Source organism: Parasteatoda tepidariorum, chromosome 10 (assembly GCF_982258835.1).
Source record: "Parasteatoda tepidariorum strain Cologne lab strain chromosome 10, Ptep-v5.0, whole genome shotgun sequence".
Taxonomy (NCBI): Eukaryota; Metazoa; Arthropoda; class Arachnida; order Araneae; family Theridiidae; genus Parasteatoda; species Parasteatoda tepidariorum.
The window spans coordinates 25,820,261-25,964,439 of record NC_141764.1 but is presented as its reverse complement, the minus strand read 5'-3'; the positions used below and the strand labels follow the sequence as shown (position 1 = coordinate 25,964,439).

General features: G+C 30.6%; 1 protein-coding gene across 1 annotated transcript; it reads left to right on the top strand.

The window, feature by feature from the left end:
- Window positions 1–25,628: 25,628 nt before the first annotated feature.
- On the top strand, window positions 25,629–89,938 carry LOC107449261 (LIM/homeobox protein Lhx9). The gene is made up of 4 exons (XM_016064750.4): window positions 25,629–26,218; window positions 67,705–68,168; window positions 77,588–77,838; window positions 85,133–89,938. Exons 1-4 carry the CDS (start codon window positions 25,968–25,970, stop codon window positions 85,496–85,498), a joined length of 1,332 nt encoding a protein of 443 aa, XP_015920236.1. The 5' UTR covers window positions 25,629–25,967; the 3' UTR covers window positions 85,499–89,938.
- The last annotated feature ends 54,241 nt before the right edge of the window (window positions 89,939–144,179 follow it).

Below are 144,179 nucleotides of genomic sequence, written 5' to 3'. Positions count from 1 at the left end.
GTTAATTAATAAAGGATCGATTAACCTTTAACTGAAAATAAATTTCCTACTAAAACAATTAATTTAGAATTACGATTTTTGCGACTTTTTTTTATTATAAACTTAGAAATGTAGAAAAGTATAGTTCATGAAAGCGCAGATAATATTCACATGGCGTGCGACGAATAAGTGTAATAGGAGATTTATCTGCATAATCTACTGTATTAAAAATGTGTAACATGAGATGAAGGAATGGAGCTGAGAATCTATAGTCGATCGCTTTTTTACGTGTTTATCTCCACAAAATCAAAAATTCTTTCTGGAATTCGTATAATTTCTCGATTTATTTTGATTGATTGCTATAGCAATCGCCATGAGCAATAATACTTTTTTTTGAGTACATTGAAATTTGTATTGTAGAAAAAATTGCCTTTGAAATCAGCATTCGATGGTAAAAAGAAACTCCTTAAGTTAATTAAATAACTCCACGAATCCAAAATAAATAAATAATTCAAATCAATAATCTGAGCGGTATAGACATAACTCGTTTAAAAACTTCACTTGTTCCAAAAATACAGAAATTGAAAATAACAGCCAACATGTTGTTGTTGTTGTTGTTAATTTACGTCGCACTAGAGCTGCACAATGGGCTATTGGCGACGGTCTGGGAAACATCCCGGAGGATGATCCGAAGACATGCCATCACAATTTTGATCCTCTGCGGAGGGGATGGCACCCCCACTTCGGTAGCCCGACGACCTGCGCGCGAAGTCGAGCACTTTACGGTAGCACAGTTTAACGAGGACCAATACCGCACACCCTCGGTCCTTACGCAGACTGATCCAAGTGGTCACCCACCCGCACACTGACCGCAGCCAGTGATGCTTGACTTCGGTGATCTGCTGGGAACCGTGTCTTAACGATCAGTCCACTGCGGGACCCAACATGTTTCAAGTGCTCAAAAACAGGCGCTTATTTTCAAGATGCGAATAGTGATTTGAAAATGTGAAAAGTAAATCTTCCAACGAAAAATGATAAAATAAAGGTGAGAAGCAGAACTAGAGATACAGCAGTAGCCGGGAGAAAATTTTTTTTTTTTAAATCGAACAAAAATAACAACAGTGTCCGGAGGGGCATATCAAGGTAAATTGCTTCTCCAAGCGCTATAGAGAGATAGTGAGGAACTAATGCCTTTAACAAGGGAATCATCATTCTTATGAATAAAACAAGATTCCAGGGCATCAAGATGAGCTGATGTGAGTGGGGAGGAAATAATTATGGCATTGTCGAAATTGAATTTATGCCCAAGATTCCAGCAATGTGCAGAAATTGATGGTATTTTGAATTCTTGATAACGGACAAATCTAACGTGTTAAGTCTAAATTATATAGCGCGTCTAGTTTGTTCGATGTAACCAAAGTCGCATTAACAAGGAATGTGGTAAATGCCCCAGCGATTATCAAAACTAAAAGAGCCTTTAAGAGACGTAAATTAATTTTTTCACAGATGACTAAAGATGACTTTGGAACCGAAACGGGTGAGGATATTAGTAATTTTATAACAAACGGGAGAAGAAAAAAACGGTAAAATAACAAGCTCTCTTGTTTAATCTAGTAAAACTTATTTAGTGTTAGAATTTGTCCATGTTAAGAAATTTTATTGCGAAATTTTCTTTAAATATCTTTGTTGGTAAATTTGTCACATGATATAGGTATAAAGTAGATTTAGAAAAAAAAATTTGAAATCTGTATGAAAATATCTTAAATTTTTTTTTTCAAAATTGACGGTATTTTTTAATACTTCTATTCTTACTATCTATAGTAAGAGCAGAATCATTAAAGTAGATTTTGATATACTGTTGAAAAAATTGATGCAAACTGAGGAAAAAAGCCACCAATTACGAAACAAATTTTGTAGGATATTTAATTCGGATTTTATGATACTGCGGTGTAAAAATCGATGTTACAGTGTAAAACGAAAAACGGATCTAGTTGATAACTTTTGATTTAATGATCGGATTTTCACATACAAGGATTCAATCTTAATGGTTTGAAGGGCTAACGTTAAATGTGTTGTTTTTGTTTCGACGACGATGTTTTAAGTTGCGAAATTATTCACAAAAACGTATACTTTCTTTAAGAAATAATGTTTTTTTTCTTCTTCTTTCTTGCGAAGAAGTCATGCCAACCAGACTGTGTAATGGTCAGGAAGCTGACCTCACACCAGAGAGGTCCTGGATTCGAATCCTGGACAAGACATGACTTTTCTTTTATTCTCTGTAGCATCTGTCCTTACTGTAGGAGCAACTTTGGCCCCCCTAATATAGTCCCCCTGAGAGAGGGGCTAACAAATCTGCCCTATTGACAACTGAATGACGAATGTCAATCGGAGGCATTAGAATATATATATATATATATATATATATATATATATATATATATATATATATATATATATATATATATATATATATATATATATATATATATATATATATATATACTTACATTCCAAATTGTAGTGTTGAAATGATTGTAAAAGCTTATAAAATGTATTAATTTATAATACCTTGTTGCTATCATTAGACTATATATGTAGCTATATATATTTTACTTTTATGAGCAAGGGAGGGAGGAAGAGGGCCTCTCTGACAATATGTCATCGTTTGATGGATTATGTCCATCCTCAGACGTTTCCCATCCTCCTACCGAAAAGTTCTTTTTTCCCATTCTTCTTAATTTCCTCCAAAAAGTTCCATGATCGCACGCAAGAAGCAGAACATTGTCAAGAAAGTTGCGTGTTCGTCACAAGAATTATAAAAATAAAAAGAAGAAAAGAATAAGATATTTTGGTGGAAGGAAGGGAAAAAAAATCATTCATTAAACGTATGCGTGTTTTGATGGACAAGTACTGAAAGGTAATCTTTCGCCAATCTCTCACCTTTTGGGGACGGAGGAAATATTTACGAAGAGGGCACGCACTAAGTAGCAGCTATTTAATAAAAAATAAAAATGAAAAAATATTTGGTGATGAAATTGTATAACTGAATATACAATTCTTTTCAAGGACAATGCACTTATTTTTTTAAACTATATCAGCGAAAATAGGAAGTTCATGTTCCTTTTTCGCCGTCTTACATTTTAGGTTAAATTTTTGACTTTTCATTTTCTACATGTGCCTGGTTGTCAACTTAATATTTTGCGACATTTTTTGACACCAAGCACCTTTTCATTTAATGTAACCCTTTTAATACGTATTATTCTGATTGAATCAAAATGACCGTGTGGTCGCTTTCTTATATCTGTACATGACAGCTACAGTGACTCAGGGCATAGAGTGTTCGTCTTCCAATGAGATGACCCAGGCTCGAATCCCAGAGGTGGTTTATTCATACGAATTCTGCTGCCGGCTCGCACTGACAATTAATATCCTCAGTGGTAGACGGATCATGGATCAGAATCCCCTTCCCGTCGAGTTAACCATGGGAGATTTTTCTCTCCGTGTAATGCAAATGTGAAGTTCTATCAAAAAGTCCTTTACGAAGGCTAGTTTGTCCCAATGATTGATCCAGAAGTTTCCTTGTCTTCTGGGTGGGGGCAAAACTACAAGGTTACGGAGTTGAACTTTGATAGTCATAAACTCAAAATTGAGTCTGCTGTTTCACGTCGGTTATAAAGTATAAAATTATAAATATCGCCTCCTGAGTGCACTCGTACTCTAATTCCATCTCTTATAGAAATAAGTTGTCTTTTTAAATTTTTTTATTCAGTCCATTAATTTTTTAGTCAAAATTTTATATTTTATTTTAAAACCGTCTTTGAACTGCTGATCCAATTTTGAGTTTACGATAATCAATGCTCCGTAGCCTTGTAATTTTGAACACGTTATTGATGACAAGGAAACTCTTGGATCAAGTATTGGGAGAGATTGGCTTTGGTGGAGAACTTTTTGATGGAATTAACCCACAATTGCATTACATGGAGATGAAAACCAAGAAAGTCTCACACAGTTAACTTCACGACAAGGGAACTCTAGCACCATTTACATCAGCACTGTAGTCGGTGCCAGCAGATTGTGGAATTCGTATCGACCATCCATTGCTGAGAATCGAACCCAAGTCCCCTCATTGGATGAGGAGTGCTCCATACTCTGAGTCACCACGACTCTAGTCAAAATTATCGAACTATCACTGGAACGAACACCATGTTTTTTGTTCCTGCGAAACTGCTACTTATCTGTTACAGTTGCCATGAAACCAAGTTCGCCACATGTAAGAGCAACGCCAGATTCTGGTTTACACAAGTCACTGGTTATCGATAATACGCATAGGTGTATCAAATACAACAGTATCAAGATTGCATGTAAAAACTTCATTTGTTTCATAAGTCATTAAAATGGTAGAATTTAAAATGTTTCGAGTGTTTAAAAATAATTAAAAAAATGCCAATTTCTTTGTTAGCAAAACTTTGCGTTGCCGGTTCGGCCGTTTTGTTTCCACTGCTTCTGGTCCTGCCTTTGTCATATTTAAATCTGAAATAAAAATGCTTTTTTTTAAAATCTCAAAACCGAATATAGATGGTTTATATTTGCTCTCAAGAATACTTTGTGCTTGCTCTCAAGAATTTTTACTTGTTTTCGAAAAAGGCTGTATGTTGGCTCTAAATATGACTTTTGTTTACTTTCAAAAATGTCTCTCCAAAATGTCTTTTGTACGCTTTTAAAATGTTTGCTCAATGCTTTCAAATGTGTTTTCTGTATGCTCTCAAAAGCATTTCATTATGCAAATGAAGTTGGTCAATGTTAATCATTTTGTTAATGTATGCAGCATTTTCATGAAAATAATACAGCGTAATTTTCCAGACTGCCTAAAGACGAGAATTCAGTAATTTGGAAGAAATTAAAGCAATATTTCTCTAATAGACACAGATGTATTGGTTTTTCTCGAAAGAGCTGATTTGTAACATATCCCCTTTTAACATTGACCACTTCAATTAGGAAATTCGGGGCGCTAGTTTTGGATATATTTATGAATTTTTGAAACTAACAATGGGTGCTAATAAAGATCTTAGCATATTTATTTAAAAAAATACACAATATTATGCAGTTAAAGTAAAACTTTTTGATTCTAGTTCAAAATGTAGCCATTTATAAACATTTACAACTAAAATGAAAAGTGCAAACAACTGGGCAATTCGAAAAAGAACTCTATGAGTTCAGTTCGATGCTTAAAAATGTATAACCTTTTGCAACTGATGAACATTTATTATATTTGAAAGCAAACTTTTTGGTACTAGTTCAATAAATATTCATAAACTTACAATACTAAACATATTTGCAAACTTTTAAACCTTTTTACTAAAGATATTAATAGAATTAGACAATTTGAAAGAAAAAAAAGGAACTTTTTAATTTTAGCTCAAGTTGTAGCAGCTTATAAACATTTGTTACTAAAATAAGAATACAAACAATTATGATATTTGAAACAAACTCTGTGATTCCAGGTCAAAACATAACCATTTATAAACATTTGCGACTTTAATAAATGTATTGTGTTCTCTTTTATATGACTGAAATGCATAAGAAAATCGAACTTTTCCTTTACATAAAATGATGGCCCCAAATTTCGTAAGACGTTGTGATTCTTATAGCGGAAATATTAGAGAAAATGTTAGCAAGTGATTGGAAAACAAAAAGTTTCAGAGAATATCAGTTTTTAATTATAATGGCAATGTTGTATTGCATATGCCCCTTGCAAGGACAGGCGATAACAGAAAGAAAAGATAATTCACGATTATGATATCATCACAGAATTATCATGATATATTCACTGAATCAATACGATGTAATTACTAAAATATAACTTTCTAATTTTACATCAAACAATTATATTTAATTCGCTTTGTAAAATTTTATTTTAGTTGCAAATGTAATAATTTTATGCATAATAAATGACGCAAAGTTAATAGATAATTTTATTTCAAAAAAAAAAAAAATTATACTAATTCGAGTTATAGTCATTTACCTGGTGGCAGAAGTCCTCAAGCACGCAAAGAGAGCAAGAGATTATCAGGGCATTTGCATAACATTTTTCAACTAAGAATTAAAAAAAAAAAAATATTGGAGAAGTTGAAGATTGTGTTTTATCTCAGATTTAATAAACACGCATGAAATAATACTGAGTGGAGAAACTAAAAATTAATTTTTAATTCCTAAACTTACTTAATTACGATTTTCAAATGATTTTTTTGTCAATCTGTAGATATATTATTAAAAAAATATTAATGACTTTCCTTCAAAAATTCCAAATAATGTTCTTTAATTTACAGAAGTTTTGAAAATGAAAAATTTTAAAAACACGAAAATTTTAAAAAATAATTTTAAATTTCTGAAAACTTTAAACGTTTTCTTGTAGACTTTATATAGATTTATTCCATATAAGTTTCAATTATTCCAATATTCCATTCATTTCAAAACGTTTTTTTTTTCAAATGAACTTTACTCGTATTTAAAAATGTATTAAAAAACAAAATAAAAATAACAAATTAAAATAACAAATAAAAAAATAACAAATTTGTAGATATTGGAATCAGAAATATTGGATGATTTTTAAAATGTGAAAAATAATGGTAAAAAAATAAAATTTTTCATCCAGAATTTTTTCTTATTTTTTTATTTTTAAATAATTACATAAATGTTGTTAAGTAATTAGAGAATAAATAGTTTCAGATAATACAAATCCTTAATGATGGTTTTACTGTTGTTTTAGCCATCATTTGCTCACAGAACAGATAACGAATATAATCCCTGATTATGATAATAATCACTGAATAATTATGATGTCGCCGCTGAGTAAATATTGTGTAATTACTGTTACATACATAGCATTTGGATTGTATATAGAGCAATTAAATTATATAATATATTATTTTGGTTGCGAATTTACTGCTTTTATATATGCTAATAAATGACGCAAAACTAAATAACAAGGTTTTAAATTATGATTCTTTCTCATGACAATTTTTTAAAAAAATATTTACTATTAAATAAGTTTTTAATCGGTCAAATAGCGAGTGAAAATTTTTTAAGATGCTCTTTAAAAAAAATTTCATTAATGATTTTTTTTCTTTTTTCTTAATATTGTAACAGGTGATCCAAAACTACATAAGGCGTTGTGACTTTTTTAAAACAGAAATAATAAGGGAAATATTGGCTAGTGATTAGTGAGTAAATAATTTCAGAAAATATCAGTCGTCAATGATGGTTCGGCTGTTATTTCAGCAATGATTTGCTCGTATTTGGCAGACAACAGATAGCCATGATGATATTAACCACTGAATAATTATTATGCAACTACAGAATAAATGTGGTGCAATCATTGTAATAAAGCATTTCAATTATATTTCTACCATTTCGAATATTTTGTTTTGGTAACAAATTTAATATTTTTATATATGCTAATTAACAAGGCTAAACCAAATGGTAATTTTTTTCATATTATGTTTCTTTTACAAAATAAAATTTTTACATATTTGCACCTGGGTAATTTTTTAATCGGTCAAAAATTGAGAAATTAAATTGATCATTTAAAAAAAGACAAAATTTTCATTTATGAAAAAAAAAAAGTTTTTCCTTTTTTCTTAATATTGTAACAGGTGATCTGAAACGACGTAAGACGTTGTGACTTTTTAAAACAGAAATATTAAAGGAAATGTTGGCAAGTGATTAGAGAGTAAACAATTTCAGAGAATACCAGTCATCAGTGACAGTGTCACTGTTGTTTGAGAGAACATATGCCCCCCTGCAAGTGAGAGAACAGGAGGTAATCCATCAGGATTAGCATCCTTTTCATAAGTCCATCCAACTAACAGCACTGTTTGCTCTGCGTTAGCCTCTTTTCAATCATTCCTCTCGCCTCTCTTCCAACATCATTGTTTACATAGTCCCAAGTTTCGTTTAAAATTTGCCTAATGTCCTTTGAAGTTTAAAAGACGTAATATTAAGACTGGTTTTAGAAGTTATTTCGCAAAGGAAATAAAAAAGAAGTTTTAGAATCTTAAACTCGAATAAAGCCTGAATTTTAAATTAAATATAGTATTTTTTTTTAAAAAATTACTAACAAATAGTTTAGTATTTTTTGGGAAAAATAGTTTAAAAATTTAAAATTTACTTTAAAAAAATCGCTTTTAAAAATCGCCAATTTGGCTGCATTTTTTGCCTGGATGAAAATTATTTAATTAGATGAATAATTTTCGATTTTTGAAAAACAATACAGTATTTAAGTAAGTTTTCAAACATTAAAAAATTATATCACAATTATCATTATTATTTTACTAAATGCTTTAACAAATAAAATATTTGACTTGAATTAAACATTATATTAAAAACTCGCCACCTTTGACGACCAGTTAGTCTGCCCTTGTAAATAGGAATAAATTCAAGTATTTCGAGCCATTAAAAAAATCAAGACAATATGCGGTATAATAAATAGAATGTTAAATTGCTCGTAATATAGGTCTCGAAATACAGTCAGTATTTAATAATTGCTCGAGTGAGAGTGGATTTAATTTTTGTTTGGTATCGTGGTGAATTCTGCTTCGTATTGCATTGTCTTCGGCTGAGTACAAGTTAAAAACGAACATGCCTTTTAAAAACAATTTATAGTTTGTCGATAGAAACAACTCCCCTCGCCACGAAATCTAAGACCGTCTGCTGCTATGGAAACGAGAAATAGCGCAGTTCAAAGAAAGGAGTTTCATTCTTCTTTGACGCCCTCTTTCTCGGCGATCCGCGCCAAACCTTGCAAAACCATACTCCAGACGAATGCCATGGGAAGTTCTTTACATAGACTAACTATATTTCTGCGAAATTCTTACACTTTCTCGTTCTCGAATAGCAAATGAAAAACATCTATCATCTTACGATTTTCACCCTGATCTCCAAAATTGGCGAAAATAACTCATGAAAGGCGTAAATGCATTTAATATTGGTGTAAGTTTTATCACTTATTACTTTAAATTTAAATTTAGTTTTAGTTTAGACAGTATCTTTGAGTTTAGATTTAAGTACACCTTTTGAATTGTGTATAAACACTCGATTGGGTATTAATTTGTAATAATTCACAATTTTTAGAATTTTTCAACATCAAAGACGGATAAGTAGTACACCACAGTTTTTAAAGTGTACCATATATTAGTTATCAAATCAATATCTTAAAATGCTATGCATAGTATGGATTTTATATCCCATATTAATTAACAATATGTACCATATAATAGTAACACGTAGTATAAATTTTTTATCATTTAATAGCATACTCAATATAGTTTATATATAATACCTTATATAATGCAGGTTTGCATGATACAAGTAATATATAGTTTAAAGATTGTATAATATAGTATAGTATATAGCAGGGGTGGCCAACCTGCAGCTCGCGAGCCACAGGCTCTTTGAAGGATTATTTGTGACTCTCAATAACTGTACCACAGTTCCGCTTTCATTTTTGTGCTATTACATTTTAAAAAATTATTATCGTTCTGTATGTATTTTAAAATGCCTTTTAAATTACTGAGAACAAATGTGAAAGACTAAGTGCAACGCTGTTCAATTCAAGGTGAGTTTTCCATTTTCAATATAATTATGATACAAAAAGCTTCTGGAGAATTAGAATTAATAGAGATGCAAGAAGATCAAGGTCTACAATTAAAATATAAGTCAACGTCGATTACTGAATTTTAGAAATTTGTACCAGAATCAAAGTATTCTGAATTAAAAATGGCTGCTTGGCGAATTATTTCTATATACGGAACAACTTACTAATGTGAATCATTTTATTTCGCTTCAAAATTCGTGTAATCCAAACACCGATCAGTATTAACCAACCAGTATCTCAAAGAATTACTGAGAAGTGCTGTCACCAATTATTCACCAAATTTTGAAGAATTATCAAGAGAAGTAAAATAAATGTGTTCAATTTTTAATATTTAAATTCAATACACGTATTTTGTACTTATATGTTTTCAATAAATATAATTTATTTAAAACAAATTTAATACCTTTTTTGCATACCTTTCAAATACATATTTAATTGCGGCTCGCGAAAAATTTCAAATTTTGAAAAATGGCTCGACTATCAAGGAGCTTGGCCACCCCTGGTCTATAGTATACGATGCAATTTTAAAATAATGAAGAGTTTTTAAGTATTTTTTTCCGAGTCATTAAGTTTTCCTGTTTTTGATTAAATGTTTTTAAAGAATTTTTTTTAATTATCGTACAAAAAGGATTTTATTTAAAAAATTCACTGACATGAGCTGAAATATTCACAACACAGACTTGATTTCGGAGTAATCTTTGTGAAGTGCATTTTTTTTTTATAAATTTATCAAAAACACAAAATAAAAACAATGTCTGCGTGGAGGAAAGCAATTAAGAAGAAGTAAAGCTTAACTGAGATTTTCTAGTTCAGTAATTGTGCCACCCTTTTAAAAAAGTATCGCTCAATGCATTAAAAAATCTAAAGAAAAAAACTGTTTTTTTAATTTCCCTTTTCAGTAAACTGTATTTTTTCCCCGCTTTATTAACTCGACATCTGAAATTTTTTTTTTGTCTTCTTAAAAAAGTCATTATATTTTTTTATTTATTTATTTTTATTACGTTTTTTATTAAAAAAAATATTACTGTGTAAGAGTGTTTCATTTCATCCAGCTTATAAAGTTTTAATTTCTTGCAGGTAAACTCTTTGAACAGGTTTTTTATTTTCGTTTGCTTTCCTTTTATTCATGGATACTTCTGAAAACAAATTATTTTCCTTTTGATCTTCTAAAAGTACTGAAGTACTTGAATCAGGTATATAAGAAACTCAATTCAAATATCCGCACTACTCTTTAGACATTTACGAAGAAGAAAAAATCTATAATTTTTAAAATTCCTAAATATTTAGAAAAAAACGTCTGAAAGCAATTTCTTTTATATTTTTAATTCTTGAAAATTATTTAAAAGAAAAATAACATTAAAGTGCTTTTCGTTTTTTAATCTGCTTTCTAAAAAAGAGGAACTGCATAGTTTTTATGGGCCTTTTTTTTATAAAAAAAAATTCATCAAGAGGCTTTGAACGAATTTAATTTTTATAAATATTAAAAGAAAGGTTTCAAAAATAAATTCCTCCTATTTTTTAGTAAATAAGATTTCTTTCTTTCCTCATACTAAATATGTACTGAAACATGCATGTCTGTCACCGGTTTATAAAACATGTTTTTAAACACATTCAAAACATCATGAATGGTTTAAATACCGTATGTTTTAGTTTTCAATAATCAAAATTATGTTTCTCTTTTAATAAATTAAAAAAACAGAAATATTAACACCATGCATTACGGCATTTTTACCGGAATTTTTTTTTTTAATGTAATAAAAAGTTCGAGTCAGTATTAACCCCCCCCCCCCGCAATTAATGATTAAGACTGACATTAAACATAAAACCAAATGCCTGAATAAAAAAATCGAGTTAGATCTAATTAAAAACCTTAATGCTACCAGAGAAGAAGACAGTCACTGATACACAGACACCTCACCTATAACCTCAGCGCCAGATGATCAGTCATAAATAAGATACTGTCACAGTCGAACTAAGTTTTTCTACATAAGTTAGAATGTTAATTATTATTAAGTTATTAAATAGAACGCCGTATCGCACATCGAATTTGTTAAAATATAATTCCTTCTCGTCTTAGTTTTTGACTCAAATTGGATTTATTATTTGTTTATGTATTTTATTGATATTTTTGCTTCGTGTACGGGGGAACGTTGGTGCATAATTAGTTTATGTTCTACTTGGCTTCGGGCCTGTTTTTGTGTTAAGGGAAAGAATTGAAATTTTTGAAAGAATATAGAATGCGTCACTTAAGAGAATTGATATTTGTCGGGCTCAGTTTACCTGGAATAGAGCAAAATGAACAGTTGCTAACAAAAGCAAGTAACACTTTTCTACAACCAATCAGGATCGAGATATCCACACTACGTCACTTGCAGATATCCCATAAAAGATTGAGCTTATTTTGAAATTAAAAATCCTATTGAAAAATAGAGCTAGTTTTAAAACCGAAGATCTCATTTAAGGATTGTGCTTATTTTTAAACCAAAGATCTTCAAAAGAAATCAAGATAGTTTTAAAAACCAAAGCCTTTGGGCCTTTATCGACCTAAATTAAAGATCGAGCTATTATGAAACCAAAGATCTCAGTATAAAATCGAGGCAGGCAGTCGAGGTTAATTCGAGAATAATCGAGGTTAATCTGCTTTCTAAAAAAAGGGGAAGTACCTACTTTTTAAGAGCCTCTTTTTATAGAAAAATTCCTCAAGAGGCTTTGAATGAATTTAATTATGATAAATATTGAGAAAATGGTTTCGAAACTAAATTCAAACATTCTTCTATATATATGTTCACCGAAAAGCCATTACATTATGACCACCCTGCTAATACCATGTAGGACCACCTTTAGCCCTTAAAACTGCTAGCACCCACCGTGGCATTGATTCCACAAGGTGCTGATAGGTAGTCTGAGGTATCTGGTACCAAGCGCTCACCAACTGGTCATGCAATTCCCTCACATTGCCAGAGGGTAGCGTGGCAGCATGAACTTGGTTTTTCAAGTATGACCACAAATGCTCTATTGGATTAACGTCAGGTGGATTTGGGGGCCAAGACATGACTTGAAAGTCACTGGAATGTTCCTCGAACCAATCCATGACGATTCGACCCTTATGACATGGTGCATTATCCTGTTGGTAAATACCATCCCCCGCAGGAAAAACTGTTGCCATGAGTGGGTGATCCTGGTCTGCAACCATGTTTAAGTAGCTTACAGACGTCAGGGATTGTTCTATGAGGATTATGTGTCCTAATGCGCCCCATGAAAACATTGTTCCTGGGCGAGCCCATTGTTATAGATGGAGGGTGGTCATAATGTAATGGCTTTTCGGTGTGTGTGTGTATATATATATATATATATATATATATATATATATATATATATATATATATATATATATATATATATATATATATATATATATATATATATATGTTTATTTATTAGGAGTGCACAACTTTTTGAATGAAGGGCCACTTGCATAACAGATTGACCAATGAAGGGCCGCATGTCAAAGTATTTAGACAGACATGTTGATAGCAATTGTTGATAGTAATTGTTATATAAACATCATTGTTCTGGGCACTAAATTCTTTTGTCAGTTAACCTTGTATTATGTTTGCATAAAATGTAATACTTTTAAATGTCTAAAATTAGAAACTGCAAAACTGAGTACTTAGGAAAAAAAAACAAAATCAGAAAATCAGAATAAATTTTTTAGAAAAAAAATTTAGATAAATTGAAATAATTAAAAACTATGAGAAAATTCATGGTTTTCTTATATTGCATAATACAAAAATCTATTTAAACATAAATTTTAACAATAAAAAATGTGTTCATTGAATTAAATTTTAAAAAAAATATTCTAGTTATTAAAATAAATGCAAGTTAAATACTTTGATTTAAAGAAAGTTTATAGGTTTAAAAAGGATTAAAATTAAAACAAAACCTTTTCAGCGGAAAGTAAGATTCAATATTTAGTAGTGAATATATTTTAACTTTAAAACATTTATTTTAAATTAATTATAAGAGGCAGGGGCTGAGAGAGGGAAGAAAAAGAAAGAAAGAAAACATTAATTTTGAAGGAACTATTTTTCTTTATAATGAAGAACTATTAAGATACTTGTTTAGAACTGTTTATGACCAATACTTTTTTATCATGGGGCTTACTATTTACAATTAATACACATATATATCAACAATTAATTAAAATGTATACATTACTTTACAAAACTTATCTTGATTATATTTTCTTAGAGTTAAAATTTAATGATATACAAATCATTTCCCAGCATACAATCATAAATTATATAATATGGTCTAAATCGGTAGAAAAGGGTTTAAAAAATTTCTTAAAATGGTTATTCTGCAATTTGCAAAATTTTTAAATATTGTGATAGTTTTATCTACTTGAACATGTGATAGCTTTTTCGAGCCATTAAATGAAAATTTAATGATTTCGTTTAAAGACTGTTGTGTAATTTTGAACATGCCAAATTCATTCTGGAAAACAGTCTTTCGACAGAAGCTGTTGTTGTGGGTAGTATTAAACTTTGGGCAAATAACATAATCAGTTTTGGAATCAGTCCCAGATGGTGTTCTTCCTTTCCTGATTTTTAAATAACGTGAATGCAAATAGTGATGTGTTATTTTTAAATTGCTTCAATATGAATTGCTATGTGTGATTTTTAAATAGCGTAAATGCATGGTTTTCAAATCGGGGAAATACGAATCGAGATGTGTGGTTTTTAAATTGCGAGAAGACTCACAATGTATGATTTTTAAAACGCGTGAATATGTATCGCGATATGTGGCTTTGAAATCACGTGAATATGAATCGCGATGGATGATTTTTAAATCTCGTTAATACGAAACGCGATGTGCAATTTTAAGATAGGTTAAATAAGAATTACGATGTGTAACTTTTAAATTCCGAGAAGACTCAAAACGTATGCTTTTTAAAACGAGTAAATTCAAATCGCGTTATGTGATTTTTAAATCATGTGACAACAAAAAGACTAGGTTGGATGTGTGTTGTTAAATTTGCACGTGCTCATGGGACTAAAGTAATATGCACGTGTTTTGAATTATTTTTTGCAAAACGGACCACGTTTAATATAAATTTGAACATCTCATTTTTTTTTTTTTTTTTTTTTTTATTCTCTTCGGGAAGGGGTTGATTTTGCTAAGATACGTAATTCCTTTTTAAGTTACAAAAAAAAAAAAGAAAAAGGAAAATTAAAACAGAATCGAATATCACGAGTTGTAATATTGTGTTAAAATATCAGGATATTCAAAATCGAAAGTAAAAATACAGCAATAACGGGAAAGAAAAAAAAAACATGTTCGAAAAAACTCTTATATTTATGTTAAAATCGACACAAACAGAGCACCTAAAAAGTAATTATTTTAATGCGCGATTCAAAACTCGCGTGCTGTCAAACTATAATATTGAAAATATCAGCATTTTTTTTAAATCACGGGGAAAAGCGTAGTAATAACTACCAAAATCCCTTTAGATTCACGATGAAATCGGCGTAACTAAAGCTCGTCAAAAAGTGATGTATTTAAAAGCGGGATTCGAAATTAAAGTGTCGCAATAGCGCATAAAAAAGCATCGGGACTTTCAAAACCTTGCAGAAATGTGTAGCAATAATTACCAAAATAACGATTGAAGAATAATTTAATTTGAGATAAAAATCGGCACAAATAAACCCCGTCGAAAAATGGTTATCTAAATAAGTGATTCTTTACTCGCGATTTCATAATAATATCGTACTAAAATATCGAAATTTTAAAATCCAAGTACAGCGTAGCAATAACTACCGAAAAAAGGATCGAAAGAATTTTAGATTTACTCAAAGTTTGCACAAATAAAGCGTTCTATGACTTTCAAAAATCGCGATTTCGGAGACTACGTGAAAATGGGTTGCAAAAACCACCAAAAATTCATTGGATTCACGATGAAATCGGCGCGCACGAAGAGCGTCAAAAGTGATAACTAGAATTCGTACTTCGTGCATCGTAATAATGACATATTAAAAAAGATTGTGATTTACAAAACTGTGCGTAAATCCGTTGCGTTAACCATCGAAAAAAAGCGATCGAAAAACTACTTTGATTGAGATTGGGTGCGTCAGAAACTTAAATGCGTAAATTTCAAATTTCCGAATTTTTTTTTTATTTTTCAAAAAAAAAAAAAAAAAAAAAAATTTGAATTATTTATATTTTTTTTTAGATTGCTGCCGCGGAACGCAGATTGTGCACCTCTAACATATATATGTATATATAAATGTAGAGAAATGTACAAAATGTAGAGAAAACATGGAAAAAATTTCAGAGCTATGAAAATAAAGGGGGGAAGAAAAATAATAATAAAAATAAAAATAACCAGAAAACGGAAGAAAACCGAAAAAAAGGGAAAAAATTAATAAATATCCGGAAAATAAAAGATATAATCTTTTCATCAGCTCGCACGATTATATCCACACAAAGGAGTGCTATCTAATATTGTGTCAATATAGCCAAAGCAAAATATATCAATACAATAGTGTGAGGAGCATTAAAAAAAATATATAATTGTGTGAGCAGATGAAAAGATTATATCTTTTATTTTCCGGATTTTTATTATTTTTTCAATTTTTTTCCGGTTTTTTTTCTGGTTTCTTGTTATTTTTATTTTCATTATTATTTTTCACCCCCCTTTTTTCCCCTCATTGTTCTGAAATTTTTTCCATGTTTTCTCTACATTTTGAACTTATTTTATGAGTTCTATTTACTTGCAGCTTATGCGGAGTAAAAAAAAAATTGTTGTTTTTCATAATTTTCTTCGTGTTTTTTTTTTGTATATATTTATTATGCTATATATACATATATACGAGATAGATTTTTCAACCAAGGAAATCACGTAAACGGCAACGACAAATCTAATAGAAAACTACAAAACATCTTTCAAAGAACGTTTAGCTCTATAAATAAATGCTTAATACAAGACGACAACATTGGGATCACTTTATAAAGGAACGTTATGGGAAAAGCGTTCCATTTATGGCAAGTCGGAATTCCACGTGAAAAAACACAGACTAAGAATATTAAAAACGTGAAAAGAAAAAAAAGAATGGAAGAATACAAAGAAACAAACAAAACTATGCAGACCATACGAAAACTAAAAGCGAAGTGAGAAAATATCGAACCCCACTTTTAGAACATCCCTGCGGCCCGCTTCCCCGGGTGAGCGGCATAAATAAATTTTCCAACTCCACAGGTTGACTTCCTGCCGTTATATTCATAAAGTTGCGCTCACCTTTTTAGTCTTTTACCCCTCTTTTAAGGTACCCGGATGTTGCGGGTGTTGTTGAGACTATGGCGGTGAGAAAAAAGTCATAAAAAGTGAAATTTTTGACGAGAAATAGGAAAGAATGGAAAGAAAGCGTTCGGGAAAATAATCGGAACATTTATGGGAAAAATGAAGATTTGCATCAAAATCACGAAGGAATTTGAGCTTCTTTGACGCTTTATGTGTGGGTGACAAATATTTTTTCGATCGTGGAATGCGTTGATTGCAGCAATTTCTATTGTTGGAAATTCTCGAAAATTTGTTAAGGCCCCCTTTACCTTCGCCATAGTGGATTTTAGTTTAAATTTTTTATCTTAGTTTTTTCTCGTTACATTTTTTTTAAAATTCCATCGACAAATTTTTTTAAAATTCTATAAAAGAAACCACAGTTTAAATGTCTAAACTCAAAGAGAAGCTTTATTTTTTTACAATGCTGAGAAGAATTTAGTCGACTTAAAGACAAAAAAAACAATTTAAATCTTTTGAAATATATTTTTTCTTCAGAAATCACTGATTTGGCAAGATTTTTCTGCACAACATTAATGGCTCTAAATTTTCATGAATGCAAACAATACAGCGTTAAAGTAACTTTTCTTCCTTCTCATTTCGCGCCATTTTCATAATTTGATAGTTACGAATTGCTAAGAATTGGCAAAACTAAACCAAACATTAAGGAATAACTCTTACTAACTGAAACTCATAATGGTTATCAAAATAGTATGCTAATCGCTAAGATGTGCCATTTCGTGTGACGACAAAGCCTTCGAAAAAAGCCTTTAAGGCTCTTTTGTTCCAGAAAATCTAATTTTGTTATACTCCATCTCCAACTTTCATACTCTATGGGTACATGAAAATGTGCTATAAATGAAAATTATTCATCGATTTCAATAATTTTTATCTAGATGAAAATTTGTAGTTGGCGAAAGTTTTTTCAAATTGGTGATTTTAAAATTTTTTAAATAATTCTTTAATATAAACTACTGCCTTTTTGAAGCCCAGATAATTGTTTAAAGCTTAAAATTAGTGCTTTGCTTTGATTTAAAACACTGAAACTGAGGCGATTTATTTTTCTTGACGAAAGAATTTCGCAAAACACCTTTTAACTGATGAAAACTGATATAGTTTCTTATGTAATAATACACTGAGTGACAATTGCTAAGGAACAGGTAACTTTTTTCGAAATAATTAATAATAGACCTTGATTGATGAAATGAAACTAAATACATATTTAATTGAACAGGTTTGTTGCTCAGTGGTGGAGCGTTCGGCGTTCGTATGTAAAAGACCCGGGATTCGATCCCTAGCACCTCCACATATAATAGTCGACCGGCGTATGTAGGGGTCAGGGAACTGACCTTGCATCAGAAAGGTTCTGGATTCGAATCCCGGGTAAGGCATGGATGTTTTTTTCCTTCTCTGTACTATCTGTCTTTACCGTGGAAGCAACGTTGGCTCACCTAATATGGTGCTTCTGAAAGAGAGGCCAACAAATCTGCCCTTCAGATGCCTGTCTGACGAAAGGTCATTCTCCACGTGTGTATTGAAAAAAAAAACATATTTAATAGAGACAATGTGCATATATCATTACGCTAAATAGTTCTGATATCGACATATCGAAAAATAATAGAATTGAAAACAAAAAAGATGCTCATTGGATGATTTCCAAACAGTCACGAAAAATTAGTCTTCTTGCCAGAATGAAGCAGAAATGAGTACCTCAGTAAGATGTGTGATTACCTCGGTCACATATGCGCATGTTGTATCTGTTACTTATGCTGTCCACTAAACTATCCTTGTAGCTATAAATCGCTAACTATTAACTGAAGAGTCCTTGTGCGATATTGCTCCATTCCTCTCTTAAGACTGTTTTCAGCTCTTGCATGGTTTGGAAAGAGGGATGTTCCTTGTGAAACATGTCTGCCAAGGGCAACCTAGGCATAGTCCAAGGAGTACACAGGTCCTTGCATACTGTCAATATCTTTGCTTTCTAGTGTGTTCAATATCTCAGCGTACCTTTGTGGTCGCGCATTGTCATCCTTTAAGGAGAGAGTCTAGACTTATCACAACCCTAAAGAGACAAACGTGATCCAGAATAATCTCTCTGCAATACAGCTGCGATGCAACGTTACCTCGGTGTTCAAGATGTAAGATGTGAAGCGGTGTTCAGCCATTGAGCTTGATACCTTCCCATACCGGCAGTCTGGGCCTTACAGATCACGTTCATGAACCTATTGTTGTGCACAACGTGTGCCCTTTTTTCTCCACACTAACTGGTAACCGGAATCACTTTTCATAATAAGGCCGGGATAACCTGGTCGGTAGGGCGCTGGGCCTATGTTCGAGAGTTCGTGGGTTCGAACTCCTCGGCCGAAGACTCCCCGTGTAGTAAATGGTGACTGATGCACGTTAAATCTGTCGAGTCGCAAAGTCTTCCATGTCCCCATAACAAATCAATGCCTCTGGGGGTACTGGATTGGAGATCGATCACTTTCTGATTCAGGTCAAAATTACGATCTGTGGTTGAATGAATGGATGTGTGAATGGGTCTGCCCTATGAAACGGGCTGTGACGTGTGTGTGGCTGAAGACGTATACTCCGCCATAGGATGGCGCACTGAAAAACAAACTAGAAACGCACACTCTGTCTTAAATTTGCTCGGTTTCACCAAGCAGGATTGCCCGTGTGTCAAGTCGCATTAGAAACAACAACAACTTTTCATAATGAATCGGGATTCGTCGGAGAACATCACTGTGAACCTTTGTTAGTTACCCCAACCAATACGTTCCTTTGAACAACGTAGTCTTTCTTGGCGATGGCGTGGTTAGAGCAGGATGAATCGAACAGGTTTCCGTGTATGCAAACCAATTTGATTTTATCGCGGTAATATGGTACTGGGAGAAACATGTGCACCGGTAGTGTTTGCAAGGTCTGCAGCTATCTGCATGGGTGTAAAATTTGTGCACTGTCTTTTATACAGATAACAGGTACTGCTCTACCACGCCCTCTACACTTGATTTTACTGTTATTGACCGGGTGTAAAGAACGCGAACGCTACTTTGCATATGTCAGTTGTTTCTTAGCAATTGTCAAGCAGTGTTTATAGTTTTAGAATCGATAACAATAGTAAGTATAAAAGTAGACAGACTAAGAGGCGCAAGTTAACATTCAAGCTGGAGAAAAAGTAAAACGTTATCAAAATATAACGAATCACTGCTAAGGAAGACGGGATTGAACACATCAAAACCTGTTTGATCGCCTATGCAGAAAAGAAAGAATTCTAATAATTAGAATTACCTTCAAGTTTTAACCTGTAACAAGTTTTGGTGTTTATAATCCCGACTACCTCACAAATGATTTGACGAATTTCGATACTTTTTCGCTTTTTTCTTACTTGATATTAATTTTCTAATCTAAACATGTCAACTTTTTTACATAATTTTTAGGAGGATTCACAATATATACATTACGGGAATTCATAACTGAACAGCATGTATATATTCTGTATTATTTCTGTGATAGAATAAGACAGTTATTTCGGGACGGTTACTTGCAGCAGGTATTTTGTCTGAAACGCATTCCCTCAAAAATAACAGTTACATACAAATATCTACCCGATAATTTATATTCTAATTACCGATTTTCCCACTTAGATATTAATTTGCTAATCCTAACGTGTCGACTTTTTTACATAATTTTTATAAGGATTCTAAAAATATATATTAAGGGTATTCATTACAGAACACCATGCATATATGTATTACGTATTATTTCTGAGGCAAAATAAGCCGCCTTAAAATAAAAATATACGAAGGATCAGTTATTTTGGTACGATTAGTTGTAACAGATATTTTACTGGTACTCCCTCCCTAAAAAATAACTGTTATTTACAAATTTTTACCCGATGACTCAAAAAATTGTAACTCATTTCAACTATCCCATTGTTTTTTTTTTATATTTATTCATGCTAATTTATATTCTAAGTACTGATTTTCCCACTTAGATATTAATTTGCTAATCCTAACAAGTCGACTTTTTTACATAATTTTTATAAGGATATAAATGTATATTAAAGGTATTCATTGCAGAAGACTATGTATATACATTCTGTATTGTTTACGACAAAAGAGGAGACAGTTGAATAAAAATATACGAAGGATCAGTTATTTAGGAACGGTTACTTATAACAGGTATTTTATGTGAACTCATCCCCTATAACACATCCCATCAAAAATAACGGTTACTTACGAATCTCTACCCGGTAACTCAAAAAATTATCGCTGTTTTAAAGAATTCTATCGCTTTTTTTTTTTTTTAATTTATCCTCAAAGTATTGATTTTAGAAAAATATGAATATATTCTTGATAAACATCGTCTGCTTCCCCCCTCTTGTATGAAATATCGTGGGTGTGATGTAGAAAAGGGGGAGTCCAGATGAGGCAGGGAAGAGGGGAAGTGGTTGCATGGACCGATGCGTCTGCAGCTGTCCTTCACTTTCGGGATGCGATCTTTTATTGAATATGACAGATGCCAGTTGATACCTGGTACTACCGCAGGTGCTTTTTCTTTTCTATCTGACCGAAAAATTAAGTTCCATTGTTTAGGATCATATGAAATGATCGAATCTGATTTCGAATATCATGTAGCTCCGGTCGAATTTTGTGTTTATGTTTGGGGAGACCTTCTTTCACGGTTTCAAAAATTTCACCTGCTTTATAATGTCAAAATATCGGGTATCGGATAACGTGTATTTTGTATTTGGGTACTTCTCGAAAGGCGGGGATATTAACCTTAATCAGAGCTAAGCTTGAATTATTCTGATGTTTGTGTTAATGTACGAAATTTTCACTTCGTATGCAAAATACCTTACCATAAAAAATAATACTAAAAAAAATGAAAAAATAAATAAATAAATATGAATAAATAAATGAATAAAAATTAACGCTACAGTGCGTAAATAAATCATCCAGTTTTAAAGGAGTATTTAATTTCAAAAATTCCTATGGAGTTTATTTGAATTTATAACCAACTTTTAACATCTGACCCATTTTCAATGTTCAGCTCCGAAGCCTTGTAGATTTGAACTCAAACCAGAAGACCAGGAAACGCCTGGGTCAAGCATTGGAACACGCTAGTCTTCATGGAAAACTTTTTTACGGAACTTACCCGTATTTACGTTACATGGAGTGGAAAAAACAATAAGAACCTCCCACGGTCAGTTTGACGGCGAGGAGATATTTTACGGCAGCGAGGTGGTCGGAGTGAGTCAAGAGCAGAATTCATATTGGCTAGCCATCGCTGGTCTTCGAACCTGAATCACCGCATAGCAATGCAAGCGCTATGTTCCTAAAACAACCGTGGATCAGTTACAAAGTATTTATAGTTAGTCTAAAGAACTCCCCTAGCCATTCGTCTGGACCCGTGGCGGGGACTATGGTAGCGAGATATAACTATTTTAAGTAGGGTTGTGTAGTCATTGTTTAGGTCATGTGTCGACTAGAGTCGGCGAGAGAATGGGAATCTTTTTCTTCGGATAATTGTCGGCTACCCTCCCAGAAATGCGCTATTCTTGTTTCCATAGCAACAGACGGCCTCAGACTTTGCGACGGAGGAAGTTCTTCCGGTAGACAAACTATACAAGCATTTATTCATTATGTGTGTTGTTGTTGTCGTGTCTATGGGTGAGGGTTGTTCTCTAGATGCCATTAAAGTACTGCAGCCGTCAGCTCTGGCTCCTCGGAGCTATAGAGGTTCTCCTGAAGTGGTTCTTGAAGTGGCAGCATACCGAGCCTTAAGTCATTTGCTGTAAAAATTGGCCAATCAAATATTAGTTTTGATTTTAGTTAATCTGGACAGTTCCTGCAGTTAATATATAATCTTGTATTATCAGGATGTATTTTCATGCCATTATAATGTTTTGTCCTTAGTCCAGTTAATGTAAAAAAAACATATTTAAGACAATTGTTAAGATTATATGTATTATAGTATAAATTGTAATTTGACAGAGATGGCGATAAAAAGTAAAGCGTTTTTGTAACAGACAGCCGTATGTAAAAGGGGACCATAGAGTTCAAGGCTTCTTAATTCAGCGAATAAACGCATGGTTGTGGTAATGCAGTCAGCATTGCGTAGAAGCTACCTTTTGTTCAAAGCAATCTGGCACCCATCGATTTGAATCTGGGTGGTTTTAAGCCGCTACTGATTATCAAATCCCAGTTATTCACTATGTGCCTTTAACAGCTGAGCTATCGTGGCTCAGTGATGGTTATACTGTGGATAATACCATTTAACGTACTCTTGCTGGCATTTTGAAAACCCTTGTTATATTATTGAGCTAATTATTTTCAGCTCTAATTTGTTTCTTGCATCTTTATTAAGAGACCTTTTAAATTTAAAATTTAAATTTAAAGTTTTGATTTTTGTGTTCGAGATTTTAATGGTAGAATTAAATTTTAATGGTAGAGTATCATTCGATGACGCTACACCTAACGAACTCAAAAAATGTAACACTCAAAAAAGTAGGAATTAATTTTAATCGTTTGGTAAAACAGATTCTCTCACTATACCTGTGATCGGAGCTTTCTATAAGCGCAGACGATTTCTGCTTAAAGCAAAACATTTAGAAAAAATTTAAAGACGGAATCTAAAAAGTTGATAGTTGAAAAGCTTTTCCATCGCGGATTTTCTACAGGTAGAATTTTTAATCCATTAAAATCTCAAATAGAACATTTGTATATAGAACTATAAAACGATTATCAGACACCAACAGCTGTAAAGACGAACCCAGGTCCGATCGTCCACGCTTAGCTCGTACAAAAAAAGCGCTATAAAAGCATTCGCGACTCGTTCTGCCTAATAAAATGGCTGCAGAAGCGAACGTGAATCGAAGAACTATGCAAATTATATTAAATGAAGACCTGGGTTTTCGCCTTCATCGTAAAAGAAAAGTTTAATGTTTGACGACTGCACAAAAATTAAAAAGGTTACAAAGATGTAAGAAATTATTGAACCTGCACGGTAATAAAAGAGTTGACCGAGTAATCTTTTCTGATGAGAAGATATCTTGCACGGAATAAAGTTATCATGCTGAAACTAATGATGTATATTCAGCAACCTCCGATGATACACCGGAAAGTGTAAGAACTGTGCAACGCTTTCAGAATATGAATTTTGTAATAGTTTTCGCTGCATTGTCAAATAACGTAATATTTCTTCTAAAATTCATCGATAAAGGAGTAAAATCAATGATGAATATTACAAAAAGGAAGTATTGGCAGCACATTTATTGCCACACGCTGATAGATTGTATCCCAAAAAGGATTAGATACTTCAACAAGATTCTGCACCATCACACCAACCCCAAACAACACAGGCTAAGCTTCATGTCAATTGTCCGAAATTTATTAAGGAGGAAGATTGGCCCTCTTCTTCACCAGATCTAAATCCTTTAGTCTATTGTGTTTGGTGTATTCTATTGGGGGCAAGAGTCTATAGTTAATACTAAGCAGCACAGAAGTTTGGACTCCCTTAGAGTTTCTTTATTGCGTGAATGGACAAATTGCTTTTTAAAATGATTCGTGCCACCATCGGACACAGGCGTAAAAAATTATCTTTCATTATCATTTATATCTCCCCCCCCCCTCCTCAATTTGTGATGCTCCTTATCTCCATAGACGTGAGGAGGGTAGAGGATTGTTGAAAGTGATGATTATTTAAAATTTCTCGGGAAATTTGTAAACATTGACGATGATTTTAAAACCTACTCATATTAAGTATTCAAGGAAAAAATCATTATTTATTTCGAAAAAATAATTAAGAAAAACGTATGTGTTAGAACAGTTAATTGATTCGCGGAAGACCAGCCATCCAATTATTTGAATGTCAGAGAAATATTTCGTGTTGTTTGTTATTAAGAAAATAAAAAACATAATCTTTAGCACTGTTATCAGTAAATATTTTCTGATTTTTTTTTTTTAACCTTTTAATATGCTGGAAAATTTAGAAAATAAATCTCGTAGAATTATTTTAAAAACAATATTAAAGCCTTTATTTCCTAGAAAACTTTAATAAATCTGAACTTTTCTATTCATCATAGCAAAGGTTAAGTAAATTTGAATAATTTCTGAGAAAATGAAACTTAAATAAATAAATAAATAAAAGATTCAATAAAACAAATTGTTTTTCACTTCCGAACTGTGACTGTATTCGCTTTTTATTATCTTATATGCATCAAATTTCTTTTTTCTGAATCCTTTTTAAAGAATTCCAAGAAACAACTACCGGCCATTGATTTCAAATTTTAAAAAATTTTGAAATAACGATCGTAATAAAACGAAAACAAAACTAACGCTTTCCCCGAAATCTTCCTATTAAGAAACGTAATTTTTCCTTGCGTCGAAAAAAAAACAAAAAGTGCTAAACAAAACAAAGAAGCGAAAGGATCATATAGTGCTATGTGGGAAAAATGCAGAAACGATAACGAAAAGAACCAGAAGGGCGTTTGAAAAATAACAAAAACGCTGGAAAATAAACACAGAAACCTGCTATTCCATTGCCTGCAGGATTGCATCACTTTAACCCCGCCCGTTAGTAACGCCTTCTTAATGTCATTGGTGCAATGAAAAAAGAGGCGTCTCCTTAATGTTTCACTCGTCGGTAGACTAGCCACTTCATCTAAAGACCGTTGTTGGGTCTTGCAAGTGTGACATGCGACGATCTTATTCTTTCATTGTACAAGTTCAGTTGTGTTCTAGACAGCACGTGTTATAGAAATACAATTCATGCAAATTAATTTGCATAGTCGTGTTGCATAGTTATTTCCATATTATTTGATGTTACAAATTATAGATGTTTTAGTTCAAAATATCTGAAATAGTGGCGCTTTGGTAAATTAATGGTGCGTTGGTGAATATTACTGTAACTTCTGTTTTGTTTTTTAACGAAACCACACCAACGGCCACCCTGGTACCATACCAGAGAACCCTTTCTTCGGAAGCGTATGGTCCACAGATGGTAACTAGCCATCCACCGGACAGTCGGATCATGCCTGTCATATCGTCTTCGGACTTTGACACTCCCCCGCCTCCGAACGACTGTGCGGGTTGTGGCCGGCATATAGTGGACCGTTATTATTTAAATGCTGTTGACTTACAATGGCATGTCTATTGTTTAAAGTGTCATAAGTGCAAGGCACAACTAGATGAAGAACTTTCATGTTTTTGGAAAGATGGCCATATTTATTGTAAAGAAGATTATTATAGGTAAGTGTTCTATATGCTATAATGTTCCATATAAGACAGTGCCTTTGCTTCTTTTGTTCTATAAACTCTTTTGACTCTCACTATTGCTAGAAGCTCATTCCTTTGCACTAATTTTATTTTGGTTCCTAGTTGGACTCAAAATTGGCTGAATATGAATCCTATATGACCAATATTGGGATGTCTATATTTTTTAATATTGGTCCTATATAGGGCCAATATAGGCTTATATGGGAATAATAGAGGGCCTATATTGGCTGAATAAGGAACATAAAATATTCTGTGATTCAGACAATTCTATATACGGCCGATATTGATTGTAAAGTGACTGTAAAATATATGGTGAATCGGACAATTCTATATAGGGCCGATATCGATAAATAACGGCCCTTTGAATGCTTATTGAGCCAAGATATTGATCCAATGAGGGCCCAAATTATTTTGCTGATAGGGTTCCTCCTCCCCAATTCCAACACTCAAATAATATATATGTAATTTACTTATTTAGTTTTCTTTCTAACATATTTAAAATGGCAACAGCTAGGCATCGGACATTTTAAGGAAATTGCTAATATAATAATAATCTTCTTTTTTTTGTTCACCAACTAATTATTTCAGAAAAATAAAATTACGTGAATGAACTGTGGATACAGTAAAATAAGAATACTTTGAGCAAAACAACTTAAATAAAGCACAGATAAAGGTGCAGAAATGAACTTACTATAGTTTCGGTTCCAAAAAACAAGAACATACCTCAGAGTCTAAATTTTTTATTTAGACACTGAGGAGACTCTTTCTCATAATACAGTGAAAAATTTGGACACTATAAATTCAAAATTTAAACACCAAGGAAGGTTCTTGTTTTATAGAACCAAATTATAGTAAGTTCATTTCTGGATCGCAATTTGTGCTTTATTAGACACTGAGTGCTTGTGCTATTTACACACTGAGGGGGGTTCTTGTTTTCTAGAAAACAAAAATCTTCCTATGCAAAATTTAGACGCTATAAATACAACATTTTGACATTGAGGAAGGTTCTTAATTTATAGAACTATATCTATAGTAAGTTCATCTCTGCACTTTAATATGTGCTTTATTTACGTTGCTTTGCTTCATAAATAGAATGCTGGATAATTTTGCCTTGGCAGAATTCTTCTATATTATTTGAAGATTTTAGTGGAAGATATTGTCTAGTTCTATATTATTTGAAAAGTTGAGCGGATGATAGCGCCTGCTGGTATTCTGAAAGTGGTGTAAAATTTGAACTTAAAAGCATATAAAGATCCACTGTATAGCAAAGCTTTGAATAAATAGTTTTTTTTCCTTCTCACTTTCTCTGTCAGTAAAGAATGTTAAAAGTTCCAAAATATGAGAATTTATTGGATTATTTATTTTGAAATTGAAGAATCTTCTTCAGTGTTGAAATGCAGAGTTCGATTTTGTGGAAATTGTTCTTTTTCTTTTCTTTTAGATGTTCTCATTTAAATGTCTTTTAGCACAGTCTCTTCCATTAAGATCCTTAATTACTACTTAGTATAGAATATTTTTTGTTGCTTCTTACTATTTTTCAGTGGCGTTTTTAAGCATTGTTGGTTGATTGCAAAAATTGAATTAAAACCTAAACATCGGCTTAAATTTTTAAAAATTTAATCCAATCATAGCTTTAGCAACGAAATTACTTGGACTCTCATTGGACCAATATTCACGTATCAATAAGGTTCCAAAGGGCAGTTATTTTTCGATATTGGCCCTATATAGAATTGTCAGATTCACTCAATATTTTATACAGCCAATACAGGGCCGATATTAGCCCTATATAGGACTAATATTAAAAAATCTAGACACCCAGTATTGGTCCGTCAGTGCATGTTCATGTAAAACCATGTATAAGTCTGCTCATGTAAAAGTCTTAACTATTGCAAGCATGTATCTACTTGAAATAAGTGTTTTGTTTCAAAGGGTCATTAAATCAACTTAATTGTGGTTCTGCTCCTAATTGTTTATTTGTTGTCCAGAATTGCTTAGTCAATTCATCTTATATGCATCATTAATTTCAGAAATCTAAAGGTGTTGCCATTAACAGTGTGTAACTGCAAAATATATGGAAAGGACTTAATTACAGATTAGATAGTAGTCACGCCAATTGACCATATATAACTGGTTGGGGGAACTTAGCATATTCTTCCTTAATTGAAGTTTTAATTTATTGTAATGTGTAAAATGGTTTTGAAAATATAATTAGATAAATTCCGTATTTATAGTTGTTCTTATTTATATCCAAAATTATATAAATCCCGTAAAAATTGTATATAAAATCTCGTAATTGTATTTAAAGTTGATTATATAGATCCCGTAATTCTACTCAAAGTTGGCGGCTTTTCAATGTTATAATTTATTTATTTAAATTTGAAGGTCTCCAACATTTTACCCCAGAGGGACGCATAAATAAATTTGAAAAATTCAACTTGCCCTACATAACTGTTATCGTTAATTTAAATTACTGAACATTTTAAATTTATTTTATATGTTCGTGTTTTAGGGAGATGACGGTGGAATCAGTTTATTTTGTGTTATCTGTTTGTTATTTTGTTCTGTTTTGTTTTGTTGTACGCGAATTTACACTGAGGAAAAAAGTATGATCGAAACTACCGTAATATGGTAAAATTAACCGTGTTTGTGGCTATAGGGGAACAATAAAAAGCTCGATAGTTTTTACCAAAAGTCTTTGATAATGATTTTGGTAAAATTAACAAATAAAATATGGTTATGTATGGTTATTAAAATAAGTGATTGAAATTGGTAAATATGGTAAAATTTGATAATTTTATTAAGATATATTAAGACGGGGCAAAAAAACCTTTTATTTGGTAAAATTTACTTTTCTGTTTTGTATTCTTTATTAAATGCGTTTACTAATTTTTTATTAAACAAGAACTATAATTTTGAAAATCAGAATTTCTGGTAAACCGTTAACAGAAAAATTACCAAATGAATGGTTTGAACGGTAAAATATTTGCAAAATATAAATTTTTATTTTTACAATTCTATTTATAACCGTATATTTTAGTTTTATTAACCCGAGTTATGTTACTTTTTACTTTTTTTTTTACCAGAAATGCACAGTGCGGTAATTTTACCAGAATTTTTGGCTCCCTGTAAGACACTTTTCACTTTCGTATCCAACTATTATTTTAAATGAAGTGAGATGATTTGGTGAGATACAAAATATCATCAAAGTGGTACTAGTGGCCCCCACGGTACACGCATTTAAAACCCCTAATTTAAACTAAAATCTTAAATAAATAATTCATTAGAATTCTATGCCATAGAACGAAATTCAACTATTTTTCTCCCCGAGCTTATTGTCAGTCCAATATTCTTCATTTTTTAGCTTCATAAGCGTAATATTCTTCATTCTTTAGCTTCATAATCTTAATATTCTTCATTTTTTAGCTTCATAAGCGTAATATTCTTCATTTGTCCAAAATAAGTTCAATTTTTTAGTACAGAAATCAGACATATTAGACAATTCGTATTTATTTTTTTTATCTTTGTTTTATATTCGATGAAGTAATAAATTTCCAAATAGATGATTTTTTAAAAACTTATATTTCGAATCTATTCATCAACAAATAATTCATAGCGAATAAAAAGTTTTGTTTATTAAAATCTAAAAGGTACGATTTCTAATTCATTTTTAAATATTTTCGAAGGTATGATCGTTCAATTTATTAATATTTGATTGTATCATTATGTGCAAGTTATTTATGCGCCAAAGTTTGTGCCTATATTGGGCAGATTTATTAGTGTATCAATAATTTACTCTCTAATTGAATAGTAGTTTTTTTTTCTAAGTTAGTATTAAAATTTAATAGTAGTTTTCACTTGAGTTAATACTTAAAATATTAAAAAGTAGTTTTTCTTTTGAGTATAGAAGTTTATATTTAAATTAATTAGGGGTATTCTAAGTTTACATTTGAAATTAACAGAAGTTTTCTTCTTATTTTATAGTTAATTTTTATTTCATACTGAGTTTATACTTAAATTTAATAATAGTTTTCATTTTTCATAAATTTAATAGCGCTTTTCTTCTAAATTTATAACTGTATTTAATTGTAATTTTCCCTTAAAAATTAAGAATTGTTGAATTTTCATTTTTAGCCATTTTTAACCAATTATTTTAACAATTTCTTTATTTTATTAAACTAATTATTAGATGCTCTTAATGTTGTATATACCAGCAGCAGTATGTGTAGCAATTAGTATGTAAGCAAGTAGCGTAATAATCATATTTAAATCATAAGGTAGAAGTAAATTAGTACAATTATGTAATACTATTTAATGTATATTTTTATATTACTAGAAGGCAGAGCCCCCTAGTGATACAAAAATATTCATTATTGATGTCAGCTTTAGAATAATACGCATCCAATACATGAATGATGAGTTTCAGTTGTGTATTGATATTCATCGCATTGAATCTTGATGGACAGTACGATATATATAGATGAGACAAAATATCGAAATCGACACTAATGTGCGCATTTATGCGTAACATGGATGTTCCAAAAATATTATCGCACATGTAAATCAAATCACGCAATACACAAAGCATTGGAAAGTCTTTTTTTTTTTTTTCCTTTCTGTTTCTAATTGTTGAGTCACGCTCCTGAAATATTTATGCAATGTCATTTTATGCTTTTCGAAATGCCTGGTAAATTATGCTTGCGATAAAATTTGATGGATGACTCGCGTAGAAGAAAAATATCGTTATGGTTTTTTATATCTTCTGAGACATTGAATTATTGAGATCGGCTTTGAAGTATTAGATATGAATTCGTGGCTGTTCCAAGAATTATTGCCTATATTGGTAATCTGCACGAAAAGGAAAAACTTGGCTTTTGAGAATTCATAAAATTGTATTCGATTACTTATTTTTGTGTGGTTTTCAATTAAAACTGTTGCAGTGAAGGAGCTTGAAGGAATTACTTCTTGGATAACACAATTGAGAATTTTTTATTTTAATTTTTTTTATGCAGTGGAAGATTTAAAAGGAATTATTACTTGAGTATCGCAATTGAGATTTCTTTATGCAGTGAAAGAGTTAAATGGAATTACTACTTGAGTATCGCGATTGAGACTTTTTTATGTAGTCGAAGAGTTAAAAGGAATTTCTACTTGAGTATCGCGATTGAGATATGTTTATGCAGTAGAAGAGTTAAAAGGAATTACTTCTTGAATCACAATTGAGTTATTTTTTTTATTTGAAATTTTTTTTTTTTTTTTTTTTTTATGCAGTGGAAGATTTAAAAGGAATTATTTCTTGAGTATCGCAATTCAGATTTTCTTATGCAGTGGAAGAATTAAAAGGAATTATTACTTGAGTATCGCAATTGATATATTTTTATGCAGCGAAAGAGTTAAAAGGAATTACTACTTGGATATCGCGATTGAGATTTTTTTATGTAGTAGAAGAGTTAAAAGGAATTACTACTTGAGTATCGCGATTGAGATTTTTTATGCAGTGGAAGAGTTAAAGGGAATTACTACTTGATTGCGATGGATATTTTTTTAATGAATTATTGAAGCTTGAAATAATCACCACTTGAGTGCTGCAAATTGAATTTTTTTATATAATGAAGGAGCTTAAAAAAATCATTTATTAAAATTTTAATTTATTTATTTATTTATTTATTTTTTGCGATGAATAGTTTGAAAAAATCGCAATCGCAATTTAAATTTTTTCTACTCTGTAAAAAAAATCCAGAAATGTTTCTGCATATATGGGGCAGCTACGGTCCATGTAGTTTTCAAAAACGTTTATAATTTAATATTTCGGAAACTTCTTTCTGTAATATTCGTAAACATTTCGTTGTATTTCAGAAATATTTTGAATAATTTCTTCCAGTTTCGGAATTTCCCCCCCTTCTTTTCTATCTCCTGAAGCAATCAACAATGTCAACCGACGTCGCAGTCCAGATAATCGCAGTCGTATCGGTTGGCCGGAGTGCCTGAGGCCAGAGTGGCCCTTTACCTCTTCATCATCAGCTGAGAATCGTTGAGGTGGAAATCTTCTGGTCCTTGCAGACTAGAAATAAGAATAGGAATTAATAGTGGTCCCATTACCCGAGTAAAACTCAAGATAAATCGAATTAACACTTCCTTTATATGTGAATTGGAATTTAATAGTTGTAGTGGTGGATGCGCTACATTCAGAAACTGAATTGGCTTCAACGCGATTCAGTTTCATGCTTTTGAAAATATAAGAAATGTTCCTCAATTGATCGGGAACATGATATTAAATAAAGTCCTCTGAGATTTTCGGAAACATTTTTGTCAAGTCAAAATTAGTTTCCGAAATTTTATTATTGAATCAGCTTTAAAGAATCACTATTTAATTATCGCTATTTTTTCCCCAGTTTGTAGTAAAAGAAATCTAAAAAATCACTACTTGAGTATCAAAATTTCAATTTTATATACAGTGAAGGAAGTTTTTATTTCATTTTACGACCGTCGTTAGACAGCCGCCCCAATTTTTGGGTTTACGACTTCTAATGTTCAACTCCGTAGCCTTGTAATTTTGAACCCAATCCAGAAGATAAGGGAACTCCTGGACCAAGGATTGGGAGAAATTTGCTTTCGTGGAGAACATTTGGATAGAACTAACCCTCATTTGCGTTACATGGAGAGGAAAACCACGAAAACATTCTACGGTGAGCCTGAAGGACAAGGGGACTCTAATTCATGATCCGTCTACCACTGAGGATATTTTAGGTGAGCACTGTGGTCGGTGCGAGCCGGGTGCGGAATTTGAATCAACCAGCTTTTGCTGGGATCTAACCCGGGTCACCTCATTGGGAGGCGAGCACTCTATTCCCTGAGCCACCAAGGGTCAGTGATGAAGTTAGAATGAAGTACTACTTCAGTATTAGTACCACAATTTCAATTTTCATATAATGTTTAAATTTGAAAGGATCATATTTAAATACCGCATTCGAATACATTTTGTAATGAAAGTAAGTCTAGAAATTTAAGTTAAAATCGGAAATAGATTTTGCCGAAGATACCCGAGACCGACGCGCCGAAGGAGGGGTTCTCGAAATTTCATTCATTCCCCAATTAAGCTTAAATTTTATATGCTGGAAAATCTAAACGTCTGGAAATATTGTATGAAGGAAATTCTCCGTTTCTCCCCGCCAATTCTCTGTAATGAAGTCAATTTCGAGATAGTTATAAAACTGTATACTGGTGTGAATTGTAATCTTTTACCTAAAAATGATGCCAATTACGATTTATCAGAAAAACGCAGAACCTGATTCCCTAGCGATGTCTTCTTACTTTCCGTGTTTCTTATTCTTCTTTTTTCTTTCTTTACTTTCTCATTAAGTTAAAATTTATCACGAGTACTTACATTTTTAATAAATCTCTTCTTTTGCATGAAATGCTTAAATGAAGTTAAGCACATTATAGTTTGCACATAAAGCTTAAATGAAGTTAAAAATCCTCTGTTATACTAAGTAATACTCTTCGTATAAATATTGGTAATACCTTTTCGTAGAAACTATTATTTTTTCCAGATTCACGTAAATAATAAAATGTAAATTACATTCATTTTTTTTTATATTATTGAGAAATTATGATAAATAATAAACAAAGTTTCTGTTCATAAATTTCTTCACAGTTCCAATTAAAAATTAATGCTATATATCCATTGTACCAAATAATGACTAATATTCTATTTAGAAACCTCTTTAATTATAAACAAATTTTTTCTGTAACAGTTTGGAAAATCATTCGTTCCAATAATTCGGCTATACCAAATAATGGTTCGAATAAAATTGTATCTAATATTATGTTTATAAGGTTTTCCACCAATAAGCACATTCTATCGGTTACAGTTACAATGAATAATTGTTCCAATATATCCATCATATCAAATAACAGTACTGTTGGAATTATATCTGATATTCAGTTAATAAAGTTTTTCATCTTAAATAAATTCTTCCGGTAACAGTTCCAATGAATAATCGTTCCAATGTGTCACTTATTTCAAATAGCAATTTTGTTGGAATTATATCTGATATTCAGTTAATAAAATTCTTCATCTTCAAACTCTTCCGGTCACAGTTCCAATGAATAATCGTTCCATATGTCTGTTATTTTAAATAGCAATTTTGTTGGAATTATTTCTGATATTCAGTTAATAAAATTCTTCATCTTCAACAAATTCTTCCGGTCACAGTTCCAATGAATAATCGTCATATATCTGTTATTTCAAATAGCAATTTTGTTGGAATTATATCTGATATTCAGTTAATAAAGTTCTTCGCCTTAAACAAATTCTTCCGGTAACAGTTCAAATAAATAATCGTTCCAATGCGTCAATTATTTCTAATAGCAATTTTGTTGAAATTACTTCTGATATTCGGTTAATAAAGTTCTTCACCTTAAATAAATTTTTTTCCGGTAACAGTTCCAATGAATAATCGTTCCAATGTGTCAATTATTTCTGATATTTTGTTAATAAAATTTTTCATCTTCAACAAATTCTTCCGGTCACAGTTCTAATGAATAATCGTTCCATATATTCTTTATTTCAAATAGCAATTTTGTTGGAATTATTTCTGATATTCAGTTAATAAAGTTCTTCACCTTAAGCAAATGCTTCTAGTAGCAGTTCCAATGAATAATCGTTCCAATATATCCGTTATACCAAATAACGGTCCTATAGAAATGCATAATAGAAATCAATGCTTGCGCGTTTCAAGGAGATAAAAACAAATGCCCAGTGTATAAGAACTGTTTTTCTCTCTTCAGATTAAACCTAGTCGTAAATGTCAGTTCGAAAACGTATTCCGTGGGGTGGGGAGAACTTTACCCCCCTTTTCTCTGTGGCTAAATTCTTCTCCCTACTTTTATTTGTTTTTAAGCTGTGAATTCAAGTTTTGTTCCCCTTATCTCCCTTCCCCTATCCATTGGCATATAAGTTGAGAATAGTGTGTTGGCACGCAAATAATGAAATGAAATCGTGTCTTACAGATTAAGGTGGGGGCCCCGCAAACTGTCCATAAACGTGTGTGTGTTCCTCTTTTGCAACATTTTTTGCGCCTTTTTTCGATTCTTTTCTTAGAGTTATTTTCTTTTGTTTTATTGTTATTATTCTTTGTTTTCGAATGTCTTGTGACTCCCAAAGGTTCTCGAATGAGTTCGTTTTATTTCTCATTAATTACCCTATAAAATCGGCTTTTGAAACTTTTTTTTTTGTTTCCTTCCTTCTACAAAAGCCGCCCGCCACCTTCTGCGCGTCGGTGAAGGAGGGAATGTAAAACGATTAATGTGGAGTTCGTGCATTAGATCGATTTTAATCGTAAAATAATAGCAAATATAAAGAAATTTCGAAGATTTTAGACCTGTATCGATACAATGATTCACACTTCGTGGGTTCATTTGGGTAAAACTTTGGAACGTCTGAGGGTGTCTCAGAAATTTTCCATCTTACGTTAAATTTCGATTTTAAAGTAACAATAAAATGCATTCTAAATGAAGTTCCAACCATTTAAATTTTTTTAAACGCTTAAAGAATGTTTGCATTTCCGTTTCTCAGCCAGTTACTTTGATCGATGCGACTTTTTTACTTTTTAGCGTTCAAACGTTTGTTATCGCTCTTCGTCGAACTCAATTGGGTGACCAGAACATAGTGCATTTTTTTTCAAATGATCGATGCAATATGTCAAAACAATATGCTAACACAATAACAATATGCCAAAAACATCTACTGGCATACAAAAAGTTTTTTTTTTTTTTTTCTGATGAAGAAGAAAAAAAGGCGAGAACTTAATTGTCTACCCAATAGTAGTAAAACCGATGCAAACTAACGATATATTTGCAGAAAGAAAAATTAATAAACGTTCTTCAGCATTGAATAAAACTTAATTCTAATTTGTTACTGTTAAGAGAATGTAAACAGAAGATTCTAATCTTGAGTTCGCACTTTATAACTGATTACTGATTGATAATACTACACATTATAGAATATTTGTTGCGAATTCTCATTAAATTGAGGAATGATTTTGACGAAAGACTTTTCATCACTAATCGTTTAGATGCACCCCTACTTTTTTTGACAGATGCATTGATATCAATCTTAACCCCCAGAAACGACCCTCCTAAATGATACATAGAATTGGTCAGTTCCCGGAGTAATCTGAGACTGGCTACTGTGGGAGCTGCAAACGATTTCTTGGAATAGAGAGGGAGTATTTTGTGTAATATTCGGTGTGATTGCATTTTTTCCCACACTTTCCGATGTTCCCACACTTTGTGTTTTCGGAAAAGTCCGTAAATCCTCCGATTTCGATTTCAAAGAAGGTCTTAAATTTTATGACTTTATTTATTTATTTATTCTTTGCTTTTTAGTCCAACCGAGTTTTCGCCGCGTGTTATTTTACGAGATTTACACCAACTTCAGCAAAGTATTCTTAAATTCGAAATGTCTGTTATGAACAAACACATTTTTTAAAAATTAAATTATCTTCTCTTTTTAGACATGCTAATTGCAATCACATAATTGCATCACTAATAATTAACGCATCTAATTGCAAATATCACATAATATATTTATTTATAATTGCAGATGATTTTAATAAAACCGTTATGATTTAAATAAAACTGCCCAACTTCGGTGACCAGATTACTCACCTTTAAAAATAAACTTGTATAACTTATAAAGTTCAATTTTAACCAAACTAAATACATAGACAAATGTATTTAAATATTCTAATTCTTCAACCCCTCTTCCAATCCTAAGACCTTAATTAGTTTTAAGCAATATATTTTATATATTGTTTATAACAAAACTTTTGCACAGTCTAGCTGTTGCCTGCGCAGAAGTACTTTGATTTTGAAATATTTACATTAGTTCCATTATAACTTCCGATTTAAGATTTTCTACATAAATTATGGCTTGTAAAACGAACCATTTAGTTAAAAAATAGTTAGTGAACGAAACTTAGATACTTAACGAAGAATACTACATATTCAGAGCATTATTATCTTATAAGTTTTCTTGGAACCTTTATTTGCTTATTAAATGCAATTATTGATATATTTTTTTAAATACTTTTAATTTTCAAACATTTTGATTTAAAAAAATATTTCAAAATGAGAGAGAGAGGATTGGTTAAAATAATCTTCTATAAATTCAAATGATATAAGGAAAAATTGTATAAAAGTGTTGAGATATGTGTAAACATCTGGAAATGTATCCAAAGACAGAGTCTTTATGCACATAGACAGAAATTGTTTAATCTTTCACCAAATAAATATTCAAAAATTGTATCCGTATTAACAGTAAGTCAGTATTAAAACCATTTCAAACAATACTTCATAGCAATAAAAGATCATAGCAATAAAAGAGGATGTTTCGGCAGATGGTGACGTAATCCTATTTCAGACGAGACTTCTAACTCGGAATTTACTACTATTAGAAGACAGAAGGTGGCATTATTTGAAAATCGAGTTTGGTTGCCATAAGAAGAAATAAAAATAATCCCAGAAACAGAGTCAACGGAACTGCAGCATTATTACGATTACGATTATTCTAAATCGGTTTCGATGTGCGGCTTCTTTTCAAGTCGGTTTTAATATGTCACGGATTATCTTCTGTAGGAAATTCCCGAGTTTCACTGGTAGACGGGACCTATGCCAGACATTTGCATAGATTCAAGCGCTAGAAAGGTAAGAGTTTTGGCGTTTATGGCTTTTAAATTATCGTTTGCTCTAACTCTAGAAATTACGGCTAAGCGTTGGTAATAAACACAGAAAGAGTCATTAAAAGTCGTCTGAAAATTGTTTATGGTTGTATTTGTCCATTTATATTAAATGAAAGTAGAGAAGAAATTCAAGATATGCGTTTTTATTTTTTCCCTTTATGGTGCATACTATTTTGATAGTAATAAAAAGGTTTTTTTTTTTTTTTTTTTTTTTTTTTAAAAAGCAAATTTTAAATTATTTAAATAAAATTAAATGAAGAGAAATATCTATTATACGTATTTCATCTTTAGTAGTACATGTAGCTATGAGAGAAATAGTTTGCTCGAAGAATTTAATACTTTACATTTAGAGCGAATGTAACTTACTCTTGAATAATTAACGTTACAGATTTGATTAGAATATTTCATTTTACAATAGCGAATATTCCATTTTTTAACGGTAATTTATCCATTTCATATTAAAAGATATCTGTTTTATGACGGAAAATAACCCATTTTCTTACAACGGACAATATCTCATTTGTGACAGATATCCGCTTTTAGCAAAAACTTACAGCATTTTATAGTGAAAAACATGTTATAGCCTATGTGTGTATTATGAGTAATTCATTTTTATTACTGTAAATATGATATAAACTAAAGTTCTAGTACTTATCACGAAAATACTACTATTAATAATTATAATAAAAGTGTCCTGAATTTCTTCATTGAGATGCAATTAACAAAAATTGTATCATCTTTTAATTGTGCAAATATTTATGGCAAATAATTATTGCAAAACTTAAGTGCAAATAATTATTCCAAGAAGTGCAAAAATAAGTATTTAGTACAGAATATAATTATAGTATTCCTTAATTCCATCTGAAATATAAGAAACTCAAGTGAATTATTTGATAATTAACAAAGTGAATGTAATTAAAACTACAATATAAATAATGATGGCACGAAAAATAATTATAATATTCCTTAATTTTATGCCAAATATAAGAAACAAAAATGAAACATTCGATGATTATTAAAATGGGAAGAATTATTGCACACAACAAAATTAACACTGTGTTTATGGGTTTTAGCTTTGAAATAAAATAAATTCAACAGAAACATCATAATTTAAATTTTTTGAATGTTCTTGTAGCAATATTACCTATGTTTCTTGGAGGTTCAAGGTTGTACTCAATTGAGGGGGCAGGGAGAGATGGACAATTGCCCCGAAGTCTGAGGCAGAGGGCCTGTCCTAGGGCTTGTAAAAACTTAGTTCAGTCTTGTGGGGCTTTATTGTTTATTATGATAAAAACTAGTACTAAATGGTAAACAATATGATTTAAGATTGAATTAGGAAATGAATTATTAAGAAAAATGCTTCGGTGTTGGTCAAGTATTTCTTTTTTCTGTTCCGTAAGTAAAATATAAGCACATTGAATGCGGAAAACAGTTTTGCGCTTTTATTATGTAAAAGAGGGAAAATATCACGTGTATTTTAATTTAATTGGAAATAATTCGTAAAAGCGTAAATAAAAGAATCCCTGGGCTTTGTTCTATCATCTCCCACGGAGGAACTGCTTCCTGTTTCGGATATTACCGGAAACAACACTCCGGATATCCTCGACTAATACGCGCGCAATTCATACACAAGTTCCATTTAATGGATTGCCTGTTCGACCAGGTCCTATCTCACCCCACACTTGTCATTTTGCATAGAAAGAGAGTTTAAATGTCAAATGTTAAACATTTAAAATAAAATATAAAACAAACATTATTTTCTCAAAAACTGATAAAGCTTTAAATTTCCTGTATTTCCTGTATTAAGCACAGAGTTTAAAATTAAAACCTCTGCAAATTATTAAATTTTTTTATTTTATTTTATTAAAATGTGTTAATTTCTTCTTTGCATTTAATATGACCAGGGTAATTTGAGAGCAAAAAAATTTATTTTTGTTTGAAAAATTAAATTTAATATTTCCAAAATATTGCTCGGAGAAAAAAAAATTTTTTTTTTTCTGGTGAAATTATTGTACTATATGGTAATGACATTTCTGGTAAAAAGAGCCATAACTCTGGTTAATGAAACCAAAATATAAGGTATTTAAACCATCGTTTGGTATTTTTTCGGTTAACCGGAAACTCTGATTTTAAAAATTATAGTTTTTGTTATCATGCATTTAGTAATATATACAGAAAAGTAAATTTAAACAAATAAATGGTTTTTATGCCATTCTCTAATGTATCATGAAAAAATTACCAAATTTTATCAGATATTATCAAACCATATTTTATTGTCAATTTTACCAAAGCGTTTCAGTGAAAATTTCCGAGATATTTGATGTTCCCATGGTAATTTTATCATATTCTGCTATTTTTTGACTATTTTCTCACTGTATATGGAAAGAAAATTTAACGTATTTAGTGTGGTTGAAAACTTTACTCTACAAGTAGAAAATCAGATATTAAATGTTTGATCTTAAAAGCATTAAGAGCCGAGGTGGTTTAGGGGATGGCTGGTTAATACGAATTCCGCACTCGGCACGCACCGACCACAGGGCTGACGAAAAATGTCCTCAGTAGTAGACGGATCATTGGTTTGAGTCCCCTTGCAGTCAAGTTAATCTTGGAAGGTTTTCGTGGTTTTCTTCTCCGTGTAACGCAAATGCCGGTTAGTTCCATCAAAAAGTTCCACGAAAACAAATTTCCCCCAATACTTGACCCAGGAGTTCTCTTATCTTCTGGATTGAGTAAAAGCTTTAAGCTAATTTTGCTTAACAATATTTATTTATATACAAGTATTATTTATTTGACAAATGTACTTGGATAACATGAGGAAAAAAAGAAAATAGGTTTATAAATGTAGCGATCATTTGAAAAATTGGAAAGTTACAGAAAATTCCTCTCATTCCAGCTTTATGTTTTCGCACTATTGTTAAATATAGATATTAATACTGAATTGGATATTATTCTTAAAATTTTGCTTATATTAGAAACGAAAGGTTTCTTTTTACCTTAATCAAAGTTTTCGACCATTATTTTAACATTTAATTAAGTTGAAGACTGACTGATGAAATAGCGTTGAAAAAGTTTTGAATTATGAAGTTTGAAGCCATAAGTGTGTGTAATGCTTTTTTCTAACAGTGCAGCAGAAGTTTTGAAATCTTTGAGACAGATAAATGCAAACTCTTTATAGGTTATGAAGTTAATAATTTCAAACAGACAAGTTATCATAAAAGCATAGTAAATTTTTTGAATTACTAAGATTTAAACCAAACTAACTAAGAATTATGCCGTAGAAGTTGTGAAAATATTAAGTATAAAACCAAGTAAAGGAAAAGTGTCGTAGAATTTTTAATTATTAAATTTAGAACGAAAAACGTGATAACTCTTAATTGTGCTGTAAAAGTTTCGAAGTTGCTAAGTTAAGCGGTTAATGGAATAGAGTTGTAGAATTTTTGAATTCTTAAGCTTGAACCTAAAAACGTGCTACTAACTGTGCAGCAGAAAATCAGAAATTATTAAGTTAAGCTGATGTAAAGAAGATCCATGCCTTTTTCGGGATTCGAACTCGGGATCTTTCTGACTTGAGATCAGCTCCCTGACCATCATACAAGCCGGTCGGCACAATAGTGCTGTAGAATTTTTGAATTATTAAGATCGAAACTGAAAACGTGATACTAATTCAGAACTGTGCTGTGGAAGTTTGGAAATCCTTAAGATTGAAACAGACAAGCGTAAGCGCTGCTTTAGAAGTTAAGAAATGATTAAAATTCTTAAATTATATACATAAAACGAAGAAAATTACTGTGGTTATCTGTTTGTCTCTAGTATACATTTTACGGAAGATCATTGGTTTTAACTATCGTCCTGGTAAATTTAATTTATTCTTAAAAATCGTCTGAAATGATCATTGGTTTTAACTTATCTTCCTGGTAAATTTAATTTATTCTTAAAAATCGTCTGAAATGATCATTGGTTTTAACTATCGTCCTGGTAAAATTAATTTATTCTTAAAAATCGTCCGAATTGGCTATATTTTTTTTACATTACGTGGAGGAAAATATTTACTACACACCTTTTCCTGAAATCCAAAACTGCAACCGACCAAACCAATTTATCTTTCCTCCCTTTCTGCAAAATAAAGTAAATGTCAAGAATGCCTATTTTACACCTTCGGGTACAAGGGATGGGGAATTCGGGCATTAGAAGATAGGTGAAAGGGCAAAACTGTTCCAAAAACCCTCCATACACACACAACCTCCCACTGTGCTAAATGACCCAAGAGGATTCTACCCTGGAGGACAAGATTTTTCTCAAGGGGTGTTCTTTGTTGAAGAGATAGAGGAAACAGTGAACATGACACGGGTACGTTTTTTATTTTCTTTTTCTTTTTTATGCCCCGTTTACCAGGTTTATTGATGGTGATGATAGTCGAAAGTAAAAATAGTCCGGTTGAAGTCTCCATTCGGATTGATCTGTCCATTCTGTCCGTTTGGGTTCATTCTACCCAGATTCTAGATTTCATTCCGTTGATTCGAACAATAAATTTCCGCCAAAAATTATTTATTTGCTAAAATTTTTTATTTATTTTTTAAATGTTCACTGGAAAAAATGTAGGTTTCATTAAGTAAATGAATTTTTTTTCCTAATAGGTGCGTGCGTCTTGTGTTGCCGGTTGCCCTTAACTTTTTATTCTACATTTAAAAAAACAAGACATCAAAAGAATTCTATCAAATATAATATCTGATTAGTATTAGGAAAAAGCTCATTTGCAAACGATTTCTTTATTATACGTCTGAGAGGAAAAAGTAAAGAAAAAACAAACGATTTTTATTCAAGATATTCTGGCAAATAAGAAATTTCTAGAACAATAGGAATTTTCAAAACATTTTGCTCTGTTTACTTAGTTTATTGATGATAATGATAAACAAATCTGCCGAGTACAACAGGTTTAAGTCTCCAATTTGAGTTTTCGTAAGTTCATCTAGTGGTGCCATAAACTTTTAAATTCAACATTTAAAAAAAAAAGGCATCAAAAGAACTGTAAAATATAATTTAAAATAGATTAGTTTCACGAAAACCTAATTTGCAAACGATTTCTTTATTATACGTCAGAGAGAAAAAAGTAAAAAAAAATCAAGCGATTTTTGTGCCAGATATTCTTAGTGATAAGAAATTTTTAGAACAATAAGAATTTTCGGAGCATTTTGCCGTGTTTGCCAGGCTTATTGATGGTAGTGATAAACAAATCCGAAAAGGTCAGGTTTATGTCTCCAATTTGGTTTGTCCGTTATCATTTATATTCCATTATTCATTAACTATTTATTTGTTTAAAATTTCATGCATTTTTCAGAACATTTATTAAATATTTTCATTCATTTACTGAGTTTCGGGTTTTCGAAAAAAAAAGATCGATCATTTAGGGTTCCATATCTGAAAATAAATAGGAAAGCACTGCTCTTTGCGACTTTTTCCAGTTAAGAAATGAGAGCTTCTCCTTTCTTTTGTCTCCTTTGAATGTATCACAGGAACTATTACGAAATCGATCGGTTCCACAATACATTGTCTTCAAAATCTTCTGAACGTTCGAATTTCCGAACGCGCCTTTTGTTCTTGGTGGTGTCTTCGAAGCATGACTCGGGCCACGCGTCGGGAAAGCTGTAGTTTTTCACGCTCGCTTACAGAAGAGATAAATTGCATAACCGCGCCGTGTGCCAAACGGCGCGTGAACGCGTTGTCACGCGATATACTTATACCTTAACATCCCTTTTGGTATCGCTGATGATACCTGTGACTGCTGCGGAAAAAATATCTGTTACCGGATATTAAGTTCGAGTGATACGTGATGTATAATTTTGGTCTTCTTTTTTACTGAGGAAACTTTTGTCTTTGATTTCCTTTTTTTCCTCGAAAGCTTCAGTTAGGAATATGAAATAAAGGTAACGGAAATCGTTCTTTGATTGGTGACTTCGCACTTTTTAGAACGTTTTTGATGTCAAGTACACTTTAGTTTGAAGCTATCAAAATATTACATAAGCACCTATAGGGAGGAGCATAATGCATTTTTTTGCTGACAACTAGGTTCAAGGACTGCTCACTAAACGATGCTTACGTTAGACACTTAAACGCTCTTATTTTCTTTTTCTTATTTTGAAAATTAAAGATAAATGTAAGAAACTTTTTTTAAAAATTACATTAAAAATTTTTCAAACGTGAAATATAAGTAAATTTGGAGAAAGAAAAAGTTGGAAATGATAAAAGTTTAAAATTGGAGAAAGAAAAAGTTGGAAATGATAAAAGTTTAAATTTGGAGAAGGAAAAAGTTGGAAATAATAAAAGTTTAAGTTTGGAGAAAGAATAAGCTGGAAAATATTTCTTTAATGAGTTTTAAAATTTTATAAAATAAGTTTTTTAATGTAAATTTTGTTTATGCTAAGTTAAATCTTTTAGTTCAATTCAATCCTAAAATTCTAAAAATTAGAATTTTTCTCTATAAGTAAAATCAAGAGCAAAAAACAATGGAGACTTCTTGCTATTTTGTTCGATATGTAAGACATGCCAGTTAAATACTGAAATTATTGTACTACCCTAAATTTAACCATAAGTTTTCTTTTTTAATGTTATTTTTATTCTACAACTGTTTGTCAGCAATAGTGCCATTTTTTTCTTTCAATTTGACTACTGAAAATAATTGAATACGTATTGAACTAAAACTATAATTTTTTTATTTATATTTAATACTTATTAATCAGTTTGTAATAAAATTCTTTATTGAACACAATAAGCACGGAAATGATAGCTTTCATTACATCATTTTGTCTTTCACTGCTTTCATTACATTATTCATTACCATTTTCAGAATTAGACATTATTTAAAATCATTATTTATAACACTTTAAGGAGTTTCAGATAATATTTCATTATACATAAAAATTTTAAAAAAAAATTTATTATGATACCTTTTTTTATTAATTTAGTATATATATATATTTGTGTTTTACATTAAATAAACATTTTCTTTCGAAATATTCAAGAAAGAAATGTAAATCAACGTTTAAAAATGAAAACTGAGAACACAATAAATATGAAATTTGTACTTTAATGAACACAATACAATACACAATAAGTGATTCGAAGAAAAAAAATTCGCTAGTTTTTTATTTATTTATTTATTTTGAAAAAAGTTAAAAACGAAATAAAACGTTTAAGGAAATGAAGTGAGATTGAATAAATGGGAAACAGAAATTCAACAAAAAATAAAAATGTTTTCACTTTAAAAGGTTTAAAAAAACATTATTATTTAAAATAATATACTGTATAATTATTAAATAAAGTATATAAAAATTAATTGGCAGCGTATAAAATGTGAAATTAACATTATGTAATGAAAAAAAAAATTATGTTCTAAACTACGAGAATATGGCAAAATTTACCGAGATTCCGGCTCTATGGGAACACCAGAAAAGCTCATTAATTTTTACCGAAACACTTTAGTAATGATTTTGGTGAAATTAACTATAAAATATGGTTAAAAATCTGGTAAATGCTGTAACATTTGATGCTTTTTTCATAATACCTTAGAGCATGGTATAAGAACCATTTGGTTGGTTAAAATTACTTTTCATTTTTGTATTTTTTACTAAGTGTGTGGAAATAAGAACTGAAATTTTAAAAATCAGAATTTACAGTAAGGCGTTACCATATGAACGGAAAAATGGCCAAATCAATTATTTAAATACTGTATATTTTACCATTTTATTAACCAGAACTATAGACTTTTTTTTTTTACCGGAAATATTTTAATATATATCATTTACTGGAATTTTTTTCTCCTTCACTGCAAAAAATTCTATATCAAATTACGATAAAAAGTACCCGAGGGCAGCATCCGTAAAATTCATTATTTAAGTAAATTAGAATAATTAAGCGTATTAAATTAAACGCATTAATTTAATTACAGTTATTTAGGAACTTTACAATAATTATTACTGTAACAATTACAGTATACCAGATTTTTTGTACCATTATAATTTTGCAATAAAAATGGGTTTTACGGCAAAAAGTACAAGCACTCTGGGTGCTGGCACGTTTTATCGCAATTTAATTTGAGAACAATAAATTTTTAAAAAAAAAAAGCTTTCAAAGGTATATTTATATTAAATTCTCGTTAAATACTTTTTGGGTAATCGGCATTATCGAGAGATTCGTAATATGCTAAGCAACTTTACTGTGCAACTTTAAGTGAGCTGAAACGAAACATGAATTCAACGCAAATTTGTGAAAGGAAGAGAAGAAAGGGGCAAAAAAAAAAAAGGCAAAATAGGTTAGAACATATTGCACAATAAGAATCTTCCGAACCAAACATTCTGAATTAACCTCCCAACCTTTCTTTTGAAACAAGTTTATGGAGAATACTAGTTTTACGCAAAATGGTGCATCATGTTGGGGTCTTTAAATTAGCATGACCATTCCATACAAAGAAAGACTACCCACAACGCACCAAGGTGTGTAGTCGTTTATTTATAGCCGTAGGTATACCACACACATAACGCTATCAACGATTCTTTTAGATATACTAAACATTCTAAAACTGTCGTTTCCTTAAATTTCTGAATAAAAGCAAAAAAGCCAGTAAAATTTTCAAACATTTATATATAGTTCAAGTCTTTTGCCCTATTTTAAAACAAAAATGTTTTTAAGTTTATTATGTAATATTTTATAACAGAAATATTTAGTTACCGTTTTACAATTATTAATCAGTGAATAGGGTGTATTTAATTTTGTAATATATTTTACTTAAGAACACGTCTTGTCGAAAAAAATTTTTTTGTCAGATATCTGATACACAGAAAAAGCAATAAAAAATAAAAATGCACACGTAATCAGAATCTCGTACGGAAAAGAAAAGAAACACAGAGAATTAAATTTTTGTACAATAACCATAGACAAATAAACAAAAGAGAAAATAAATTATAATTGTCGCATACAGAGAAGCGGATTCTTGTACTTGAATAGCGCTAAATAGGAGGGGGGGGGGGAGAATTCCGTATATTGTAGCAGATGCTTCAATACATGGAATTCTACCATTTTTCAATTAAAAAAAGAACAAAAAACTATACAATCATATTTTTCCTGAGTGTTTGAGAATCGTGATATTTGCACTGAGTTCGTTACCAGATTTTGCATGCATATCAGCTGTGGAAGTTTCTTTCGCTCTTTGAAAGAACTTTTTTTGAACGTATATCTCTGAATTATTAGTAATCTAATACTGTGCTCAGACTTTACATGTTAAATAAAAATGTATGCGATTCTGATGATTGTATTTGGGATAGATTTTGATAGTTGAGGAATTACAAAGTTTAGAGATTCAAGTATTTTATCAAAGGAGCTGTTAAACAGATGAACGAAAAATAGCGACTAAGAAAAAAGTAGTAATTCGTTGGTAATTTATTACTTTAACAACCGGTTCAATTCGAGAGGTTTATCCAGAATTTATTGTAAATAAATATTTGTTCGAATGAAATTATGTATTTTTCTAAAACATGTAATTAGTATATGAGGATTAATTTAAAGTTTACACGAAAGAACTTTCACCACTTTATACTATTTAACATAATGATGAGGACTCTTAAGCAGTTAAAAAAAAATTTTAACTTTCATTTCACGTAGATGATATTTGGTTTTATGCACTTAGTTGTGAAATGATAATCAACGAATAATACTAGTTATTTTTTTTAAATGTATTAAGTTGAAATATTTTAAAGATTCAAAAGATTAACCCACTAGGCGACAACTGTATTTCATACATTATTTATAACAATGCTATTATCTATATATATAAAAGAAAGTCGTGTTAGTTACTTCACTTATAACTCAAGAACGGCTGAACCGATTTAGCTGAAAATTGGCAGGGAGGTAGTTTAGAGCCAGGAGAAGGACATAGGATACTTTTTATCCCGTGCGATAAACCGTTCCAGCGATATCAGTGAAAGTCGAAATGGAATTTTCTGATTGGTTAAAAGCTAGCCATTGTTTTAAATTTTGCTATAAACGATTCAATTTTCAAATATCTTGAAGATAACAACAGTGATATATTCTATCTTATAACTCTATTCATTTAGAAAAGTAAATTAAAGTAAATTGCATATACTTTAATTTTTAATTCGCGCTTTTCTTTATGTCAGGTGAGCACAAGCAAGTAAAATCAACGAGAATAGATTTCTTAATTGTTGGTCGTATCACGGATTCAGTACTGTGAAAACTGCTTAATAAATATAAAGACAAAAGCAAATTTCATTCAAATTGCACGTTTTCAGAAATATTTATATTTAGTACGTAATTTTAGGTTAGCAAAATTAAATATACTTTTCGAAGATTTCAGTGCTGTGACAGTTGTCATTTGAAAACTATTAGTTTGTTTGTTTATTTATGCAAAGTTTTCGAATTCATCCATTTTATTTCTTTCATTTATAAAATTGATTTTTGTTTTAAATCTTATAATTTTCATATTTCTTATTCATCTCATTTTTATTGCTCTTTTTATTATTTAAAATATGTATGTGATATTTCGATTTAGCAAATTTGCGACCACTGCCAACTTTTACATTTCTTTTTCGTTGTCAGAAAGAATATTTGCAAAAATATGCCGCCTAAGCAAATCGCTCTTAGTCGGTCGACATCTCAAGCGCGCAAAAAGAGAACTACCCGTGTTTCAGAAACATCAGAGCAACGGGAAAAAGACTTGAAACTAATCGAGAACAGAATGCCTTTGCCCGTTCCTTAGAAACGTCTGAGCAACAGGAAAGAAGACTGTCAACAAATCAACTACGAACTACACAAGCCCGTTCGTCGGAAACATCAGAGCAACGGGAAGCAAGAATGAAAACCGACCGAGAACGCATTTCGCTATTCAGACGCTGCCAATACTCTGATTTGAATTTCAGTGCATTTCACTATGATCCGACAACAAACTATAGTCTTCCCCCAAGTGTCATCATCGGAGAAATATATCAATTATGTATGTTTTGTAATGCTCTCAAATTTAAAAATGAAACAGCTGAAATTTGCTGTTCTAGAAGCATACAGAAACTACAAGATTTTACGTCGCCTGCCGAGACATTATCAACCTTCGTATCAGGTCAAACAAACCAATCGAAACATTTTTTGGCGCATATACGCCGGTACAATTCGTGTTTCAAAATGACTTTATTCGGTGCTACACGTATCCTGAACGAGAATTACATCCCAACATTCAAAGTGCAAGGCCAAATTTATCATCGTGCAAGGATCACTTCTTTCAATGCCTAACGCAGATCATAAATTTCTACAAATTTATTTCATGGATAACACAAATGATCAAGTCAATCAACGTTGTCAGGTAAACAATGGCACTAAACGAAAAATTGTTACCGGATTACAAAAATTTTTCGATCAACATAATCAGTTAATTAGGCTGTTCACAATTGCCCTAGACTAAATGTCATCCGATATTTACAAAGTTGTTATTAGAGCTGAAAAAACACCTGTAGGCCACCACAAAGAAAAATACAATGCGCCAACATTGGATGAAGTGGCTATTGTTATAGTTGGCGAAGAATTTACCTCCCGCGATACAGTTCTTCATCGCAGAAATCGTGACGTTCAAAGAGTTCTCAGAAACGTATCGATCATATGATGCATTGCAATATCCTATTTTATTTTGGTGAGGAGAGGAGGGATATTATTTTAACATAAAATTAAGAAGTCCGCAAACAGGCGAGAAAACCAATAAGAAAGCAAGTGCAATAAGTTTTTATGCATATAGATTAATGATTGCCAAAACGCTGATAATCATACTTTAAAATGTCGACAATTAGTTCATCAATACATTGTCGATATGTATGCGAAAATTGAAACTGAACGCCTACTGTATATTAAATTAAATCAAACCAAATTACGTTCAGAAGAATGCATTCATTTACGGGATGCAATAATTAATGATGGTAACGTTAATCCTAATGATGTGGGGAAAATGATTATATTGCCGACTACATTTGCAGGGAGAAAAACTTGGACTCCCTGCAAATGTAGTATTCATACATGTCTGAGTATTCATACATGTGCCTTGGACTCCAAGGCACATGTATGAATACTCACAGGATGCAATGGCATATGTTCTCGCATATGGGCTCCTAGATTTATTTATTACATTTACGTGCAATTCTGCTTGGGTTGAAATTAGAGATATTTTGTTACCAGGACAATCATCATCGGATCGTCATGATATTACAGCACGTGTGTTCAAACAAAAATGATAATCTTTACTTGATTTCATTGTGAAGCGTCATGTTTTTAGAGAGACACGGTGTTGGGTGTACTCTATTGAATGGCAAAAACGAGGATTGCCTCAGGCACACATTCTAATTTGGCTTATTGAAAAAAAACCACCTTCTAAAACTGATCAGATATCAGCAGAAATTCTTGATGTCACCATAGATCCAGTCTTATTTCAGATCATTGTCCAAAATATGTTTCATGCTCCGTGTGCATCACCATACATGTCTGTTTGAAAATGCACTAATGATATCCTAGAGAATTAACTGCTTTTTTTCACCATTAAATAAAATTTGCATTTCAAATCATAATCGCAAATGTCATTTACACACTTAAATACAAAATTCAAATTCAAATTGAAAGCGTTGCAACGCACGCAGGGTACAGCTAGTTTGTCATATATCTGTAATTGCTAACTAATAAAGTAATTATAATCATAAATGTATAAAAGTACCTTCCAGTAAACTTCAAATTACTATTTTGAAAAATATATAATTGCGTTCGAATAATAACATTAAATTCATTTACATTAAATCGATTGAATTGATTTAAATTAAATTCGAATTCAATTCTTGAATTGAATCGAACGTCAGATTTATACAATAGTTTATGATGTGCTTTTCTTCTTTACGTATTTTTTATGACATTTTTTTTGTCGTTACGTTTCTTCCGATGCTTTTTTCTGCGTTTTTTTGTTTTGCTTTTTTTCCCCCAAGCTTTTTCTTTTGGTGTTTTTTTCTTCCGGTGCTTTTTTTCCCCTTTTTATTCTTTATTTACCTTCTTTATAAGTTTCAGATAAGGATTCTTCTCTTTTTTTTTTTTTTTCAAAAATAAGTAAAATAAAATAAAATACAGAAATAAATTTCGATTTAAAAATGTCATTTTTTTCGGTTGCTGCAATTTTTTGTTTTGCCCTAGTTGCAATAGCACTCAAGTAAACCTACTAAAGAAGCTCTTGGGAGCACCAGCACATTCCATTATGAAATTTTGAAAGTACGACCAACGCCCTGAATTTCCATGTCTCTCACATCCTAAATGATCCTTCATTTAAATGAACTTTTTCTGAAAAAGATTTATTTTCCAAACTCCGTTTATAAATAAATAAAAAAAAGAAGAATGGCAAAGGCAAGAGTAGATATTCCATTGTTGCAGAAAAACTACCCTCCTCAATTTATGATCATTTGGAAGGATCTCTTTCTTGGTGTGGACAACAAACAGGAGTCAAACACGAGGAACAACAACTGGGACAGGAGGGCTATTAAGATTTCTGTGAAACCCTGGGGTTCCAGAAAATGATAGGGAGTACCAAGAGGGGTGGACAAATGGGCTTTCAACTCTAGTTTTGTCCATGATAAACAGATAAAAGAGTTCACCATCGCCTAAAAAGGTGTCCCTTCCTCTTGATGTCTTTTTCTAGGGCAATTTCGAATGTCACTACCGAATCGAATATTTATGTGGGAAGAACTACACCCCTGGAGTTTTTGTGGAATTTTGGGGGTTTATCTGTTCCAGTAGTCCATGAACTCCCCTTTTTTCCATTATATGTATGTCAATTCGTGCTCCTGCTGCAAACTTGGGCAATTTGAAACTTGTGTGAAGAAAAGGGGATCTTGTCAATGGAAAGATAGTGAAGATAAATGGATATTAGGAAACACAAGTTGGCATCAATTACTTCAATGTGATCATTCAATATCATTGAGTTTCCTTAGAATAATATGTTCTGTAGAATATGTTCTTCTGAAAACGTTTTTAAAAAAATATTTTTCCAAATTTTTTTTTACCTGTTGATTTTGGATATCATATTCTTAGATAACACATCTTAATCCTTTAATTATAATTTCAAGCAAACTCTCTGCCACTCGCATGTTTGAGTTGAACCATGGTATCGGGTAATCAAGTATTAGAAAGATCAATAAGCAATAATTTAGTGCCTAAATTTTCTATTATATCGTGTTATCAATTGTTAAAAGGACTAATATGCATGAAATTAAACTTAGCACCTGCATTTGATATTGTTTCGTGTAATCAAGTGTTAGATGGATTAATATGTTCAATAACATGGTGTAACTTTACTCCTAAATTTGCCATTGAATTGTGTTATTAAGGGTTAGAAAGATTAATATTTAGTTCAAGTTTGCACCTGCATTCGCTCTTGTATCGTGTAATTTAGTGTTAAAAGGATCATTATTCATGATAATATAGTTCAACTTTGCACCTAAATTTCGTATATATGTTGTATATATGTATGTTGTATCGTGTTATCAAGTGTTAGAAAGATTATTATGCATTATAATGTAGTTCAACTTTGCGCCTAAATTTGTCATTGCATTGTGTTATCAAGTGCAAGACGGATTAAAATGTATAATGATATAGTTCAATTTTGAGCCTAAATTTGCCATTGTATCCTGTAATCAATTGTTGAAAAGATCAATGGGTATGATAATGTAGTTTAACTTTGCACCTAAATTTGTCCTTGCATCGCGTTAGCAAGTGTGAGAAGGATTAATATGCATGATAATTTAGTTCAACTTAACACCTAAATTTGTCATTGTATGATGTTTGTCATTGTAACTTATTGTAATTATTAAAAAGATCAATTTACTTGATATTATATTTAAACTGCTTTGACAAATTTGCCGCAGGCTTATGCAATCCAATCTAAAACAGACTAATCTGCAAGATGATTTACTATTGGGTTTCTTTTTGATAAGTTGTTGAAATTGTGGTAAATTCAGCAGTAAAAACCATGATTTTGTCCTGCCCAAACTAGTGCAATGTAAAAATATTAAGAAATTAGCAAAATTTAAAACTTGTTATTAAAACAATTATCCAATGAAGATTTATGTCTTAAAGAAATGATTAATTAAAAATGGGCGTTCCTTGTCTTAAATGATCCACAATAACTGTCTTACTATGTAAACAGCTGAGAAAATAACAAAAACAATAACAGGTAACTGAACTGGTTAATTTAATATCTTGTTTTTGATATAAAATTAATGATGAAAAACAAAAATAGCTGTTCTTGTCAGTGTTAAAATTGAAAGTGATAATATTAGTTTATTTCCAGCTTTTTTTTTTTTTTTTTTTTAAAGTGATAAAACAATGCACTAACCACATTCGTGACTACCAACAAATTTCATAAATTAAGGAAATTTATCTAAAATTTTATTCGATATTTTAAATGAAAATCGCTACAAAAGCGAAAAAAATCATAAAATTTACGTACATGATAATATGATTATTGCATAATCAATCTTGAGTGTGGTACAATTTTGTTTTAAAAATATTTTTTCACCCTTTTTTTCTGAAATAACAGCAACAAAATAAAATAAAAAAAATAGATTTTTTTCAACCTTTTTTTTTTACTTACATTTTAGTAATCAACAATTTTAAGACTCACACTTTGAATGTTTTAGTTCGTATAATAAAACGTATGTTATTAAAGTTAAGACTCATTTCAAATACTTCATTAATAAACCCACAGTTATTTAAAGACCGGTTAAAGTTACAGTGATATTAAGTTAACACTCACTTATGCTCTCTCAGAACATTAAGTTTTATGAGTGTCTTCAAATAAGCGATTAGAAGATTTCATTAATAAGCTAATGAAACAAACGAGAATCGGCTTAAGAGTTACAGTTTATTGCTCTAGTAACGCCATAAGAATTTTTTTTTTATAATTAGTTATTTACATTAGCCTGCAGTTATTTGTTATTTTTTATGTATTTGATAAGCCTTGAGCATTTATATCTTAATTGCTAGCTATGGGTTTTTGTCGAGAAAGTTGATATAAAATAAAATAGAAAATTCTGTTTTAGTTTGTAATGCTTGACTTAGTGTGCTTGCTTCTTGATAAATTGAATTAAAAGCAATCCTTCTAATAAAAACTTAATAACATTCGGGTTTAATTTAGTACTATTAATTCTGAGTCCATAAAAAAAATATATTTAATAAAATATATATCTCAGGCTAAAACAATCTGACTTTTTTCAAATAGTCGACGTCATTTTACAATACATCTGGCTGAGTTCGGTGGATTATTGGACAGAACGGTCACCTCTCAATAAGAAAATCCAGGTTCGAATTCCAGCGATGGCAGATCGATGTGAATTCTGCTTTCGTCTCGCAACCCTTAGGAAAATTTGCCATAGAGAAGCCTATGGTAATCTATGGCAACCTATGGCTACCATAGAAATTTGTATGGCAAGATACCATAAGCCTATGGTTACCATAGAGATTTGTATGGCACAACCCCATAAGCCTATGGCTACCATAGAAATTTATATGGCAAGATACCATACGCCTATGGTTACCATAGAGATTTGTATGGCAAAACCCCAAAAGCCAATGGCTACCATAAAGATTTGTATGGCAGTATACCATAGACTAATGGTAACCATAAGGATTTGTATGGTACGTCACCATTGGCCTATGGCAACCACAGAAATTTGTATGGCAGTATACCATAGGCCAATGGTAACCTTAAAGATTTGTATGGCAGTATACCATAGAGAAGAGCTGATCTAGATCTCCACCAACGAAACAACAACTTCTATGGAGTCCTCAAAAACATCTTCTAAAAGTCATAAATATCCATTATTTCACCCCGAAGTTAATTAAATTCAACATGTAAACCCACAAGGCATTCCTGGTGAGTCTTTTCCGGCCTCCGGGTGGCCAATTTTTCCATTTTTGAGTGTTTAAAATTCGATGTTCCATTGATTTAGGCTTAGTGTATCAGACCGCCATATTAACGCGTCATCCACTACAAGTGGAATCATTCGCTAACTTTGGCTACTTATTTTAATATTTTTTCGATCTCATTCTTGGTCAAAAACATTTTATTGCAAACGCCTATGCAATTATCTATCTGAATTTATTAAGTTTTTTAATTTCCGGCTGTCTGGTACTTTTATCAGTGTTTACATTCTCATTAGTTTTTTATTTTAATTCCACTTAGGTTCTTGCAATGCTTTTTTACATTATCTTACATATGTTAGGGCTTTATATTTATATTTTGTGTTTAATTTTTGCTTGCCATTAAATTGTTTTTTATCATGTCTTTGTGTTTTACTATTTTACAACTAATATTTCTTAAGTATCCACATATATTTGTACAATGTTCTGTTACATGTTTATACATAGCTTAGGGTCATCACTTAACTAGATTTGCTGGATTACTGGTTGACAATTGTTTTGCTTCAATATCATCAACTGGACAGTCCCTGGCCATATCATCTGCTGCTGTAACCAAAAATGCTTTTAACAATTTAATCTTTCCTTAAGTTTACAACTTTTTCGTCATAGTGATTCCCTATACCCAATTAATTTTTATTTACTATCCCTGACCAAGTGTAAATTTGTCAATAACAATTATTAATTTCACCAATTTTAATCATGCCTTAAACATGTTTTGTATTTACCAATGTTTCTATATTGCGTTCTCTTTTCTAAATGTGCTTATCACAACTCAACCTAAATTTTCGGAGTTTTTTTATCCCTCATTAGTAGGGGATCAATTAATTTAGCCTGTTTTCTATTCTTAGCTTTTCATAGTCTAATACCATCTTTTTTATAGATAAAATTTTGTTCACATGCCACCACTGGTTGCACCGTTACATATTCAGCTTTTGTCCCGTTTGATCTATTTTAAACTAATTTTACTTCGACCGCCGGCCCCACTCTTTATCTTTTGAGTTTTAATAGTATTTTATTGTTTTAGTAGTCTGTTTAATTTTTAGCTTAGTATCACATATCGAAATTTAAAGAATTTTCATACTCACTCCGACCATCGGACCGTTATTTTGCTTCGCGTTCTTTTAGGTTCCTCTAATATCTGACGCTTATCTAACTAATTATGATACCAATCAATCAAATTAATGTTTTTTGTACTCGCTCCGACCTCCGGACCCATTTTCCATTTTCTTGTTTTTACAGCTTTAACAAATATTAGTTGCCTGTACTCAATATATTTTGTTCCTAATCAACATAACCATTATTTTCCCCACTCGCTCCGACCACCGGACCCATTTTCTAGCGGTTAGTACTAACTGTTTGAAATTTATTTGAATAAGAACCGCATACAAAAAGGATTCTGCAAGTAAAACAGGAGAAGTTTATCAAAGAAATTTAAAAAAAAGCTTTCTGGATATATATTTATTCCACAATTATTAAGTTTTGCATTTTTAATATTATCCATTGCGAAAGATTCTTGTAAGTAATTATTTTTTGACGTATGGTAAAATATCAACGAGAAATGTTGCCATAGCTGTATGGCAAAGGTGTACCATAACCTATGGAAAAATATTTCTTCATAAACTGTAGCACATCTTAGTTTTATGGCAAAAATTTGCCATATAAAAAAATGCCGTAGGATATTCCTATGGGGTTTTGCCTATGGCAAAATTTTGCCATACACTTATGGCAAAACTTTGCCATACAAAAAAATGCCATAGGATATTCCTATGGGGTTTTGCCTATGGCAAACTTTTGCCGTTCAAAAAATGCCATAGAATATTCCTATGGGGTTTTGCCTATGGCAAAAATTTGCCATACATGTATGGCAAAATTCTGCCATACGTATATGGCAAAAGTTTTGCCATAGGCAAAACCCCATAGGAATATCCTATGGCATTTTTTTATGGCAAACCTATGGCAAATTTTCCTAAGGGAACAATCACATGGCTGGCTTAAAATATCCTCAGAGGTACGCAGCTCATGAGTTAGATTCCATTTCCTGTCGTTCTAAAATGGAAAGATTTCGCTATTTCCTTCTCCGTGTAGAGTAAAAGTTCGAGGTAAAAACTTCTCGGCCAAATCTTCGCTGGACAAAACTTCGCCAATCCATAATTTCTCGGGTACAAAACTTCGCAGATCCAAAACTTCTCGGGTAAATAAATTATAATTTAATGCTAATTATTAATTTTAGAATTTGTCCAGACGAAGTCTTGCCCGCTTGAAGTTTTCCCCACGCTAAGTTATGTCCGCGAAGTTTTGTCTTGCGAAAGTCCAGGCCTCAAAGATTTGATCCATTACCAACGTAAATGCGAGTTAGTTCCATTAGAGAACTTTCCCCAAGCGCTAGTTTGCTCTTATGTTTCATTCAGGAGATCTCTTGTCTTCTGGGTTGATTTCAAAAATATAAAGCCTGCGAAGTTGAGCATCGATAAGCGTAAACCTAAAAGTACGTCAGATGTTCACAGCTGGTTATAATAAAATAGAATGCATCAATTCTATACAAATCTCGTATTAATAAAATTTGAAAATAACTTCATAATACTTATGAGCAATCGATCCCTGCAGATATGGACTGCACGAAATTTCACAATCTAGTTATTTGACCTTAAAAAAACGTTGCTATGGAATGTTTTTTTAAATAGGGAGAAAAAAAATTACATCTGATTTTGTGTGCGATTATTATTACATGTAAACTCTCTCACACTCGATTTCCATTTTTAAAAAATCTCGCATGACAAAAATAAAATACTTTATTTTGCGAACGATTGTTATTGCAAGTAAACCTCTCCCATTATCGGTTGATTTCCATATTAAGAAATATCGTTTGCTAACATTTGCTAACTATTTTAAAATACTCATGAGAAATCTCACATAAATGTTTCGGATTGTACGATAAAATTTCACAATCAAGTCCTATTTCCCACTACCTAGAAAGAACACGATGACATCTGTTCCAACAAAGAACAAAAAAAGAAGAAAGAATAAAAAGAAAAATTTCATTTTTAGAACGTTTGTATACCAATCTACGTTCGCAAAAGGGCCTGTTTATACTCATTTAACTTTGGAGTCTCATTAATGCAACTCGAATATCGAGAAACCGAAAAAGAACAAAAACACCAGAGACATCTCTCCTCAAACTGTTCGAAAGTTGGAACACCTGCGGGACGTGACTATCGAACGTATTTCTTGGTTCTGTAGTGACAGGACAGTTTGGACACCTTGCGTCGACTGTGCATGTGCGCGTGGACTTGGGGGAAAGGAACAGCTGTTTAAATTGACATTCGGAAACATTAGGCAAGAATAAAAAGATGTCACAGAAATTCTGGAGTGAATCTTAAAAGGGAAGAGCCACAATGTGCGCATCGGTGTGTTCTGTGGATTAAATTCTAATTTTGCATATTTTAAGAGCTATCTTGGCTGAGATCTGCCCGACGATGTTGTGAAAGTGGTGTTAGATTGTAACAAAATGGTTCAAGCGTTTCGAAATTGGAACATTTTGTCTGTCGTTTTAAAAATTTAAATTTACATAGAAAGCGAAGGGAATCCGAAATGTATCGTACAAAGGATTATAAAAGTTTGAAACTTTTTAAATCGTGTGTATAGGAGCTTGTCATATTTAAGACTGTTTTAAGTACCTTTCAAATAAATAAAAAATGCAGCCGTTTGATTGCCTTAAATTTAGAGTAAAATGTTCACTATTATTATTATTTTAAAAATTTCTTAATAAATTAAATAAAAAATAAAAATCACCATTTTTTTTTTTTTACTTTTAATTGAAATTAATAAAACCAGTGATTATCTCTAGATTTGTACATATTTTTTGAGTTCGAATAGTGCAGTTTTGAGGTCTCTTTTTAAATAGTAAAAAAATAGGGGGGATAAAATGAACTGTGGCCTTTCGTTAGATTGACGTTTCGTGTTATCTTTATAATCATATGGAGGACGTTGGTTAGAGGTGCATTAAACGTCGATATAAAATGAACAGCTTCAAATCGAAGTCAAACTTTAATTTTTTCTATGTAATGCTATCTCGATGAAAGAAATTTACTATACTTAAAAACAAATAGTTGTTTCAAATATTAAAAAAATAATAATAAAAATTTATAATTGAAATAAAAACTCACTAAAATGTAAATCAGTAAAATCAATGGACAATTCTCAATTTTCGTAAATATTTATAAACCTAAGCGATAAAGTGAATGAGAAACTTCTTAAACATTAAAATATTAGATCAGAAATGTTTTACATTAAAAAAAAAATCAGTATGCACTACTTCAGCAAACAGGTGCTGATAACGTAACGTAACAGTTATTAAAGTAATATATTGTATGCTATATTCCATATATTTTCATACGGTGAAGAAGCTTTCTAAAACAACCTCAAAACGTTACATGTCGTACTGTTCAAGTATTTCGTTTGCAGGTATTTTATGATTTTCGTCATGCCTCCTACTTGTTATGCTTGCTTTGGATTCTTACTACCTATATGAATGAATTTTCACGAAATGCTCATATCATTATGCTTACGTCATTTGTTTTTCTTTCAAAATACACATTTTTAGGATAGTGTCTCTTCATTGAAGTCAGCTAACATTAAACTATTCTAAAGTTACTTCCTTTTTGGTGCTTCTGAAATGTTTGAATGACCCCTGCAAATGCTCCTCAAACCAAACTGAAAGATCATAAGAGTGCGGTTTATTGTAGTGAATTTTAAAATCATAAAAATATTTTTAAAATTAGAAAATATTCTTTGAAACACACAGAACTTCCTAGAAAGTTAAAAATATTTATTTAGGGTGACTTTAAAGAGAATGTGTAACTTGTGACTTATATTAATACATTTGTGGCATGTAGAACTAATAATCTGTCCAATATGTTTGCCTATGTGAACATTATGCCTTTATAATTCTCTATTTGAAGAAAAAAAAATCTACAATTTCTTTTCCAAATCGATGTATCTACTATGTTTTGATTGAGGAAAATTCCTTTTCTAGCAGTAGATTTTGAAAATCAACTTTAAAAAAAAGAAGGAAACGCGATAAAAACAAAAATTATTTTTTTTTAGCATTATGCCCGGGAAACTTAAGAATTTTATCACACCAAATTGCTCATTTAGTAAATTTCCCGCAAATAGGCGGCTCTGCTGACAAGCGAGAGCTGCGGCAAAATTAAGTGATCGAATCTGTAAAGCTGATGAGAATTGAATCCTCTGTAGATGTATTCCACTACGCAATCAGTCAGAGAGGGTTTGTGAAGAATTTCGATTATATTAAAACAGCTGATATTTATCGTTTTAGAGTATCACAGTTTGAAACACATGCGTCTGCAGTATTCTGCAGCACCACCTATTGGCGTTAAGTTTAACTAAATGTGCAATTTAGTAGGATGGAAAAACCTAGTTTTCTATACATAATGCCACAAATCACGCAGTTTAATCGTATTCCGTTCTCTTTTTCTTTATTAATTTTGAAAATCTATCAGTCGTTTTTAGGACACCCGGAATTTGGATTTTATTTAACGATTTCTAACCTCAAAAATCACTCCTCTTATTTATCCCTCTTAGCGCAGCTGAGTACTTCAGAGAAAAATTACGAATGTGAATCTTAAAAACAATATTTTTAGGAGTGTGTTACATTGCCTTAAACTTTTGAAGGAGTTTAGAGTTCAGAAACCATTTCTCCATATTGCTTACCTTTGCTATTGCCAAAACTCTTAACTAGCTTTCACGATAAAAAATTTAAAAAAAATTGCATTTAAAAAATTTTTTTGGATATAATCTCTGCTCATTTAGGTCCGTCACCTACAACAACCCCATCTAGCGAAGCAAAAAGTAGCATAATTTTCATACTGTAAAAGTAGCTTTACTTTTCGATGATGCATTATACAGGAAAAACTTTTTGCAGGGGTAATATTTTTATTTGCATTTATGTAGATCTCAAAATATCACCAATGATCATAATGATTCATATATTATCATTAATGATGTCAAATGATGGATGGGTGATCAAAATGCACATTTAATATGGAAATTTATTAAGTTTGCGGCTAATTTAAAGTTTAGTTGTATGTCTACTTTCTAATTTTATGATTTAATTTAAATCTTTGAAAAATAAGTTCTTTCGCTATTCTACATTTTATGTTAAATTTTTTTAATAATAGTATTTTGTTATAAATTTAATTATAATAATTTGTTATAAATATAATTATAATAATATTTTGTTATAAATTTAATTATAATGATATTTTGTTCTAAACACATTTTTAAAGATCCTGTTTAATATCTTCCAAAAATGGTAAGATATAAAAATCTCGATTTGGCTGAATTGATAGAAATAACTTTTTGATAATTTAGTAATTCTATGAATTTTTTTTTCTCCAAAAATTTAAAACAATTAATTATGTGGATAGAAAGTAGGGAATGATACTGTTCATTTGTTTGTTTTCAGATTTTTCATAATATTTATTTGAATTGAATACCAATTTAGCAAACGTAAATCATGCAAACGTAACGTAATCTTGCAAACACAGAAATAAGTAGTTTTTAAAAATCTTGAAGCAATTAAATGCAGAATACAACATTACCTTTTGGAAAATGCTGATAGCAGGATTGCATAGGAATCATGCAAACGATTATGTTCCCTTGATTTGTCCTTGATTGTTCCTGCACTGCTAATGTTCTCTGTGGGCATAAAGTAAATAAAGATAATTTCCAGTCAATAAACGTCATCTTAGTTTAAAATTTTTATTTCTAACTTGAAAAGTTTTCATCCTATTCCAAATCTCAAAATTCCTAACCAGTTTTCTAAATTGAAAACAGCCATAAAAGTACTTAACCATATTTGTACTTAGAGATTAGCCATTGCTAATCTTGAAAATTGTAATGATATTCGTAGTTTGAAAATTGTCATGAAAATTGTCAGTGATCTGAAAATTCATTACCATATTCCTAATCTGAAAATTAACATTTTATTGCCAATCTGAAAACTCCAAATTCTTATCAAAGCTTGAAAATCAAATTTGCTGATTATATACGCTATTTCAAAAATTGCTATTGCTAATCTGAAAATTACAAATCATATTTTAGGTTTAAAAATTACTATTGCAGATAAAAGAAAAAAATCGTTTTATTGTGAAACGGATTTCCGAAAATATGCGTAAATGATATCAGATTTTCAATTAAAACTTTTAAAGAAATTTCCATAATCAAACAAAAAGCTTTGTCCTCACAATCATGGAAAAGTGTTTTAATAACTATAGGTTATGAACCGGTAATTTTTTTTATCTTTATTTATTTATTTATTTTCATTTATTTATTTATTTTTCTTATTTATTTATTTTTACTTATTTATTTATTTGTTTGTTTATTTTTATTTATTTGCTTATTTTTATTTATTTATTTTAATTTATTTATTTATTTATTTTTATTTAATTATTTATTTTCACTTATTTATTTATTTATTTTAATTTATTTATTTATTTGTTTGTTTATTTTCATTTATTTATTTATTTGTTTGTTTATTTTCATTTATTTATTTATTTTTGTCGTGGAAAATTTCTTTTTTGGACATGTTTTTCCGGTCAATTTCTTTTCCCTTTTTTTGCTTTTTCCCTATGCTATTCTGCCGGTTTCTTACAAGCAATCATTAGAATATGGCATAACGACCAGCGGTAAGAAACGCGCATAGTGTTCGAAAATTCTATGATCTTTTGACTTTCGAATCAATGGTCATTTCAGAAATAATGTATTACAACATTTTCCCTATGATAAAATAATATTTTAGTAACTTTAAGAAATGCAAACGATAATAAAAATCGTTTTAAGATCCTAATTTTTCCCACTTTTACCCAACCGCATTTCAGAATTCATTTTCCTACATTAGAATATTGATAATCCCATAATGTTTTGTTCAGCAAGAATCGTCTGAAAGGAATGTTCGAAACACATTCTTAGCGTCATTAATCGTCAATTTCAGCTAAATGAGAACGAAGATTTTCTCGGGTGCTTCTTCCGTGTTCTCTTAATTAATTTAACGCCGTCTTAGAACGTCATAAGAGAAAGACGTTCAAATTATGGTTGCTTTTCTAAATCTTTTCGGCAATTATCTTAAATTACTGCTACCGATTCTGATTTCACTTTCGAAGATTTAAGATCTTGGGAAAAATCTCTGCTTGTTCTGAGGGTGGGAGCGGAATTTTGGTGGTTTCGGGGGTGAGAAAGACTGCAATTCCAGTTTAATTTATATTTATATTCTTTCAATTGGATGATATATTTTTTTAGATTTCTTTTTATCGTAGAGTTTTTTTTTAGGAAATGCTATTAAGTTGGTGTCTGGAATTTAAGATTAATACTTAGCGAGGCTGACAAAAGAAAGAAAAGTAATGAAATAATGAAACATGCAACGCCAATATCCAAAAACGTGAGATGAAAAATATTGTCAGTGAACTTGTCTGTGAACAGCCGAGTGGTCTGAATTTAAAATGGTCAGAATTAAAAGTGATTTAATCAAAAATGTGATTTAGTTTAAGTTAAATATTCAATCTGGTGCATTGGAAGTTTTGAATATTATAATATGTTAGATAAAGATTTTGATTTTTGAAATTTGTAATCAATATTTTGAAATGTTTATTTTAAAAGTGGTTTTCTTTAATGAATATTGTTTACATGGTTTAAATTCTTTTTTAAAAAAATCAGAAATATTAAAGAAAAAACTTTTTGTTAGTAGAGAAGTTATTTGGCTTAAAACAAACGTTGTTTTAAATTTTTACCTTCTCACCAGTCCGGGTTACATACTTATTGCTGTGGTTCATTTTACTTACAGGCATCAATGAAATCTGTTAGGGGAAAAAAAACTATTTTACAACAACAAAATTAAAATACTGCTTATATTTTATAAGCTACTATCCAGTACTGCTTACGAATATGAAATTAGAAATAAAAAGCCGCATATTGACCAAAAGAAATTTTTTTACTGAAATTTTAAGTTGATAATGTAATAAGTTCTTATTTAAATATTTTTATTCTATTTATTATGTTTATGGAGGCAATATGATTTAATATTTCCTTATTACTTAGAATTAGCCTGGTATAATCTTGTCTAACTGAATTTTTTTGAAATTTAAACTTCTCATTTCCTTAAAATAATTTTAGCACGTACCATTGTCTGTTTTTTCTTCAAAATATTTTCTTATAAATTACGTATTTATTGTAATTTAAAAAAAAAAACATCTTTCCACCTGCCCAGGGATGGAAAAGACACATTTCTTACTATTTTAATTGATTTATAATTTTATTATTATTATTTTGATATTCCAAAGCGTAAAATCTTTCTTGCTATTATTCTGAGACTTGGGGGGGGGGATTGTAATTTTGTAAAAAGAAAATTGTACGAAATACTTTTGTAAAAGTAATCCAATTTATACTATTATACTAATAGGTATTGGGTCAAGTAAAGCATTCTCGCAACTGCCCGTTGTGGGCCATGGGATTCATAGGGGTTAGAGCTCCACAATTTTTGATCAACGGCATTTCGTGATAATGTAGTCAATACTGTGCACTGACCACCTGTACTTCCCAGACAAGCTGCTACCTATCGATCTAAAGCTGAGTGAGCTTCAAGCAGCCACTGGGAATCGAACTCCAGTTTTTCTTACTGATTGTTCAGTGCCTTAAACACTGAACCATTCCGGCTCCAGTCAACGCTTAATACCATCAATATATTTTAACGGAGAAACCTATATAATTTATATATATTTAATTCATAAATTTATATATTTTATACGGAACTTACACGGAGAAAAAAAAATTCTGGTGAAAATACCATACTATAATAGTAATAACAATTTTGGTTTTTCAAAAAACAAAAAAAACAAAAAAAAACATAATTCTGGTAATAAAAACCAAAGTATGCACTATTTAAATCATTCATTTAGTAAATTTTCCCGTCATATATTATTGAAATTCTGGTTTTCGAAATTATAGTTCTTATTAGTAAAAAATACAATACTGAAAAACAAATTTAACCGAATAGATGGTTTTTATTCCATCCTCTGATAAAATTACCAAAATTTATCACATTTGCCAAATTTTATGACATGTTATAAAACCATATTTTATTGTTAATTTTATCAAAATCATTACCAAAGCATAACCAAACTTTTCGGTGTTCCCAAAGAGCCAGAAACACATTGAAATTTTTCCATATTTCGGTAGTTTAATGTTATAAATACAAAAAAACAGGAAAATGATGAAAAATTAAATGAATTACCTCATAAGTTTAGTTATTGTTTTAATGATTTTATTTATAATAAAATGAATATACAGTTAGAAAAAGTAATTAATAAATAATTAATAAAATTTATTCAATTATCCGGTATTCTCCTGCCCCCACGGGTGTCAATAATACTGCAATAGTTCAGTTGCCTAGCATAAAATATTTGATAAGAATGCAAATTAATTTTTTATCAAAATGAATCTGCTGCAAATTTTTGGTTAAATAATTATATCAAATTTATTTTTTGTTTAGTGGCAAGTTTTCAAAATATTTAATTATCTTCCTTTTTTTTCTTCTTATTTTATCTTTATTTTTGTGGTAGTCGAATAAATAGTTTTACTGCACAATGGTTTTTTTTTTTTTTTTTTTGCTCAAAAATTAGCTTAGTAGGCAAATAATTTGGTATCAAAATGAAACTGATCTAAATCAACGTACAAATAATTACATCCATATAATTTTGTTTTATTTCTCTTTATAGATTTCAAAATATAATTTTTTTTACCTTACCCCTAATTCCGTGGTTTTCGGAAAGTGCATGCTATACTGTAAAATAAAATTTTTTTATTATTATTTTTATTATTATTTTTTATTATTATTATTCTTTATTTATTATTTATTATTATTATTTTATATTATTTTTTTATTACTTTATTTTTTATTATTTTATATCAAAGGGAAACTGATTCAATCTAAAATCCCCCCAAAAAATCCATAATGCCATACATTTTTTGCTGTAAGGAAAGATTTTAAAATATTGCTCTTCACCCTACCCCTAATTCTACAGTATTCGGATATTTAGGGTATATGATTAGGGCAGTATGATTTTAGTGAGAAACAAGTTTTTTAGTGTGCAAATTATTTCATATCAAAATGAAACTGATTCAATCTAACGTACGAATAATTATCATCCATACATTTTTTTTTAAAAATATATTTTTTAGGTTATTCTCACATTTCTCTTCTACTTGGGTGGATATTAATTGTTGCTATTATATTGCGTTTGTGCGTGAAATATTTACTATAATTGTAAATTAATTTATATTAAAAAGAATCTAATCCCTACTAATGTAGAAATAATTACTGCAAATTTATTTTTTGTTACATAGCAAGTTTTTAAAGCATTTTTATCATTTTAGTGTCACATAGGGTCAAACATATCGTTCTATATTCGAGAACATATTATAATAATTTTTTTATGTGTGTGTAAATTGTGTGCATTTCTTTTCTATGTGTGTAATTTACTTAATGTAATTCATTTTCAATCAAAATGAATCTGACCCAAGTTAACGTACAAAATGCGTTTATATATTTCGTTATGCGAAATTTTTTTAAATATTGTTATTTTATTGCCTCGTTTATTCTCTTCATAATATTTATAAATTCAATCATTGACATGTATTCGGGTATATACTGTCCAATAAATGCATAAAATATCTGTCATAAATGCAAACTAATTTAAACGTTTAGTAGTAATTATTATTATTAATCCGATACAAACTAATCGTGAATATATTTTTTGTGGAGATATGCAGGATACACTAAGCACGGGAATACATAATCAGACATATGCGGCATAATAAGCACTGCTTAATAATCTGTCCCAAATAAATCAGTTATATTCTGTATACAGGTATGTACTGGATATACTGAATATATGGATATATTATCAATAATGTACTGTGTAATTATCTAATCTAAATTAATTTGGATATACTGTATACGTGGATGTACGAATTGGAAAAAAGTATGGCAAAAATTACCAGAATAGGGTAACATTTACCGTGCTTCTGGCTCCATGGGAATGCTAGAAAGCTCTGTAGTTTTTACCGAAGTGCTTTGGTAATGATTTTGGTAACATTAACAATAAAATATGGTTTTATAGTAAGCAAAAAAATTTGGTAAAATTGGTAATTTTATCACCAGAAAACATCTAAATTTAATAAAGTAAAAATGGTTAGAGCATAAAAGTAAGGATGCTTAGAGTATAGCATAAAAACCATTTATTCGTTTAAATTTTTTTTTTCAGTTTTGAATTTTTTACCAACTGTGTGGTAATATAAACTATAATTTTGAAAGCAAGAATTTTACGGTAAATTGGTACCATATGAATAGAAAAGGGATCAAACGAATGGTTTAATTACCGTATATGTTGGTTTTTATTACAGTTTTTTTTTTAACCAAAAAATTCGTTTTTCTCTGTATCTATAATAAAATCTAAACTAATCTGGGATATACTCTGTATGTACTGAATATGGGGATATATAAGCAGGGATATACTGTATAATAAACTTATCTGTTATGAGTTCGAATTACTTTTTACTTTTTGTGCTAATTATTATTATAAATCTGATCCAAACTAAAGTACCCATATATTTTGTTCACATGGCAAGTTTTAAAAATAATAATTGTTATTTCAGGCTGTTCTCATCCAAAAGATGCTGTTCCCGATGTCAACAAGGTATCCATGCTCAAGAATTGGTGATGCGGGCGCGGGATCTCGTCTTCCACATCCATTGTTTTACATGTGCCTGGTGCAATACCGCTCTCACACAAGGTGATTACTTCGGTCTACGGGACAACCTCGTCTACTGCCGAACACACTACGAGATGTTTTCCCGCGACGACACCTCCTACTACAGCCCTGATCATCATCCGTCATCCCTCCTTCATCCTCCGCATCATCTACTCACTCCTCCCGGTCTACCTTCTGACTGCGGCGGAATACCAACGCCGGATTCAACTCCCGGATTCTATGGTCCCTACACTGCCGGATGTGTAAATAACTCAGACGGAGTACCGGCGTCCGGCCGGAAAGGGAGACCGAGGAAGAAAAAGAATGGGGATCTATCCGGATCAGATCCACTATCCAGGCACAATACAGGTAGTTTATTGAGTTTCAAGATTCTTATTTTTGTTTTATTTGAGAATGAATATATATATATATACTCCTTACACGTAAACTGATACAACGTATGAATATTTATGGTGTATTTAACCCTTTGACAAATAATTTTAATTAAACATATTTTTCATACTTTTTTTTCATTATTTAGTATTAATTTAGGTCAAAATAAGGGGGAAATATTATATTTAGTATTTTAATAATTTATGGTTATGAAATACAGCATGAAACACCGGTGCCTTTTTCTACGTAGAAGGTAAAATCTTCCAAATACTCACTTTCAAACAAAAATTATTCAAATTTGGCACTTATTTGATTTTAATTAAAACATATTTTTCATACTTTATTTTAACTGTTTTGTATTAACTTAGGTCAAAATAAGTAAAAAATATTATGTTTAGCATTTTAATAATTTATAGTTATGAAATATAACTTGAAACAAAACACCGATGCCTTTTTTCTACGTTGAAGGTAAAATCTTCCAAATGCGTCTCACTTTCAAACAATAATTATTCAAATTTGACACTTATTTGATTTTAATTAAACATATTTTTCATACTTTTTTTCATTATTTTGTATTAATTTAGGTCAAAATAAAAGAAAAACATTATATTTAGTATTTTAATAATTCATGGTTATGAAATACATCATGAATCACCGGTACCTTTTTCTACGTTGAAGGTAAAATCTTCCAAATACGTCTCACTTTCAAACAATAATTGCTCAAATTTGGCACTTATTTGATTTTAATTGAACGTATTTTTCATGCTTTTTTTTTTAACTATTTTGTATTAATTTAGGTCAAAATAAGGGGAAAATATTATATTTAGTATTTTAATAATTTATAGTTATGAAATACAGCATGAAACAAAGCACCGATGCCTTTTTCTACGTTGAAGGTAAAATCTTCCAATTACGTCTCACTTTCAAACAATAATTGTTCAAATTTGGCACTTATTTGCAGTTAATTAGATTTAAGAGAAGCAGTTATTCATCATTATAGTTTCTTTAATTTATAGAATCAATTATTAATAAGTTTTTAAGTATGAATTAGAAACAATTTAAACAACTTTTTTTTTTTTTTTTTTGATTTCGTATTTTAGTACAAATATAATTTCGACAATCTAACAGATTTTTTTTTAGTTACTATTAGAATATTTTTTGTAATTGAAAAATACCAAAATATATTTTTGCATGTAATTCGAGCTCTAGAAAAAAAACATATAAAACTGACATCCGTGTCCCATTTGCATCAAAGGATTAAGAAAATTTAAGAAGCTTTTGTATTTACAAAGATTTTTTTTAAATTAAATTTTATAAATTCTGAAATTTAACTATTTAAAAGACGGTGAGATAAAAATCATCCCACTTGCTTTGGACAACTACGCAAACCTGTAAAATGATTATAGTTTTTACATCTTAAACTATATGATTTTAAATCCTTCACTTGAAATTTTAAAAAAAAAATCAATAAAGGTAAAACGTATCGCTTTATTTTAAATGCGCATACGATGACCACAATTCTTGTAACTCTGTTAAACAAAATCATGATTTAAAATTTACTTCCCCGCTAAGACAGCTTACTTCATTAAGCCCTCTTAAAGATTTAAGAGTAAGAGTTTAGGAGTTAGTAAAACAGAAAGAGTTTTTAAAGTCCTCTTACTTCATTTCCAAATTCAATCGTCAAAGAGATGGAAGAGTAAAATTTAAACATGCTTTTACTCAATATTTAATTTTCACAAATATATTGATAAGAGCCGCGATGGCTCAGGGGATAGAGCATTCGCCGTGAGGGGAATCGGGTTCGAATCCCGGCGATGGCTGGTCGATACGAATTCCGCATCCGGCTTACACCGACCACAGTGTTGACTTGAAATATCCTCAGTGGTAGACGGATCATGAGAGTCCCCTTTTCGTCAGGCTGATCATGGGAGGTTCTAGTGGTCTTCCTTCCCATGTAACGCAAATGCGGGTTCGTTTCATTAAAAAGTCCTCAACGATGGCAAATTTCTCCTAATACTTGATCCAGGAGCTCCCTTGTCTTCTGGAAAGGATTCAAAATTACAACGTACGTAGTTGAACATTAGTTGTCGTAAACCCAAAAATTGGGTCGGGTGTTTAACGACGGTTATAAAACATAAAATAAATTGATAACTATTATTATTTACTCAAATTATCAGTACACTTTAAAACACGTGAAGAACTAGTCGTCACATAGTTAGAATAATAGAAATATATCGTATTTTAACTAAGAACTTGAACAAATGTTTTTTCATTTCACATTTTGGCGACAAAAAGCACCATTAGAAATTTTGAAAATTGCTGAAAAACAATAGTGTTCAAATCAGGGTTGGTAAGGTTTAGAACAGAATGGATTAATCCACGGTTTAAACCCTGGTTTAAACCGTCCTGTCCAAAACCCCTTTGTCCAAACCTGTCTTAAACTGCCCAAAACCCTTTTACTCAAATTTTGTCACAATTTTATCTGAACAATATTTAAGAGGCAAAATAAACATAGAACTAATAACATATTGATAATTAAATCTACTACAGAATATTTGTTTTTAAAAGTATAATGTTTTATTAATATTGTTTGACTCTTCAATTTAAACATTAAACAAAGGAAGATTAGTCAGTAATCAAGTTCAATTGTTCCTCTCATTCAATAGTACATAACTAAAGTTTGACATTGCCATACAGGTTAAGCTATTAGGGACTAAGTGCTTGGTTAGTCATAAACAGGTTTATTTACCTATAGGTTTATTCAAGAATACTGTTATTTCATTCATGCTCAATTCTTTTAGCATAGTGGTGATACATTATCAGTGTCAGTAACTGAAACTGATGTTATGCCCTTCAAAACTGTTAATACATTTTTCAGTTATTTTGTATTTTCAATTTAAACTAATATATTTATATTTAAAAACAATTTTTTTAAAAAAATATGTCTTTTTTATCATGCAGAAATTATAAAAAATTTTTAAAAAAATATTGTGAAAAATAAAAGGTTAATTTTTAAACAAATTTAGTACATTTTTAAAAAAAAATTATTATTTTTTAATATTGCATTATTTATTCTTATGCAAAAATATTATTTATCAGTATTAAAAGCATATTTATATTTAAAGGATTAGGTATTCACTTTTGTTATTCAATGAATTATGGAGGTTCAAAAATTAAAAACCTTTTCCTATTATATTATCTTCTTTTGATAAGTTAAAGTAAATTGTGTAAGAAATATCAGATATTTATTGATACACGTAATTATTATGTGTACAATGGTTACAACTATAGAATTTTTACCTTTTACCAAAGTTCAAGGTTTTGGACAGTTTTACCCAGTTTAAGACAGCAAAACCCACATGTCCTGTCCAAAACCCCAACCCTGGTTCAAATTTACTACACCCTTAGTACCCATAAATTGAACCATCCTGAATCTCCGAGTTGAATTATCCTAACAGCATTACTACACTTCCTGAACTTAATTACACGATATTCAGTTTCACTTTACTAGGAATATGGTTCAATTTAACATGTTATTAAGATTTTGCATCATATTATGGTTCTAAGTAACCGATGCTATAGAACAATGTATAGAAGACTTTTCTTGGAGAGAGAAATAATCTTAAAAAGAAAACAACTTAACGATTTTTCTTTAGAAAAAATTGAGTAAATATACATCAGTTCAGACAGCATTCAACCATGGTTGCAGCAACAAATTTAAATGATAATGCGTAACTTGTAATCGATTTCCCTGATGGTGGAAAATTTTAAAGCATTAAAAAAAAAACGGTATTGTAGCGCTAACAAAAACAATTTTTACATTTTAAACAGTATTTGAAAAAAAAAAACTCATTAAAAAACATTGAAAAATACAGATGGTGTTTTGCTTCAAACCGGAAGTACAAGAAATCAAATCAATGGAGCAAGAAAACCGTTTTTTTTTCCCTATTTTCTAAGCTGGTGGAACTGAAATTCGAAATTGACGTAGATGAACTCAATGTTTATAGTCCAATACGTTCCACAAAATTCAAAGTTTTTTTTTTATTTTTAAAATATAATAATACATTGGTTTTCTTCGTGCTTTAAATTAAGTTATCTTAAGTTAATTTTACAAAAGCGTGCAGTACCGTAACATAACAATGTATCTCTTTTAAATTCTTTGCCTGATTTAGTTTAAAAATAAGTGTTTGATTTACGCTTAATGGGTGTTTTTTGTTCTTAAAGGTATTTTTCGAAGAGAAAAAATTTTACAAATTGAGAACCTTTTTCTTAAAAATAACGTTTTTTTTTCTGTACTAGCCGAATACCCATTCTTCTTACAGGGTAAAATGAAAGTAAATAATAAGTAAATCGACATTAACCCTTTGATGCATAATATTTATTAAACATGTTTTTCATACTTTTTTCATTAATTTATGTGAAAATAAGTGAAAAATAATATATATTATGATTCTAATATGTGAACGCATGAATATATTTTATTGAATTGGCGCATAATTTTTATTAAACATATTTTTCATACTTTCATATAACATATTTTTCATACTTTTTTCATTCAATTACTATCGATTCTAAATTATTTAGTTTCTTAAAAAACACCTCTCAAAATCATAACTATAAAGAATATAACACGTGGCTTCATATAAATTATTAGTTCAGTGACGTCATTCAACGTTAATTTTACTTGCGCTTGCGTAGAATAATCAATTAAAAGTAAATGATTATTGAAGAAAGTAAATAAATTTTCATTTTTGGCTAAACAGAGCTGTAAGCTGGTGAACATTACTGTTATCATCTTTTAAATTTTAAAAGAATTATATTTAACTTTAGAAATTGCTAATTTGGTGACAAGTTTTCATTATAAAAAAAATCATAAAAGGCGATGGATAATTCCTTATTCTTGTTTATTTTTATAAACCTAAACAATCCAGAAAGGAAGTTCAATATTAAAAAAATATAGATCACAAATGGTTTTAAGTTTCAAGACTTTCTTTCATGTGTTTTGCGCCATTTTCATAACTACCATTAAAAACTAGTTAGGCAGCCTAACAAGCTAGCCTACCAGTCATGAATAATTGCATATTATTACCTAAAAAGCGCTATTTTCACTAACGAGCTTCTTTAAATAGCTTCTAAAGATAGAATTTCATTCTATAGAACAATTTGTAGATGGTATAGATCATTCTCAGAAAATGCTGATTTGCAGAATTGCTATAATATTGTCATAATAATCCGTTAAAATTCTGGAAAAACTCCTTCTATTATTCCTTCTCTCTGATCAAGCCTAAGTTGTTATACGTTTAAAATGATTCTGAAAAGAATAAATATCAATTTATTCAAGAACATTATGTATAATAAGTATCTTGTGTTATACATAACATTATTCTTGTTGCATAAAATTAAAACACTCATTTAACGGTTGAGTTCAACCCCAAAAGAAGAGGCCTGAAAATGTAACCCTAAAAATTAATAGAATCATCGATGATTACTTAAATATTTCCTTTATCGAAAGTTGTATTAAAAAAGTTTTTCTAGGGTATATTAAAATTAATTATGCAATTATAATTTCTGTAATTCTTAATATACAATCTTGTGATTCTTATTGTATGTAGCCTTATTTTTATTACATAATATTAAGATTTTTATTATGAGTAACAAAATTCTTATTATTCATACCCATGTTCTTACTATACAATCCTGTGTTCTTTCTATACAATCCTGTGATTTTTCTATACAATCCTGTGAATGTTATTGTATGTAACCTTATTCTTATTACATAAAATTATGATTCTTATTATACGTAACGAAATTCTTATTATACATAACGAATAAATTTTTTTTCCAACATGGATTTAATTATGTTTGGCTTTCATCTGCATGAAGCTAATTCTGTAAATTCATATTTTATCAGTTTTGACAATTTCAATTTTATATAACTCTGAAATTTAATTTTGTTTATTACATTGTTATAGATGACACTTTTGTTTCTTATTGTAAAGCTAAAAAGACATTTAAATTTAAAAATATACTAATTGGCAATTTAGTAAATTTATAAAAATTAGTTTTAGAATGCAAAAAAAAGAAGAAAAAGTCTTAAATCTTGCATTAAATCAATTGATTTTCTAATCTTGCAACTGACAATAATATGCATTTAAACATAGAAACTTGAGTAAGTTACGTAATTTTAACCAATCCTCTAGCTTATATGAAATAAAATTTAGTGATATTGGAGTTAGTATCTTGATAATTATTTTTGGAATGTATCGAAATATTTTAAAACTTTTATTACATATAGTGATTTTCTAATCTTACAACTGAGAAACCCATGTGTTTAAAAGATAGAAACTTGAATAAGTTACGTAATTTTAATCATAGCTTATATGAAATAAAAAGTGAAGTGATATTTGAGTTAGTATCTTAGTAATTATCTTAAGAATCCATAGAAAAACATTTTAAAACTTATATTACGCATAGTGATTTTCTAATTCTACTACTGACAATAGCATGTGTTTAAACATAGAACCTTGCGCGAGTTTTTCAGTTACATAATTTTGACTAATCCTCTAGCTTATTTGAAATAAACGCGAGGTGATATTGGAATTAGGCTTTTAGCACTGTTGTTAAGATAGATACGATGATAGAGCATTGGGGAAAAAATAATTTTACAGTTTGTTACATTGTATAGTTTATAAACCTCTTTGGTTGACCAAATAGGTTTATTAAATATGGTTGCCAGAACAACTATTTATACAGCTAGAATTACTCTTAAAGTAGGGTTAAAATATGATAACAGAAGAAAATTCATTCTCATTGTTTTAAATAAAACAAAGCATGATCGATAATTTTAATTATTACAATCCAATTTTTGAACGAATTCATTTAAATAGACATAACTTTATGTTACAATATAAAATTATTTTAAAATAGCCTATATTAGAGAAATTTGTAGAAAAAATTCTTATTTTTATTCAAAACTTTAACCATCAAATTTGGCATTCATTTGTATAAACATGCTTAAAAGGTTGAATCTTGAAATATTGCTCAATAATAAACAGTATAAAATCTAGCCAAAAATTAAAATATATACATTTCCGACTTAAAAATATCCAATTAAAATTTAAAAACAAAACAATTGCAACTGATATAGTTTTGGAATCATCAAAATGGCATTATACGGGAATAATTAAATTTAAAGTTGCAATTTTAATTAATTATTCCATTTTTTTCTTAGGCTTAAATATATATCCCCTTTCAGTTAATAAAAACCTTGAGATTTTATACCTTTCGTCTTTATTAAACATATTTCTTCATGGCAGTATTAAAAGTTAATAAAAGCCAATCACCTCGATTTATTATCCAGCGCCATAAACACGTATTACGAATTACAAAAACAAAATAATAAAATTTATTGAAAATTTTTAATACTCACTGATAAGATAGTGACAAGTGTTAAATTAAACTTAAAAGATAATAAGGAAAACATTTCTGTGCGGAAAAAAATTGATAGCACTTGCAAAATAACCTTAATTTGTTCTTAAATCACGGCTTTGCTATTTCAGCGACAACAGATTTCGTTAAGTTTACATACTATCTAGCCATTTTTTTTCGAACGTCATAATCTTTCAACTTTGGCATTTTTAATTAAAGAGCAAAGGAAAAAGTTAATGAAATAAATGAAGTGGTTGTAATTTGTGACATTTAATTCAACGGAAGCGTCGAGTCTGTTTTATTTTATATCTTTCCTTTTTTTGTAATGGTGTTTTTGATGAGTTTGTTTTTAATTAAATCTCTGTAGTTTTAATTGCGTTAACGCATGTTTCACTCTGTTGAAAGTTATAAATTCGGATTTGCAATCTTCATTTTTTTTATTTAATAATATTTTTAAATGAGACACAATATTGAATTTTATTGCCGAACGCTCCATCCATGTAGTAGATGTGAGACAGAAATATTTACGGACGTATTCAATAACGTTTTGAACCTAACTCAGAAGACCACAGAACAGGGTAAACTTTTCCTTGGCTTTTTGCGCGGAATTGAGTTGTATTTGTATTTCATGGATTGATAGCTAGGCAAATAACGAGATTATAAATTGTAATAATTTAATCTACAACGGATTAATTAATGCTTGTTTTTGTTAATTTGGCTTAGTAAGAACATATATTTCTCAAAATATACATAACAATATTTTACAAAATCTGCATTAGTTAGCCTGAGAACTGAAGTATGTTCTGAGAATAAATAATATGTAATAAAGTATGGTAAAAAATCTGAATATGGTAAAGTTTACCGTGTTTCTGGCTCGATTGGAAAACTAAAATTTCGGTAGTTTTTACCGAAACGCCTTTATAATGATTGTGATAAAATAAAAAATACAACGTGGTTTTATAATAAGCAATAAAATTTAGTAAATGTTGTGGTATTTTTAATTATGATGATGGTTAATGCATGGCATGGAAATCATTTATTCGGTTACTTTTACAGGGTGCGTAGCGTTTTTAAAAAGTACTTAAAGGTGCTTATTTTCGATTTTCGTTTTTTAAAAGCTCTTAAAGGTGCTTTTTTCATTATTGTGTTTTTAAAAAGTGCTTAATTTTCCTGTTTTCAAAATGAGATTTTTCCCTTTCAATGTTGATTTTCGCTACGATTTATGCAAAAAGACACAGTTCATATTGTTCTATTCAACGTTTTCACAATTAATTCAAACCCAATCAATCTATTTCGGCGTATTGTCAGTCCGTAGCGTATGAAAACGCCATTCCTTTTTCATGATTAAAAATTTCATGATTTTTGACAATTGTCAAAAACAATGCCAAAAGTTTTTTTTCCGGGTTAAAACAAGATAAAACCGTCAAAAATTGTCAAAAACTTTCCAACCTTTCCTAATTATGATATTTTTTTAAAGTGCTTAAAAATATTTTTTGAGTGCTTGAAAAGTGCTTAAAAGATGCTTATTTTTTGTTGAACAATTTGGCTACGCACCCTGTTTTACCTCTTAGTTTTGTATTTTTTAAATAAATGTGTGGTAATAGGAGCTATAATTTTGAAAACTAGAATTACCGATAAACTGTTACCACATGAGTGAAAAAATTACGAAATGAATGTTTTAAATATCGTATACTTTGTTTTTAGTAACCAGAATTATTGTTTATTTCTTTATTTTTATCAGAAAATTTATTATTATACAGTACGGTAATTTTACCATAATTTTTTTCTCCGTAAAAATAGTTTGCTTGAAAGTTTATGAATTAATTATAAATTGATAAACCAATTTTCGGCATCTTTTAGCGTTACCCCCCTTCTTTATATTGTGCTCCTTAAATATAGTGCTTTCTAAATCATTACATTTTATATTAAAAACAATGTTATATAGCAATATTTTTCTTTCATTACAGGTTTATCGCCGCTGGACCCTGCCTCCTGCAATTTACACCTAGGCCATTTAGATGGTACTGGTAATTCTCAATCTTCACCCCCACTATCATCTGGTGGTGGAGGGAGTCAGAGGACAAAGCGCATGCGCACATCTTTTAAACATCATCAATTAAGAACTATGAAATCCTATTTTGCCATCAATCAGAATCCAGATGCAAAAGATTTAAAACAATTAGCCCAGAAAACAGGTCTTTCCAAAAGAGTGCTTCAGGTAATTAATACATCTCAACTCCACTACCGTAAACCAGGGCAACGTTGCCAATTTTTTTTTCTTCCAATACCCTGATACTTGTTTGGAGGAGACAATCGTTCCCCTTACTGTTTTTCAAAAACAATATTTTTACTTGAATACGATGTCATCTATTTTATTATTTGTTTCAAGAAAAAAAAATCTAATTTTTAAAAATCATTAAAGTTATCTAGTTTACAGTTATTCCTATCAAATTTACTGATTTTTTTTAATATCCTTCTTTTCTCCTTCCTGATATGTTCTTGGATAAGACAATTGTGTTTCGAAATAGCAATAACAATATTAGTTTTAAAATACAGTAGAGAACCGATTATCCGGAACGATCGGGACTATCGCTATTCCGGATAACTGATTTTTCCGGTTTTCTGAATAGCTACAAAAAGCCGTTTTTTTAGTGTTAAACCCAACTAAAAAAAAAAAAAAAATATTTGGAAATAATCTTAAAAATAAGAAAAAACGATGAGGTAATACACTAATGACTATTTCTGAAATGATGGTAAGGTAAACATCTTTTAAAAAAGAAAGAAAAATCATATAATCTTATGAGGAAAAAAAAATTTTTTTTTAAAAATTGCGGGAAAATGTATCGAATTTCGTTCCGGTTTTTTGGTTTTCCGGTTTTCTGATTTCCGGATAACGGGTTCTGTACTGTAGAAGAAACAATTGCATTTTTTGTTTGTGTCAGCGAGTTAAAAAAAATCAAATTTCTTAAAAATGGCAAAGATACGCTGATTAGCTGTTACTTAAAATATTTTCACCAGTTTTAAAAATATGGTTTTACCGATTTGCCATTTTGATATGTTTTTGCATTATTTGCCCCAGGGAAGCAAAAATCACAATTTTAAAAGCCGGCAAATTGGCTCTAGCTAATAATTAGTTACTCAAAACAACTTTGTCCCCTTTTTCTTAATATAAGTATTAGCCTTTTGATGTGTTGTTCTAAGATGAGATAATTGTCTCTTCTATTGCTTCTTAAGAAGAAAAATATTTTTTTATGTCTTTCACAAAAAAAGCTGAAAGTTAAAAGCGAATTTTTATTAAATTGAATTGAAAGAAAGATTAATAAAAAATTCCAACGATTTTTCTGAAAAATGGAAATTTATCTAATGTATTTCTACACATATTCATGTTTGAAAATTTTTAAAGATTTACTTCTATAGTTTACACTGTAGAAAACTAATTCGTATGAGACTGAAAAAATTCAATCACGCGAATAATAAAGATATTTAAACATTATATATATAATACTAACTCACCTATCAAAACCATGGTTTCAGAGTGGTATTAGTTTTTCAGAAGAAAAAAATCAATTAAAATTCCAGAAAAAATATTTCTATTCTAATTTGGTGATGACGTTATATTTTGGTTGTTTTACTAGACACTACAGAATAAAAGAAATATCCAAAAACTAGTGTAAATGAAAAGTACCTTTATAATTTTCTTCGTTCTCTCAATTTTTGATGAACGACTTTTCATTTAAAAGAGAATAATTTTTGTTGTTTGCCTAAAAATTGCAAACCTGCACCAGAAAAAATAACAATAAAATATTTTTCTGTTTTTTTTTTAAATTTTTATATTTCATCCTATCCGTAATCTTGTAATTTTGCCAACCGTTTCTCGATTCTCATAGCAATAAATAAATAAATAAAAACACCACCACGACATATGGCATACGAATTTACTTCATTACATTTGAAAAGAAAAAACTTCAAAAGTTACAGTTTTAAGAAAAATAATTCTCCCGTTCAAAAGTTGACTAATTTTACCTGTAACTTTTAACCGCAGTTAGTCATAAATTCATCAGCAAAGGCATTTTTTTCTTCTTTTTTTGCGAAATGAAATTTTTTAAAAAAAAGAACAGAATTTGTTCTTGGGGTACATATATATTTCCAAGTTTTAAGTAGCTTTTAAAAAAAATTAAGTGGTCTTAGGATGGTGAATTTACGTAAACAAGGAACTTCAGAAAATGCAACTTAAGAATATATGTGTGTTTTCTCAAGTGGCTATTTGCATCGTTGTTTGCGGAAAGTTTATTTCAGTTTCTTACTTCTACGTTCGGTTTCTACTTTTAAATTGTCTGTTTTGTTAGTCGTTATTTGCGTTTATTGCTAACTCGTTCATAATTTGTGTCAAGAAAACGTACATGCGTCGTAGAAATAAAAATTAGTCATTTTCATTTAATAAATGGTAATTATCTTTTCAGAAACAAAAAGCAATGCTTAAGCACTGCATTGAATAGGAAATTAATCATTTTACATCACTTAATACAAATTATTATATTTTTAATAAATGCTGTTTTGATTATGATTTGGCCGAATTTATGAACATTCTTAAAATGCAACAAGCATGTGACACTCAATTCATAACAATCATAAAATGAAAATTAGCAAGTAGAAACATCAATTTTTTATTCCCTAATATTATTAAGTCTACACAGAAATATCATTAAAGATTCTACAATAATTTATTTTTATAAACATGAAGGCATAATAGGTGTAGATTAATTAATTTAAATACATGTGTATAATATTTCAAGTAATTTTCATTGGTGTAGTGATATTTAAATTGTTTGATTACTGTTGAATCATAGTACAGACGAGTGACTGTAGTATGTTATCAGCATAAACTATGATGTCTGAAACAGGATTACGTAATAACTGCCATGGAAATATATGGTTTAGTCACCATTGTATGATAAGTAAATAATCCCAAGAAACTGAAGCAGTAATACACTGCTGGACAATTGCTAAGGACGGATAACACTATCATCCATACCAACCTCAAAATGAAAGGAAGCAAAATGTTGAAAATTAGAATAAGTGCGGGATGTAGTAAGAAGAGGTATGCGTATGCAAATTTTTTTTTCCACGTCTGTTCATCACGTGATAGCGCTAATAAGAGCTTTAAAGGTTTTGACGCGTGTGGAGAGTTGTTGCTTCAAGTCAAAGTTTTACAGGAAAGATTTAGTTGACAAACTTGAAATTTTCGGCATGTCTTTCCGGTATCACTAAGATGATTTTAAGCATGACTGAATTATTGGAAAGATCGAAGAAAGGCGAAAAATAACAGATGTTGCCAGGGAGTTCGACATCGCTCAAAGCGTTGTTTCACGGCTGTGGAAATCATTTAAAACTACTGGAATGTGTAGTAGGCTGCACGGGGGAGGTCGTGTTAGAAGTACGACGCCTGCAGAAGACAGATACATCGTCCTATCAGAAAAAAGAAACAGGAGCACCACAGCTCAGCAGGTAACAAATCACTTTCTTGCTGCCACAGGAAAGCAGATTTCCCGAAAAACTGTTGCCAGACGTTTGAGGGGAGGAGGACTATACGCCCGCAGACCTGTTGTGTGTGTCCCATTGACCAGACAGCACCGTACGGCCCGTTTGCAATGGTGTCGTGAGCATCACAATTGGACTGAACAGGACTGGGCATGGGTACTATCCTCAGATGAGAGTAGGTTCAGTCTGTCATCGGATTGTAGACGCCTACTGATCTGGCTCGAGAGTAGTACTAGTTATTGTCCAGGAAAGTGACCGATATCCGACATGCATTGTCATGGTGTGGGCCCGCATCATTATCATTGGCCGCACGCGCCTACATGTGGTTGCGAATGGGACTATGACGGGCCAACGATACATTGATGAAGTTCTACATCCTCATATTCGTCTTTTCCGTGGTGCTGTCGGTGATCAATTTGTTTTTATGGACGACAACGCAACATGTCATCGAACACTCGCTGTTCAGGATTGTCTAGACAGCGAGGGTATTCAACGCCTCGTATGGCCATCACGTTTTCCAGATCTGAACCCCATTGAAAATGTTTGGGATGCTTTGGGGAGGCAATTTGCTGGTCGAAACTATCCTCCGATAAACAAGAACACCCTTATCCGTGCACTGATAGAGGAATGGGATAAATTGCCTCAGCAGCTGCTGGATAATGTTGTGCAAAGTATGATACGACGTATAGAATGTTGTATCACATTCCACGGTGGACATATCCCGTACTGACACCTTTCTTCAAGTTACCTGCTGACATTTAGGTGCGTTGTTCCATTTTTTCGTGCGCAGCATCAAATGAACATTTTTTTCTTTCAGGTGTTTCATAGCTTTTGTACTTTCCAGAACAATGAATATTCTTTATTCTAACATCTAAACAGTGTGGCAACTATATTTTATCCTACTAGGCCTCATGTCCCGCTTAATGTTATGCTACATTGCAAATTTGTGATCCGTCCTTAGCAATTGTCCAGCAGTGTATAATACTTGATTAAAAACTTCATTTGTTTCAATATACAAATTTAAAATAACAGTCAACATGTTTCAAAAGCACAAAAACAGGTGCCTATTTTCAGGACTTGTCAAGCGTAAATGAGAAGAAGCAAAAGTGATTTAAAGTATAAAACGTAAAGTTGGGAACCGAGGATGGAAAAATAAAAATGAGAAGGAAAATTTTTTTAAAAAAAAAATAAAAAAAAGAGAGAGAAAAATAAAAGATTGAGAGGAAAAGTTTTTCTTTTTTTCTCTCTCTCTCTCTCTCTCTCTCGGCTACCGTGTTTTTTTTTTTTTTTTTTTTTTGTTTTTTTTTTCAGTTTTGTTTCTCACAATTATTTTTTCGTTAATAATTTTACGGTTTGTACTTCAAATCACTTTTGTCTCTTCTCATTCACGTCTGGCAAGTCTTGAATATGAGCGCCTGTTTTCGAGCTCTTGAAACATGTCAACTGTTATTTCTAATTTGTATATTTTTAAAGCGACTACAGTCTTTAATCAAATTGCGATTACAGCAAATTTTCTTGGCATTTTACATGGTACAAAATAACGACACTTTGTGAAATAGCTTAAATGCTTTTGTCCTCTTTGTTTTACTATCTATATATTTAATATTCTATCTATTTTGTTTCATATCCTAATAATCCTAATTCTCCTTAATAACATAATCCTAATTTTTCTTCATCTTTTGTTTGTGTGTCAGACATAATTTTTTTAACCATCCAATTTTATTACATTGAATTAGAGATATCGTAAGTTATTCCTAATTATAATGGTAAAGATTATTACCGCATAAATAGCATATATGATATCATTTTATGTTAATTAGGTTCGATTTCAACATTAGAGGTGACAGTTTTAACTTAGGTGGGAACAGCACACCCTTACACTTTAGGTTAATTATTTTGTTAATCCGGTTTAATTAGCTAATAAATGTAAAATTTTATCAATATAATCTAATTTAAATCAGATTTTTTTTAATAGCCAGGCATCCCCTTATGTTTATATAGAAACTATTTTTATAAATCAATATTATACATAATTTCTTTCAACAATTTTTCAATCCGAATAAAACTTTTACACCAGCCGGTAATTTCTAACAAAATGAAGAAGAAAAATTCATGCTAACTTTACAAATCAACATTTGACGTTCTATTGAAAGAACATCTTAATCTTGAGGATTAATCTTGCCTCACCAAATCCTGGGAACAGTTGGCATGAATTTATGATATCATATTTTCTTCTATAACAAGCCACAAAACCCAGTGTGAAAACACTTGAGGATATTTAGCGCCAAGATACATGAAGTATTCTGAAATATACGATCGGATATCTAAGAAGAACAGAAAAGAAAAAGGAACGTTATATTCCGCCATAACTCTCGAAACGGAGGGAGCCATTTGGATTTCGTCCAAGTTATGTCTTCCGTTTCTTCGAAGACACCCTCTTGGTTCTTCCGAAGATTTGCGACCCGAAGAGAAGAGCTGCTGAATTTCATACGTCATTTTTACCATGTAGTAAATCTCGCCAACTGAGCCATGCATCCTGCCGAAGAGCACTCACAAAATAATCATCTTTTTCAAAAGTTGTATAATTTTTTTTAAAAAGATGTTACTCGATGCAACAGACTTTGTTGCTCGAAAGAGTAGGGTTGATAAAATAACAGGAAGGAAATTTTTGTTCTGAAGAATTTTCTATTCATGCGAAGCGAATTAGTAACCGAATTTTTAAAGTAAAATGGTATCTTTATTAAGGACGTATTTAAACAATTATCTAATTTTAGGAAAGATAAAAACGTTGTGATTTAATATATTCTTTCTTATAAAATAATTAATTTTTAATGCCAGTCTTTAAGCAACTTAAACCACAATGGTCTATTTTTGCTATCGACATTACTTTCTTTCTTTCTTTTTTTCTTTTCTTTTGCTTGTTAGTTTGCACACGTTGTTTGTTATTCTACTATAATTATTCATTAGTAGTAATAAATTACCATTTGTTTCTTGGAAAGCCATTTTTTTTCTTGTAACGTATTGTAATTTAGCTTCGACTGACTAACTACTACGTAATTTAACAAACTCTTTAAAATAAAATATTTTTAATAATCTATGATGCAAAGTTTAATACATAAATTTAGCGGCTATATTTCAATTATTCTCTTTCTTCTTGTTTTTTTTTTTTTTTTTTTTTTTTTTAAATATAAAATCATTGCAAATGAAGAAAAAATTCAAGTTGTTCAATAACTGAAAGGTCGTAAATGATCTACAAATTTTTATCATTTATATTCAGAATTTGCGCTTTAATTAATGATCTGAATCAAAATATCGAAGGCGCAATGTGAGTTTTCTGAATTTATTAATTTACAACAATTGAACTGAAACTTCTAGAGTATTTTCATATGCAATAAGTAACATTTGGAAATGTAGTATAACAGCTCATGTCATTACTTAATCACGCGAGAACACTCTACGATGTTTAGGAATAACTTCTTAACGAGAGGGACCATACTGCTGATATTTTATCTCAGTTGCTTAGTAACCAAAAAGAAAAACTTGGAATTCACAGGAAAAAATCAAAGAATTTCATCAAATTCTTCTCAGTTGCGTAACAACAGAGAGGAGAAAACTTTTCACTTAAACAACACAGAGTGTTATCCCTTGTGAGAGTTAAGACGTCTTCTGTTATCCCATCTGTTTTATCCTATCTGTATTATATCTGTTCCATTCTATCTGCATTATATATGTTTTATCCTATATGTATTACATCTGTTCTATCCTATCTGTATCATATCTCTTCTATCCTGACTGTATAATATCTGTTTTATCCTACCTGTATTATATCTGTTCTATCTACAATATATATGTTCCCTCCTATCTATATTATATTTGAAGAAACGTAGAACTATCCCTATTATTAGCCTCTTATTAGTACTTGTATCTAATTTGTTATCGTTTTCATGTTCTGATTAGTTTTGCTTTTATTTTAGGTATGGTTCCAAAACGCTCGGGCGAAATGGAGACGGAACAACAACAAACAACCAGATTCTGTTTCTGGTATGATTACCAGCGAACAGCCGTCCACCCCTCAGTTGCTCCAGGGCGGCCACATGGGGGGAGGGATCTGTAGCCCCGGAGCTACCAGTTCCTATTCCGAGCCCAGTCCAGTGCATTCCTGTGGTGGTGTCGCTTCAGATGGCTCCCTGTCCACCCACGTGGGGCCTGGAGCATCCATGGACTTTGACAGTAGTGATCCTATGACCCCACTGGTCAGTCACCAAGGACTTAATCCAGGATCTGTCCATAATGGAGATAATGTCTCTTTCCATGTCACATCCTTCCATGAACTGTTCTGATAGAACAATTTCAACAAAAAACTCTCATGAATATTCCTAAAGTCGATCATGCCCATGCATTTTTTTAAAAGATCCATCAGCAACATCTTGGACTCTTTCGATTGCACGTATAAGTTTGGAATTGAACAAAATAGTAATTTTTTTGGTTAATGTATTAATATTACCATCTTAATATTATATATTGCATTGCATAAACAATATTATGTGTCTATTATATTATTAACACTTCGCTTACGGCGCTTAGTATGATGAAGCCCGTCATTCTGGTCCACCTGTGTTACCAGCCGTAAGCAAATGGTTAATATTATTTTGAAATTTAAACTTATTCAAGGGTCTCAGGTAAACGTTTCAGAATTTCTAGGTGGGGTTGAGGGTATCCTGAAGACTCGAAGTATCAAGCAATGCTGGGTCGGTAATACTTTCCTGCAGCGGTGATGTGCATAAGAATAAAGGAAAAATCACCGTACTTGAATATTTGTTTTAATAATAAATGTGCAAACGCGAAAGGAATACGGACCAAAGAAAGTGTTCGAAGTTGCAATTCAGATCTCATATCTACGGAACATGGAATTCCTGAATATTCTGTGTCCTTGTGCGAAATGACGATTCAGTGAAGGAACGATCGAAATTTTCTTGCAACATCATCTGCCTTTTTAGGAAAGCCTTTCTGACCTTGCATCTCTGCGATTTTAAGTTGATAAGATGCACCTTGCCTCTCTTAGAAATTCTGAAACATTTAGCTGAGACACGTTGCATAATAATATAGTTTCTTTTTTTTTTCAAATATGTTTTTATATCAACAAGATATACAACAAGGAAGCCATATTTTGCTGTTAAAATAAACAGTTTGTTTTCTAACATCGTTCTTGTTGAGTAAGGTGCTCTTCAATTACCCCTTTAATATTTACTTTTAGAATCCGTGCAAAATATTAGATGAAAAATTTTGTCCATTAGAAGACAAACATTAATATTCTCGCTTGTCTTAATGATGATTTGTTACATTTTCATAACATTTCTTTTTTCTTCCTCAAATATTAATTTCTGACCTCATTTGTGCCTGTAATTTTTACTTTATTTTTGAAAAAGTTTCATGATATTATTATACATTAACAGTTGCGAAAACGAAACACCCAGTACATTTTTGATTCAACGCCGATAACAAGTTAATTACTTTTTAAATGGAAGAACAGCAAGGATAGCAAAACTCATATTTTTTAAACTACAAATAAATCTACTAGCTCAAAATCAATATTATCTAATAGAAAACTTTCATTGAAACTTGACACTTATTAATAATTGTTGAAGAAATCTCGATTTTTAAAATTAATTATTAAAATCGTTTATCGGTTTCATAAAATAAGTATGAATTAAATGTTTCAAAACTCTCCTTTTCTCATAATAATTATTTGAGACACCATATTGCAGATTTAATTATTTTATTTATTTTATTTAATAATAAGAATTATTGTTAAAAGTGAAGTGTGGAGAATAACCATTATCATCACATTATTTTTTGTTCGAATTTCCTTATAATTCATTTAAACTTTATATATTGAAATTTAATGGGAATATCTAATTTATCTTGTTTCCGGGAGAAAAAAATCTTTTTAAAAAAGTTTATTGTTGAAGCTTAACTCTAAACCAAACGTGTTTTTTTGGTTATGTAAACCATTTTCACTCGATTAACTTTCTTAACTAAGATAACAATTTAAATGGTTTTGATAAAGCTTAAAATTTACTTTGAGTTGTGTAAATTGAGACGTTCAATTCGAATATCAACTTAGTTAATGTTTAGAATTTTTAAAGAAAATATCTCTAATCTAGACACAACAATGTTTGTGCTTTTAAATCTTTATTTGTACAATCGTGAGTTTTTTTATAGCATGGTTTTAATAGTCAATTTTAACTAAATTTTGACTTGTTAGTATAATACAAAGAAAAAGTAAATGTTAGTTTTAAAAAAATCTCTGGCAGTCATCTTCTAAATTGTAGAATGACTTAATTTTTTTAAATAGCTATAAGGAAGTTGTTTATTTATATATATTTTTTAGCTTATAATTCAGTATCTGAATCTACTTCTTTTTGATACTTAGTAAGAATTGTATAAAAACAATTAAAAAATGATAAAAATATTTAAATTATTAAAATTATTTAAATCATTAAAATCATTCAGAGAAGTTGAGAAAAAGAATTTGCGAGCAAAGAATACTGAAAAAGACTAGTTATGAGAAAGAAAAAGGCAGAGATTTGATTTGCTTATTATCTAAATAAAAATTTTTAATTGTAGTCTAACTCAATGTCTTATGAAAAAATATTAGTGCAGCAATTCTTAAAAATGATATTTTATTGTTTATAATCATGAAAATCGTAGCGTAAAATAAATCTCATAAGCTATTTTACATTTATAACAACTTTTAACTTATTATAATAAGATAAGCTTTATTACAGTATTCCAGTTATTGAAATAAATTTGAAGATTTAAAATATTTGTTGGAATATTGTATAATATTTTAAGAAATAATTTTTAAATTCCTCTTAAAACAAATTAATTTATCTTATAAATTCTTTTATTCTTTCATTTTCGTTCCATTTTAATCAAATTCCTACTGTAGAACTAACAACGTTATTCACATCAAATTTGAGATTTTCATTTTGAAAGATTATATTTCTTTCAAATCATTAAATTTCTTTTATTTTATGCGTTCGTTAATCTTATTTCATTGCTTAAATAAATGCGATTTTAAAACAAATTGTAACGAGGATTAAACATATAAATTTTATTACTTATTACGAACCCAAATATAAAAGCAATTTTTTAAAATCTTATTTATATTTTATCAGCCTTTTTCAAATTTATTTTTGAATAAATCGATTCCATGTTTATTAAATAATCTTAATCAGTTATAAATCAAATTCAGAAATGTTAATTTGCATAATTCAATTTGTGTGAATACGTTAATCCTAATTAGATTAAGTATTTGTTGAGTTAATTTGTTCATTCCGAAGATCTAAAGCTGCTTATTTTAATCTATTCTTAGCAAGTTTTTTTTAAACTTATTATCACGAAAAATCGGATGGAATTTAAACCATTTTTATGCAGCTGTCAAGTATCAATAGAAAGTAAAGTCAACACACGTGTCAGAAATGTATTTTTTGAAACTTCTTCGTTCATATGTTGAAATTTACTTGAAAGAACCTAAATTATATATATTTTTAAAATATTTTTATTTTAATTTTACAGACAGTTATTCCTACATCTCTTTTAAATTAAAACTGCAAACATTTCCTTTTGTTTTGCAATATTACTGCAAACATTACTTTTTGCATTTGATATTATTTTCTAAATCACATGAAAATTCTCTGTGAGATTTTAGGAAAATTTCAGTATTTTAGGAAGATTTTTATTTATAATGGTTTGCTGATTATTTATTTCACTCCTGCAGCTAGAGCTGTAAATTTATGAAATTTTAAGAATTTGTTAATTTTTAAAAATTTTTAAACCAAGTTTTTCTAAAGACAAAGAATAATGCTTAAAGGTCTATATATAAAGTATTATACCAACATTATTAATTCTCAAAAAAAAGCAAGTAAATAATTTAAATGTTGAAGTACCTTATGAAAAGAATTCGTATGAATGAAAAATTCTCTCTTTGTGTCCAAAATTATATATTTGTCAAGAATTAATAATAATAAATCCCCAAAATACTAGTGTGTTTTGACTATGTTAGTGCCGTGCGCAGTTTCTAAATCATTCTTTATAAAGCCAAATTGTTAATTCTTTGAATTATACAAATTCTAATTTTATTATTTGGGAATAAATAGTAATTCTGTCCAAAAATAGCTTTAAGTTACGCAAACTATTATTTTTTACATCAAGATAGATCAAATATTTAATTGTATAGCATGCTTTTTCCCTTTCTTTCAAATATCATGTCTTTTGAAACTGTTTCTCCAGTATTTTTTTTTCTTAGCTCACATTCGTTTAATGGCACTCATACGTGACATTTGTGTAAGGTACTAAAAGCAAAATAAAAACTAAACAAGTTGATGGAGTCTTCTAAATAAGTGTGTTTGGGCAAAGCGACACAATTCATAAATGTAAATACCAGTTCAATAACTAATAAAAAAAGTTTGGTTTTTGCGGTAATGCTCTTCTTTTCGAAGAGAATTTTCGATTATTTGTATAGAACATCTGACGCTACACTTTCATCGACAATGCATATCTGTTTTTGTGTATATAATTTTTTTCTCTTGTTGTGTTGCTGATCACATTGCATTCATACATATTTTATATAGAAATAAATACTCACTGATACGCATTCTGGTGAATTGCCGGTTGTAATAAATTCATGGTTACACAGTAAACGATGAAATGCATCGTTTTTGTTTATTGTACAGTTTTATTGGGCATAAATAAAATTTCATTGTATTTTCATGTAATTGATGCCTCTGCCTTTTCATTTCTTTAAGAAACTACACCTTGTTGTTTAATCTTAAATATTCTTGAAATACATAAAGGAAATGACGAATTACAGAGAAGTTGAATTACGTGTAATTTTGACCATAAAAGGAGAAAAAATACTCCTACATTGAGAAAAAAAGTATGGTCAAAACTACTTGAATATGGTTACTGTGTTTCTTGCTTTGTGCAAACACCAAAAAAAGGTAATTTTTACCGAATCACTTAGGTAATGACTTTTTGGTAAAATTAACAAAAAAATATGGTTTTTATTACCATGCTCTTTGGTAGTAAATGCTGTAAAATTAGGAAATTTTAATCAAATGGCTGTAATGTTAGCAATGCTAGTTTGAAGTGACTCAAAAATGTAGGGCCGAGGTTGCCCAGTGGTTAGAGAATTAGACTCCGGTCCGGAGGAGATGGGGTTCGATCCTAGACTCGGCTACGATCCACCGAGTACATGCGAAATACGTGTTTGGACAATCTGTGGAATTGAAAGCTCTGTGGTCAATCGCTGATCAGTACTGCTGGTACAGGGATCTGGAAAAAATTTCCTTCCTCTTCAGATCTATGTATAAATTGAGGAAAGAGCCTCACAAATTGTAATGGCATGCGTTCGAATATTCACAAGGGATGCTTCTCAGACCGTCGCCAACAGCCCAATCTGCAGCTTTAGTATGACGAGAACTACCGACCCGACACAAAAATGTTTAATTTTGATAACCTCTATTTTATTTAGCAAACGATTGTTAACTTAGTTTCTCGCCTGTTCTTTCTTTTTTTTTCTTTTTTTTTAAGCTGCAAATGAACATCTACCACCATTTAAAACTATACAAAACGTGCGCATTTGTAGATGTACAAATGCCTGAACAGGGCTAAACTAAACCAGAAGCTTAACGGTTAAGCATCAGGGCTGTCCCAACATCTTAAAATGGAAGCAGGGTCCATCGCAACCCTGGGTACTTCGATTTATTTATTTGTTGTAACGCACACACAGCACTAAGATATTAAACCCACAACCTCTATTCTTCAGTGAGCTCGGCAGAAGGACAACACCTCTCGGCAATGGAAACCCTAATAAATGACTGTTTTATTCAAACCTCAACACGCAGCATTGTTCTTCCGCTAACCACTCTGAAGCGTATATGTAGTGGGCTCAAATCCCACCATAACATACGATTTATATTCTTGCTGGCTTTCACAAAATTGTGCTAGCTGTTTTTCAGACTGAAAAGAGTAAAGCCGCACTTTGCATTTACAAAGAAACCAACATATGTACGTAAATAAATGAATAAATCCCACTATCTCATAAAAGATGGTTGTAGTTGTTTATTTACGTTGCACTAAAGCTTTCACAATGGGCTATTGGCGATGATCTGGGATACATCCCTGAGGATAATCCGATGACATGCCATCACAATTTTGATCCTCTGTAGAGTGATGACTCCCCCGCTTTGATAGTCCAAAGATCCAGAAAAGATGGATAAAACAGTCAGACCATGGTATGATATTTCTGAGTTTAGATTCTTTAAAACACTTTAATTAATCATTTGAAGCCATCATCCTTGTTTCTTTAACCCTTGTTATAATTGAGAAATTACATTCAAATAAGAAATAACTAACAGTCATATAAGTCTTGCCAACATTTAAATAAACAGCCATTTTAAATAAACAGTAGAGGCGTAAACAGATTAGCACTCTTCTATTTGGTAAGAGCCAAAAGCATCAAGTTAAAATTATCAAATAAATGGTGAAATGATTGGTAGTTCTGGAGATCATTTTGGTGATTTTATTGTGATACTTCAGAGCATGGTATAGAAACTATTTATTTTGTTACATTTGCTTTTGAGATTTGTATTTGTTACTAAGTGTATTATAGTAAGAACTATAATTTTGAAAATCAGAATTTTCAGTAAATCGCAGCAGCGAACGGTGAGATTTCCATATGAATGGTTTAAATACAGTATATTTTGGTTTAATTCTTAAAATTGTGGTTTCTTTCACCAAAAATGTCTCAACTATACAAGTAAACTTTATTTAGTCAGAATTTGTTTTTTCTCTATGCAATTTCAAACAATATGATAAATTGTGAACTCACTGAGAAAATGTACTTTAGTTGAATAGGCATATATTTTGTTTAACGAAACACCGTTATAACTCTTGATCTATAATGTGTTCAGTTGTTGTTGTTGTTGTAGTTCATTCACGTCGCACTAGAGCTGCACAATGGGCTATTGGCGACGCTATAATGTGTTCAGAGGATATTTTATTTTATTTTATAACCGTCGCTGAACGGCAGACTCAATTTTGGGTTTACGACTACTGAAGTTCAACTCCGTAGCCTTGTAATTTTGAACCAATCCAGAAGACAAAGAAACTTCTGGATCAGTACCCCCCAGAGGTATGATTTGTTATGGGAACATGGAGGACATTGAGACTCAGATTTAACGTGCATCAGTCACCATTTTACTACACGGGCGAGTTTTCGGTCGGCGGGGATCGAACCCACAACCTCTTGTGGCATGAAACGAACTTTCTTCGATAGATATTTTTTTTAGTTAGATGCTTGACCCTCACAATATAAGTACCTCGAGACGTAGTAACTCAGGGGATAGAGCACTTGCCACCCAATGAGGTAACCCGGGTTCGAATCCCAGCGATGGCTGGTCAAAACGAGTTCCTCCCTCGGCTCTCACTGACCACAGCGTTGACATAAAATATCCTCAGTGGTACACGAATTATGGGTTAGATTCCCCTCGTTATCACACTAACCGTGGGAGGTTTTCGTGTTTTCCTTCTTCATATAACACACAAGCGGATAAGTTTCATCAAAAAGATCTCCACGAAAGCAAATTTCTCCCAATTAGTAATAGTCTCCAAATTAGTTGAACATTAGTAGTCGTAAACTCAGACAATTGGATAGGCTGTTCAACGCCAGCTATAAAATAAAATAAAATATAATTACTGCAATCTGAATCAGAAAAATATCTCAATAAGAGCACGGTCGAATGTTTGGGAACTTTAATGTTAATTTCCCTTTATACGTATCTCTTAAACTGTAAAATAATTAAGTAATTTGATCAATTCTACTGTAATTACAATCATACTGCAATTATAAAACTTATTCTTGTACTTCTAATAACGTTTTTATTGTGCGAATAAAATTGGAAAAATTGCATTTCTTAACTTGTTTCTTTTGAGAAATGCAACAATTTTAAAGCAACGACGTTTTTTATCACTGTCAAAACTGTCCGAGCATTAATAAAAGACAATTAAATTAAGAAAGCTTAAGTATTTGAAATAAAATGGCTAGTTTCGTCTGTTACTTGGAGGCAGATCTTCAAAAATAACATGTTCTTTTCAGAAGAGATACATATTAATGTTGCACAAAATACTAGCCATCCTTAGGTAAAACGTATGAGCTCCTATGGTAAACTTAGAAACTTTAAAAAGATCAAAGCCATTGTTAAAAAAATTGAAGTGTTATATAAAACGCAATCGAACAGCAAGTTCCATCTCTTACCTTGTTGGAAGTATATGTTGCATCCGAAATACAATATTGTTACTTGTAAAGGACTTAATCCATTGCACAGAATATTAACCATTTCTTGCCATATCTTCAGAGCTCCTCTGGTCAAGTTCTAAACTTTAGAAAGAAAAATAATATGATGATAAAATTAAACTATTTAAAATACAATCGAATAGCAAGTTATGTCTGTTACTTAGTATTGTAAATTTAAATGTAACATCGGGACTAATACAATATTGTTACTTGTAACGGATTCAATCCACTACACAGAATATTAACCATCCCAAACTAAAACTGCAGAGCCCCTCTGGTGAAGTTTAAAACTTTGGAAAGAAAAAGAAGACTATGATAAAATTAAACTATTTAAAATACAATCGAATAGCAAGTTAATTCTGTTACTTAGTATTGTAAATTTAAGCGTAACTTCAGGACTAATACATTATTGTTACTTGCAACAGATTTTACCTATTACGCAAATATTAACCATCCCAAACTAAAACTGCAGAGCTCCTCTGGTCAAGTTCAAAACTTTAAAAAGAAGACAATGATAAAAATTAAACTATTTAAAATGCAATCGAAAAGCTAGTTACGTCTGTTACGTAGTATTGTAAATTTAAATGTAACATCGGGACTAATACTGTAACAGATTCGAAATGGTGATTACACAGAATATTTACCATTCTTTAGCACAGCTAAATAGTTGAGCTGGTAAACTTTTAAAGAAACTTTAAAAAAGAAAGAGAGAGGAGTTAAATAAAGAAAAACAACAGAGTACTTTATAACCGTAACTGTTGATGCCAAGTCTCCAGTTTGAAGTGAAAAGGGAGGACAATTTGTCAGGACAGTTTCTCCAGTAGAAAGATACAAAATGCCAATGGAACTTGGCACTGTTCTAGAGCTTCTTTCCGAACATTTCTCAAACTCGACTGTTTGTGCTTGAACGAAAAAAACAAAACTAGCTTGCTTTGACAACTTTTTCCCCTGCTTAATTTGACGAGATAAAAACCAAAACTGTTATTTTAAATTCAAAACTAACTGACAACACTTTCAAGGTATCTTGAAATAATTTCATTTTGATTATATTTCTTATAAATAGGACAGTCTCGAGCTGGAAAAAAACTGGGAGATGTATGAAAATTTGACGATCCCTCATAGACGTTAATATATTTTTTGGCGGCCCAAAACTGGAATAATGTAGGCGAGAAGAGGCTAATTTAGATAGACATTGGGCTAGAGTAGACATCTTGAATCACTTTTTTATTTACGAGTCCAGTTTCCTCTGTGAGATATCGTCTGATCGGTAACATTAACAGTTCAAAAGCCCAGTACAGTTTTTAACTCCAGCGCAGTATTTAGATTTCAGTGCAGTACTGGGTACAATTCTAAAGCCCAGATCTTTTAATTTCTCAATTCCTTTTTTTTTTTAAATTCCTCACGGCAAGATGGTATGCATAGTTTAAAATTATGACTTTCCGTCAAATATAAGGTACTTGTCTGTTTTTGTTCTATTTTTCTAGGTCTAAGGAACTTCGAAAAATACAATTAAGTCTGCTTTTCAAAAGCTCCGTCACCATATAAAATACTTTTTTGCCAATAATATGCTGTGTTCATAACTGCTGAGAGTTTTCAATAGTTATTCATGAATTTTAGATCAAGCCTATCTATAGCCAGAGCTTTCTGTGTTTATTCTGAAACTAAAGCAAAACATCAATATGACAAAAAACCACACTTTTGTGAAAATGAAAACAGTTGATGATCTAATTTTTTAATACTTAAAAACTTAACCTAATGCTTCATTAACTGAGCTCATAAGAATTTGTAAAAACTAAGAATAAGGCAGTGATTTTGATCATTTTCATCTAGATGGAAAAATGTCGCCAAATTGGCAATAAAAGTTCAAAAAAAGTTTAACTTTTAAATTAATTATCTTATTTTTCCGTTCTAAAAGATCAAATAATTCTTCACGGCAAAATGATGTGTATAGTTTAAAATTATAGCTTTGTTTCAAGCGCTTAAACTGTGGCTTTTTTATTTTCCTTGGTGAAACATATTCGAAAAACCACATTAATGTCAAAACATTTTTGCACACAGTTACATGAATCGTTTATGTAATATGGTATAGATATTTTACAATTGTTTACCTTTTTTTGTCACTTTTTCCTCAAACATAATGTGTCGCTGACTGATAGCGATAGGTTCTTTTAATTTAATAGTCGCTTTTCGCAAACTCTATTTTTGCCTAAATTAAATAATGTATAGATATATTTTTTTAAAAAAATTCTTATCAGAAATAATCTGCGGCTTAAAGCAGTAATTTATTTCTAATATGAATCAATTCAACAAAAAAATTAACATAAATTTAGTTAAACATACTGATTTTAAAGATCTTTCCTTAAAAATATTTGAGGAGTCAAAATACATTACAACTTTGAAGTTATGTGAATCTTTAAAGAACTCTTTTTCTTACATGAATCTTTCCACCACAAATTGATGCATTTTGAAACATCAAAATTTTAAATGGAAGCATTGTATTTCATAATGAAAATTGTGTTTTCCAAAGTCTCTTTCTGCATTGATGTAATTTTATCATTAAACGATTCCCCTTCTCCCCCCCCCCAAAAAAAAATGGTGCGGAAAAGTGACCAGTTGCTTACTTAATTTAGGTCACCATTTTTCATTTATTTTATTACTTATTTTTATTCGTCATTTGGCGAGAGACGAGTGGTAATTTTCAGGTCTTAAATTTACATGGCAGTACTACACAACACTGCGAAATCATGCAAACCAACACAATGAACAAAGCTAAAATAGTTGAGCTCTTATTTTGACCTTCCCGGTGACTTTACGTTATTATATTATATTATTTCATTTTTTAACCGAAGTTAAAAAGACGACCCAAATCTGAGTTTACTACCACCAATGTCCAACTCCGTAGCCTTGAAGTTTTGAACCCGACCCAGAAGTAAAGAGAACTGGATCAAGCAGTGGGTCAAACCAACACCTCCTAGAAGTATGAAGGCCTCAGCACGGATCAATTTAGTAGTCCGATGTGACGAAGTTAACTGCGCAGTTGATGAAAAATAAGAAAGATGTCATTACGTTCGGGGTACTAAGCTGCGCAGTGGTTGAAAATACGGCGTATGTCATTACGTTTGGACTACTAAGGGATATTTATGGTAACCCGTGCAGAGGCCTACTCTTTTCTAGGAGGTGTTGGTCAAACTAGCCTTCGAGGAGGACTTTTTTTGATGCAACTAACCCACATTTGCGTTACATGGAGAGGAAAACCATGAAAACCTCCTATGGTTTGCTCAATTGCAAGGAGACTCTAACCCATGATCCATCTACCACCGAGGATATTTTAAATCAGCACTGTGGTCGTTGCGAGACGGGAACAGAATTCATACCAACCAGCCACAGCTGGGATTCGAACCTAACTTCATTGGGAGGCGAACTCTCTATTCGCTGAGCCATACGTTGTTATCTTAAGTAAAACATGCGTTTAGTAATTTTACACATTAAGTACGTGGATTACTTTTCTATTTCAATAGGGTATAATATAGCCTACGTCACAGGTTGTGTTGTTCCTACTAAATTTAACCCATGAACGGCATTTTCTGCGAGCCACAAATAAACAAACGAAGTGTTTGATCGTTTAAATAGCTGCTCGCCAGATTTTATTGCATTATAAAGAATAGTAATTGAGACTAAATACAACTAAATAAACAACAACAACTAAAACAAATAACAACAATTACTAATAACAATAACTAAATAAACAACAACTAAATTCCATTCGTTTAGCATTGCGTCATATGTTGTTCCTACTAAATCGTAGTTATGTTTTTTTCATATTATACCCAATTAACGCTTACTTCTCTATTTCAATTAACGCTTTTTACCAAAATTAGTTAAGCATCAATGTAGTCAAAAAGGATACATGGCGATTTTTTACTTCCCCTTTAAAAGAATAAGTACCATTTTTTTTTTTTTTTTTTTGAAGTTATACTTCTTATGCGACTTCCAACAAGGTTGCGTTAAACGTTTAACGCTACATTTTTTATTGGTCGGGAAATCACGTGGTAGGATCCAGTTTTCCCTCATTCATTTCCACATTGTTTTGGTTCTCACTAGCATAAAAATAATAAAAGTATTGTTTTTCTATAAATATTTTTTTAGTTTGATTTGATACACATACAATTGGGTATAATATGAAAAAAATACAACTACTTCGATTTAGTAGGAACAACATATGACGCAATGCTAAACGAAAGGAATTTAGTTGTTGTTTATTTAGTTATTGTTATTAGTAGTTGTTGTTATTTGTTTTAGTTGTTGTTGTTTATTTAGTTGTATTTAGTTTCAATAACTTTTCTTTATAATGCAATAGAATCTGGCGAGCAGCTATTTAAACGATCGAACACTTCGTTTGTTTATTTGTGGCTTGAAGTTAGACTCGCAGAAAATGCCGTTCATGGGTTAAATTTAGTAGGAACAACACAACCTGTGACGTAGGCTATATTATACCCAATTGGGTATAATATTAAAAATAAAAAAAAACTACTTCCACTTAGTAGGAATAGCATTTACCTTGACGCAATGCTAAATTCTATGCCACTATCCACATAAATGCCACTATCCACATAAATCAATTATTAATCAAAAATCGAATATCAATTACTTTTTTTTATAATGCAATAGAATCTGGCGAGCAGCTATTTAAACGATCGAACACTTCGTTTGTTTATTTGTGGCTTGAAGTTAGGCTCGTAGAAAATGCCGTTCATGGGTTAAATTTAGTAGGAACAACACAACCTGTGACGTAGGCTATATTATACCCAATTAGACAGGCCGACATATCATCTATTTTTGGAGCAAAGAGCTAACATAAGCACAATACTAACATAACGTTAACTTGCGAACTTGCTTGCTCCAATATTGCTTGATAGGTCAGCTCTGATAGTATAGGAGCCTTAGTGAATATCAATTGATTGTTAGGTTTTCTCTTTTGAAATTACATTATGACGCATTCACATACATTATTAATGCAAATACATTTTCCATGGCGAGACGATGAGGCAACCACAAGCACTTCCACTGGTTCAGGAGGTCCACGATGGGAAAATGCACAATAATACCGTTATTACAGAGCACGGAAGAGAGCGGAGCATAAAAAAGAGTCGTTGAATAGAACTAGTGATCCTTCTACGACTGTTGATTCTTCTACAATTAACGCTGCAGGTTGCGAAGTTTAACTTCTTCCACGCGGAGGGACTCCACGCACTATTTTTTTTATATCATTCAGCGTGAAAAAAAAAAGGAAATTAACAATAAAAAAACTAAACTTTCTATTGCACGTAATTTCTCTTGCCTAAATTATCGAGAACCTATGTTTTGATAGAGGCTTAATAAGCAAAGCTTTTCTATAGCGAATATATATTTTTTTAATCCATTAAATTAAAGGGTACTTTAATGGATTAAAAAAATCTAAATTCGTTAAAGAAAAGCTTTGTTTATTCAGAGAATGTATGATTTCGTGTCTGATTTCTAAACTAAGAGTATCGTCTGCACAATTCAATGAAATTATTTAGTTCGAACCATATTAGTATGACTGCATCTTAATACGTGACAATCTGGTCACTAAATCGAAAACTATCTTGTTATATTTTGCGAACCATACAATGTGCAAAATAAAAAAGCGAACACACTGAATATATTTTTATCTAATTATCGAATTTTTCACTTACTAGGACTCTATCAATGGTTGAAGGGTTTTATCTTAGATTTGTCAATCACTTTGTACAGTTGATATTTTTAGTTAGAATATCAGTTACTAAAACATACTCTATCTAAAAATATTTTTTAAAAATTTATTGATAGATTTGGATACTTGAACAAACTATTGAGATCATGCATTGCCGCGACATTGCACTCTCAGAAATAAAACTCTCACTTTTGACGGTTCTGCAATGGTTCTCAATTTTATAAATTTCCTCAATTTTGAGAAGAATTTCGTTACGAAATCACGTGATTCGTGGCGAAACTTGAACTTCCAAATATATGTAACGACAAAGTTTTCTCAACTCAAAATCTCATCGTAATGCATTGTGGTGATAGTTAACTAGAATGACGAAACTCAAATGAAGACTAGACCATCAAAAACAAAGTAACGTAGTAAGCTGACTGGGCTATGTGGTAGTCTAAGAATCGTCCTCGAACTAGAAAGATTCCGGGATAAAATCCTGCTTAGGGTTGATTGTAATTTATCTTTATGTTCTATACGTCCTTCCTGTGTAGTTAGGGAGACATTTATCCAACTACATAATGCCCACGATAAAATGATAATTAGAAAAGTTAGATACTTTAAGCACTGCAAGTTTTCTTTTTTATTTAGGTTGACCGAATATTTCTTTAATCTTGATGAAATTCGTTTCCTTGAATAAGTGGCGATAGTTTATTTTGTCACTTGGCGAAAAATTCACTCGGAGCATATACCTGTGTTTGTAACTTAAAATATCTGCACAAATCAGTTAAATAGTTTAGGTTGTGCCTTCAAACTGTTAAGATTGAATTCTAGTAAGTAAAAATCTGATCATTAGATCGAAAATTACTCAGTGTGTTCCATTTCGCTCTGTGTATGTTTTTTTTTTATTTATTTATTAAGTTATCAATGAACTCACTTAAGACAACTTGTTTTTTGAGACAAACGCGGTGAGTTTTTTCTCAATTAAAGGTATAATTTGAGCAATGAAACATTTATACTGCGAAATAGCATCACTAATCATATAATGTACAGAAAAGAATTAGGGTACAAAAAGAAATGGATTTAACAACCTAAAAGAACCGTTCTGGGGGTGTATGGAATTTACGACCAGGAAATGTCATTTGTGGAGGGTGCACGTGCAATAAAAATGTCACACTATGGCAAAATTAGGAACATTACACCGAATGTTCTTTCTTTATCTGAGTTATTATCTTATTGATCGGAATTTAGAATAAGAGGGGTTCTAAACTTTTTGTTCATTATTATTTTTCTTTTTATGCTTATGTTATTTTTTCTGTATATTTTTAGAATGATTTCGATTTTTAAATGTTCCATGTAAAAGAAAGAGTGAAACACAGAGAATCACCCTTTTCTAAATCGTACGTATTTATTCGAAATATATTTCGTTTCATTCTTTGTATAATTTTTAGACTATGAGAAAACTGTTTTGTGAAAGTTTAATAACATTTCATCACGTAATTTTTTTCCTCGTTCCTTTCTAAGATTTTAATAAGAATGCAGTTAAGATACCTCAAAAAGGGGCAAAACGCGGACTTTAAAATAATTCCACCCAGTGGCAAACTGTTGAGTACCCTCCTCGTAGTAAGTGGTGAAAAGTTGCAAGACCTCGTATGTCAGGTTTTGGTAAAAGTGGAAAAAGATAAAAGACGGGGAAATTTTCACTATATTTTGACATATGAGTTATTGCTTCCGATGTAGATTCTACGCTTAGTCGAGTAGGACCGATTTTTAAGCTATTGGACTAATAGTTAAGAAGTTATGAAGGTTTTATATTCAAAAAGTACAGTTTTGTATTTTGTATCAAATTAGGCATCTGACATTGCCAGGGTTCGAACAATCCAGGACCACTAAATTGCATTCGGACCATCTTAAAATAATTATCAGTGATTCTCCAAACTAGCAATCTACACTGATATTCGAAATGTAAGCATACTTTTGGACATCAGTGTATGTGAAGGAATGTTATGCTGTTTTGATTTTTGGTTTCATTTTTTTCGTCTTTGTTTTTGTTACAAAATAACATATATTTCATCAAACTGTGAAAATTACACATTCTCTGCGCTGTCATTTTTTATTTAACTTCGCTTCATTAGATGTTTGTAAGCTGACCAATGAAAAGGTGTAAGGGCTATTAATATTTTTATTTACTGGTTCAGCCACAACCTCTAGGCCAGTGACTAAATTTTCTTAATTTAACCTGTGATATTGTTTTTTAAATGAGTGAGGCATTATTTCTTACATATTTTCACAGAATATACAGGTTGAGCACCAATTTATGGTCGGATTTTAGAAACCGTGACACAATACACCAAATGATAAATGAAATAAGAGAAAAATGAAATAAACAATTTTTTTTCTTTTTTCAGCTACAAATGCCACATATTTAATAGTTTCGAAAAGTCAATAGTTCCATGTACTGCACAAAAGCATTCTTCGAGTTTTAGTAGCATTTTCTGTCACCGAGAGCTCATAAACAGCCTCTTTCAAGTAACTCCATATTAGGAAATATTCTAGTTTAAGGTCCGGAGATCTTGGAGGCCATGTTATTAAGGATAAATCACTCATCTTCCGCAGATCCAAGACACTGTTTATGAACCGTTGATAACAAACAAAAGTTCAAGAAAGCATTTTTGTACTAATCAAATTTTTAAATGAGGAATTTTTTAAAATTTGGAAACTCAGAAAAAATTTGATCGATTTCGTTCTGATTTTGTATTTCGTCTTTTAAAATTACATGGTGTGAAAATCTGTATGCATTAAAATTAAAGAGTTTTTTTGACTATTATTAAATAGAGTAATAAAAAAATAATTATTACAAAATATTTTTTACTCGGGAAACTTTACATCTATCTATAAACGAATTTGGTTGCATGTAATAACTATTCCATTAACTTAACAAATTCTCAAGTCATATCGAAATACGCAAGTAGGGAAATTAGTAGATATTAAAGTATCCAAATTTTCTACAGCCCTCCACCCTAAGCAATTGGGACCCCATTTGCCAAAAGGTGGCTTCCCCACATATTTTGAGATTGGGGGTGGCAAATTTGTGGAAAATGGATGTGTATACAGAAAAAAGTATGTTCTGGTGACTTTCGTAACCTAAAATATCGTCTTGTAATTTAAAATATCGTCTGCGTAACTTAAAATATCGTCTTGGTCTAAAATATTGCGTAACTTAAAATATCGTCTCCGTAACTTAAAATATCGTCTTTGTATAAAATATCTTAAAATATCGTTTTCGCATAAAATATCTTAAAATATCGTTTTCGCATAAAATATCTTAAAATATCGTTAAGTAATTATCATATTTAAGGTTAAGCCCTCCATGCAGAAAGATTGAGTTCCAGTAGTATCTGAAAATCCGATCATTTCATGAAAAGGATAGTAACAGATTAGATGAATTCGTTGGTATATATGTAATAGTTTCGTATGTATAAATATTTTAAACCCTACCATTCATTTGTGTATCGCCCTGCATTTTGGAATGATTTCATTAAAATACACGAAAACGGTTGCAGGTTTTCTTCAAAGGGTTTTGAACTGTGCTTGAAATGATCGTGATTCTTTTCCAAGACCGCAAAAGATTCATTTAGTAATTCTGGTAGCGGCATGACGACATAGAACAAAAAGGACTTATTGATGCGTGTTAAGATGTAATTGGCTAACAGCACTACAGAAAGAACGAAGGAAAGAAGAAAAAAAAAAGAGGTACCGGTCACTTTTTATTTTACTTTTTAATTCCAACCTTATGAGAATATACACCGTAAAATGAATCATAGACAATAAATGATATTATTGTAGTGGGAGGTTTGAGAACAATATCCGTGAAAAAGTCTGCATCGAACAAAAAGATATAGCTAATGAGCTATATGGACGGATATGAATATACGTACGGGTAAATATAAACCTGCAAATCTTGGCATCATGGTTCGACGATTTTGTGACCTCTGGTCATTTCTTTTCTTTCACCCGGGGGTCTTGGATTTGATGGATCGTTTGAGGGAATAAAATATGTTTTACGATTTTTCTTCTTTTGGAAACTTGTTCCCAGCGGTTGTTTGGTAAATAAAAATTATTGGGTTTCTGTGTTTCACGGTATTTTTCGCTGGAATCATGAGTAAAAAAAAGTATCAAACGATATTTAAGTTGGTATTAGAGGATTTGAACATAATGTTTTGGAAAATTGAAAACGATTTTGAAAACTTAAACAGTTTGAATCGAGTAGTTTGGTTTGAAAATATTTGGAGCAAATAAATGTTTTTGCTCTAGTTTGTGTTAAAAAATACAGTTATGTATTTACGTCAAGCATGAATGGGGCTAAATTGCTCGGTTTTTTTTTCATTTTACTTTTCGAACTAGTGTTCAGAAAAGAAGAGCGAACTAAAAAAAAAATGAAAGAAAAAATACTTTCAAAAATTAACTTTGAATTAAGAAAGATGTCGTATTTTAAGAAAATATAGCAAATTATGCAGAACTTCATCAACCGTCTCTCCATTCTACTGCAGAACGAATTCACTTTCAAAATTATGCATGGAAATCGGACTTAAAATGAGAAAATTTTTATGAGTTTTTTCTAAACTCTCAAAAAGTTTGCTCAACGTTGAACCATAACATTGGTATCTTCACTTCAAATACTGTGCAAATTGGCTGCAACCTTAATAAGGTGTTGAATTTAATCATGTTTCAGTTCCAGTTGAACCATGAACTATGGCGTAATAAAGTTAAAAATGTTCTAATATGAATGAGCGTTGAGTTCATCACATTAAGTTTGAAGTAAATTTTAAAAAATATTACGGGCCAAAACGCTTCAAAAGTTTCTATAGCGTGGTGAAATCTTTTTTTTTTCTTACCAAAATTTAAACCCAGGTTAGAATTAACATTAAAATGATTGCATTTTTCTATATAATAGGCACTTTCCTTCAATGTATATGTTGAGAATAGTTACAGAATGCATAAGCCGTAATGACTCGGTGGTTAACGCACTAAACTATCTCAGTGAAGAACTGGGGTTCGATCCCCAGTGGCGGCTTGAACCAGCTTCAAATCGATGGGTATCAACTTGCCAGGGAAGTAAAGGCGACCTGTGCACTCTGCTGATCCCATTGCCATAATCATGCCGTTGGTCTTGAAATTACCTTCATGATCTCCCTGGCCAACAACGGAAAATGCTGCTACTATAGTATGCATAATTTTCAGACAAATAAAATTACGGTTCAATATATGAAATGGTAGTTCTGAGACTCAAAGAAATTTTGGATCATGCCAAACCATAATATCATGCAATTTTGCTGCAACTTAAATAAGGGGACTGGAGGAACCATATTACCTTGCAAATTAATTCGTAAAACTTATTACAGGATATTACTGTTCAACTTTAAGGGAAACATGGTTCAAATTTATGACTAAGGAAGATTGCAGAAAGTTAATACTGTTTTATGCTTATGTAGTTTCAAGTTTTGGACAAAATTATTAAAAACTGCTCGCTTGTGCTTAAAACTACGCATATTAGGATTAGCATTGAATCCATTTTTCTGAAAATGAAAAACAAAATAAAAAACAAGAAACAGAAAATTATCACATTTATTTTATTTTTATAAAGAAATGCTTAGGTAATGTAAAATAATGCATTACTTTATATAGCTGTGGTTGTTGAGCTACTTTAAACTGTATTACTTTGTATTGTTTAGGTCATGTAAACTGCTGCGTTACCACATTAGTTTTGCAATGCATTATGGTTAACATAATGGATTGTACTGTAGGATTGTTGATGTGATGTAAACTTTTGCTTTACGGTATTATTTTGTGTTGTAGAATTGCTGATTTCCTTACTTGAGGCAATGTAAACTGTTGCAACATTATTGCAGTACTTTGTATGATAGGATTTTTGAGGTAATGCAAACTGTTGCGCTGCTGTATTTTTCGTGGTAATGCAAACTGTTGCGTTTCTGAAAAGCTTTGGATAGTAAGATTATAAAGGCAAACTGTTGCGTTACTGTATTAACTTTGTATTGTAGAGGTTACAGATAGCATAAACAGATGCGTTACTTTGAATAATTGGATTATTGGCGTAATATAAACTGTTCCGTTACTGCATTACTTTGGTAGTATTGTTGAAGTAATGTACATTGTTGCATTATTGCAGTACCCTGTAGTATAGGATTGTTGAGGTAATGTAAACTGTTGTAATATTGCAATAGTCGGCTGTATAGGATTGTTAAGGTAATGCAAACTATTGCGTTACTGCATTACTTCGAATTATAGGATTGTTGATGTAATATGAACTGTTCCGTTACTACATTACTTCGTATTCTAAGATTGTTGAGCTAAGGCAAACTATTGCGTTATTGCATTAATTTGTAATGTAAAATTGTTATGGTAATACAAACTGTTGCGTAACTAACCTTGTTATACTTCCTGAATAAAATTATAAAATAATGAACCAATTAAAGTTTTAAATTGTCAAGACTTTTAAGTTACGACTTTTTTTTTGAATAAATCAGTGAAATCAATGAACTTTCTAACAGTCGTTTGTGCCTATTTTTCTCTCTTTTTTTTTTTTAAAAAAAAAAAGAAGAAAAGTCAGATTTTAAACATTATTAATTTTACATTTAATGCTCTTCCCTCTGAAAGGTACTTGAACTTAAAACTGTAAAATTTGCTGCTAAAAACAACTTTGTTTTATTTGTAAAAACATATGGTGATATGGTGTAAGAGTTAAACCACGCATTTTGAGAATGATAGGTTTTTTTCCCCGGTAATTTAAATAAACCTGCCAATTAACTATCAGGAAGTTATCGCATTTTACAGCAAACAGTGCTTATCAGTTATGTGAGATCAGCTAGAAAATTGTTTCTACCTAGAAGACGTTCGGGTTCACAACCAGAAAACCGTTCAACAATGTTCAGGTTCATCACACTCTGTCAATAAACACATAAATTTAATCGATGAATCCGAAGACTAGTCATCTCCACTTTTTTTTCTTCAAAATTGAGACTCTTGCATTTTTAAGTTTATCTGACGTAGATACATATCTAGGATATAAAAAGCTCATATCCACCTACTTGTTATAGTATAGTTGATGCGGTAAAGAAAAAAGGTCTCTAGATATCACGCTGATACTTAACTATTCAGTTGTTTGTCTCTCCTGTAAAATTAGTTTTCTTGGAGATGACCGGTTTTCGAGCTCATTGATTTGATTGATGATCATGTTGAAGGTGATTTGTCACTACGGCATTTCAAGAATTTGTATTTCCTTGATTGCAACTTTCGTTTTGTAAGGCCAATGTAAAAAAACTAACCTAGTCAGGATAACTAATCTAGTTTAGAGACCTTCCAAATCATTGAGGAAATTCAATGTCCAATAAAACCCTTAAATTGCTGCTGACGATTTTAAAAAAAAATGTTTCTAAACTGGTTTAACAATATGATGTCTCTTACTTTAAAAGCGTTGCAGCCAGTGGTGCAAGAGGGGTTTGAGGGATCTTGAAACCTCTCGTTGCTTTTGGAAACTTTAGTATACTGACCATTATGATGTCATGTCTATTTATCATGAATGTCGGTTGTCTCGTCGGTCAGTTATATAAGAGGTGCATGTATGAAGTTTTCAAGGTGGTTCGTATGCTTTGGCATGAATAAATATGAAAATAATGCTCAGATTCATGGAAATAACTGTCTTCATATCAATGAATTATTTAAAAACTCACGTCAAAGCAATGAGATTTTGCATTATCATTTTTTTAGAGTTTATATTACCTTAAGTTATTTTACATTACAGAATTTATATTACAGAAGTTATTTTTTATTTATCTTTTTATTTTTGTAAAACCAATGTTATTAATAAAAAGATATTAGGAGGACAAACCTGGCAGAACAACGAAAAGATACAAGGCTCATAAGAGCCATCTCACACTACTGGCGACCATGTTTTAAAGAGATTTTAAAGTGAAATCAGTGATATTGTGATCTTTATTTAAAAAAAAACCTTAACACTAATGTTGTGAGATGGATTTGATCGGGTCCTTAAACTTCGTGTTTTAGAACATTAGTCTTCAGACCATTATGGAGTAATCTCTACATGCAGTGACCACCAGTTATCTCCTTTGATACAGGATATGACTGCGCATTGTTTTTGTGTTCCTCACTCGTCTGGATGCAATGCATAAGAACGATGTTTAGTTCCATCTCTGTTCATTGATTGAAAAAATGGATCCTGCTAAAACATAGGGACTTCGCTTTACCACTTTTTTGTAGTTTATAGATGTTGTCCTTTTGAAAAACAAATGTGATGCCACAATAGGCATAACATATTTCCTAGCTTTTAAAGTGTGTTTGATTACTTACCACAAACATGTTTCAGTTACATGGTTATTCTAACTCTTGTTGGCGATTCGCGATCGTCAAAGTATTTTCAAACCTAATATTGATTATGTATGGTTGGCTTTATTTTTGGCTATGTTATCTGTCGATATTTCGCCAACCTTGGATCTCTTCCCCATGCTCCTAAGTATCCGTTGGGAACAAATTCATTCACTTTAAGTTTCCAATTTTTGGAGGCTGGGGGTGCCTTTTCGGACCTCGCAGTCCTAACCATTGAACATGATTCTGAACTGAAAATTCTCGCTGTAGAGAATGTTATCTTGATCCCTTTAAGGGATTTCTTTTCTTTATTATTTTTATATTTCAAATGTGGCCATTTTAATATACTCATAGTGACTCTCAGAATATGAGCTTCGTGCCCGAAGACAATGGAAGTTTCAATGGATTCTCAACAAATACAAGCAGATAGTTGTGGTAATTGATTTTGCTGAATCAGTTTTATCACCAAACTTTTAGACACTTTTCGATTAGCTACAATACTTAAAATTCAGCTAATGTCATGTGTCTGATGTCTTTACCAATTAAACAACGGTGCCCGCCACGCTCTTTATAAAACTTTTTACATTATTACTTGTTCAAACAGTGGTGCATACAAAGCTCTTTAGCAACTGTTTTTTTCATTAGAGCATAATCAAACAGTGGTGCCTACAAAGCTCCTTAACAACTGCTTTTTTCATTAAAACATAATCAAACAGTGGTGCCTACAAAGCTCTTTAACAACTGTTTTTTTCATTAAAGCATAATCAAACAGTGGTACCTACAAAGCTCTTTAACAACTGTTTTTTTTTCATTAAAGCATAATCAAACAGTGGTGCCTACAAAGCTCTTTAACAACTGTTTTTTTCATTAAAGCATAATCAAACAGTGGTACCTACAAAGCTCTTTAACAACTGTTTTTTTCATTAAAGCATAATCAAACAGTGGTACCTACAAAGCTCTTTAACAACTGTTTTTTTTTCATTAAAGCATAATCAAACAGTGGTGCCTACAAAGCTCTTTAACAACTGTTTTTTTCATTAAAGCATAATCAAACAGTGGTACCTACAAAGCTCTTTAACAACTGTTTTTTTTCATTAAAGCATAATCAAACAGTGGTGCCTACAAAGCTCTTTAGCAACTGTTTTTTTCATTAAAGCATAATCAATCAGTGGTGCTTACTAAACTGTACAATCTGATCCAATACTGGCCCATGCCCACTAAGCTCTTTATAGATTTTTCATTGCACGTCTGATTCAAAAATATAATCCGATCCAACAATGGTACCTAGCAAACTTTTCACATTTTGTTTTTCCTGTACAATAGGATAAAATAGTAATGCTCAGAAAGCTTTTTGACAATTTTTCAGTACATTTCGATGCGATAACGGTGGCCACTAAGCTCTTCAATAATTTTTCCGTTACTGACTGATCCAACAGTGGTGCTTACTAAGCTCTGCGAAACTGTTTTCCCAGTACAGCTTGATAAAACAGTATTGCCAAAGAAACAATAAGCCCGGTCATTACTCTGTTCAGAAAATTAAAAGCAACATGACAATAAAACTTCAAAATCTATCGGACAAAACGATCCCAGCTTGTCGCTATTTAGGGATTACATGGTTAAAAACGTAAACGTTAAACTACATCACGAAACACACGATCCAAACGAAAATCATTTCTTTGCTCTGTCACAAAAAATGAGTATTACCACATGAAACAATCAACCATAAATGTGACTTTATCATCTTTTAAATACAAAACATTTTACCAGTTCGTTTCTCACAATTCAGAGTTTGTATGGAGTACTTAAGGTGAATATGTTCATTTGGAAAAACCTTTCAAAGTCAAAGATGGTTGCTTTACTATGATTTCTCACGCACATGTCGCCAACACGATGCGCAATAGAGCGAATAAATGCTATTTTTAAGAGATTGTATTTCTTTTTGGGCTATTGAGAAGAAAAACAAACAAAATTGTTTACAAATTTATGACATTATTGTAGTTTTTCTTCAGTCGACATTTAATTCGTTTCTCTACTTAATTTTACCTATAGGAATCTATAGATAAATATAGTATTGCAATAAAATTATAGTCCTCTAATATAATTGAAAAGTTATTCTACTTCTGCATCACTCATAAAACTATGCACAAGTTGGGAATTAATTTTTGATTTATATGACACTCATTTAGGTAATCATGAAAAATTAGCATTTAGCAAAGTTTTAATATACATATATTTTTTTTACAAATTAAAAATATTTATGCGTTTTAAAATTCGTTTAATACTTTTCAGTGAGATTTTGTATTTTCAAGCTTTGGTTCAGGTTTAAGACATTCAAACTATGGCCGAAGATCCAGATTTTCCTCAATTTCCATTGATGAAGATTCAGAATATCATTAATTTCTACTGATGCTGATCCAGATTTTCATTAGTTTTAAGTTATGAACATCCAGATTTTCATTGATTTTCTGTGATAAGATCCAAATTTTCATTAATTTCCATTGATGAAGACCCAGAACATCATTAATTTCTACTGATAATCCAAATTTTCATTAATTTCCATTGATGAAGACCCAGAACATCATTAATTTCTATTGATAATCCAAATTTTCATTCATTTCTATTGATGAAGATCAAGATTTTTATCAGTTTCCTACACTTCCATTAGAGAACCTTAAAATTGAAGCGAAAATTTGAAAAAGTACTTTTCAGAAAAATTCCACGGTCTTTCGACCTCAATAATGTTGACATTTTTACAATAACAGATACTAATTCTTCTAAAGGTAGCCAAAAAATAAGAACGTTTTAAGCACCTGAAAGTTTGTAAAATTATTACGAATCAATCAAAAATGGAACATGAAAAGAATTTGAAGGCTGTAAAAAAATAAAATAGTTAGCAGGCCTGTAGCTAAAACTTTTATTTAGGAGGTGCATTCTTTTTTTGCAGGTGGGGCCTCATACTATAGATTCGTTGGTTGCATTTTACAATAAAAAATATAAAATGCAACCATTGACACATTTTTGGTCTAGGTAGATTTTTTCACTTTTTCTACACCTCCGACATTTTTTTAAATCAAATAACAGTATAAATAAATATATTAATTAATATAAATAATCCATCAATAACTATAAATATTAACTTCATTTAAAAAAAAAAATTTAAAAAATTTCTAGGGTGGATAACTTTCCTACGTCGAACAAAGGCCTAAACGGTCCCTTTAGGACATGGAACCAAAGAAAAATTAAAGTAAGCGCTTATAAAACTTTAAGAAACAGTTTCATATGAGTTAAGACCTCTCGAAAGAAGATTTTAAGAACTGACACAAACCCAGTCTAATTTCATTCTACATTTTTTGTTTTAAACAATCAGAGATAAAAATCAAAATCAGATCTGCATAGCACTGTTTCCACACGCACATGCACTCACAAAAAAACTAAATTGTCACTTTCAGTTATGAAAAACTGAGTAATCAGATTTTGAATGTGTGGAAGAATTTCTCGAATAGAGATGTTCCAGAATTTTTTTTTTTCTTCTGTTTTTTCCCTCACGCTCAAAAATGTCTGAAAGCTGAAACGAAACTTTTCAAACGAGACTGCAAGACGAGAATGAAAGAATGTTCCTCTCTCTGACACGTTCTTTAATGTGCGAACATTCCAAATGCACGGGGGTTGTCACGCATCCTGCCCTTCGGACAGAAAAATCGTCTGCAGATGAAGAAGAGCAGGGGCGGCGTCTATTTATAGTGGAATCGAAAGCGAAGAGCATTAATTATCCTAGGAGAGAGATTAAGTGAGTGTAACTATCTCAGGAGGGGTTTCGAGGGTAGCTTACACTCTCGTTAAACGTCGAATTGGGGTCGTTCATTGTTTCGAACTTTTCCATCACTTCTTTTTTAACACAGTGTTTTAATTTATGGATAGAACGCTCCCGACTCATTTCTCGGAACGGAAATAATAACAAGTACGGTTAAAGTTATCATGATTAATTGTAGCGGTGAATAAAAAGGATAGAACTTTCCTGCGAACTGGAAAAGTTATACTTTTTTAAAGAACATTGTTGACTTCAAAGAGTTAAAGTGTAATACAACTCGTTATTTATTTTTTTCTTCCACCGCTACTGACGGATTAAATTCATGCTGCAGCGAAGACTTCACTTTTGATTATAACTGATTTGTTCACGTGATATTAAAAACATCGTAATTAAAAATAACTTTTCTGCAATTCTGCAGTTTTGGAATCATTTTCTAGTTTTCGGGAAAGACTCGATGACTGAATTATTTTAAGCTAGATAGAAAATGAGATTTAAAAGTTTAAAAACAATTTTTTTTTTCAATTGAATATATTGAATACATTACAATTGAATATATTTTTTACAATTGAAAAATTGAATATATTTGTTTTATTTTAAAACCGTCGGTGAACAGTCGACATAATTTTGAGTTAACTACAACAGATACTTACCGTAGCCTTGTAATTTTGAACCCAATCCAGAGGACAAGGGAACGTCTGAATCAAGTATTGGGAGACATTTGCCTTCGTGGAGGACTTTTGGATATAACTAACCCGCATTTGTGTCACATGGAGAGAAAAACCACCCATGGTTAGGCTGACTGCACGGGTACTCTAACTCATAATCTGTCTACTATTGAGGACATTTAACGTTAGCCCTGATGTTGGCGCCTGCTGGGTGCAGAATTTGTATTGACCAGCCGTCACTTGGATTCGAACCCGGGTTACCTCATTGGGAAGCGAGATCTCTATCCCCTGAGTCACTATGGCTCTACATTTAAACAATTGCTCAGATTTTCCGTTCAAAACGCACTCTAAATGTTTCGAGTAGTAGGCATTAAATATGTAAATTAATTAGTGAAGATAATTAGATTAAGTTCTAGCAGCAAACAAAAAAAATAATTTGAAAAAACTGTGAATGAAAAAGGATTTAAAAAATTTCTTGTGCTGGAAAAGTTATGTACTTTATAAGAAATAAAATTTCAATTTTTTTTCATTATTTCTAAATTGGAATAATTTTGTTGGGGTTTAAAAATGACATTCGCATGGTTTAAAAAGAAATTAATACTTAAAATATGAAATCGTGTATTTTGTATTCAAGATCGTTGTTTAATCATTAATTAAAATAAGGTTTTTGTCATTTAATGAAATAGCCTTAATAAATGGAAGCTGAAGTTAAATTAAATTTACATGGTAATCTATATTTGTTACGCCGTTGGTGCTGCCAATTCCCTAGTTGTTGTTTTTTTCCAATCTGACGAATATTTTTCTTTTTTATTCTAACATTCTTAATAATAGATTTACAATATATAGTCTTATAAAATGCTTTTTTTTATAAAAAGAACTTGTAACGAAACTATTATAGGCACGAAACCAAAAAATATATGTATGAAATTAAATTAATTTAAAATTATGCTAAAATGGATTAAAATGAATTCTAGATTCTGCTAATGCTAGATTTAGAACACATCGTCTGATAACAGGCTGTATTTTGTTTAAAAAAAGTAAATAAAACTATCGTTTGCGAAAAAAAGAAAATACATATAAGTAATAAATTAATTAACAAACTACAATTATGTATGTTGAAAATTATATTGCTTTTAAAATTCTACGTAAAGAAAAAAACGGGCGATATCTATTAATCATACTATAAATTGGGTTAAAATTAATTTTAGCTTCTTTTACATTTAGATTTGGAATATATCGTCTGATGGAATGCTTTTTTAAGAAAAACTAAACAAAACTATCGTTTGCATGATGCCAAATATATAAATAAATTAATTAAGAAAACTGGAATTATGTGTGAATGGTAAACACTGTGTTGCTTTTAAAATTCGACTCGCAGAAGGGGGGAAAAAACTCATATTATAACATGGGGTAAAATGAATTTTAGCTTCTTTTAAATTTAGACTTAGAATATATCGTCTGATAAAATGCCTGTCTATAAAAATTTCAGATACCAAATTATCGTTTGCGTGATACAAAAAAAAAAATTCTCGGATGTGAAAAATTGTTCTGTTGGTGTAAAAATTCACCGAATGAAGAAGCACTGCTGGGGTATCTTTCAATCTGAAGACAGTTGAAAAACAGTGTATGAGTTTCTTTAGGTGTTCTTCCACTATTTTATCATCCCATGAAGATCTCGAGAGAACTGATGATAAAGAATCCCTTCCTCCTTTTTTCAAGATGGCAGACGTGATATCAAGAAATGTCGTTCTCTGAAGACTTTAGCTTTGTCATCGTCTCCTTCCGAATTCTTTCCCAAGAACAGAACACTAAAAGAAGAAAAAAAAGTATATTTTTTCCTGCGTTGAAAGTTTTTTTGATTTATTTTTTCATCTTCTCTCACTGCATTTGAGTAATTACCGTTGTTTTAGTTTTCAGTGAATGGCAGGGAGTTACATTTTTTTTTTATCACTTTCACATTTTTATGTTGATTTGCGCAGATTTTAAGTAACAAAAATATCCATTTTTTTAAAAATTTCTTTGTGCTCATTTTTGCGTGTATATTTTTTTTAAAATTAAGTTATGTTTTGCGTATAGATAGAAAAACTGTAATTCCATATTTAATTAATGCAGTACGATACATATTTATTTGATATTCTTTATTCTGAGAGTTAAAGAATCAGTTTCAAAAAAACCTTCCTAAGATTTTTTTTAAATAAACCGCATTCATAAGTTGTCTTAAAACATCTTACTACATCATATGAACTATTACCCTGTACTGCTGAATATTTCATCTTATAAAAAAATTTCAGATTAATTTTACACAAATCCAAGTTTTTTCGATGGTTTAAATAAAGTTAACAGACTTATAATATCTATGAAAAATGCAACTAAACACGGGTAATATTTACGTTTTCTATTACTTTTGCAACTTACTTTTTTTTTTTAAATAAAAAGATGTTTTTTTTAGGTAATATTATTTTTCAAACTGCTATGTTGTTTCGGCAGCGGGGAAAATTTAGAGTTCAATATCATTTGATGTCATAAAAAAAGAAAACTCATCCATAATTTTAGAAGAAAAGGCTCGAAAAAGATGTGAAAACGATAAGCTCTGAAACAATTAATAGCTCTTACAACACAAAGAAATAAAATGTATTGTAATATATTTCACCTTTCGTATAAAACAATTTCGTAGGTTTTGAATCTATGCAACTCAAGTATATTAAGCTAGTATTTAAATTACTTTTAAAATTTCTGCGTATGTGTAAACTACTTTTTTAAAAAAATTAAGAATCCTGCATTCTCAAACCATATTGACATAATAATTTAGAAGACATAATAATTTATAACCGAAATTACGTGCATTTTTTGAAAATAATATCTCATTATTAAATTGATAAATTGACATTTTGCCTGCTGAGAAAATATTTGATTGATGGCACTTGGTACAATTTTATCAGTTGATAAAAAAAGATAATATTTTAATATTTTTTTCTGCTTGTAATCGCCACAAAGTAATCGTTTATGTAAAAATATAATTGGATTTACTCTCACATGTCAGAGTTCTTAAATATTACAAAAAATTATAAAAACGGTAAGAAATTAAATTTAAGTAATCTTTTAGACAGTTTTATATCGTATAAATATCTTATTATTTGACTATAGTTGCTTTTTCATGGTCAAAAAGTGTAGAAATACTCGATAAAAATATCTTACTATAGGTAAAAAAGGCGAAAAATTAATGTTTATCATTTTTTTATGAAAAATTAAAAATAACTATAAAAAATTATTCAATTTTAATTAATTTAACTTTTATGAAATAAAAATAAAAAATTTAAAAAAATAAAAAAACATTTTTGTGTTTTATGAGTTTCCTACTGAGTTGCTTTAGTTTCATGGTCAAAAAGTGTAGAAATACTCGATAAAAATATCTTGCAATATGTAAAAAGGCTAAAAATTAAAGTTTATAAATTTTTATTTAATAATTAAAAGTAACTATAATAATTTATATAAAAAGTTGTTAAATTTTAATTAATTGAACTTTTATCGAAATAAGAAGAGAAAAAAAAAATTCTTTCGCATTTTATGAGTTTACTATCTTTATCTCTAAGTAATAATTATATTTTCTCCCACCCATTACTTAGAGCTCGGTGTTCAAAAAGACATACCAAATTAAGTATTTGCTTGAGAACTTAAAAAAGCTATTTAAAAATTGAAAGATTATGCATTTTAAAGCTACTTAAATAGTTCCGAAAATTTACACGAAAATATAAAAACAAACTTATCTGCATATCAGGTTGAGCTTATGCAATAATTAACAGCTAGGAAGAGGAAGTTATGTCAAATCTATTATGCCCAGCTTCCTAACATTGACCTTTACTGAAAGAGATAAAAAACAAACTACAACTTTAACTTCCATTGATCATATCTGTCAGGATCGGGAACCAGTGAATGCACATCAATGATTCATTGACATCTGTGCAATCCTTAATGATGAAAATACTCAGTTCTATTTTGGACCACGCATGTGCCTCCACAACAACGCTGATAATTTCGAGTGAACCATTAAATAATAATAAGGAATCGTCTGCTTTTTAGAGCAATAGTAAGACAAAGAACTTTTCGTGTTTCTTGGAACTTCTTTTGTTATTCAGAATCAAAACTTCTATTGAAGTAAAACGTTTAACAAAAGGAGTAAAAACCTATTATATGAATCGGTCGTAAAATTATGTCCATGATAGTTGATAGAATCATTTTTTTTCTTCATGTACGATATGGTAGTATTCGCAAACGGTAACAAGCTCGTTGTTTTCAGTAGTTCCGGCGAGGTGATAGTGAACTTTAGGAATTGTTCTTTTTCTTTCAATTTAAAGGATTTATTATATTCGTTAGAAGTAAGAGAAAAATAAGACCTAGGAATAATCAAGAATCGTGCGGATTAGGAACCTCAACAATATTGAAGGAAAGAGAATTAAGGCTTGAGGCATGGAACACGCACCGCACTGTTTCAAATAGAAAAGAGCAAACCACCTTCCTATTTTCAAAGAAATAAGTATAAATTTAAACAGTTTAAAAATGGCGATTTATTTTTCCGTTATTCGGGAGAATTAAATTTAAAATTGTAAAATTATTTCAAACTAAACTTGTATATGGAGAAGCAATAGTTAACTTATTGGAATTGTTCTTTTCTTTTCAATTTAAAATTCATTACATTCCTTAGAAATTTAAAAAAATAATTATATATTCTAGAATAATCAATAATCGTGCGTAGTAGAAGCCTAAATAGTTCTGGTCTTGAAGAATAAATAAGCAATTGAAACTATTGTTTTGGCATGGAACGCGATAAAAAACTGTATCGATGTGCAAAAAAAAAAGAAAAAAAGGAAAAAAAACAAAACAGATTCCATATTTTTAAAAAAGTGATGTCAGTTTAAAAAGTTTTACCATGGAGTGTTACTTAAGGTTGCTCTGATGTGACAATAGTGAATTTATAGAAATTGTTCTTTAATTACAATTTAAAGGATTTATTATATCCATTAGAAGTAAAAAATCTAGAACTAAGAACAGGAACTGGAATCGAAAGAAACTCGCTGATTAATGAAATAAAAAACAATAGAAATTGAAGCGGAAAAATATACTTAAAAATGTAAAAAATATCTTCTTCATAAGTTATAGATGTAAAAAAAGTCAACATGCTTCGAGTATTCAAAAATAGGGGTTCATTCTCAAGATTTACAAAACGTTAATGACGAAAACAAAACAGATTTGAAAGAGAAAGCGCAAAGTTGAAAACAAAACAAACAAAAAAATGGGAAATAAAATAAAAGTGAAAAAACTGGAAAAACGCGGTACTCGAGAGAAGCTAATAAGAGCAAGCTGCACTTTCAGGGCCATGGAGAGGTGATGAGTAATTCGTAACGTTAATTAGGTAATCGGTATTTATATGAATGAAGCAAGATTCCGGAGAATCAACCTGAGCTGATATGACAGGAATGCAATTTTAGCGTTATCGAAATTAAATTTGAGCCTAAGTTTCTCACAATGCGCGCTAACATATTATTTATCGAATTCCTGACGAAGGTCTATCGCTTTTCCTTAATCTGAATTTTAAAGCGCATCTGCCTGATGCAACCTATTGGCAGCTATGCAGCAGGTATTGGCTAGTTGTGACTTAAATGCCCCAGCGATTTCCAATTAAGTTAAAATCTCTAATCTCTTCTTAAATTTAATTTTGCTACCAGGCCTGAAATTGACCTCCAAATCAAAACGGCCCAGGGCATTAACAAATTTGTTGCAAACGGAAGAGAAAATTGGTAGAGTAAAAAGGTTGTTGTAAGGATTAGAAGAAGAGGGATGTTTGGGACTGGTAAGTTAATAATAACTGAATCAACTACTACCTGTGGCGCCATCTATGGCCAAGAATTTGACTTCAGCCACAGCCACGTGTCACACCTGTTTGTAGGGCGAACCCATTCATACATCCATTCATTCGTCCAAAGATCGTAATTTTGACCTGAACCAGAGAACGATCAATCTCCAATTCAGTATCCCCAGAGGTATTGATTTGCTATGGAAACATGGAGGACTTTGTGACTTGACAAATTTAACGTGCACACAATTTATAACACGGGGAATCTTTAGGAGTAAGTTCGAAATTTATCGAAGAATAGTCAGAGCAAAGGTTAAGTGCACTAAAACACAAGTATGAAATGCGGAAATTTTCTGGCAATTAGGGTGATAAGAATTACAAGGCGAATAGAAACGGCAAGGTGTTTACAATAAACAGAGGTGGCAAAATTATTCGGATGTTTAGATAAGTTAAGAAGTTTAGTAAAATTAATATCTTTCTTTTAGGCCGGGATAGCCTGGTCGGTAGGGCGCTGGGCCCATATCCAAGAGGTCGTGGGTTCGATCCTCGCCGGCCGAAGACTCCCCGTGTAGTAAATGGTGACTGATGCACGTTAAATCTGTCGAGTCTCAAAGTCCTCCATGTTCCCACAACAAATCAATACCTCTGGGGGTACTGATCCAGGAGTTTCCTTGTCTTCTGGATTGGTTCAAAATGACAAGGCTACGGAGTTGAACGTAAGTAGTCGTAAACCCATGAAATTGGGTCGGCTGTTCAACGACGGTTATAAAATAAAATATAAAATATCTTTCTTTTGATGAGATAAGGTATAACGAAACTCTATTTGTCTGTGTTTAAATCTATAGTTTGTTAATCATTTGAAATTTGAAAGCTTATGCAAACTATTCAATACTTCTTTAAATTGAAAATCTCAATGCAAAAATTGCATATACAGTAATTGTATGGAGTAAAAAGTAACAGTGTCAGAAAATTGTAGTATTAAATATCGCAATCATAAAAATTGTGAAAAAAAGGCTTACAAGTGTTTTAAGAAACAATTCTTCAAATGCATTTCTTGGATGATATAAGACGATACACGAGCTATTTTAAATATATAATTTGTTAATCGTACTGAATTTGAAAGAATAAGAGGACTTATAGACATTTTTTTTCTTTTTTTTTAAATCAAAAATGTTATTGTAAAGTTTGTATTGAATGTAATTACATGAAAATATATTCTTAGGAAAAAGACAATGCGAAAAAATCGTAGCATATAAAATATCACTATAAATCTTATAATAATTAGCAAAGTTTTACTCATACTTTGAAAGTATGGATCAAATCTTCAAAAATCCTTTTTTCCTTGATAATAAAAAGTGCTTAGAGCTCTATTTATTTAAGTTCAGCCCATTTTAAATCTATAATTTGTTAAACGTACAAAATTTGAAAGATTAAGTGAACTTGTAGAGATTTATTTTTTTAAGTCGAAAAGGTTACTTCAAAATTTGTATAGAATGTAATAGCATTAAAATATATTCTTAAGAAAAAGATGATGTGAAAAAATCGTAGTACTGAAAATGTCCAAAAATCTAATAATAACAAACAAAGTTTATAACCCTACTATAAAAATAAGGAACAAATCTTCAAATATCATTTTTCTTTGTTGAAATAAGATTTTTTTAAAAATTTATTTGCTTGATTTCAAACCATTTTGAAATATTAATTTGTTAATTGTGTGAAAATTACAGGCTTACGTTAAATTTAACATAAGTTTCGCTTAAAAAAAATTGAAAATGTCCTTTCAAAATTTACATATGCATTACGGATTTACGTAAAAAATTACGAAGATAACGACGATGTTAAAATATCATCACATAAAATATTGCCAGAGGCTGCAACATAAAACCTCACAAAACTCCAACCGAAAAAACCCTCTCACGCCAAAGAAACAGAAGCAGTCGGCAACTGCCACTTTTGCTCCACGGCTTCCATTTTTTTTCTCTCTACCTGACGTATCCAGGATCAATGCAAAAGACTGGAACACTGCTTCCACCCCCGTCTTTTATTCTATAGAGAGTGAAAGGGACTTGGGGCCTCATTAGTGAGAAAACTCCGGCTCCGTCCATCTAAGGTGCCCAGAGACAGTTCTCGAATGCTAAGACCATCATTAGAACGGCTAACAACATCCCCCGTCCTATTCTTCCTTCAGGCTCCTCTCTCTCTCTTACTCCTCATTAGGAAGGATGCTGCTCTTCAAAGGATGCTTGTCCCTGGAAAATCCCGTCTTCGAGGATGACGTATGGATGATGGGAGGACGGGGGGAATGGAAAGGAGATTCGACACTCCCCGACGTTTTGAAATGTGGTGCCCGTATTCGTCAAATCAATAATACGCCGTAAACGCATCCTTCTCCAAGTTGTATTGCCGAATTGTGGAAAAGGGAAAAGTGTTTGGCGTGATTCGGCTCTTATCTGCGGAATGTAATCCTTTTTAAGTGCCTCGGTCAATAGAAGGATTGGCATTCAGGGTAGTTTTGCAATGTTTAAATATTTAGGCGAGGTTTATGGAAGACGCAGAATTTTGAGGGTTTGTAGTGGATGCAGATATTTTGGTAGTTGAAACTTGCTTGCAAAACTATTTTCTGTGTGATTCACTTGTTTAGGGATCATGTAATACTAATAATAATTAATATTCTGCACTGCTTGAATGCTTAGACGAAGTTTCATGGTTTTGAAAGACGCAGAATGAGGAATGCGTCGTATAATTTTAAGAGTTTTTAGTTGATGCAGATATGTTGGTACTTAAGGCTTATTTTCTAAACTATTTTCTGTGATTCACTTGTTTAGTAGTTTTGCTATAATATTAATAAATATTACGCGCTGCTGTAGAGTTTAGACGAAGCTCATCGATTTCTTTTATATCCGTCGTTGAACAACCGACCCGATTTTGGGTTTACGAATACTAATGTTCAGCTCCGTAGCCTTGTAATTTTGAACCCATCCAGAAGACAAGGAAACTCCAGGATCAGTACCCCCAGAGGTATTTTATAACCATCGTTGAACAGCCAATCAAATGTTTTGGGTTTACGGCTACCAATGTTCAACTCCTTAGCCTTGCAATTTTGAACCCGCATACAGACTACTGCAGGGGTGTCAAGCTCAAAAGCTAACTTGGGCCAAATAAACAATGCTTAACTTTAGGTGGGCCGCAAAAAAAATCAATGTTCATAGAAATAAATATTTTTATTTTGAATAGTACATTGTAATAAACATACATAAAATTAAATTATTGTTTGATACTTGACATCTCTTCTCTGCTACTATCTTTCCTACTTCGGGAGAAATTTTATTGGCCGAGACTACTTTCAAAATTGACCCAACGTGAGCGTTTTTAATACGGTTTCGGGCAGGGGATTTATCTCCATTCATAACAGAAAATAATTGCTTGCACCGATAAGTACTTCCAAACATGGAAATAATTTCATATGCGAATTTTCGAGTATTTTCAAATCTTGCCGGTATAGATTTGTAAAATTCAGGCACACCCACTTCAATGAATTTTGCTTTCAAATTTGAGTCGCACTGAATCTCTATCACTTCCATTTGCCTATTACTGGGTACTGAGTCTATATTTATTGAGAAAATCGAAGAAAACAAACAAAATTTGTCTTCCAAGAAATTAAAATTCTTAAACCTTGCTTCAAATTCTGCTTTAAGATTTGAAATTTTTTCAGCGTATTTTTGATACGATGCAGTATCCCTGGAATGGCAGGTGCCGCAAACCAATTAGAATTTTACATTTTCGAGAGTATAATTTAAAATGATCCGTTAAGTTTATAAATAAAGTATATTTTAATTTCATATGCTAGTTTCCTCTCTATTTAGCATTTCTATTTTATTTTTACTTTGCTTCGGATATATTGACTGGGCCGCAAAAATGTTCATCCCTGGCCGCATGCGGCCCGCGAGTTTGACACCCCTGGACTACTGTATACTACTGTACCACTACACTTATACCACTTACACCATCGTTACACCATCGTCCGTTCGTATGGTGACGATGCACAGAAAATTCAAAATTTCAAAATTATATCTCTTATTACTACACATTTAGAAAATATACCAAACTGGAAAGTAAATTTAACCGAATTAATGGTTTTCATGCCATGCTTTAAGGTATAGGGGTAACATCAGCAAATTTTACCTCATATGCCCGTATTTGCGTTATGGGGAGAACGCAAATACGGGCATATTATATACTCAATTTTATACCATATTTTATTAGTAATTTTACCAAAATCGTTATCAAAGCACTGTTGTGAAAATTACCATGCTTTATGGCGCTGCAACGCAGGTAAATTTTACCACATTCCAGTAGTTTTTATCGCACTTTCTTCTCAGTGTAGAATGACGAATGCGTTTTTAGTTTTTTTTTTAGTTTTTTAAATTTTATTTTAGTGATGAAACACGCTATAAAGAAATCCAATTATTGTTGGTGAACCGTGAAAAAAAAATAAAGGCATTGAAGTCATAAAACATTTAGACATAGTATTTTAAAAACATTAAAGGACGTATAAAAATATCAAGGTCCTTAGCAAGTCTATTAAAAATGTTATCAAATATGCTTAAACCAATTTTTTCACAGAATTATATTTTCAAAATAGGATGTTAAAAATATTTTTTTTCGTTTTTTTTTTTACATATATACATTACATGTTTTTGGTGATTATGATATTTTTAGCATTAAAAAAAAACATTTAATATGATTTAGTTGTGTTTTAATGAATATGATTTTCTTTTTCCAAGTTGGTTGATCATATTCTTAGCAGTTTTGTTACTGTTTAAATGTTTAGATGAAGTTTCCTAATTTTGATGACAGTATTTAATTAACCCTGATATTTTTTTTAAAAAAAATATCGAAAATATTATTGAAAATTTTTTACAGAATGTAATTACATGAAAAATATATTCTATATTTTTATAATATATAATATTATTCAATAATATAATATTCGTTTATAATATATTCAATAAATTCAGTTATTATTCAATAATATAATATTCGTTTATAATATATTCAATAAATTCAGTAAGCATATTCAATTAGCTATTTTATAGCTCTTAAGAGCTATAAAATAAAATCGAAAGGGACACTGTTTTCATAATAGCTTCCAAAATAACAAAAATTAAAAAAAATATTAATATTTTTCTTAATAAAAAGTTGTTCTGTCTTAAATTATATCTGTATTATAAATCATTAGTATTTATAAGTACTAAGCTCTTAAAAAAAATAAAACTACTTGAAGAATCAACTGTAAAATCAAAATCAAAAATAGTACACCAATTTGAACATAATCAATATAATCAAATGACTTCGAGCATAATTAATCGTATCAAAAAACAGCGTTACTTTGAGCAAACTATTTCCACTAATAAAATAACAAATTAAATAAATATTTACACACATTCGTATAAAAACATTATTCAACTTCGTGAACTTGTTTTGCGCCGTTAGAAAATTATAAATACAACCTTGAAGGCGAAACAAAGACACCTTACAATTAATTGCAAGAATAATTTTTTCGACCAGAGAACTGTCCATCGGCTGCCTTAAAAAAAATCACCTGTTTATATAGAGATCCACCTTTACCCGCCAGAGGGCAAAGGTGGTTGAATATAGGGCAGCAATGATTTTCTTTTTCCAGCAGGTGAAATAAAGTTAAAATAACTAGAAATGGGTCAAAAAATAAATTATAATGAAAGATTTTCAAGGAATACATAATCGATTAGCAGTTTCTGTTTTTATTTTAAATGTAGCAGGAAAATAAGGAAGGGTTTAGTGCGAAACCGTGCTGAGAAGCCCAAGTAACAGGTATTATATGAAAAAAAAATTAAATAAAAATTCTCATATAATATTTTTCAAAAAAAAAAATTGGAATTCAATAGAATGTTTATGAGAAAAATTGAATTTCGTGAATGTCGATTTTATCTCTGGTGAATATCTACATTCACGAATTCAAGTAGTCGTTTTGGTGAATGTCCGAGATATTTTTTCATACTATACCAGGGGTGGCAAACCTTTATTCACCAACGTGCCATTTTTTCTAAAAAATTGTTTAATGAAATCACAGACGTGCCGTCAAATAATTTTGACTTCATGATTATTGGGAAAATAATAATACTAAATACTATCAACACAAAACTCTTTATTTACATTGAAAAGAAAATACATTTTGCAATGTCTCAGTTATACGCGTAATTCAACTTAAAGTAGCATCAGTGGGACTAATGTTATTGCAGATTAAATGACAAATAACTTATATTAGGTTGTAAGATATTAGTTTAAGCAGGACTGTTGATTTTTTTGCCAGTTATTTATTGTTAGCTTGTTTTTTACGGTTATTAATTGTTCTTTTAGCATTAATTGTTAATTTTTTTATTAATTTTTTTCTGTTCATTATTTTGTTTGCTTTTATTAATTTTTTATTAATTTTTTTCTGTTCATTATTTTGTTTGCTTTTTGTGAATTTTAATTTAATTATTACATATGCTTCATAGTGTGTCACATTTGTGTAATAACAATTCATGGTGCAATAACAATTATGATCGGTGGCGTGCCCAAAATATTGTGCCGCGTGCCATAAATGGCACGCGTGCCATTGGTTCGCCATCCCTGTACTATACAATCCCTTTGAATTTTAAAATAGCAGCAATGTGGAGAATGTCCAAAAATGTTATTAAATAATAAATGACGTTAATTTTAACTTTGTGTATTTCAGCATATCTGGAAAACGTTTTGCGCGAATTGAAAATTTTTTGCACACAATTATAAAATTTGTTTATTAAAAGATAATTCCATGCAAAGTATAACTTTTAGAGAAAAAATATTTACTATTTTTTGTTATTTAATTTAATTATAGCCAAAAAACTATAACTAAATAAAAGGTATGCAATGTTTTACATCATTTTAAAGAATGTTATTGTAAATGGCCAAATACAAAAATTTTAGCGGAATCAGTCGAATAATTTCTGAGAAATCGAATTTTAATATACGACTTTATGATGGGAAGTTATTGAGGGTTGTCCATTTTTGATTTTTTGTCCTGTACGGTTTTATCACATTTATCAGAGGAAGTGATTATTAATAATAATTGCCAGTTACTATTAATTACCGGATTTACCGGAATATTAACTGGCAGGGATGTGTCAGCCATTGTTTAGTATACGCTTGCCCGATATTCCTTACCCTGATGTTTTTGTTACAACGGGAATATATATTCACCAAAAAATGCAGATATTTACCACATTTCAAACTTTGATGGTAACATATTAAAATATGAAACAAATTAATACTAAATCGGATTTAACAAATATTTTGGACATTCATCAAAACTTACTCATAAAAAGTATAAAATATATTAATATAACTAAACACTCTCAATATATTTTAAATATATAGAAATTCTCCAATGCAGCAATGTACAACGCAATTCAAACATTCACTATTATATATTAAAATGTCAAATAAATTAATATCAAAACGAATGTTTACGGACTTTCACTAAAGCTATTTAATGAATATTGATATTACAAAGTCGACATTCACCAAATTTAGGACTTTCATAGTATCATAGGCTTAAATTAAAAACTGAATCCATCAGAGAAATGGCCTTATTTTAAAAAGTTTGATGTTGCAGTTTTCTTTTATTTTAAATTTCCACGCTAAAGGGAAAAACAAATGAGCCTGTCATTGCATTATTATAAATCTTTCCAATATTATTCATACATGATAGTAGTAGTGGTGTATAGTAGTAGCGCAGTATGGTATAGTGTATAATAATTAAAAAGTTGTTGACAAAAGCATGATTTTAGGAATAAATTTTGTCAGCGGTAAGGAAGTTTTAAACCCCCCTTCAACAATAAAAATAATAGTTATCTTCTTTTTGTTTTAAGGTTTATGAATTATGATATGAATGCAATTTTCTGTTATTTACTCAAATTTTAAATTAATAGAATTTTCCCCTATACTGTGCAAAAATAGGGTATAAAGTACCGGCACTTTGGGTGCATCATCCGTAAAATGCATTTTTAACGTAAGATATTGTACCTGAGTTTTTACAGTAATATTTAATTCATTCGAGTGATTCAGTAATTTTAAGGTAACTATTAGAGCAAAAGTAACGATATATAAGATTTTTTGTTCCGTAACATGTTCCAGTATAAAAATAGGTTTTACGATAAAAAGTACCGGCACTGTGAGTGCCGGTACTTTTTATGGAAATTCGATCCAAAATTTTTTGCTGCTCTTAAATATGTTTTTAAAAACTGTTAAGGCAAGGAAATAAAAAATTAAAAAAATTCGCAGTTAGTGTGCATTTAATTCGGATAATTATTCTTCAATTTCAAACACCATATAACATATTATATCTTGATTAAAATTGAAGGTGAACAAATTTTTTTACTTAATTTTTATTTGTTCATTTTTCTTAAAACCAAAAATTACATATTTCAATTTTTACTTCATAATAAAAATCAAACTGCAGCAATTTTAAAATAATCTTAGCTGTTTTTCTAGTTGCTCTTAAAGTGTTTTTACGCTTTTTTCAAAAACTCTTCGCGCCTCAAGTACTTTTTACCGTAATTTGGTCCGGATTTCTTTTACAGTGTATATATTTTTAAATTATTGGAAAAAAATTATTATAATCATTTGTTCAGTACTGTATTAATAATGCCTTGGTCTGGAAATTACTTAAGAATAATTCCAGTAAATGTATAAAGACTTATTTCTAATATTATGTATATATATTTCTAATATTATAAAATATGATTAGAAATTTAACGTAAATATTAGTATAGTAAATGTCTGATGATTAATTTAAAATAATTTTTTGCTATCTGCTGCTATAAAATGATAAGTTTCTTTTTTCTTTTTTTTGTATTTTAATGTGATGGCAGTAAATGTATAACAAGACTTATTTCTAATATTATATGTATATTTCTAATATTATAAAATATGATTAGAAATTTAACGTAAATGTCTGATGATTAAATTTAAAATAATTTTATACTATCTTATGCTATAAAATGATAAGTTTCTTTTTTCTTTTCTTTTTTTCTATTTTAATGATGGCAGTAAATGTATAGCAAGACTTATTTCTAATATTATATATATATATTTCTAATATTATAAAATATTATTAGAAATTTAACGTAAATATTAGTAAATGTCTGATGATTTTATACTATCTGCTGCTATAAAATGATAAGTTTTTTGTTCTTTTTTTTTGTATTTTAATGATGGCAGTAAATGTATAACAAGTATTACAATGTATAACAAGTATACAAGTATTTCTAATATTATATGTATATTTCCAATATTATAAAATATTACTCGAAATTTAACGTAAAAATGACTGATGATTAAATTTAAAATAATTTTATATTATCTTCTGCCATAAAATGTAAGTTTTTTTGCATTTTAGTTTATTTCGTCCTGCCATTTATTTTATTTGCATTTTTTTTTTCATTTGGCAATTTTTAAAAGAAAATTTCACTTTTTTTAAGAAAAAAAAAGCTTGCGTACATTTTTTACACAAAAAAAGAGTAAAATTAAAGTAAAAGTGGGAGACAGAAACTGAATTAATAAGAGTATGCTGAAGTGTTTACTTATAATATCCGCTTCGTTCTAATGCAAACACGTTAAGTAAATATAATTCCAAGTTTAAAAATGTATGAAAACGTACAAAACGTGTCACATCCTATCTCGTTAAGATGGAAACAGACGTAGACCAACTTTGGCACACATATAAAGCAACACAGATGTCTCAAAAACCCTCTCTTACCTCTATTTTCATTTATTTCAAATATATCATTTTTTTTTCTGGCAACGTCTTGTTTTGTTTTCATCAAAATTTTGATACTGCGGCGAAAGGAAAGAGGGAGTGAAGAATGTTAAAATAAAAACAGCGTATAAGATGCAGGTGATTTTTCATTTTTTTTTTTTTTTTTTTTTTTTTTTGCTCTCGGGGTTTGAGGAGAGTGTCTCTGATATAACGGTACATTCTAAGTCTATAGAATGAAAAAAAAAAAAAAAAAAGGACGCAGATGAAAACGTAGAACAGGTGGAGACTTAATTTATTTTTGCTTTACTGACCATTTCAAAAACTGTAATAAAAGAAAATTATGTGTTCAGGTTTCTTTTAAGAAATATGTTAAAGCCCATTCTTCACAAGGAAAATCGTTATGACAGCGGTTCCCTAATGGTGTTCCACGGAACTGTAGGGTTCCGTGAAAAAACAAAGGGGTTCCGAGAATTAGGCCATTTGTTTTAACAAGTAACATTTAAAACCTTTAAATATTGTTAGATTCAATCAAATATCAATCAGTTATTCTGCATTTCATATGCCCTTATGAAATTATTTAAAGTAAAATGCCATAGATAAAAATATATAATTTTTTTCATAAATATAATTTTCCTAATTACAATATATTTAATGAATTTTGGAAGTATCGTACATTTATAAAACTCTCATAAATATTTCCCAGCGTGCTTTTCAAATTAAAATAAAATTACCAAATGTGTTCATAAAGAAATATGCTTTCCATATAACAATTTTCCACACTTACAACATTTAATTTTAGTTTTTATTTGAAAGAAAATCAACCGATATTCACCGACCACAGTGCAGTATTGTCTATAGTAGACGACTCATGAGTTAGAATCCCCTTACCATCGGGCTAGCCGTGAGTGGTTTTTCCAATGCTTGAATTTTCCAGGTCTTCTGGGTTGTGTTCAAAATTACAAAAATGGACTTTGAAAATCGTAGACCCAATAACGGATTGACTGTTCAATGCCAGTTATAAAATAAAATAATTTTTTTTAATTCATGCAATGTGATTACTTTGCATTGTTAGAAATTTAAGCTATCACATCTTTAAAAATTGTAAACTAAATGTATACTTGTAACTTTAACAGCAAATTGTAAACGTAACACTTTTACGAAATGTATTTATTTTGGAAAATACAAATGTCGATAAGTGAATAGCAAAAGTCAATACGTTAAAGACAGATGTCGATATGTCAGAATGTTGATATGCCAGATGTATAAAAATTGTAATAAAATGTAACGCATGCTCAATTTCGATCTTTGGCGATGTCAGGAGATAGAATGATACATAACAAATATTTCAGTCATTCACTGAAGTAATGTCGACATTCACTAAAGTGGCTATCTGGGAGACGATATTCACAAAATTTCAGACTTGCATGGTAATAAAATACTTAAAATACTTACTTTTAATCAAAATATTAATCGCGTGAACAAAATAATCCCAAATATTAATTTTTGTTTATTTATTATTAATTATTGTTAAATATCTAGAGTTGAATGGTTTTTTAGTTTAGTTTGCTACTTTATTGCTAAAAAGGGAGTGAAATTACGAAGTCGAGAAAAATCTCAAGGTGAAAAAAATATTTACTTTTAATCAAAATATTAATCACGTGAACAAAATAATCCCAAATATTAATTTTTGTTTATTTATTATTAATTATTGTTAAATATCTAGAGTTGAATGGTTTTTTAGTTTAGTTTGCTACTTTATTGCTAAAAAGGGAGTGAAATTACGAAGTCGAGAAAAATCTCAAGGTGAAAAAAAAAAATTTTTTTTTCAATCCAACAGTTAAGCCTAAATTAATATGCAATATTCATTTCACCTTGTGCTGTCGACAAGTAAGTTATACAAACCTTTCGTAAATATTTTTACTAAAGCGGAACTATTGACAATAAAAAAAATTAATAAATAGTATATGTAATATGAAACAGTTATGATAACAACGTACAAAAGGCGGAATAGGGGGAGGGGAGGTTCGAAAGGGGTCAAACGGCTTTTAACCTTCACTCATTGTTTCATCTCGCCAACCGACAAAGAATAGGCGGGAGAAAAACAAAAGGAAGAAAATGAAATAAATATAAATCAATAACATGGACTCATCTCTCTTCTCATGCACCATATTCCATGAGGAGGTGGGAGTGGAGAAATAAAAAAAAGAATTAGGAAGAAAAAAAAGAGTTCCGACGGAACGAAGTTTGAAACAAAGGGCCGCATTATGGAACAGAATGGCGAATGTGGAATCGATGCGGAACTCCTGCGGATAAGAGAACACCCGTACATCTAAACACCTGTCGCGTTTCTGTATTGACGCCCAAGTTAACGAGACACCCCTCCCCCAGTACGTTCGAACAAAAACACTGTCAATTTATCAGCCCAACAGACCGTAGCCTGAAATCGGTACGTTTCTTTAATAAATTTACTGCTGCCATTCCGTCAAAGCAAAGTTTTTATCTGCTGATTGTTTTGCTGCCACGTCTTTTATCTCGTGTTTAAATTTTTGTTGTATTTTTAAAACATTTTTTCTCATGAAGAAATCGTTTGGTTTTTGTTATGGAAATTCCCAGCCCCCTTTTTCCCTGTTTTATAATTGCAACGCTGGATTGTATAAGTTGATGCGACTGTGATTGAGATTTTTTTTTCTTTTTTTTTTTATAAAAGTTCGAAATCGTCTGCGTCTGCAATTATGTTGCCCATAATTGAATTGTTATTTGTTTGATTGGCATTGGCTTTAACGCTCCACCAGGAACATAAATTAAAGGCCAATGGCGAATCGTTTTCACGCTCCACCGTTTCGGAAATCGGTTGACTTAAAATGATTAAGTGTTCCTTCAATATCGCTTGCAACAATAATTATTCAGTGGATAATAATAACTTCCTAGTAATGCTATACAAAGCAAGATATAGCTGAATTCTTTCCTAAATCTTTTTTTTTTCTTTTATAATAAAAACGTTGTTTTAGGATGGTTGGCTATTTTTTTCATTGTGTGCTTTTACGGAAGGAGATACGTAAAAAGATAATTTTAGTTATAAAATAATATATATAAAATTTTTTAATTTATTCATTTAAAATCATTAGGTGATATATAAAATTAATGGAAATTACTGGGAATTTTTTAGCAGCAATTTTTTTTTCGCAAATTGAGTGCATTTTTCTAAATTTATAAATTGAAAAGCAATAGACATATCAGGCCAGTGAAAAATGCTGAAAAAATCAGTCAGTGACATATCAGCCAGTGACAAAAATTAAATAAATTTGAAACCAGTGCAATTTCTCTATTTCGTACAAAATTGACAAAAAAATGAATTTGCATTAAACTACTAAACTTACATTAAACTTTTCTATAAATTCTTTTGTATAATTCTATGATTCAATTATAACTGCACGAAAAAAAAGTATAGTCAAAATTGCCAGAATATGGTTAAATTTAACGTGTTTCTGGGCAAATGAGGTAAAATTTATAACTTTATCATAATACCTTAGAGGACGACATAAAACCCCTTAAGTTGGTTAAACTACAACGTATTTACTTAAACTTAAGTATTTACAAAATTAACGTATTTACTTTTCAGTTATGCATTTTTTAATAAATGCATGGTAATAAACCAGTATTTCCGGTAAACGATGCCATGTGATCGGAAAAAATTACCAAATGAATGATTTAAAGTCCTGGTATTTTGATTTTTATCACCAGAATTAATATTTTTTTTTTTAATGCCAGAATTTTCTCTACCTTACAGTACGGGGAATTTACCATTTCTTTTCTCCATGTATTATTTAAATACAATATATTATGAGTTAAGTAATATTATAACATATATTATTACGCTCTCAGAAAAACCAATTAAGTAGATAAAGTATATTACCATGCAAGTTTGCGGCAAATTTAAACTGCAATTATGTTTTCATTCAAATTTAACTACAGCTTCGCATAACCTCATAAAAGATTGTTTAATTTTGCATGACATTTTAATTCATTTTAGTGACACATTAAGACGACACTATAACACGAGAGAAACACTCAGTGGCAAATTCTCTTGAGTGTTGAGTAGTTCAAAGTGATTAATGAGTAGTTTCAAAGCATAAAAAAAGTAAGTTCAGAAAAATTTAACGTAAGTCATTAAGTATGAATGCTGAAATTTTTTTTCAAAATATAAGAATGCAAAATTTCTTATTATTACGCTGTGGAAAAGTTTTCCAATAATTTTTTTGCATTTCGATATTTTGAAAGTAATTTTTTCACCATTTGAAACACCATTGTTCTCTATGGGCTTACCTGCATCAACATTTTTATAAACATAAAATTTTAATGTACAAATAGAAATTAATCAAATTTGCGATGATTAATCAGTGGGCCAGCATCGATTTCGTGGCCAAAGTTAGTATTTCGATAAAATTTGTTTCGAAATTTGGGGGTTTTTATTAAGGGGTTTTTATGTGCAGGTAAATTGTATTCATAGTTGAAATTTTGAAATACACTAAAAATACCCGAAAAAACAAAATGGCGGCTGAAATATGGCGAGCAAAAATAAAAAAAATAATATAGTGCGTTTAAATAATTAAATATAGCAATGAAAATATAATAATTTTCGTAATTTTATGTTAAAAATGAAAAGCAAATTATATTTCCGAAGGGATAGTACAAATTAACGCGAATTAATTACAAAATAACGCGAAAACATGAAGAAAAAAACATAATTTTTGTTTTTCGGTATATTTAATCCACCTTTTCAATACGGGCAAAATGGGGCAGTTTTTTTCGAAAGAAGAAACATCAAAGAAGACAACAAAGCAAAAAATTAGCTAATTATCTCGTGGAACTTTTTGAACTATGTTTCGAAAGTCATTCAAACGTTGTAAAATGTCAAATGATAAGATATAAACTACAGTGGAGCATCGTTTATACGACGCCGAAGGGACCACCGAAAAACGTCGTATAAACGATAACGTCGTATAATCGATTTTTACTTCTAAAACTGAAACTAACTCTGTTTTCAGTTAATTTTAATGTTTAACGTGTTGATTTACATAAATTTCTAAATTAGACAAAGCAAAACAAACAAATAACCAAAGAAGAAAAATTGCAGTGAGCAGTTTGAATGTATGTTCCCTTTAATTATATTTTCTTGCTATTAGTCTCTACAATGCTTTGAATAGCGAGTTGAACTTACTGCTTTCTATGATGTAATTTTAGATTTCTAATCACGGCCAAATCTAATGGCTGAAGCGCACTTGCGCAATTTGCAGGAAAAAAGAGAGCTTTTACATTTTCCAAAATAATTAGTATCGAAGGGTGCGCTGGACATTGGTCGATGAATAGCAAAGTTTTTCGTTTTTGCCTCTTCATAATATTGTCTAGTTTTTTCAGTCTTCTAGTAAAAATTACGGTCGTCATCCAAGCATTCTTGTTGGCACCCTTTTCTGTATCATTCATGTTGGCAAATGCCGCCTTTTTTAAAATACACAATAAAAAATAAAAAATTAAATAAACGTGAACAAAATCTAAAAACCGACGTATAACCGATTCTGTGCGTCGTATAAACGATATATTTTTACATTAAAATGAATAGGAATGATTTGGGACCACACTAAAACGTCGTATAAATGTAAACGTCGTATAAGTGATCGTCGTATAAACGATGCTCCACTGTATAAGTTTGTCAAGAGTATTAACTAATACAACAAATTGAAAAATTGTACAATAATTTCAGACTAATTACTCTGATGAAAATGTAACAGTAAGGTGAAATTCCTCTATATATTTCTGAAATAAAAATTTTCAAGTTACAATTAAAAAAATTTTTTAACATGTTTTTCATTACATTGTACTCTCGTTGGTTTAAAAAGTAAATTATAATGTTTGGAATGATAAAGAATACTTAATTTGGACTATATTAAAACTACCTATGCATATTTTAGTTGAAAATTTAATTTTTGACTTTTGGCCAAAGATCATAGTCTTCTGGCCCACAGTGCCACGGTAGAAACTTTTCATCGCAGATTCATTTTCCCCTCCATAAGTAATTTAAAATTTCAAGTATAGAAAAATTAAGTTCAGGCAAATCTAGAATATTACAATTAATAAATTCTACAATCTCTGAATCTTACAATTCTATAATATCTAAAAATCTCTTACAATTCTACTATCTCTGAAAAAATCTTACAATTCTACAATTCCTAAAAATCTCTTACAATTCTATAATCTCTAAAAACGTCTTCTACACAATCTTCACAAATATTCTACAATCTCTAAAAGTATCAGCTCAACGGTATCTCTAAAATTAAACTGTAACATCAGGAGAATTTTCTTCTAAAAACTTAATAAGATGTTAAACTTATCCATGTTCACGTTTAAATGTAACTATATTTATTATGTATTAAAGTTTTAAGGAAAAATTGCATGACAATACGTTGGAGCTTGGCAGTTTATAAAATTTGCAACAAACTTGCAAAATATTTAAGTTCAACCAGCTTTAAATTTTGTGTTGTGTTCATATTAATTAGAATGCATTCAGCAATTCTTTAAATTTTACAATAACTTTTTATATTTTTTAATCAATATTATAAATTACAATTCATCATTTGATTATTTTTTCTAGATAAAAAATGTCGTCTTTTTACTTAGTATTTCTTTGCAATTTCTTAGAGAAGTATTTTTCAAAAATATCGTTCATTTTACCCTTTGAAATTAAAAAAAAGGGCTTATTTTGAGCTAAAATAAAGGCATTTTGAATCATAATGTTCGGGAATTTCGCTGTAAGATGTTAAATTCAAGCAAGTTTAGTTTAAAAAAGAAACATATGATCCTGAAATCAAGTTCACGAATTTAAGTTTAAGTTCCATTGCCTGATAATAAGAAATTGCACGATAATATGAAATAATTTCAATTTTTCCTTTTATTAAGCTTGCAGCAAATTGTAATGATATTATAGTTCAAATCAGTTCAAAATTTTTAAGAATATAGAATAAATTTAACCAAGCCTAAAATAAATTCGACAATTAAACTCATTTAAGTGAAAAATAAATAAATGACTTTGAATTTCAGCTCCTCGCTTTAACTTATTTACCAACAAGCAGTTAGTTTTTCTCATTAATCATATCCACCACCGCAAATGGACTATAGAGGGGGGGATGCAATGAGGGGGGTGAGCACTTCTTGTCACCCACAATCTGTGGCCCAGAAAAGATGTCAAAAATGTATCTCTCTCACCCCAGGATGAGGGAAGCTTAAAAAATGGAACAAAAATATTCGAAACAAAAACTGGAACTGTCTGGGAACCACATGTGCCAAAAAAAGTCAAAAAGGCATGGCAGTCTCATACTTTGGTGCTATATGAAAAAGCTTGGTAATATGAGCAGACGAGATTTCAAAGTTACGGTCGCCGATACGTGCTAGTGACTTCGTGGAATTTCTCCAGCGAGTTGAGTTAGTCTCGCAACTTTTATAAGCATCGTCACAACCCTGTTTAAGTATCTCTCTGTTTCAATCAAAATAGAAACAAAGCATGTATTTATTAATTTTTTAAATTTGATTTGATTTCTGAGAGTTATTTACATGCATCGATGTGCGATACATCGATGATGCATCGATATAACGTAACATATCGATGTTTCACAAACGACGTCATGATCATTATTTAAGTTATTCTCCAGACATATCGGGGATACTATGCTTTACGGTCTACATGTAATGCACAATAATTATCACCAAATATCGAGTATGAAAATGTATTATATCATCAGTAAAGATAATTATGGAAGGCTATAATACCGTGGGAAACACAGAAAACAGTAAAAATTGTGTATGTTTATAACGTAGAGATTATGAAAGCATGAAAACCGATAATCAATAAATACGATATGATTTGGGTGTTGTTAAAATCCGTTTGAATAACGAAAATAGTTGCCTGTATAAAATAAGGTAATACATCAAGAAATATCGCTATTTTTATTGATGCATTGAATTCTGATATTGGCCATGTCAAGCATAGGAATTTTTCAGTACCCCTATAAAAGTCTTTAATTAAAATTTTCACCATTTAAAACTTTTGCACCGTGTATCAGACTTTTAAATAAAACTAAATATAACCTTTAAAATTTAGAACTTTAAATAAAATAAAGAACTATTCTATAGTATATTATTTTTTAAGGATAATATTCAACTAAAATAATGAAAGAGCGTAGTTTTTTTAAATATTTTGAAGTTAAAATTGAAAGTATTCAAATCAAATACTACATAAAATTATAATCAATATCAATTTCAGGAAAACAAATTCTTCCCCAAAAAATATTTTAACTCATTCCTAAAACTTATTTCAGATTTAAATAAAACATAAAAATGGAATGAATAGTCATAATTCGCTCGAATTGAAAAACTTACAAACGTGCAGGTTGTAAAGGATATTATCAATTTGTTGGATTAAAATCTACAAATAAAATGTATGTATAGAGTATATAGTATTTTTCGCGTTACAACATCTTATGCATTTCGATTGTATCACCATTGAGTTACTAATTGATATTCCCAAATTATACCATAAATAGTAATTAGATTCATTTGTTGGATTTCATTATAATTATAACTCCTACAAATAAAATATAAAAGTAGATATCACCCCTGCGAAACGTTTTTTCTGTACAGAGCATCTTATAACAGAAAAGCTACTTTTACAGTGATAAAATATGGTATAAAGTATTTTTTGCTTTACCTCCAATGTATTTCTATTGTATCGCCATTGAGTAACTAATAAATGCAAGAATACCTAACACTTTCTTCTTCATCTTCTTCTTCTATTTTCTTCTACCATATTTTATTACTTTTGCGGTAATAAAATATAGTATAAAGTATTTTTCGCTTTACCTCCTATGTATTTCGATTGTATCACCATTGAGTAACTAATAAATGTAAGAATACCTAACAATTTCTTCTTCATCTTCTTCTTCTTATATTTTCTTCTATATTTTATTACTTTTACAGTAATAAAGTATTGTATGAAGTATTTTTCGCTTTACCTCCTATGTATTTCGATTGTATCACCATTGAGTAACTAATAAATGTAAGAATACCTAACACTTTCTCCTTCATCTTCTTCTACTTCTTCTTTAGCTTCTTCTTTTCTTTATTTTCGATTTCACTATTGAGTTACTAATAAATATAAGAATACCTAACACTTTCTTCTTCTTCTACTACTTCTTCTTTTCTTTAATTTCGATTTCACTATTGAGTTACTAATAAATATAAGAATACCTAACACTTTCTTCTTCTTCTACTACTTCTTCTTTTCTTTAATTTCGATTTCACTATTGAGTTACTAATAAATATAAGAATATCAAACACTTTCTTCTTCTTCCTCCACTTCTTCTTTTCTTTAATTTCGATTTCACTATTGAGTTACTAATAAATATAAGAATACCTAACACTTTCTTCTTCTTCTACTACTTTTTCTTTTCTTTAATTTCGATTTCACTATTGAGTTACTAATAAATATGAGAATACTTAACACTTTCTTCTTCTATCACTTCTTCTTCAGCCTCTTTTTTTCGTTAATTTCGATTTCACTATTGAGTTACTAATAAATATGAGAATACCTAATACTTTCTTCTTCTTCTATCACTTCTTCTTCAGCCTCTTTTTTTCGTTAATTTCGATTTCACTATTGAGTTACTAATAAATATGAGAATACCTAATACTTTCTTCTTCTTTTACTACTTCTTCTTCTACTACTTCTTCTTCTACTTCTTCTTTTCTTTAATTTTGATTTCACTATTGAGTTACTAATAAATATGAGAATACTTAACACTTTCTTCTTCTTCTGCTACTTCTTCTTCAGCCTCTTCTTTTCGTTAATTTCGATTTCACTATTGAGTTATTAATAAATATAGGAATATCTAACACTTTCTTCTTCTTCCTCTACTTCTTCTTTTCTTTAATTTCGATTTCACTATTGAGTTACTAATAAATATAAGAATACCTAACACTTTCTTCTTCTTCTTCTACTTCTTCTTTTCTTTAATTTCGATTTCACTATTGAGTTACTAATAAATATTAGAATACCTAACACTTTCTTCTTCTTCTTCTACTTCTTCTTTTCTTAAATTTCGATTTCACTATTGAGTTACTAATAATTGTAGGAATTCTCACTACTTCTACTGCTAACACTTTCTTCTACTTCTTTCATTTCTTCTCGTTTTTCTTCTTAGACTTCTCTTCTTCTATTTCATTTTTATTTCTTCTCATTTTTCTTCCTCTACTTCTCTTCTTCTACTTCTCTTCTTCTACTTCTCTTCTTCTACTTTTATTTCTTCTTCCACTTTCTATTCTTCTTCTACTATCACTTCTTGGCCCTCCAATAGCTCAGGGCCGTCCCAACAAGTTTCTTCCAATGGAGTCTGTTAGATGCTTGTTTTTCCAATTAGTTGCTTTTAATGTTTTTAAATCTTTTTCAATGTCATCAAGCCATTTGAGTGGAGGTCTACCTCATTTTCTAATGCCACCTGGTTTCTTGAAGGTTAGTAACTTCCTAAGATTGTAATCCTCTAATAAAAATAAGTGATCAAGATACCTTATTCAGTTTGATTTGATGACTTTTACTATGTCTGGTTGCTTTTGTATCGATTAGAAATTTCATAATAGGAAAGAATTCGCCAGACGTTAATTTCTTGGACCGCACAGAAAATTTTGCTTGGTATTTCTTTTTGCTTGGTTTGGGTATGTTTGCTGAGCGTCCAGCGTTTGATGCCGTACAGGACTACTGGTAGGATTAGTATTTTATGCAAACTTATTTTTCTTCTATTGCTAACAATCTTAGTTGGAGTCGGGACGAGTCGTGATCTTAGTTGGTTTTTAAACCACAGTAGCATCAGTTTGTCTGCCTCAATTGGTGATTAATTTCAGCATTCATTTCATTTTTGTTACTGACAGTTGTTCCAATGTACTTAAATTTGGTGACATTATCAAAGATATGAACATTCACCACCAGTGGTAAACTACCTGACTCTTGATTGGTCAAGACCAAAAATTTTGTTTTCCTTAAATTGATGCTTAGACCCATGTCTACAAACGGCTCAGTAGCAACCCGCCTTGATCTGCCAATAATATCAAGATCGTTTGCATATGCCAGCTTTTGTATGTATTTGTTGTATAAAGTGTCATTAGTTGTTATCTTTCCATCTCTGATGATTTCTAATGCAATGTTAAAAAGAAGGCATGATGGGGCAACACCTTGCCTAAGACTTCTACGAATAATAAAGAACCCGGAGAGCTCATTTAATGTCTTAATATTAAATCGAACGCGTGAAAACTTAATTTGACAAGTTTCTTAGCACTTTACAAGGAGAAAAATATTGTGGTAATACCATTTCCAGTTAAAAAAAAAAACATAACTCTAAATAAAATCCAAAATATGCGGCATGTAAACCATTCATTTGGTAATTTTTCCCTTTTATATGGTAAATTCCGATTTTCAAAATAATATGTCTTATAACTATACATTTAGTAAAAAATATATAACTGAGAGGTAAATTAAACCAAATAAATGGTTTTTATGCCATGTTCTAAAAAAATTATATATTATGGCAAACATATTCAAAAATAAATTAGTTCATATGTACGCAAACCTCTCAACAAATAAAGTGTTCGTTATTTATCGTATTGAAAATACTTATTATTAAAAGTGTTATCAACTAACAGAGAAGAGAACAAAATAATAAAAAGATTCGAAGGAATTAAAAATATTACATACCATATGACCGAAATTAATCCGCAGCGTCTCTAGAGAGGAAAATGATGCGTTCATAATTTTGTGTTTAAGCTGATTACCTTAACCGATAAGTTACATTGCGGTAAATTTAATAGCGCTAAGCTCAAAGAAAACAATCCTTTTTATAATATGTCCTCTAATTAAACTTTTAAAGTAAAATACTTTTCTTCCATATTCCTGAACAAAGTATTAAATACTATTTGCTTTGTATATTTCCCAATACAGTTTCTTAAAATACGAAATAGTGGAAGTAATTTGGGCGGAAAACTGTTTTAAAATGAGTTAAAGTTTATTTATTGTTTTATAAGATATTTAATTTAATTAAAAGAAAATATCGACTAGATTATAAAGTGAAGATTATTGTAACTTCTGCAAATTATAATTTTTTTTGTACCCCTATATAATACTTCAAGAAATTTTGTGTACAGTAGATATACACAGTGAAAAATTACAGTAGAAAGTACCGGCACTCAGGGCGCTGGTACTTTTTAATGTAAAATCCATTTTTACCGGAACATGTTTACGGAACAAAAAATCTGATATACCGTAATTTTTACAGTAATAATTACAATAAAATCACTGAATCACAATGATTAAAATATATTGCTGTAAAAATTACGATGTAATACTTTACGCTAAAAACGGATTATACGGATGATGCACCTAAACTGCCAGTATTTTATAGCGTAATTTGATCCTGAAATTTCTGCAATGTACGTTTGTCTATATAGTTCTTTCGATAAATAACTCTGCCATTCCCCCCTGAATTTTTTTTTAAAGTTTATGGGAAAACTGGCTTAAGATTTAACAGGGTGTTGTAACCAGGATAGCCATATGTTCACTATAGTATGTTACACCATGAAAAATACTCATTTTGAATTCGTGCCTTTTTGACTTCTTAGTTGTTAAAAACTAGATATTCAAAAAATTAAAAGTGATTTTCCGTAAAATCCATTTTTACGTTAAAATATTAGATCGTAGTTTTACAATAATATTTATTTAATTAGATTAATTCAGGGATTTTACTCCAAAATTACGGAATATCAGATTTTTTGTTCTGTTACATGATCCAGTAAAAATGAATTTTACTGTAAAAAGTACCCGGATCCTGAGTGCCAGTACTATCTTTCCACCAAGCTGGGCATTAAAACGCGCAAGTAGCTTGAATAAAAAATTTATTAAACTTTACATACTATAAAGTCTAAAAATATAAGAAAGATAATTGGTTTGCAAAAGCATGAATAAAAGTAAAAATATTAAAAACTAACGGGCTGACAGACGATAAAATTAGAACTCCAAAGAAAGTTGTTGATTTTTTAGAATGAGTTTTGTGTGGAATTTGAGTTTTCATATATCCCGTTACGGGCACTTTATCTAGTTGTTTTATAATATTTTATCTATCCCGCTACGGGTGAGTTTCCTTATATCCCGTTACGGGTTTTTCTTGCTGTTTTATGATCTTTTCACTATCCCGTTACGGGTAATTCATATTTGTTACTGTTTGTGTTGTCTGTTAATAAAAGTTTTTTTATAAAAAAAAACTGAACAGTTCCTTAATATAGCTTGATACGCTACAATACAAATTGCTTCTTTGGTAAGATTATCAAAATCCCTGGTTAATTTTCAGCTTTTGCATATTTTTATAAGCCCAAACAATGCAGCATTGGAATGACTTTTCAAACATTGAAAAATTACCTTCAAAAACGCTCTTCGTTTTCGTAAAACTGCGGCTTTTCTTTTTATTGACATTTTATCCTTTTTCCTAATCAACATATAGTACGCTGATTAAAGATGAATAAAATGTAACCTAACAGTCATGAATAATTGTTAAAAAAAATTATAACAGTTTTAAAAAAAAACAGTATATTATTCACTAAAAAGTATTACACCAATTGACGGCATTGCTTTTAAGGAACAACTTTGATAAAATTTTCAAACAGAATGTAGCTAAGGCAAAACAAGTAAATCAAATCAAATTAAATTAATCCACAGGAAAATGCATACTGATGTACTGCCCTTCAGAAATAGTTGTCGAATATACCTTGGAGTACTCCAATAAGAAGTAGTACTGATATAGATCTAAGCGACTTGTCTAAAGAAAAACAACATTTACGAGGAGAAAAAAAAATCTGATATAATTATTTTTCAGTATACAAATAACATTTCTGGTAAAAAAGAAAATAATAATTCTGGTTAATATTGTGGTTGTCATAGGTTGTTAAGGCAAAGGGGGTGAGCTTCTTCTTGTTTTCCAATGGCACTATCTGAGGTTAAGAATTCGAATTCTGACACACACAAACGTCACAACCTGTTTATAAGGCGGACTTATTCATACATCCATTCATTCTTCTCCAGATCATAATTTTGATGGAACCAGATTACCATCTACCTTCAATTCAGTACACCCAGAGGTATGATGTGACGATGATTAGACAGATTTAACGATGACCCAACAGATTTAAAGTGTACCAGTAACCAAGTACCATTTACTACACAGGGAGTCTTCGGCCTGCGGGGTTAGAAAGACAAAATATACGGTATTTAAATAATTCATTTGGTAATTGTTCCGTTCATATGGTAACAGTTTATCGGGAATTCTGGTTTTTAAAATTATAGTTCTTATTACCACACATTCCATAAAAGATACCAAACTGAAATGTAAGTTTGTAGAATATATGGCTTTTGTGCTATGCATTATGATAAAATTAACACATTTATCAAATTTTATCCCATATTTTAGAGCCCTATTTTATTCTTAATTTTACCAAAGTCATTACCGGTTTTATATTCGGTATTACCAAGTTTTTTGATATTCCTATAGACCCAGAAACATTGTAAATTTTACCATATTCTGGTAGCTTTAACCATACTTTTTTTCTCAGTGTTGCTATAAGGTCATACTCTCTCCTCTATGAAATTGAAAAAGTAGCCAATCTTGCTTGCGGTTAATAATAAGGTTTCTACCTCAACTGTGAACCGTTTAGGATTGCTCAATTATTTCAATTTCCTGTAAATTTGCATTTTTTTACATTTTTGAAAAACTAAACTCATCGAAAACCGATCACAATGTCCATCTATCTCTTACATAATTTTAAGCACATTAATAAAAATTAATTAACAAATTGAATTTTTTAATTAATTTGTAAATTAATTTATTTGTAATTTTGTTACGATTTATTTTAAAAATTAAATTGCAATTAAAAAAAAAAATTTTTTTTGTTTCAGTTACTTCATGCATCCATTCTTATGCTTATAGAAGTGTTTTTAAAAGTTAGCTAAGTACTTTTAAAACCTAAACATTTATATTGATTTTTTTAATAGAAAAAAAAACTTTTTAAAGCGTTAGTTTTGGCTTTTTTTAAACTTTTTTACATTAAGAAAACTGTTTCCTAATGTTATGCTATGGAAGTGTGTCTTGCAAGAATTCTCATTTTAATTTTGCCTGCGGCCTCAACACTTGGAAAATAAAATTTTCTGGGAAAAAACTGAGCACACTGCCATTTTTTGATGCGCTTTATCTGAGAAACAAACATATATTCTCACGCTTACATTAGTTCCATACCTTTTTCCCCATAATTGCTTTTCTTTTTTTTTACCTTGTCCCTGTGATTCCTGGAAGACACCAATTTCATATCAGCAAGAGTTTTGTATTACATTTTTTCCCAATTGATGCAACTTGTAAAAACCTGGCCGTAAAGTCAAGATAGGTAAATAAGTTGATATTTATTACCCACCTAAACAGCAACTTTCCCATATCATGTGGCGGCCGTTTACAAACTAACAAGGCTTAGTTAAAGCACATGGGATTATGATGATCCAGTCCCGGGGCCAAAGTTCGAAAAACACTTCCTCCACGACTCCAAGCAGACGACTCTTTTACAAGTTATGAGTCTTTTATTTGACATTTCGCTTGGCTGGGTCAAAACTTTACCAAAATGTATAATCCCCCAAAAGGCGACAGTACCGTTCATTCCTTCATCTTAACCGTCATAGAAGATCATTTCGAACGTCACCCCTATTCGGGGGTGACGTTCTATAACTTCCTGCGCAGAAGAAGAAAAAAAAATAGTTGATGGAATACTTTGACAAGTCTCTTGTCGGCTTGCCGAACAGACCTCTACGCATTGTCAATCACGGACCAATCTCGGTATTTTTGGTCTTATCTACAGTTGACAGATCTCCTAGAAATTTGGCGATTTCTTTTCCCTTTTGGTGGAGTGGGTGTTTATCAAAAGGAGTTTATAATTCGAGATGAATTTTCCCAAACACGACGATTATATTTCGCGTGTTGTAAATTTTCGCCAAGTGGGGCCTCGCGTGCCGCGGCATCGAAATATGGGACCCAATTGGAGATGGCACCCTGATGAAGGGTCCTGGAATTAGGAGATTGCTCAAGTTACATTTCGCTTCCCGGAATAGATTCTGCAACATTTCGATAAAGCGAGAATGTAATTTACGAAATGGATTTTTACACAGACCTCGTTAAAAAGAACTTGCAATGTGACCCTAGTGTTGACATGTAAGCATCTTTTTGCGTTATAAATAACGCTATAGATTGCTTTTATTGCAAATAAGATAACGGGCTGGTTAAATTTATATACCA

What these genes read in the sequence shown, in the direction of transcription:
- LOC107449261 (XM_016064750.4), top strand. Translation starts at nt 25,968, where the DNA reads ATGGTAACTAGCCATCCACCGGACAGTCGGATCATGCCTGTCATATCG. An exon ending in TGTAAAGAAGATTATTATAG is followed by an intron (nt 26,219 to 67,704) that starts GTAAGTGTTCTA and finishes TTGTTATTTCAG; the next exon opens with GCTGTTCTCATCCAAAAGAT. An exon ending in ACTATCCAGGCACAATACAG is followed by an intron (nt 68,169 to 77,587) that starts GTAGTTTATTGA and finishes CTTTCATTACAG; the next exon opens with GTTTATCGCCGCTGGACCCT.